This window comes from Sphaeramia orbicularis, chromosome 15, assembly GCF_902148855.1.
Source record: "Sphaeramia orbicularis chromosome 15, fSphaOr1.1, whole genome shotgun sequence".
NCBI lineage: Eukaryota > Metazoa > Chordata > Actinopteri > Kurtiformes > Apogonidae > Sphaeramia > Sphaeramia orbicularis.
The window spans coordinates 23,162,291-23,296,716 of record NC_043971.1 but is presented as its reverse complement, the minus strand read 5'-3'; the positions used below and the strand labels follow the sequence as shown (position 1 = coordinate 23,296,716).

At 38.4% G+C, this 134,426-nt stretch overlaps 7 protein-coding genes across 15 annotated transcripts; 6 read left to right on the top strand and 1 right to left on the bottom strand.

The window, feature by feature from the left end:
- Positions 1-432: 432 nt before the first annotated feature.
- kcnk12 (potassium channel, subfamily K, member 12) lies at positions 433-26,646 on the top strand. The gene is made up of 2 exons (XM_030155167.1): positions 433-1,454; positions 21,657-26,646. The coding sequence occupies exons 1-2, from the start codon at positions 1,115-1,117 to the stop codon at positions 22,547-22,549; spliced, it is 1,233 nt and encodes a 410-aa protein (XP_030011027.1). The 5' UTR covers positions 433-1,114; the 3' UTR covers positions 22,550-26,646.
- Positions 26,647-36,650: 10,004 nt separating this feature from the next.
- Positions 36,651-45,659, top strand: msh6 (mutS homolog 6 (E. coli)). Of its 2 annotated transcripts, none has more exons than XM_030155422.1 (10): positions 36,651-37,053; positions 37,941-38,146; positions 38,263-38,435; positions 39,317-41,888; positions 42,433-42,719; positions 43,421-43,538; positions 43,631-43,720; positions 43,830-43,984; positions 44,806-45,005; positions 45,095-45,659. In XM_030155422.1, exons 1-10 carry the CDS (start codon positions 36,785-36,787, stop codon positions 45,174-45,176), a joined length of 4,152 nt encoding a protein of 1,383 aa, XP_030011282.1. In that variant the 5' UTR covers positions 36,651-36,784; the 3' UTR covers positions 45,177-45,659. The 2 variants fall into 2 exon arrangements, with proteins under 2 accessions (XP_030011282.1, XP_030011283.1); XM_030155423.1 differs by having other exon boundaries at positions 36,785-37,053; positions 37,944-38,146.
- On the bottom strand, positions 45,283-57,964 carry fbxo11a (F-box protein 11a). 2 transcript variants are annotated; one of them, XM_030155424.1, is made up of 22 exons: positions 57,629-57,964; positions 55,657-55,781; positions 55,438-55,519; positions 54,644-54,788; positions 54,278-54,407; positions 53,543-53,626; positions 53,322-53,454; positions 53,122-53,228; positions 52,887-52,998; positions 52,708-52,814; positions 52,081-52,218; positions 50,964-51,181; positions 50,695-50,875; positions 50,417-50,539; positions 50,082-50,167; positions 49,891-49,967; positions 49,607-49,750; positions 48,598-48,708; positions 48,309-48,416; positions 48,083-48,191; positions 47,896-47,994; positions 45,283-46,970 (listed from the first exon to the last, which is right to left on the bottom strand). In XM_030155424.1, the coding sequence occupies exons 1-22, from the start codon at positions 57,720-57,722 to the stop codon at positions 46,841-46,843; spliced, it is 2,643 nt and encodes an 880-aa protein (XP_030011284.1). In that variant the 5' UTR covers positions 57,723-57,964; the 3' UTR covers positions 45,283-46,840. The 2 variants fall into 2 exon arrangements, with proteins under 2 accessions (XP_030011284.1, XP_030011285.1); XM_030155425.1 differs by having other exon boundaries at positions 54,644-54,785.
- Positions 57,965-69,513: 11,549 nt separating this feature from the next.
- Positions 69,514-90,847, top strand: foxn2a (forkhead box N2a). 6 transcript variants are annotated; one of them, XM_030155736.1, is made up of 6 exons: positions 69,515-69,663; positions 79,497-80,074; positions 83,410-83,534; positions 83,656-83,705; positions 84,323-84,391; positions 87,134-90,847. In XM_030155736.1, exons 2-6 carry the CDS (start codon positions 79,511-79,513, stop codon positions 87,556-87,558), a joined length of 1,233 nt encoding a protein of 410 aa, XP_030011596.1. In that variant the 5' UTR covers positions 69,515-69,663; positions 79,497-79,510; the 3' UTR covers positions 87,559-90,847. The 6 variants fall into 6 exon arrangements, with proteins under 6 accessions (XP_030011602.1, XP_030011596.1, XP_030011598.1 ...); XM_030155738.1 differs by lacking the exon at positions 69,515-69,663 and adding an exon at positions 69,777-69,870; XM_030155737.1 differs by lacking the exon at positions 69,515-69,663 and adding an exon at positions 69,890-70,062.
- A 1,461-nt stretch (positions 90,848-92,308) lies between these two features.
- On the top strand, positions 92,309-104,414 carry ppp1r21 (protein phosphatase 1, regulatory subunit 21). Of its 2 annotated transcripts, none has more exons than XM_030155431.1 (22): positions 92,309-92,947; positions 94,359-94,427; positions 94,707-94,853; positions 95,007-95,108; positions 95,211-95,375; positions 95,487-95,545; positions 96,284-96,378; positions 96,617-96,669; positions 96,947-97,096; positions 97,186-97,287; positions 97,372-97,460; positions 97,542-97,678; positions 97,869-97,961; positions 98,401-98,528; positions 99,126-99,275; positions 99,838-99,930; positions 100,435-100,689; positions 101,025-101,060; positions 101,204-101,320; positions 101,993-102,091; positions 102,176-102,304; positions 102,905-104,414. In XM_030155431.1, the coding sequence occupies exons 1-22, from the start codon at positions 92,888-92,890 to the stop codon at positions 102,932-102,934; spliced, it is 2,358 nt and encodes a 785-aa protein (XP_030011291.1). In that variant the 5' UTR covers positions 92,309-92,887; the 3' UTR covers positions 102,935-104,414. The 2 variants fall into 2 exon arrangements, with proteins under 2 accessions (XP_030011291.1, XP_030011290.1); XM_030155430.1 differs by having other exon boundaries at positions 100,378-100,689.
- A 1,393-nt stretch (positions 104,415-105,807) lies between these two features.
- ston1 (stonin 1) lies at positions 105,808-118,923 on the top strand. Its single transcript, XM_030155432.1, has 4 exons — positions 105,808-105,966; positions 113,545-115,477; positions 115,592-115,794; positions 117,649-118,923. The coding sequence occupies exons 2-4, from the start codon at positions 113,629-113,631 to the stop codon at positions 117,712-117,714; spliced, it is 2,118 nt and encodes a 705-aa protein (XP_030011292.1). The 5' UTR covers positions 105,808-105,966; positions 113,545-113,628; the 3' UTR covers positions 117,715-118,923.
- A 6,629-nt stretch (positions 118,924-125,552) lies between these two features.
- On the top strand, positions 125,553-133,958 carry gtf2a1l (general transcription factor IIA, 1-like). The gene is made up of 9 exons (XM_030155434.1): positions 125,553-125,576; positions 127,510-127,611; positions 127,755-127,878; positions 128,114-128,163; positions 128,670-128,763; positions 130,919-131,445; positions 133,262-133,504; positions 133,661-133,750; positions 133,851-133,958. Exons 1-9 carry the CDS (start codon positions 125,553-125,555, stop codon positions 133,956-133,958), a joined length of 1,362 nt encoding a protein of 453 aa, XP_030011294.1.
- Positions 133,959-134,426: the final 468 nt, after the last annotated feature.

Here is a 134,426-nt window from a genome sequence, read left to right as displayed (position 1 = left end):
TGTTGTAGGCTTTCTAGTCGTAAAGCATAGAATGAATCTTTTATATCTATGTAAAGAAAGTCACACATATAACAACAGGTTGACATGATCCAACTGTATATTTACATTTTATGGAGAATCCTGGCGCATACAGATTGTTGAGCTCAGCATTATTTGCTCTTATGATCTTTTGCATCGTTTCAACCTGTTAGAAGCTTTAAGATCTCATTTACTTTAAGGCTGCACTTTCATTTGTGACCGCTCTGCAGGAAAAGTGATCCCGTGTGTAGAGTATTCCTAGTGCGTAATCCAAGTGATAAAGTGACTCCTCGTGTTTTCTTATAGCTCTATCTAAAATCAGTGCACATGGATTATCTTTTCTTTCTATTCAAAATCTGTTTTACTCTATTCAGTCTGTCCTCTTCCAATAGTAAACGGTGTAAAAATCACAGTCTCCAAGGCACACCGGAGAGTGATCTCACCACATACAATGATGGGATGCTTTGCGCTACTATAATGTTCACACGAAGGCTCTGCGCTTGTCTACACCAGGCAGCACAGCACAGGGGGAGAAGTGAGTTATTCCAGACCGGAGCGGGATTTTCCTGCGGCACTTGCATGTGTAACCTGTAAGAATTTCGTGCCTCACTGTGGGGTTGGCAGGGAAACATTTTGGTGCAGAGGACCCAGAGGATACTATTTGAATTTGCACCCTCAGTGTTTTTTTTTTCTTTTTTTTTTTTTTTGCACGAAACAAAAAAAGACGTCCGGTTGGATTTAAACTGCAGTCCACTTCTGATCAACTGCATTGCCACAACTGTGAGAGAATATGCATCTATCATGAAACCATGCGTCGCCGGCTTTTCTCATGAACTCTTCCTTTGTCGGCCAGTGCAGTCTCGTGGATGCACGCACTCGTATCCACAAGTGGAACATTTTGTGGCTTACAGCTACAGAGAAAATGACTTCAGAACTACAATGAGACAACGTGGTGGGCTAAGCAGAGGGAATGTGTGCAGAAGTGCAGTGAGGGCAGTCCAGTGACTTGCGGACCCCCCCCCCCCACAGCAGAGTGAATGCCGTCTCCGATGTGGAGCTTGTCGCTGTCCGACACGAGAGTGGTGCTGAAATTTGGATGATGCCTGGCCAGCGACTGCAAGGCTGCCGCTCCCTGCACTTAAACGAAGACAACGGCCGCTTCGTGCTGCTCGCCATCCTCATCCTACTGTACTTGCTGTGCGGCGCTGCGGTCTTCTCTGCCATAGAGAGGCCCTCGGAGCAGCAGGCTCACGGCCGCTGGAACGGGACGCTCCACAACTTCAGTGAGACCTTCAACATCAGCCTGCAGGACCTCAACTCCTTCCTGCGGGAGTACGAGGCTGCCATCGCCGCTGGGATCCGGGCTGATGCTCTGAGGCCACGATGGGATTTTACAGGGGCTTTTTATTTTGTTGGAACTGTGGTGTCGACTATAGGTGGGTGATTTACTCATTTCCCTGACCTTTGCGTCCATTTGGCTGCAGGCACAGTGTCCTCTAAATACTTGTTGAAAACCGTTCAATTGTGTGCAGCCTTGCTTAGAGAAGACAACATATAGGGTACGTGGGTACAAAATTAACTCCAAGTGTACACACTAATCAATGCGCAGCTCTCACACAGGCAGAACACTAATGAGGGGATGCTTAAATGAGTTTCGACCACATCTCCACACAAAGATTAATTTCCCACATTATTTTGTACAATAATCCACACATCTGTCTCAGTCTGTTTTAGGTTTGTTAAATAATCATATCATTACTGACAGTCTGGATGTCTGGAGGATTGGAAACCCTGCCATCCCTGTAGGCTGCTTTCTTTCCATTGGCTTACATACAGAATGACAGATTAACATTTTTGTTTTTTCCAGTCATGTGTTACACTTTGGCTGTGAGAGAGTTTGGCAACGGGGGGACAGCTGACTTGACTGCCATTTGGAACTGCACACTCATCTCTGGCTATAGGACAGCACCCATGGGTGCAGTCTTTGCCACATTTCCATTCAGACCATCAGGAATGTCAATGAGAAGCCCCTTCTGCTCCCCCTCATTTAACATTTACTTGTGCAATAGGTCAGAAAAGAGCAAGTGTCCCTCCCAGGGCACCCCGAGGGCCAACGGTACGATGCATTGCATGCCTGATGGCCGAACCCTCCAACACCCATTTCCCCACCCCTCCCTCACGTCCAGAGAGGACCCAGCATACAGTGAGTGAGTGAGTGTCAAAGAGCAATTGAACATAGCCCAGGTAATAATTTGAACTGGCAGCAGCTGACCTTGGCCTAATACACACATTTATACACTTTGGTACCACTGACACCTTATATTAATGGAAAACCTTGGTAAAGGAAATTGATAAGGGAAACAGATGGCTATATGTCCACAGGGAGAATTGGATTCGCATGAGTGGGAAACCTATCAAAACTTTATTTCCTGCATACTTTATTACCTACCTAATATTGATTAAAAGAACACCAGTACACAGAGGCAGAGCTCTTTGGGAGTCAATACACTCACTTCAGACACCTCACATGAGGGGATCACTGCCGCTGTGACTGTGGACATGTCTGAGGCAAGTTGAAATGTTTTGTGCTCCAGTTGTCATGAAGCCTTTCCTGACAAGTGGATCCTATCAATTGACTTTGCTGAGTCAAAGGGGGAAAAGGGTGATGGTGAGATTTCTCTTCACAGTATTTGTATCATTTTCATATGGTAGCATGGATTTCTTTCTAGATTTTCATCTTGCTTTAATCTCTGTGCGCCACCACCCCACCCCTCTGGCTTGTGTGCTACTTTTTATGCACGCTTGCAAGCTACTGATATAAAAGGGATTTGGGGCCTCCCCACACAACTTTTTATCAGAGCGGCATCCCCTTGTCGCTCTAGACACTCCTCCCAAACACTTCTGTCTCTGGCTTGGCTGTGCTGGAGGATCCAAATCTGCAGTGACACTTTGCTCTCCTTGATGTGCCTCCACAATGTTGCTTTGAAGAATCAAAGTGAAGCCACGGCCAAGCTGGGCGCTTTTTTATCTGTAATTTTACCCAGGTTCAGTGACCGCTCATAGAGATTTTCTATTTTTCCATCAAAAATATATAATAACATCATTTCAAATCCTTTTTCTGTCACTATTTTGTCTGAGCTGACAAAGTGTGTTTTCTCAGTTCTTTGTTGAATTGAAGTCAGACCAAAAGAGTTGTTTTTGTCACAATAAACTCCAGGTTGTCTCACTCTGCCCTACATAGTTTGATGAAACTTCACTGTTTGCATGCTCATTAAAGAGGGCACTTATACCCAGTAAACAGAATTTCTATAAATATGAAAGCTATTAATAATCAACAGTACTGACTGACAGTGGATGACTTCCAATTGGGACAACTCTCTATTTCCATTACGTAGGTCTGCAGCTCTCATTGTAAGCTGTTATGGAAGATATTCTCTGTGTTTCAGAGCACCAAAAAAGAAGAAAATACTTGACTGTGAATCAAGTGTACTTAATGGTTTTTGATCCAAGTCTTTTAACTTGTTGCAATTGAGTGGGACAAGCCTCTTAAGGGTAACTGGATGTTTTGTAGTTATTCCACATAAATTCAGCTGTAGGTTTATGTTGTGAGCTATTTATTCCTGGGGAAACACTCTGTCCTGCCTCTGGCCCCTGGCAGCCACTGCAGTTTCTTGCACCATCTCACTCATATCCACCCACACAGAGAAGTCACAAAAGGCAGACATGGCAAATAGGACAGTTAAACAAACACCACAGAGCAGAATCTCATGCAGCTTTTTTTATTATTATTTAAATGAGGCCTGGTTTAACTTCAACACATTTCACAACTCGCTAGATGAAGAAAAATGTCTGAAATGGGTGGAGTTAAGGGAAGATGAAACCCAAATAAACCTTGGTTTTCAGTGGTGTACTGCAGCAAAATGACAAAGCATTCACACATTGTCTTGTCCTATTACAAACAATGGATTCCATATTCTTTTTTTAATAATGTACATTTTACATTGACACAGATCCAACTTGAGTTTGTCTTGTTGCATTGAATTTCATCATTTTGCAAAGTTTTTCTTGAAGTTGTTGACACTTTTTTTTTTTTTAAAGAAATACTCTCCAAGATTTAGCTTAAAGCTGCAAAACATCATTAGCAATCTATCATGACTGCAGGTGACCTCAGTTCTGCAGAGCGCTGTAGTAGTCACTGTAGTTTCAGTCTTGCCATTTTCATTAACCTTGTTTTTTGTAGAAGCATCAGTTTTCAGTGAACACTATTCAAAAGGCATACAACTGCTTGAATTACATTCTTTAGGTTGCTCTAAAGCATGACTGTGAATTACAGTGTTTCTTTGTGTCTCCTGGATATACAAACAGGGCAGCTAACATCTTACGTAACTTTTAGGGTCATGTTAGTCTGAAGCTGCATCTGCTTCCCACAAGTCTAATATCCCCCACAGGTATCACATGACTTCAATCTGACATCACTATAGCCTCACATTTGACCATAGCACCCTCATTAAGCTAATTTATGTGCAATATCTAACCTTAGTTCACAGAGCAATAATATGACTTACTTTTCAGTTTGTCCAAACCTGTCCAAGTGAGCACTGTTGAGACTAAAATACAGGCTCTTACAACATCATATCACCTCCACTGGTGTTAGTTTTTCACTTTATGCCAACCTGTACTACTAAAATACATCATACCTCCTAAATACAGAACTACACCTCAAAATCAGTCCAGTGTAAAATTAGACTTAATTTATAGCACTCACTGCCAATGTTTGGATTTTCTGAACAGGGAAAGGACCCAAGTGAAAACACTGGTGTGGTTTCAGTAGATTTATTGCGACAAGACCTTCAGACATATTAAGTTGACAGAAAACGAGGCAGTCGGCAGTTTCAAAAACACCAAAACAAGGCAGAACCCAAAAACAATGAAAACACAAGGGGAAACACAAGGAGATGGGCTTGAATTCATGATCCACCCTAATGCAACACCCTGGGAATAGAGTACAACCACAAAGGGCACTAGCTGTGAAGCCATTACATCAGTGTTTTTCAACCTTGGGGTTGGAACCGCACGTGGGGTCACCTAGAATTCAAATGGGGTCGGCTGAAATTTCTTGTAATTGATTAAAAAAAACAACAAAAACAAAAAAAACGTTTTAATGAAAATATATGGTGAGTTGAGAGAGACAATCATAATACATAAAAGACATGGCAAACTGTGAAGCTGAAACTGAAGCACTGTGGTACTGTTCATTTTTCAAATGTTTATTGTGGCCGGTTTAAGATGCTGAAGCTCTTTCATAATTCATAGTTTGAGTTATTGTTTGTTCAGTATTAATTGTCAGCCTTGTAAACCCAAGCTGGACTGAATGTACAGGGTGGGGAAGCAAAATTTACATTGAACATTTAGTTGTTTTTTCTCAGCAGGCACTACGTCAACTGTTTTGAAACCAAACATATATTGATGTCATAATCATACTTAACACTATTATCCATACCTTTTCAGAAACTTTTGCCCATATGAGTAATCAGGAAAGCAAATGTCAAAGAGTGTGTGATTTGCTGAATGCACTCGTCACACCAAAGGAGATTTCAAAAATAGTTGGAGTGTCCATAAAGACTGTTTATAATGTAAAGAAGAGAATGACTATGAGCAAAACTATTACGAGAAAGTCTGGAAGATACTATTAAAGAAGAATGGGAGAAGTTGTCACCCGAATATTTGAGGAACACTTGCGCAAGTTTCAGGAAGTGTGTGAAGGCAGTTATTGAGAAAGAAGGAGGACACATAGAATAAAAACATTTTCTATTATGTAAATATTCTTGTGGCAAATAAATTCTCATGACTTTCAATAAACTAATTGGTCATACACTGTCTTTCAATCCCTGCCTCAAAATATTGTAAATTTTGCTTCCCCACCCTATACATATCCTGACCAAGGAAAAAAAAATTCTCACTTTGTGCAGTAATCTACACCTGGCTTTTCTGCTTCCGTCCATAATAATATACATTATATAGACTAAATGTAGTCTAAAATTAATGTTTATTTGCAACATAGTAAAGCAAACTATTATGTGATCAAAAACAAGTTAATTTTAGCAAAAAATGTCTCCATTCTGGGGTTGCCAGAAATTTGTGATGTTAAAATGGGGTCATGAGCCAAAAAAGGTTGGGAACCACTGGACTACATCTTAATCAGACAGACTTGCACCAAGTTCCACCTGTATGGATGAGACAGGATGTGAATTTGTTACATTTGCACTGTCACGGTTATGAGATAATGTACAGTCGCAGAAAAAATTATTAGACCATCAAAAGTCATCAAAAACAATGGTTATGGAATCAAGTACTAACTCCTGTGTGTATCATGTGACTAAAACAGACAGAAAAGAAAACATGGAATTCCTAAAAGCGCTGATTTGCAGTACAATGCCACAGATATTGATGTAAGAACTTAAGTGATTTTGGTTATTATCAAGAAAACGTGGAAAATGGCTCAGTATCAGCTCTTAAATTAAACTCTTGTGAGCTATTTTTGTTTTTATCATTATATTTGTCCAAAGAAATGTACCTTCGGTTGTACCAGGCATTAAAATGACCTGGAAATTAAAGAAAACAAGGGGTGGTCTAATCATTTTTTCCACAACTATATATATTAGTAAGCTTAAAATAATCAGTGTTAATCTTTTAATGATCTGAAGCAATTGTTCTATGATAAGGAGAAAACATTCCTTGAGCAATGGGTGCAGCAAAGAGAGAAGGAGGGAATAACGTACAGTATATCAACAGTCCAAAGCTGGGTTCAAACCTGGGTCACTGCGGTAAGAATTCAGCCGTAAAAGTTCACTGTGTAAAGTTAACCTATAAAGACGCAGTGCCACTTTTGTAGCAGTTCCCAAATGAACTTTTTTTAAAATTTAATCTTTCTTAAGTGATATTTATTTTTTTATTTAACCTTTATTTAACCAGGATGTCCCTTGAGATGAAATCCCTTTTTCGAGGGAGACCTGACCAAGAGGCACATCAGTACAATACAAATGAACTAACGGAGTATAAAGCTACATACAACTAAGACAACATAAAATGACTGGAAACATAAAACCTAAAAACCAGTTTAAGAATAGCAGTTATATATATTTGGATATATTACCATTTATTATAATATTATCCTTTGTGTTTTGCATGTTTCACTGTAAATCATGTATTTTCCTATATTTAATTCAGATGTTCACAAAAACTCGAAGTAAATTCAAAGGTATTTATATCAAAACAGAGAAAACTGAAGAAAACGTGTCTCTTTCAGCAAAATATATCATTAAATCAAGTGTCTCCATCCACTGTCATTTGTCAGACTCGTTAAGTTTTATTAGGGAATCAATGTTGTAGAAGATGACGGTGTTTCCACGTTCACTACGGAGCTTCTAAACATCCAAATGGGTCATATCTGATGACCATGAAAAGATGACAAACTGCATTTTACACCAGTTATTTACATGTATTGATATGATTAGTGGATCATCAGGTATTAAAGAGTTTAGATCAGTAGATGCTTTTGGTTTGGGTCTTTATGGGTTAAGGATGATTTAATTGCAGAAATTACATGTAACATTCATAATTATTTCTTAAGTAAGTTTAATTATGTGCCTGAAAATAAGAATTAGGTGCCTGCACTAAAGGTTCTCCTTGTTTTCTATTTTACAGAATGTGATGTTAAGCGTTAAGGTGTGTTACCATCACCTTCTATGTTGGAGTGTGGACCAGAGGAAATAAACCCCATGACTAAAAAGCCCAAAACAGACAAAATAAGCTCTGTCATTCACATTCTTACTAACTAATATAAGGGAGATGAAGCAACGTTACATTTCTTTTCGTCTCATATTTTCTGTTTTATTGGATAGATCCAGTAGAAAGAGACAAAAAAGGCACAGAATGAGAGGGGAAGACGTTCAGCAGAGGGACTGGGTTTGACTCAACCCTGGGCCACTGCAGCAGGGACTCTGCCTTAAAACACAGTACATGTTCCACCAGGTTCATGAATTTTTAAGTCAGACTTAAAACAATAGTCGTTGTGCCAAGATGAGCACTAAAGCAGGTTTTGTTTACTGACATCAGTCCCCCTGTTCACAGTGAGTGAGATTATACCCTGTTCCTTCCATGCAAGAAATCAAGATCCGTATATACCATATATCATTTCCTGTGTCCTCTCAGATGCTGCATACTCTGCAGTAAACTCCTGGTTTTTGTGGGTGGTATTGTAATTTTTCTTATTCCAATTTTAAAAGTGCCGATTTAGCAGCAGTCTCACTGAAGCACACTTATGAGGTTTGTCCAAGTGGACCTTTACACGCTTGTCTGGTCAAGGACTATGAATCTGGGATGGAACTGCAGTGTCAAATTGTTCTCTGTACTTCTGAGCGTTGGAGCTCTTGAATCGCTGAGGTTACAAGACAATGTCACCTCAGACTAGCGGAGCGTTCATTTGGCATTTAAGCAGTGTGACTGCATCGATTCCTGAAGGCGGGTCGTGTTTTTGCTTTGATGTTGTGTTCTTATTTAGATTAACCACTCCATGCTGCCTCGCTGGGGTACAACCATCTGTGTTGTTGTTACTGTGGCTGTATGTTATGAATGTGCTTTCAGCAGGTGGGTGGGAAAGGTTTGCAATCTGCAAAAGCAGATTCATTGGAGCATAGCAATGTTTCAGGCTACTTGTCTCTGCCTTCTGTCTCTCACTCCAACAGTCATTCCCTCGACTCCCCCTTGTTCAGTTAGTGGTTTCACTGATGGACTGCCCCAGACAGTGTGGACTCCTTTCTAATGTCTGTTTCAACCCTGACATCTTGGCTCTTCTGTCCATAACTAATTTAGTGCATTCATTTATTTGGATTCAATCATTCATTCAATCACTGTGATCTCCTGAAGGCTTGTGGGACAACCTTGTAATTGTGTTACTAAATAGAGTCTCCTCATATTGCACAATCAATACATTACATAATAAGATGGAAATCATTTTACAGTCATTTTACGGAGCCATTCAAAGCTGGTCAGTATGATTGTCTATCTTTACCTTCTGTCGACGCATGTCTTTTCCTCTCTTCAGATCTCCTGGGCCGCTCTGTGAAATCACAGACTCAGAGGAAATGTCAGTGTTAAAAATGGAAAACAGAAGCCTCTCAGTCACATGAAAGAAACCCAGGGTCTCTTTAGATTGTGTGCCGTCCTGATGTTCAGCCCCAAAATGATTTCAGTGAAAAGATGGGTTGTACTGCTGCACTGAATGGCCAACATACTGTTTCAATTAAGGGACAATCCATTTTTCAAATGATGTTGTACTGTTGCATAGTAGTTACAAAAAATACAGATGTCCTTTCATGCACTGAGAGTTGTTTGTAATGTTCACATGTGGGATTTGTTTTAGTAGTTGTGCTTTAAAAACAAACTTTTCCATTTTAAAGCATCAGGAGCTGAAATCAGTGCCCAGGTAGCAATTATCTTTGAGCCGGATCCACATTAAAGCCTTTACATCCGTTTATAGCTTACATCCGTTTTCTGACTTTGGACCAAATCTGCATCTGATCCGTCTTTCAGTTCTCTCTAGCAGTTCCAGAGTTGTGCTGGCATACGGATTCGGCCCAGAAAAGTCTCCCATAGGAAACAAATATCAATTTCTGAAAATACAGCTGGTCTATCAGCAGCTCTTTCCTCTTGGTTCAAATCAAAACACTAAATATAAATACAGTTAATCTGATGTGACTTCATGCTGCTATGGAAAAGTAAAACCACACTTCTAAACTTCTGTGTGGAGCCACAGAGGGGAGCAGTAGAATCACATCAGATCTGACAGATTTGGATCAGTGAATGGTAATTACAGTTGCAAATCATATATTTCAGAACTCTACTTGTGTAAAAACACCTGTAATTAGGCACAAGGCAGATTATCTTCAGCCCACAAATACAGACAAAAATGAGATACAGAAATTTTGTGTCCTCTTCCACCAACTGAATTACAATATGCTGAAGGTAATTATGGAACATTTTCCCAATAACAGTGAAAAACTACCAAGCACTGCAATGTTAATTTAAGTTATGCTGATAATGTTTCAGTCAAAGTTTAACAGTAATCAAATATTCTTATGAGTTCCACACTGCCCGGTTTAAATATTCTTTTTAATCCTTAACCTTTACTACCAAGTTTTTAAAAAAAATTGTCAGGAAGTCTATCAAATATATTACGTAATACTGAGTTACATTATGAATTGCATCATCAGGATAACTTGTATTCTGTAACCTATTACATTACAAGTTAACCTTCAGTGTTGCTGATGAACATATGGTTTAATTTCTAGAACTTTTATTATCTTTCAGTCTTGTTCTTTTGTATTAGTGGTTGAAAACATTAGTATTTTATTTCACTCTCAGCCTCAGTAATTTCCAGCCACAGCAGACAGCCGTTTTCAGTAAGACCTACTGGATACTTCTCTAAAAGGCCGACATGCACACTTTGCAACATATTGGAGTATTTATCAGCCGGAGCCAGATATTTCCCTCGGATGTTGATGGAGACCAAAACCAGCGCTAAAAAGAGAGTGAAATTGCATATAAATTACACAAGTGGTGGGTAGGAAGATGACTAAACAAAAAATTATGCTAAAATGCTGATGCTTCTCCATAGAGATGTCCCCTCTGGCTCCAAAAATGTAACTTATTTGCTTTAAAAAAAAAAAAAAAAAAAAAAAAGGAAAGGAAAGGAAAGGAAAGTGTGACATTTAATTCTGAAATAATAAAAAGTAAAGAAATAACCCAAACAAATTCACCTGTCACAATCACTCATCAGCCTAACCACCTGAAATATAAGCCATACATCAACTGATCCACATGACGAACAGCTGCTTGACAAGCGTCTTATCTGATCATTTCATATCTCAGTCATTCTCCTGACGGGACTGCCTGGTGTGGTAATGTGTGCGTAGGGCAAACCTGCTGAGAAACACGGGCTTCAATAAATCTACACCTTAGTTAACTGTGCCTATAAAGGATGGCTGTGTACACCCCTGCACTCTGTCACAGTGGGTCATAAATCTGCCCTGACTTGCTAAGACGCAGACTCGCCTACGTACGCCATACACAGTCATCATGGCAAAGTGATACCAAGATCATTTTAGAGGACACAGCAGATTTACTTGGCTTCCAACTCCTCTAACTCATTAACATTTCACTGATTCTGCTCTACACACCAGCAGGGCAACAGGAAGATAAACTCACTCTGCCTTCCTCTGACCTGACACATATTGGGGCTAATTCCGACAGCAATTTTGGATGTTATTCAGGTGTGAACATTGTGATCCCATCAGTTTTACCGACAGCCCAATTTACACTGATGCTGACATCAAAGCTGACTTGCAGTTTCCTTACACCACAAAAGCTTTTTTCAAACTTTTATCTGGTTTGTGACCTTAATGCAGCAAATCAGAGTCACATGACAGCATCTGCTAATGTGAAGCTGATAACATATTGCATAAAGGATGAAATTCCACAGAGTATTTATCCGAATCCTGCCTCTGTGTCATGCGTATAAATAGTTATCAGTGTTAATAAGCTAACAGCAAGTTGGCTAACAGTGTGATTTGGCACTTGTCCATCTGTCTGTGCCGTGATGGAGCTGCTGCTTATGAGAGAGACACGACGACAGCAGTTAAACATGTTGTGTCACAGCGTCTTTTAATCAGACGAAGAGTAGTGTTTAATTAAAAAAAAAGTTTGAGCAAAGTGAATGTCAGATTTTATTTATTTTTTATTTAATTTATTTATTTTGAACATGCAAAGAAATAAAAAAAAAAACAAAACGAAGCAAATTAAGACAAAAACAATAACAAAATAACATTGAAATGAACAGAATCTATCTTCAAGTACGTGCAAATCTGAATTTTGCATGGTCGAAAAGGAGTAGGAAGAAGTATAAACTTGCTTAATCCTACCCCTCAAGTGCTTTTACACCTTTATCACTAACTTAATCAAACAATACATTTTTCCTAATTTTAGTATTCAACCACAGCAAATACACAATGCAGGAATTCAGTTCTACGCAACAATATGTTCATGGCAGTACAGTCATACAAACAGACTCAACAATTCAACAATTTTCTTCAATAATTACAGCATATTTATCAATGCAGTATCATCCATTAACAAACACCCCTCATTGTCATTATTAAATATTGTACCTCACAAGAATCAATTCTTTATTTCTTTTTTTTTTTAACTGAATTATGTTTGATATTTGTTTCATCTCCACACACAATTTGTTCCACCATTTTACTCCACAGATGGTAATACAGAAACTTTTTAACATTGTGCGTACTTTATGAATCTTAAAATCATAGCCTCCTCTTTCACAAGACATTTCTTGAATATTTTAAATGAATTATATTCTCTCTCACCAAGTCCAATTACCATCCCTTAATCCTTAATTCAGAATTTTCAAAACAGAGCAACCATATTGACAACACAAGTAATTACAGAAAAGAGAAAGGCAAACACATACGCAGTGCGTCTAGTGGGTAAAATGATTGAGAATGATGTTAACATTATAAAGGAAAATTATATAGGAATTTGTCAGGCATGAGCATCCTATCATTGGAATGCATGTGGGAGCCATGGATATTACATATTACTGTTATATGTTCCATCGAGGGAAAAGACAAGCCAATTCCAACACTTGAAAGTAAAGTGTGAGCCACTTGTGTTGAGTTTGATAAAACAATACATCATTATGTCTGAATTACAGGAAACCGCAATCTTGAATCCCTCCTAATTGATCTTTTTCAATAAAACCGTGCAAGGTTCTTTCCTTGCTGGAAACCATAGAGCACCGCTGGCATGTCTGATAAATGAATGCATCATCCAAATTCTGAGCTGGTACTTGGAGTTTTTGTCAGTGCAGGAATTAATATCACTGAAGTAACAGACAAAGCTCATTTAAAATTCTGCCAATTGCCACTTGAACCTGTTTGTTCGATGGCCATTTTTACTTTCTAATGAAGGAATTGTTATCCTTGGAAAACACCACATTCCTGAGTGCGTTGAAATGCATAAATATTGTTTTTGTTCCAGCCTTCAGCAAATTATCCAGCATCTATACCTCCAGGCTGTCAGCTTCTGGCAGTCAGACAGTTTACGGACCCAGGACGGAAGACAAGCTCATAGTGGGCGCATTCTACTAATAGAAACTAAAGCATCATTTAATTGTGACCAACAGAGCATTGCCTCATCATTTCTCTAAGGCAGCTGCTGTGGTTTCTCTATGAATGATCCCAGATCATTATTGCAGCTGTCAGTAACCTAGCGGTCCCTAAAAGGAGCTGGGTTTCAGCACAGGCTTAAATTTTAGGGGCTTGCGCTTCCTCATTAACATTAATGAAAAAAACACCAAACTGAGCCACAGGCATCAATTTCCCGTTGGTGACTGATTTGACTGTTTTCATGTGATGGCTCAAATAATGAACCTGCTATGAAACCCATACAGTACAGTTTTAATGCAGTGTTACCATCATATTGTACAAGTATGAACACCATATGTGTATCTATTGTCTCTAATGCAGAACATTGAGGTTTATCGTGCAGATCTGAAGGCGACAGTCTTTCAATTGCTCCACCTGGACAGGTGTGTTTACTTTCAGGGCATAATACAAGAGGGTTTTATGTAGCTAAGCTTTTATTCAAACATTGACTGAGCATACAGTAGAACATAATAGGAAGTGCAAGGACACAGCCTTTAGATCCATCAGAGAGAAGCTATTAATCTGATGAGAGAACGACTTCTGCAGTCACATGAAAGGACAAATCTCTGTCAAGGTTTGCATGTAGACAACAAAAAAATTTAACTTTGTAAATGTAATTTTGCTCATTTAATCCTTTTCTCCAACTGTACTATAATAGACACTATGCATGTTGTTCTTCAGCGACAATGAAAAACAGATCGAAAAATGAAGAAAAAGGATAAATGCTGGCACAGATCCAAAGACAATGCAGCATATTTCTTTGACAATAAATCAATAGACACAACAACAGAGTCATTAATCCACCAGGCTCTCTTTGCCAGTGAGTTACGTACTGAGATACAATTTAAAACACTAGACTGTTTCAGTCACGGAGAAGTGAAATCACAAGGCATTTCAGGCATTTTTTTTGTTGCTCATGTTTGTGCTGCTTTGAAGATGTGACTGCATGCACCTCTTTACTCTGGTGTCTGTATCAGCCTGCTTTAATTTGACATGCCTCACTATCATCACCTCAGTCATTTATTTCTAATTATGACACAGTCATGTGTAGCACAAATTACCAGTGTTTTGACATGCAGAACAGATACAATTAACATATCGCCTATACTGTGTGGGTGAGCATGGTGTGAAGTTTAAAGACACAGAAATATTGCTGAATGTGTAGGCTTTAGGTGTTTTTTCTCATGCAACAGGATAGTTTTTAAAATATATTTTGTGCATGTATACACACTGCATTATTACTGTACCCAAACAACAATTGGCACCTCTGTGTCATAGCTTTGCGTGACCTGTTCTGTTTTGTGTCTTTTGTAAAAGTGGCAGCATAGTGTGAATGTTCCTATTATTATCCTGTCTGCCAGTAATGCTGGCAGCTTCTCAGCAGATGGTGTGATCATCATGTCTGAGGTCCGGCCATGTTGCTGCTTCCTCAGCCCTCTGTCTATTTTTTTTTGCAGACCCCTGCAATGCCACCCCATGACTAATGATTTCCTCTTCGTCACAGAAACACAGTTATCAGTGGGACGGGCATGCGTGGCATTTTCTGCTGCAGCTCTTATCAGTTCAATTTAAGACTATTCTCTTTTGTGGGACCCTGGCGGCTTGACTGGAAGCTTGTTTTCATACACATTAATTGGGGACATGGAGAGGCACCGTTTTAATTTTTTGTTTTGTAAAACAGTCACATAGTGTCTCTTTCCCAACCTCCAGCAAGTTGTTTGTGGGATGTAGTTCTTCTCCTCAATTACATTCAGCATACCCACATTTCTATATACAGTATGTGTTTGTGATTGTGTTTGTGTATATGTGTGCAAACTTATTTAATCTACTCACACTCCTATTGCAGTGTCATCCATCCCAGTGGAGGGTTTCTCTCCTCTGTGGCTTTCCTTTCATGCATTTTTTTCCTTACTAAAGGAGAATTTCTGCTTCCCCAGAGGACAGAAGATGTTGCATCTACACATTGTAATGCCGTTTGAGACACATTTGTACCTTGACTTGACTTCACAACGACATAAAATGACCTTCAGATTCAATACCAGTCAATGTAGAATACTTATTCCTATGAGTCAATGTAGAGTGTGTTTCTTTCATTCAAACAATTGACTATTCTTTGTTCTCACGTGGGTATCCATTAGGAGCTGCAGTGCAAATGAAGTGGCTGCACATTTTTTCTTGACTGTCCTTTTATTGTCACATGGCCTAGCCCAGACTGAATGGTTGCTTCTTTAGCACTGGATTGAAATGACCTCGGTTTCATGATAATTATGTTTTTGTGCTATTTTCCACTAAGTCAATAGTTCACTTTCATCATGCAGCCTCATTTTCTTGTTTCTGAAATGTACCAAGTGAGCTCTCACCAAATATAATGCAGGGTCAGATGTGAGCTCTGTGAACTCTGCTGCACATGTATATATTTGTATTTCCTTAAAAGGCTACCAATTAACTACCTGGACCTTTCAGAAATGATTCTTTGGAGAAAACACAGGCATATGCTGACATTTTTTCTCTGAATACAACACTTGTGAAAATGGCTCATTACTGTGTGTGACCACATCTTCATATCCTTATCTTGAAACGTTTACTTCATTCTCTTTGTGTTGCATTCAGTGTATCTTGCCTCCGGAAATGTCGCCTTCCCAGCCGAGGAGAATTTGAACAGGGCGCTTTGCAGGTTATTTAATAGCCTGATAATGAAACACCTGTTGCATTTGTAGATTCTGATTCTGAGTACTTTTTTCACCCAGAGCTGTCCAGTGTTGTGATTGATTACTATTTTTGGGACTGGGTCTGATAAGTGTTGCAAATGAAATGCAAAACATTCATTATGTCTATCAATACTTCTATTAGCAACAGTCTCAGCAATTTGCCTTATTTGTTTTGGCCCTGACTTTACTTAATGAGCCATTTTCAGTTACTACTGGACTGTAATGAGAGCTGCTCAGCCTGAATTGTTTCACCCCTCAGATTGCAGCAGAGCGTATGTGATTTAAAGTCGACCACTGGTGATAAAAGCTGACCTAAACATTAAAATCTATTTTTGTCTTTCTCTGTTTCATATTCCCTATAGCCTGATAACCATTAGAGCATCTTCTCCTTCTCTTAAATCTGTCAAATGGTAATTAATGGATACTAATGGCACCATTTCCATCACTTTCCTTCTGGTTGAATCTCTGGTGTGTAATTATGTGCACAAGCATCATTAGCCATCAGAGCATAACATCATTTTCTATGTTGAGTTGAGCATAGTCTACTTAATGTTAATGAATAAATATTCTCCCAGGACTCCGATTGAATTGGATTAGCACACATATGATTTCCTGCCTTATCAAGTTTTGTGGAATTAAATGGTGCACTGAGGTCAGCAGCAGGACCACTGACCTGAACTAGACTTCATCGGGTCCACTTGTAACCTTTCATTAGGAGTTTTTTTTTAAGTATAAATGAAGATGTCTTTGTTAATTAAGTCACAGTCCACACAAGTAGGATGTATCGTAGGTTTTAGTTTGCCTGTCCTTTGCCTTCTATTATTGTTCTGTTCACCCTAATGCGCCTTGACACAGTAGTCTGGAGTAATGGCTCTGAAATGCTACGCTGAATCGATGCCTGGTGCCTTTTCCTCTCTTAGGTAATTTACTTGGTAATGAGAGACGGTGCAGAAGACTGTCTCTCTGCGCGCTCAGAAGATGTAATCTGTTTTCCCTGTGATTCAGCTGGGTTAGAAAGAGTTTCACCACTAATTAATTAATTATGAAACTATGAAAGAGGATTTTACAGAAGGGCTTAATTTGGATAATCACCAGTCCTCGCTGTCCTGCCACCTATTGGTCTCTCGCTGGCTGTAACTGAACTTTGTTACTATCTTTGACTCAAGCAGAGAATCCGCCGTCTGCATGTGTGTGCACTGCTAAAAGGTGTGTAGATGTGCTTAGGGTGTGTGTGCATGTGTGTTAGAGAAGGTTCGCTTGTATCTATAAAACGATCTGTATCAATCAGTGCTGATCTAAATGACCTGGTGTGTCAACAGCAAACCCACATGAGAGTGGTTTTCAGTGCGAGAGATAAGGTCAAAGAAGCCATTTTGGATATCATAAAGAAAGTATTGTCTAGATATTGATGTCATTTATTACCTGACAAGGATGGTTGTAGATGCGTTGGAGAAAAACAAGGGGGAAAGAGTGGCCCTAATGCTCTGAGACGACTGAAATGGAGGATGGCCATGATGGAAAAATCAATTAACCTTGGCCTGGAAGTGAACTGGTTGGTCTTTCAGCACGATTTTATTTGTTGACAAATATAACATCTGCTATGGGCACAGGGCAGGACATGGAGTGTATGTATTTGTGTTCTATATTTGCTCTGATCTCACACACATTGTCTCTAACAACTTTGTATGGATCAAAATTATGGTGTTTGTATCATAAATCATAAGGTTTTCTCCTAAAATGTATGCTCCAATTCCCCAAACTCTAAACACTGTTGTACTCTACCTTTAGGACTGATATAATCTGTGATGCTGATGAGAATCTCGGTCTGATTCGGTCCACAGCAGCTACTGACGTGCAAGAAATGTAATTTATTTTTTATACAGTACAAACTGGTCTTTCTTCCTCTGATATATATACAGAACATTATTTTACAGAACTGGATTCTGCATTCATCACTTGTATTTCTCAGTTTCAGCTTATTTTGCCTAATTTTACACTGAGGAATTCAAAACATTCCATCATTAAGTGCTGCAGTAAAAGCTTTTTCTGTAGTGTTTGGAATTAGTCTCTCCAGTGTGTACTGACTGTTGTGTAGTGTTGTGGAGTGTATTTGAAAGCTTTTCTGAAACGTCTTAAAGCAGAGTTTGGTTTTGGTATAACTTTACATGATTTTGAGTAGAGAGTTTGGTTTTGAAGTTTGTCTTTTTGTGTGTGCAGTTATTTATTTGTGTTTAGAGCATTAGGCAGCGGTGCTTACATTTAGGGAAATGTTTCTTAGCATTAGAGAAAAATTGTAAGTTTTAGAGTGAAGGGTAGGATTAGGTAAAGACGCTCGAAAGCAAGTCTCCAGCAACACTGTCTGTGTTTGTATAAAAGCATGATATCACACCAAGACCATCAGTCAATAACTTTCTTACAAAGTCTCCCATAGACTTACACTGAACTTCTTTCATGTACTAAAGCAATAGTTCTTTTAATTACTGCAGTGGTGGTACTTTTGTACATTTTCCTTTCAGAAGGCTTTCTGAACAAATTATTTTGTCTGTAAAATATTTGATGAAGTTTACTGTTACTATGTTAACCCATAAGGATCCAATGTTACTTTTGTGGCAGTTCCTAAATTAACTTTTCTCTATATTTAACTTTCCTTTAGTGATTTATCACCATTTATTGTAATATTATCTTTTGTTTTTTGTTTTTTGCGTAAATCATGTATTATCCTATATTTAATTTACTAATCATGTAGATGTTCATTAAAGCTTGGAATAAAACTGAGGGTTATTATATCAAAAACAGAGAAAACTTAAAAAAAAAAAAAAAAAAAGCGAGTTTTTCAGCAAATCAATCATCACCTGAACATAAACTCAGTGTTTCCATTCACTGTCATTGATCCAACTCCATGGGTTTTACTGGTGAATCAATGTTATAGAAGATGTTTCCATGTTCACTACGGAGCCTCTGAACGTCCAAATGGGTCATATCTGATCTGACCATGAAAAGATGACAAACTGCATTTTACACCAATTATTTACATGTATTGATAGGATTAGTGCATCCACAGATATTAAACATTTTAGATCAGTAGTAGATTTTGGTCAATGGTGGATGTTTGGGTCTTTATGGGTGAAATTGACATTAACCCTCTCACTTCCCCAATATCTCCCTCCAAATATGGTCAGTGCTGGCTTCAAAAAAACCCAGTGGGTGACCTCATAATGGCACTGTGTACTTTTTACACCAATCAGCCATAACTTTATGTCCACTGACAGAAAACATGATAATAATATTGATTATTTCATTACAATAATGCCTTTCACTGGATTGGATATATTAAGCAGCATTAAGCAGAACATTAAGCTGATGTGTTAGAAGCAGCGAAATGATCATCGTAAGGAACTTTGACCTTAACAAATGGCCCATATTGTAACAGTGATGACTAGGTCAGAGCATCTTCACATCCATGGGTCTTGCTGAGTGTTCCTGGTCTTCAGTGGTTAGTACTTATCAAAAATAGATCCAATCTCAGGCCAACTGAGCATCTTTGGGAGGTGTTGGACAAATAAATCCAATCGATGGAGGTCCACCTCTCTACTTCCAGGACTTCAGGGATCTGCTGATAAAGTCTTGGTCCAGATACCACAGCACACCCTCAGAGGTCTGGGGAAGTCTAGGCCTCAGGTAAGAGCTGCTTTTGTGGAAACATGAGGACCTACACAATAGTCGACAGGTGGTAATAATGTTCTGCTTCCATAGATGCAGGATTGGTTGAGATCCGGTTGTTCTTTAGTTGCGTTTGGTGGGCCACTTTACAACTGGAATGAACAAAAAGATCTGGAGATGATCTGATCTGTTGATTTGATCATTACAATTCCTCCCTTGTCAAAGGCTTTGTCAATCCCTACTCATTTTGCTCTTTCTAACACATCAGCTTCAGGGGCTAAATGTTCACTTGCTGCCTCATATATTTCACCCACTGACAGTTCTCACCGTAATGAGATAATAAAAATTAATACCACTTTGCCTGTCAGTGGTTAAAATGTTATGGCTGATTGGTGCATATAACAAACACAAACTATAAATTCAGACCTCTGTAAAGGCCAGAGGTAGATTCTTCTTATTGCTACATAACATTACTTAAGCACAGACAGAAAACTCTTATGTTCCTTCTTTTTTGTTGTTGGATGCACTAGTAAGTGTAACCGACTATTATTGTGGTAACAAAGTTCAACCATGAGCTATTCCATAGCTTTAGTAGAGCTGGGCTCACTTGGACTTTTTTCTCTGTTTTGTAAAATAAATGATACTGAACTTTTAATGCCTCAAGTTTGGTTTTCAGTTGCAGTGTTAAGATAATTTGAATTTAAGGAAGTAAAATGTGTTCTAATACACAGATACTCATCATTAAATGTATTATTTAAGTAGCATGCCCCAAAGCCAGCAATGCACCTGTGACACTCTTAAGGATGGAGAAGTACTCCTTCAATATTCAACATCTTGTTATCTACTGTTTCATCCTCCTCTCCTCTCCTCTCCTCTCCTCTCCTCTCCTCTCCTCTCCTCTCCTCTCCTCTCCTCTCCTCTCCTCTCCTCTCCTCTCCTCTCCTCTCCTCTCCTCTCCTCTCCTCTCCCTCCCCCCTCCCCTCCTCTCCTCTCCCCTCCCCTCCCGTCCTCTCCTCTCCCTCCCCCCTCCCCTCCTCTCCTCTCCCCTCCCCTCCTCTCCCGTCCTCTCCTCTCCTCTCCCCTCCCTTCCTTTCCTCTCCTCTCCTCTCCTCTCCTCTCCCCTCCCTTCCTTTCCTCTCCTCTCCTCTCCTCTCCTCGTAACCTCTTTCCCAGCTTGAACACTCAACCTAATTGACTAAAACATCAGAAGATAGCAGGATGCCATCCACACACACATCCACAAAAATGTATTCAGAGGGCCTACCTAAGCTTATTCCTGGCACTAGCCTCCTCTCAGTATAACCTCTGTGTCCTTGATTTTGCAGCCATATCGATACAGAGAGTATGCTCTGCAAGTATCATATGTATAATATCCATACTGTATCATTTATACAATAAAGACTTTTCAATGTATGCAAATATTTTAATAATTCACTAATGAAAATATTTTAAACTCATGTGACCTTAGTATAGTGTTTACTATATTTATTCAGTGTGTCTATTAAAAGTAAGGCAGTCTGATTAGTTATGCATCTTGTTGTTTTCCTCCTCATTTTCTCTTTCTTTACACAAAGGAACTTAATTTTCTATGCAAACATTGCTTTTTCTAATTAGTTTATATTCTCCTTTTTTATATCATCCTCCATGTCCATAATTTTTAGTTTACATATCTTCCAAAGATTATAGCCTCACTTCAGAAGCAGCATAAAAAAAAAGTATCCTACATTGTCTGCATATTGGTATGTGTTCTCCACTCAAGCCCCACTCTCCAATCAGTGTGTCATTACAGGCACAAATATTTAAAATTATGCTTTAGAACTCATTACAAAAACTTAGTTATGTAGTCATTTTGCATTTGCACATCATTTCTCTTGTCTCGAACTGGAGACATGTTTCATGAGAGGAAACATTAAGAAATATTGTGGGTGAAAAGCAGCTTTCGGCCTGATATAGAGACTAACTGTATGGTATCTCCGCTCTGCCTCTGCAGGTTTTGGGATGACAACTCCGGTGACAGTTGCAGGGAAGGTGTTTCTTATCTTTTATGGGCTTCTCGGCTGCGCTGCCACCATCCTCTTCTTTAACCTCTTCCTGGAGCGAATCATCACACTGCTGGCTGTTGTGATGAAGGCTGTGAGGGAGCGCAGAATCAGGAACAGTGGCCTACTCCCTCCAGGAATTCGCCATGACTTCTCAGCCTACTCTCTCCCAGGGTGGAAGCCATCAGTGTACCATGTGATGCTAATTCTCGGGATATCAGCCATCACCATCTCCTGCTGTGCATCGGCAATGTACACACCAGTGGAGGGCTGGGCCTACTTAGACTCTCTTTACTTCTGCTTTGTCACTTTTAGCACCATCGGCTTTGGGGATTTTGTGAGCAGCCAGAACGCAGCTTACGAATACCAAAGCATTTACAGGGTGGCCAACTTTCTCTTCATGCTAATGGGCGTTTGCTGCATCTATTCACTCTTCAATGTCATCTCTATTGTTATCAAGCAGGTGCTCAATTGGATGCTGGAGAAAATGAGCTGTTTGTTTTGTCAGCGCTGCAATAAGGCCAACGCGTTCCTGGGCCGACGCAACGCCATTCGCCCAGGCTCCAAGGGTCGCCAAAATCGAGGTGGCCAGCCGCCAGACTCAGATGGACCTTGTGATAGTGACACTGAGGGGCGCAGACTATCAGGGGAGATGATCTCCATGAAAGACCTAGCAGCCTCCAATAAAGTGTCCCTGGCTATCATGCAGAAACAGCTGTCAGAGTCAGCCAATGGATATCCCAGGACAGTTTGTGGCAGCTCACGCCATAATGGTTTCTCTGGGGGGGTTGGCGCCCTCGGTATTATGAACAACAGGCTGGCAGAGACAAGTAACTCCAGGTAGAAGAAATATGAGTACTCCTGTTCTCATGCTATGGAACAAGCCCTGAGGTTAAGCACCGTAGAAAAAACAAAACAAGTCTTTTGAAATGGATGGCCAGTGTAACTTGTTATGCATGATACAAATGTATTTTTTATCATTATGTTTGTTGGAAATTACAAGCCTATGGTGATAATACTGTTAATAATGATGGTGATTGTAATGAAGGTAATGATGCTAAATTACATGATGAAGACAGCATGATGAGAGAACCACAAAACACATACATAGGTTGATCTGGAAGCATGGGAACCACCCATCACTCATTCCATTAACCTCAAACCCAACACAGAACAAATCACTGCAAGTCTCAGTAAGTATCAGTGTTAGTCTGCAGAGGATATAGCCTGTTTGTTCATGCTCAATATATCAAATGTGTATGACTGTAATGTTGTACTATAACGGAGCCAGGGAAGTATATAGCATTTTCTTAATTGTTTGGGGGTTTTGCCAGTTTATTTGAATGTACATGCACATATTGAATGCTAAGCAGTCTGAGAGTGTAATCAGTGAATGATATGGCACATACTGATCTATGCATTATACTTGTCATGCATTTTTTGCACCATTTTGAGACCTTCCATTGATTGTGTAAAAACCCGTTTTTTCCCCACACCAGTCAAGTTTTACCCTCAGGTGACAGTGTGAAACATACAGTGCAGTCTCTGAACATGGCTGTGATGTAGCTGATTATGACAGCGCTGTGAGGGGCAGTTTGCAATGCATCACACAAGAAGGCAAGAAAAGAATAAGTTGCCATTGCTTGAAATGGAGAAAAGAGCAAGAGTTTAAGAATGAAAATCCATTTCTCATGAGAGAGGAGCCGGCCTTCTTATCAGCTCAGAACATGTTTCAGCGGCCAAAGACTTTGACTTGAAGGGTAAAAGAAGGCACCTTCCAACTGTGTCGTTTGCCTTTTTCTCAAGCTTACAGCTCTCTGCAAGGAAAAACAAATGATAACAATTTGTTGTGTATTAACGACTCAAAGAACATAGGCTGTAGACCTACGTATTTGTATAGTTTATTTGAGTTGAAATGAAAGGGGGTAGCATGAGGAGGATGAGCAGGAGGAGGAGAAAAAGGCAAATTAGGAATGCTCCTACCCTGCATGCACATTATGTTAAATAATGCAGATTGAGACAAGCCAGGTCAACCTCAGATTGCTGAAGTGAAAAACAAATCCTGAAGGACTGTCCCACAGGCATTGATTCATCTCATGTGGAGATTATCTGTTTTCATCAATGAAGACCTCTTTCCCTGTTAAAACAAAGTATGATCCAGAAGCATACAGGGGTTGCATTTCCACTTGATTTCACTGCAAATGTGTAGCCGAGGTTTAATGGATAGGGGGTGTTTGTGGAGGATAAGCTGCTATCCTGTCAGGCTGCACGATCAATGTCCTTGTTGCCGGCAACTATCTCTTCCGAGGCATCAGTGATTTAAAGCAGTGAGATGGTGTTCGTAAACAGTCACGCAGAGGGAGGAGAGATTGATAGTTAAACAGTCCGGGAGACTGTGGTAGTGGGTAAGTAGATGGAAGGACAGATGACAATAGCTGCAAAAGAAGAGAATGTGTTAATAGTATCAGTGAAGGACTCCCCTCATATCCATATTCATGCCCGATGTATGACAGCCAAGGGCTCAACTTTTCCTTGTGTTTATCTTCAGTGTCTGATAGCCTCCCGGACCACTCACTCCTTCCCCTCTGTCATCTCTGCATTCACTTCACACTGCACCAAAACCCTCCTGCTTCCTTTTTCTTGCAGATCTCGGCTCTCTCCTCACACTCATCGCCCTAACACTGTGAACATGAGAGATGCCACAAATGTGTATATAAACACTGGAATGTCTTCAGCAGGTGTGAAATAGGTCTTTTGTTGATTTTTTCTAGTGCTGAATAATCTCCTGTGTTCCCCAGTCTAACCAAGAGGAATAGAGAAAATGACTCAGGTAGTTAAATCTTCAGGCTTGTCTTAGTTTCCTGCATGCCAATATGGTAAAGCCATACAAGATAGGTGTATATAAAACAGAGGACTCTTTAAAGTCTATTTTTCTACATATAGCTTTCGATATCTACTCGTGGATGATTGAAAAGTCTCACTGTCACACATCTCTTACACAGTCAGTCTGCAGATTGATGAGATAGAGCATCCAGATCTGAATTTCCCTCTTAAAACACAGATATTATGGTGACAAAAGTGAACACTCTTTCCAGATGTTAAAAATTCCCAGCTCAGTGGCCTATGAGCAGCAGAGTGAGCACATGTTGGTGATGTGATGTGATGCTTGCAGTGCCGGGGGGGCTCATATATTGCCACACTGTCGATAGCAGTGACAGTGCAGACAAAGAAAAGTGCCAAATCCTGGGACATTTGAGCAGGACTGTGGGCATTCTGTAGCAAATGACATAGTTTGAATTCAATAGTGCTCCCCGCTGTAATATGTCACCAAAGGGGAAAGGTTTTTCTGGCACTTTTCTATAATGATGACTCCCAAATGATGATATATGTGAACCCTATTTCCCTGTGAGGGTTAAGGTTACAATGGCAGCACCTGATTTTCAAAAACCCATTCAGCAAATGGGGTCTAGCTACCTGTTGTACCCTTATCCTTAACTATGACAGAAAGCATGCATGTATGCATTTATGTGCCCAAACCAGTGTGTAAATGACTGAAATGAGAATTAAAAGGACTGATACTTTATCTTAAATGCTTCCCTTGACATCAGTTCCCTTGAAAAGTTATTCCACTCAATATAATATCCATGAAAATGTATTTTCCTTAAGTCTAAAACACATCAAAAGCTTATAAGACATTTAATATAATATTTAGAAAAAAAAAAAAAGTTTGCTCACCTAAAATGCATGTGTGGCTTGAAAATCAAATGCCTTACTTTAGTCCTTACATATTACAAAAAGGTTCCCTGTTGAAAAGATTATAGTGTGTAGAGCTTGTGTGTTGTACTATACAATCCTTTTGCATTTTGCAAAATTGATCTCCATTGATTGCAATGGTTTTAACAGTCCCACTGTCCTCTGTATCTTCTGTAAGAGGAGACAGGTGGTCTTAGGAATTACTGTTTGTATTTGTTATCAAGATGCTTCTTCGACGTGATATCAGACTTTTTGTTTTCGTGCAGTTAATTCCTGCCATGTTATCATCAGACGTGGAATTCAACTCGATAAAAAAATGATGCAAAACTTTCAAGCCAACGCTATTTGTACATAATATGGGTAAACATAACAGACTTGGATCACAGCACCGGGTGGCTTACAGTAAAGCTGTGAACCTTAAATTGAAATCTGCCGATGTTTATTATTGTCAAAGCATATTGTTCTGTACTCAGAAAAAAAATCTGTTGTGTTATCAAGAGCTCTTTGACTGTAGAAAAGCTCAACTGAAATGCTCCATAGCAGGTACAAGCCCCGTAATAAAACAGTTAGTTTGAATAACTGCGACTGGAGTTGTTGTTAGTGTTCATCTGCATGGCTGCTGATGGTGCTAAGAGCTTTATTATTTATTCAGCAATGCTATTATTTCTTTGTGATCACAGTATGATACATAACACTGTGCATTCTTCAGTTTCCTCTGGGGCCGAGTGAACGAACACTTGTATTTTCAGACTGTTAAAGCTGGAACAAAATGTTATGTACAAAAATTTGGCAAGGGCACAGCTGTAAATGTATCATTCACGCTCAGCAACTGAATGATGTATTACTGGCTTGGTTGGCTGCGTCTGATCTTTAACAAGAGCTGCATTGTTAGCTTTGATCTGGAACTTGATTTCCAAATTCACAGGACATTGGCACTTAATGTATTTTTAATGGAGACTGATGATATGGAGCCATAAACCACATCCAGAACGGGATTTCAAAGCTGCCTCAGGTGTCTGTGATCCACAGTTACGTTGACCTTTGGCTCTATCAACATCAACATTACTCTACACCTTGATGTGTGACTCATGTTGCTTGCATCGTGGTGTAACATTAAGTTAATGTATGCAAATTAATTCTGTTTGCAAGTTGCACATTTATACCAATGATTGTACTTTTATATTTATGTAATTAAAATCAAAACCTATATAAAACAAACAGGGGGTTCCATTAAACACTGATATTTACTGATGTTCTTTGACTCTCTTCATTGTTTTTCTCTAAAATAACACAAAAAAAAAATACATCTTATCCTAATGCACTCACAAAACTCGGATTTCTAACATGAAACTAGTCATTTCACTGGTGATTAATGAAACAATCACTAATCTCCTATAAGACAGATTATGGGCTGACATTTTGTGAACTCTTTCTGGCTGGTGAGTCACTAATAGAGTCATTACTTAAATCATTCATTACAAGAAATGGCTAACAAGAGTCTTTTCTTTCCACTAACAGGTCTGCAGTCTTGGCTTGTTAGAAGAGTCTGTTTATGGTTTACTGGTCTTTTCCAGAAACTTGCAGGTTGCACATCATAAATGTTAGCGTGCTACTAGAAGAAGGATGGCAGGTTTACAGATTTTTTTTCAACTTGTGAAAAAATAACATTAAAAAACAATACAAAAGAACAGAACAGACATCTTCAAGAAAGTGACTTAAGCATTCATAACTTGTGAAATACTGTAAGTCTTAGGTTTTATTGGCTGACTTTATTAAGGGATTACTTTTAAGTCCCTTGCTGCCAAAAAAAACATTTTTTTTTTCCTCCAAAAGCACAATAAGACTGTTGAACTCCCGAACTTGCACTCAGCACTGAACATGTAGTGATTACTTCAGTAGCTGTTGTTGCCTTTGTTTTTCTGTAGACCCACTGTGTCACAGCTTCATATTTCCAAGTGAAGGGAGACAAAGAAGGTCTATTTTTCCCGTCATTAAAAGCTTTAGTTTCTCTTTTTTTACTCTTTTTATAAACTGCCCCCGTTAACGTTTGCAGTTCTCAGTATGTCGCCCTGATATATTAGCTTTGTTCAATCCAGGATGTCTTTCAGAACACATACAGCTCATTGAAAGGACCTTCAAACAGTGTGGCTCTTTAGTAATGGGTCGATCAGGATGTTAGTCATAAAGGGAGGACCTGTAATTGCATTCATTATTGAAATGAGTCTGATCCTAGCAAATTATGCAGGAAAACAACACACATTATCCCACTGCACTGCTTTGGGGTTAAGAGCAGTCTCTGTATAGGAAACGTGCAACAACAACCTGAACTCTACTATTAACAGAAACACTGAACAGTCCAGTGTTGTTGTCTGAGAAATTAACACCCACCTATGACTGCAGCTTTCCGTCGCTTATACTTGCCCACATTTTGTCACCAGCTTTTGTTTGACTGGAATATATGCAAATCATTGTATAAAGGAAAGGCCTCTGTTTCCCGCATGCTGTTATACGGGAATAAACCTTTACTGCAACCACCCTAATTCAGCCTCAGCACCCAATAGACTTCCCTGATTTAGTCATCTGTGGGAAAAAAAAAAATCCCTTTTTTCTTTGTTTTTCTTTGCAACGCATACACCGGTACAGTGTGAACAGCCAGATTATCCCAAAGGGAGGCAGGGCTGCAGTTAAACCTCCAGCAGCAGGCTGAAATATCTCCTATGGGTCTCAGCTGGTGTCAGAGCCATGTGTCTCAGTTCCTTCACTGCAGCAGAAAACGCTGATTCTCTGCCATTTGTCAGAAATTGTTCCCGCTGTGTCTTCGCATCGTTTCCTCACTCCTCACTTTCCACTCAGTTTTCAGTTATCTGAATATCAAAACTCCCAGTACAGATGCAATTCACCGCTCTTTGTGATGAAGAAAATCGATAGCTAGACCTAAAGAATGCGCCTACCTCCTCCTCCTCCGATACTGGTATAAATGTCATTTATCTTTATTCTAAACTTGTCACTGCTGATTTGGATAGCAAGCAGTAGAAAGAATCAACCCTCCTGAAAAGATTGTCAAATTAAATAAATTGCCTGATCTACTAGTGAGAGAAGATAACAGTGACAGTCACTGCAAGAGGGAGTAAGACCTGTGCAAAGCATGATTTATGATAGCACATCCTTCTACTACTTTATCTTTACATGAGTATTTACCGTCATCTTAAAATGGTCAGCTTTTAGAAAATGAATAATTCACAGATAAATATTAATTTCATTGCAATCAAAAGAAGCTTCTATTAATATATGCCTGGAGTGACTAAATGCATTAAAAATATTTTTCCCAAAATGTAGATTTTGCTTAAGATCTAAGGAGATAAAAAGGAATTCCAAGCAGTGGGTGCACTATATTTTATGCAACTTCACTTTCTCAACATCTCAGAGATGAGTCAAAGCATACAAATGCCCTAAAGCATATACATTTATTGATTTTAAAGGATAAATGAAGGTCTGTGGGAACATTTTGTCTGGACGAGGCACCAGTTGGTGACTTTAGTGTAAATTTTGACATTTAAATAAGCTGTGCAATAACAAGGGTAAGTGCTTCAATAACCTACGCTTTATATTCTTTCTATTGATGTCTTTAACCTGGGGCAATGATACATTTAGTCGCATTAAGAACCTCTACTTGGCTACACACTTTTCATGTGCTGTAAAAGAGGCTTGTGCTCTATTAGTTTATTCAATAAGGTGCAGCCAAATGAAATAGACTGCACCACTTTTATAGTATCAGAAGAGACTGTGAATTCAAGGTAAGGTGTGAAAATCAGAAGTCATTGAGCAAACAGAACACTTATATGTACTGGACTTGAGTGACATGAGTGATGAAGCAATTACCTTATAACATCTGCTCTTTCAATTACCATGGGAGGAGTGCTAGAGGGGTTAAGAGATAAGGGAAACTCTCCATTCCAGCTAATCAAATTTAATATGATATCGTAGTCAGATTAGCTGGGGAATAGAGCCGTGTTTGCTGTTGCACATATACTTCAGCGTCAGCTCACATAACACAACAAACCCACTGTGGAGTTCACAGCTGATAAAGTTAGACACATATTAACCCATAAGGACCCAGTGTGACTTTTGTGGCAGTTCCTAAATTAATTTTTCTCTCTTTTTAACCTTTCCTAAGTGATTCATTGCAAGCTATTATAATATTATCCTCTGAATGTGGCATTTTTTCCAGTGAGAATCATCTATTTTCCTGTGTTTAATTGACTGATCATGTAGATGCTCACAAAAGCTCAGAGTAAAGTCAATGGTTATTGTATCAAGACAGAAAAAAACTGAAGAAAAAGTGACTTTTTCAGTAAAATATATCATTAATTGAACATAAACCAAGTGTGTCCATTCACTGTTATTAATCAAAGAAGAGGACGGTGTTTCCACATTCACTACAGAGCCTCTGAACGTCCAAATGGGTCATATCTGATGACCATGAAAAGATGAAAAACTGATTTTTACACCAGTTACTTACATGTAATGATAGGATTAGTGGATCAACAGTTTATATCAGTAGATTTTGGTCGACAATGGATGTTTGGGTCTTTATGGGTTAATTGAGGACGCAGTGAAACCTTTCAACTTGAGCACCTCAGAGTCAGATCTAACGTAGATTGAAATCAAATATTAACTATGTGTTTGCTCTCTTCCACAACATGTAGGTGCAAATATCAAAACAATAATTTCAGCGGTCTTATCAATAAACCAAGCTTACTGCTCTAATACACAACAAATAAATCAATAAGAACATAATTAATAGAAGCAGAAATTGATAGACAAGGTTTTAAATGTTGAGGAACTTTTGCTTCTCCTTGAATAACAGAAATAACTTCAAATGATCATACTTCAACTGGGTGAGCAGAGTAAATGTTAAGCTGAAAATAATTAATAAGAGGTAATAGACAGAAACACTTTCATTTTCTGTACGAGTGACTTGAATCTGACATCTGAACCAAGAGCAAAACCAATATCTCATCTCTGAGTGTCTGGGCCCAAAATGTCCTGAGAGTGTAAGAATACATTTATGCAAATCCACACAGTCATGCAGATTTCCATTTTCCTTTTTATTATATTGTTGTTGTGGCATTCAGCAATACACAGCGCAGCAAAAGTGATGCATTTCTAAATCAGCAAAACAAAAATACACTTAAGTTTCTTTTTTGGAGCAAAACTTCAGCTCTCATAAGTAGATGATGGTGCTTATGTGTGAAAGAGGCAGATATTATAAGTAAGGTGCACTGAAATGTTAACAGCATAAAATGTTCAACCCAGTTATTATGGAGAACTATCATTTGTAATTCCCTACTGCACAATTTTACTATTCTAATCTGAATAGATGTGAATTAAATGATATCATGGGGTGTAAAATATAGTTCAATTACAGCAGCAGGACATTCTGTTTTTCTATCCTGGGACTCTGCCTGTATTGTGTGATTCAGGCAAAATCAGGAGGCAGGTTATGTTTTATCTGAGAAATTTAGTTTTAGAATGAAGTTATTAAGTGTAAACAAAATTATTTGTTTCATTGCATGGTATGACGACTAAAAGCATTAAAAAAAAAAAAAAAAAAAAGATGAATAACTTCTCCCGTGTCCATTGTTTAATGTAAAGAATGTATTTCAGGTGAACATGCAAATATAGACAGAATGTAATGTAGGTTATAGGATTTATGAGGAGTCCCTCTGAGGGTTTATTTTTTCTCTTATTTCTGAACCTCGTTGGAGGCAGATTTCATTTGCTTTGTGATATTTTCCTGAATTTACAAGCTGTACAAGGAGCTGGATTCTAAAAACAGTAAAATTTTGACTTGCAAATCAGTGTGCAGTGTACACAACTGTAGTGCATCTCAAGGAGAATAAGCATTAAAGTGATGATGGAAGACTAAATAACTCCAGGTATTTTCTTCCTGATCCTTTATAGTCAAATTTTGCATGTTATGTTTTCCTGGGTGCTCCAGATAACCTTGTTTGCAAAGACACTGAGACAAAATTCTTGTAAATACAGACAAAACTGCTCATACTGCACTACAGTGAGAACAATACCGTGTGTTGCAATAACTTTCTCATTGCCTCTTCTCTGTAATTTTCCCAAGGTTCATCTATGCAGATATTCTCTCTTCCCACCCTTTCTCTTTTCCCTTGTCTTAAAAAAACGCTGCAGTTCTGCAGTTGCTGTTAAATCCGCTGACTATCACCCTACCATCAGTCACTGCCCGCACTTCAGTTCCCCCAGAGGTAAGCTGAATTAATGTATGGCTGAACCTTATACATTAAGGTTCAGTTGCGGGGTAGAGAAGTCACTGAACGAAGAAGTGCTAAGAGGCAGCCTGGAAAAAGACATTTGCATTTAGAGGTTTAATTGGCCTCTGTGTGTGACTAGAAAGAAATAAAAGTGCAAATGAAAACCTGTGATCATAAAATCTGTCTCATGTTAGGGTAAGGTAAGAAGGACAGAGTCCACATTTATTATGGTCACCTTATTTAAGAGAAAAGGAAGAGAAGATGAGAGGAAGGAAGGAAGGAAGGAAGGAAGGAAGGAAGGAAGGAAGGAAGGAAGGAAGGAAGGAAGGAAGGAAGGAAGGAAGGAAAGAAGGAAGGAAGGAAGGAAGGAGGGAAGGAAGGAAGGAAGGAAGGAAGGAAGGAAGGAAGGAAGGAAGGAAGGAAGGAAGGAAGGAAGGAAGGAAGGACGGTCTGAGCTGTATATCAGTTATTTTTCTCTACAGTCCCAATAGTGTGGATGGAATCGCTCTCTTCATAAGCCTGATGTGTGCTCATTACTGTAAGGAGGAGTCCCATTGAGCTTGTATTCTGACGGCACTGCTTCAGTAGTGGTCGGAGAGGAAGAAAGACACCCAAGAGGACTAAAATGGAAAAAAAAACAACAAAAGAGTAATACCAGGTAAGCCCATCAAAGGGAATGGGAAACAGAACAACTGAGATGCAAACAGTTTCTGTTATCACATCGGCTTTTTATTGTATTTGATGCATTCATTTCTGTCATTTCCCCCATTCCAAACCTCATAATAATTGAATTTACACCAAAGCCATAATAAATTGGTGCAAGTCTCAATGTGTTGTCCCCACTTCAAATACACTTGACATATTGTACAGCTCAAATATTACTCTGTTGATGATTATATTTAGATGGTTTACTTACCATATTGTTTTTCAGAGGGATGGAGAACATGAGAGCAAATACTGGGAAATGCTGGATTATCTGAGATCTGCAGTTAAAAGTGTTTTCTGTTAGTACTGCACACACAGATGCAATTCGGTAGTCCCAGGAGATATAAGAAGATAAAAGATTGAAGGATAATAAAAATTGTAAGAAGTCCAACTTTCAGACGTCGTACTACATGACACAGACATGCTCAGTTTAATGGTTACTTTTGATGGAGAGAATGGAAAAGTTTCTTTGAGAAGCAGGTTTATCTTCCCTTCTGCAGCCTTCTTGCTGCTGTTTGGTAGAAAATATTTCCCCCGCACACAATTTTGCATCTGTCAATTTCTGTATACAAAAGACACCATTCCCACTGGATAACTTTTACCTTTTTATCTGCAGACTCTCATCAAAAAATACGTCTTTTCTTTTGCAGCCTCAGACTGTATATTTTGACACATAAATCTAGCTTGGAGTCGAGCAGCTGATGTCCGCATCTGTGAAGACAGGAGAAAGATTATAAAATTATCCAAGGCTGCACCTTAGACTGTCCACTTTTTCCTGAAACACTTGACATGGCTCAGACAAGTCTGTGCTTGTAACAATGTGTGTTTTTCAGAGGGAGCATTTAAGAGGATTTCTGCTCTTGGAATATAAATACTTTATGAGTCTAACAGTCTGCTGTCTATTGCTTGTTGGCTCGTAGCTATATTGCTCTCAAGACAGCTGACTAAAAGAGGTGGAGGTAAGGAAACATTTGACACTGAAGAACAGAGTTCAGCATTGACTACAGAAAACTACCCACATCAAGGCCGGCTGCTCCACACTCTTGTATCTGTGCTATACGAGTGTGAAACTGCTGCAGACACAAGAGCAAAGAGGATCTATGAGCAAAGAGAGGAATATGTTGTATCCAGTGACAAAGCTCATTTCTTGAAAATAATCTGTGAATTTTTTCTGGCTCGTAATGTCTTTTGCATGTGTTTAATTATTCCTCTTATCTGAGGGACTTAGAAGTCCTTTCTTATCCTCCTTTTGTGTTTTACAACACTTTGCAGGGAATTAGTTCATTTTCATTCACCAACACCAAACCTCAGCAACATATTCCCTATTGAAGACCCAAAACTCACACAAGCAACTACATACAATGTTTTATGTCTCTGTCACAGCGGTGTAGCCATACGTCTGAAAATGTTAGTAACCACCTACCAAGTCATTAGTGATAGGCGATTAAATTTTGCTCATGCAGGAAGCACAGCAATTTGCTTTAGGAAATTTTGGTCTTTTTAATTAGTTGCTTTTCAGCAGACTGCTTCCCGGAGAGCTGATGAAAGTTGCTAAGGAATGAGATAATGAATTTTTATGCTTTTTTTTTTTTTTTTTTTAAGTGTAACGCTATTTAAGTCTCAGCATTATTCAAACATAAGTAAGTGCATTAGTTCTGCCACAAAACATTGTTTTAGTTGGACTTCTGATAGGTGATGTGCAGTCACTTTCCATATTTGTTTGGTTCATGCACATGCCCTCTAGATCCTTAAAACAACATGATAGCTCATCATTTTTCCTGATGGTAAGTCTCATCCCACTGAATTAAAACAGCTCCCTATAACAACTGCTGTGTAAGGTTTTGTAATACTGTCTTAATTAGATGCCTTCTATCACCCACACACCATATGCCAAAAGTCATGTGTGGGTGGATGTTTGGTTATTTTGAATATGTGAGGCCACCTATTTTTCCGGTGTTGAAGACAAATATATTTACACTGTGCACTGATAGGCAGAATAAATACATTATTCAGGTTACAAATATGAATTTCAACTCGTTCACAAGTGAGATTAGCATCACCAGTTACACTGTAATAATTCTGTCAGTTTTTGCTGGAAAAAGCTATGCACATTGCTGACTCATGCGTGTGTGTACACATCTCCTGTTGTGATCAAGCTGTGTAACAGTAGGACATGTTAAATAAATACCACAAACCAACACGAATGTACAAGCATTTTTCATTAAGTATGTAATTCATTCTTGTCTTAAAAGACCACCACTAAGGTAGCATAAAAAATGAGCATCAGATATATGTTTTAAAAACAATTTACACTGTGCTTTAGTTGCAAATTCACGAACATTCACGCTGCCATACAATTACTATGCAGGTGGGCCTCTAAAGGCTATTACTGAAGAAGTGTTTGGTGTTTTGCTGCTCCCTGCTGGTTAGAAATTAATAACACAGCCTGTGAAACTATAACCTAGGCTGGACATGTAAAAAGTGTGACACTTCTAACATATCTGAGGCAATTGTGCTACTCGTTGCACAGTTTGAAGTATTTGACTTTAGGTGTAACCGTGGACTAAGGATGTAATTGATGACGCTTGTGGCCTATATCCAGTACGCTACAGTTTTTTGTTTTTTCATTTTTAATTATGTTTTAAAAGATGAAGCAGAAGGTAGCTTGTTCTGTATGTTTCAGTAGGCCATGGTAGATGTTATGTTCACTTTTTTTTTTTTTTTTTTTTTTACATATCCTAGGTAAAGGTATTAATATCAAAGTGTGCAAATACTGTAAGATGAGTAAAGGCTATGGATTCAAAATCAAATAAAGGTATGCATTTACTAGAAGCAAAATGTATTGAAGTATGAAGAGAAAGCATCTGCTGTAAATATTAAAGGTCTGTTCAAACTGCTTTATGTACTGTTGTTCATTAATGTGATACATTCTCTGAGAACCACAACTATACCTGAAAAGCCATCTTTTCATGAGCTCAGAAAAAACAACCTTGTTTTAAACCTTGAGACAATGCATTTTCCAGCAAATCCAGGATTTTTGAAAGAGTTCATTTCACTTCAGTAAGACAATTTGACCCATAAAGACACTAAAAAAAACTTAGCTCATTCCTGATCTTATCACAAACAAACTCAATATATTTGGAGATATGTAATCTGGACAGGAAGAGGATGACAAATTATTCAACTCTTTTCTTTCAAAGAGGATTAAGAGGTTGTGGGGGTCTTCACAGAAAACCTAATTTTCTAACAAGCATTTCACATAATGAATTTCTGTCATTAGTAACTGCAGTTGTATTAAACTGTCAGGGAGCTATGCAATAAGAACCAAGTAGAATGTTTATCCAGTGCCGAAAGTAGGTAAACATTCTAGGTTTTTTTTCCCTTTTCTTTCAAAAACCACAGACAAATGTTGCTTCTCTGTCTGATTTGAGATGACAGATATTCAATAAATGTGAAGGACCCAACATCATTGATAAATTTCCCTTACCTGAAGAAGCATTTGTCTGTGATCTGTGTGTCTATGATAACTGTCATTATCTTCACTCATATAATTATTAGAACTTCAATAAAATGCTATTAATAAAAAGCTTGAGCAGGCTGAAAGCTTCCACATTTACCTCAGTCTGACACAAGAAAAGCCCTGCTGCAGTCTGAAAAGTAACAAAAGCTGTCGGATGAACTGTCAAATTACAGTTTTCATCCCCTTCCTGTCTAGTGAAAACCACATTATATCAACTCATTTGCCTCTCCTCGATCCACTGCAGGGCCACAAAAGGCTGCCAATAGCTCATACTGATAAATGGTCTGTTGCCCTTTCCTTAAATCATGAATCACTCCCTGCATAGTGCACTGTGGCTCATGCACTGAATGTTTGGAGCCAAAAGAAGATGGAGTCTTGAGATTGCTAATCAAATTAATCCTGGACTGTGTATCATACTGAGGCTGTATTAGAAATGTGTATAAGTTTAGGGAAATAATCATGGAGTAGTGGAAGAAACTGAAACTGTAAATAGCTTAATCCTGTATTTTAAGAGCCATGCTATTTGCACATGACAAGTTAGTAAAAAAAATAATAAAATGAAATAAAATAAAATAAAATAATTATGCGCGCCAACGGAAGTCCTGCCTTGTACGTCACTTCCGTATGTTTGTGAACTCGCTTGTGATTGGAGAAGAGTTGAAGCCACGCCCACGACATCCGGTGCGTGTGTTTCCCGCGAACTAGAGGTCCCCGCGCTCTCTGTGTGGCTGTGTGTTTGCTAGGTGATGCACGGAGCACGTTGGCGTTAGGATTAGCTTAACAAGAAAGTACTCAGCGTCTATTAAAACTCGGAAACATGGCGAAACAGAGCTCCCTCTTCAACTTTTTTACCAAGTCTCCGCCGCCGGTGTCCAAGCCGAAGCCGAAGCCCAATCCCTCTCCGGCCGAGGCGGACCTGCCCTCCTCGGTGGAAAAGTCCAACTCCTCTCCGAAAGAACAAGCCAAACAAACCCCGCAGCTGCAGACTGCTAAGACCAGCAAAGTCAAACCAAAAAGTAGCTCCAAATCCAGAAAAGTGGCGTTTAACATGCTGTTCGGAGACAAGACACCGAAAGATAAAGAAAGGTTAGTTGGGAGCTGTATAATTCCTGGAGTTGTTGTAGCTTAGCATACTTTTCCTATAGTTTCCTCTTCCCGATGAATGATTACAAGAACTTTGTCCCCATTTGAGCAAATACGCATTCATGATACCATTCAGCGTTATATTTATATGCCTATAGCTTGGTGTTGACATCAGTTAAACTTCCGTTTTCTTGTTTTTGTACGTGACGCACATATTTTCTGCAGAAATCACAGGTGTTTTAATGAGTCCTGCAGACCATGTGGTTAGACTCATGGTCAAATCAAAGATACCTGAAGTAATTGTAATCCCCCATTGACAGTTACTCGTTAGTATTGGTAGTGTGGACTTTTCAAGGTAGACTTTACACAATTAGCCGCTGTAGTAATTGCACAACGGATCAATGACAACAACAGTCACCCTTGTCTACCAATAAACAAAATGTCTGTAGTTTGAATCTGCTGCCATTAGTAGGTACATGCAGGAGGTTGTTGTGTAAGACTAGGCCGACATTTGGTAATCATATAAAATAGTGTTTACTCAAATAACCCATAACAGATTATAACAATTTAAAATATTAAGGAAGGTTAAGGAAATTCGTTTAAGACTGTAAATGCATGTAATTAAAGATGTGCTTTAACTGTAATAAGAACCAGTTTTGACCAATTAATATCAAAGTGCTTGGAAAGTAGTAACAATACAACATCCTTCTCTCCCTGTTTGCATCTCTACAGTGAGCATGAAATGTGAAAAAAGACAAACTTGTAATGGGGAAAAAAATTACTTAACATATTGCATGTAATTCTTATGTACTGTGGTTGTTCTGTTTTAGTGGCTAGAAAATGCACATACTGATCTGTCTTCTAAGTGTTATTTTTAAACTTTCTTTCAGTAGCTCCTCATGTGCATTTAATGCTGGTTCACTTGTGTGGGCGAAACTGGAGGGGCACCCTTGGTGGCCATGCATGGTGGTACCACAGCCTTTAACTGGACAGCAGATGAGAGGCCGCGGTCGGGACCAGCGCATACATGTCCATTTCTTTGATGAACCTCCTACTAGGGGATGGGTCAGCACCAGATACATTCGAGAGTACCAAGGTTGTCTACAGTTATTACCGTAATTGTCACTGTGTGCTTTGTCCTCTCAGTAGGATACAGACAGTTCTTGTCATCTGTGAATGATGAGGTCTTTCTGTTGTCCTCTGTTGTTGCAGGGTCTGACAGCAGCGATGCTAAACCAGGGGGAGTGTTTTTCACTGGCAAGCCTGTTATCCGCCATGCAATGGAGCTTGCTGATGGTGTTATGTTTGACAGTCCTGAAAAAAGATTGAAGATGCCTGTCTGCATGGATCCATCTGATGAGGAAGACGATGATGAAGAAATGGAGGTAACTATGGTAGTAGTGTGTCATTAGTTTGCACCATAGAAATAATCCAAATACAATAGTTTTTTATGTGTAAAATTGGAAATTCAAGCTTTGTTTTTATTTCAGAATACACAGAGGTATTAATTTTTTTCCCCTTTATTTATTTATGTGAACTTACAAATATGCATGTGTGTGTGTGTTTGTATATATATATATATATATAGATAGATAGATAGATAGATAGATAGATATAGATAGATAGATACACACATACACACAAATTTGAAGGGGGTTTATATATTTTTGTATGCAAGTATATTATGTCTGGCTGTATATAAATTTAACAAAGGTCCAATATTTGGTGTGGGGTGGGGGGTGGGGCAGTTGGATAGGAACTGGATACAACAGTTTCAAGTTGTAGATTTCTTGTTGTACATTTGAAAATTGAAAATACAAAAAGACCTTGATCAAAAAAAAGAATACATTGAGATAAAGGCTTCATTTCCAAAACAGCTGATTAATTCCTGAACAAACATTGTTATTCAGTAGACAAGTTAAAAGAATCTCAACAGCAAACTAGGATAAACAATGGTGATTTAAAAACAGCAAACACCAAAGAAGAATAAAATTATGTAGAATGACTTGTGGTAATTAAAATATAAGCCACTCAAATTGACTAAGTAAACCACCTGCAAGTAAAATATAAAATCCAAGGGATAATATGAAGTGAGGTTTTTTCTTCACGTGTAATGAATAAAAGGGGATTTTACAAAATCGGTAAACAGATAGCTGACACTGGTATCATAATCTCCTCATGATAGAAATATACAGTGTGTTTGTTCTAACCAGGTCAGGAATCCAGGTTTTGCTTTTTAATTATCTATAAATATGTCTATTGACAGGTTGATAAGTCAACATCCACTGATGAAGAGGACACTGATGAAGAAGAACAGAAGAATGAAGACACAAAGTCACCTAAAGTCAACCGACGCTCGTCCCGTGCTGCAGTGAAATCAGGAAATAAACCGAAGCGTCGTCGCATTATTGTAGCCTCAGACAGTGATGGATCAGATGAGGAGTTTAAGCCAGAACATGCAGCGAGCAGCAGTGAAGATGAAGAGGGAGAAGGGACAGTGAATAGTGAAGAGGAAGAGGAGAGCTCCCAGGAGTCAGAGCCAGATAGCCCCGTCAAACCTGTAAAGCGCAAACGTCCCGCTGAGAAGGCAGCTAATCCCAAAGCTAAAATAGCCAGTACCCCGACTAACGCACCGAAACGAGCTCCAGCAGCTATTACCCTTGACACAAAGTCCCGTTTGTCAGCCTTCTCTGCTCCAGACAGCTTTGAGAGCCAGACAAATGGATCCGGCGGCAGTAGTGGGGCAACAGTTTGGGACCATGAGAAGCTCGACTGGCTGCAGGATGGCAGGAGGAAAGACGGCAAAAGGCGGCGTCAGACAGAGGATGACTATGACCCCTCCACCTTATACGTTCCAGAAGACTTTCTCAACAAAAACACTCCTGGCATGCGGAGGTGGTGGCAACTCAAAGCTGACATGTTTGATACAGTCATTTTTTATAAGGTGGGAAAGTTTTATGAGCTCTACCACATGGATGCTGTAATTGGTGTCAATGAGCTGGGACTGACTTTCATGAAGGGCACCTGGGCACATTCAGGTTTTCCAGAGATTGGCTTTGGACGTTTTTCAGATGTACTGGTTCAGAAAGGCTACAAGGTGGCTCGTGTGGAGCAGACGGAGACCCCAGATATGATGGAAGCACGGTGTAAGACCATGTTTAAACCCACAAAGTTTGACCGTGTGGTGAGAAGAGAAGTGTGCAGGATTATCACACGTGGCACCCAAACCTACAGCGTGTTGGACGGCGCTCCATCTGAGAGTCAGAGCAAGTTTCTGCTCAGCTTAAAGGAAAAGGCGGAAGAGGAGAGCTCCAGTTGCTGTCGTACCTACGGAGTCTGCTTTGTTGACACGTCTGTGGGTTACTTCCATGTGGGCCAGTTCCAGGACGATCGCCACTGCTCACGACTGCGCACCCTGATCGCACACTTTGTTCCCGCTGAGGTCCTCTTTGAAAAGGGGAACCCATCAGTCGAAACACGCAAAATACTGAAGGCCTCTATGTCTTCTGCTCTGCAGGAAGGACTGAATGCAGGCACTCAGTTCTGGGATGCTCAGAAAACCCTCAAAACCCTTTCAGAAGAAGATTATTTTAGAGAAACTGCTGACAAGGAACAGGGGACAGGGAGTAATTTTCTTCCAGCTCTTCTAAAAAATATGACCTCTGAGAGTGATTCCTTGTGTCTCACCCCAAAGGATGGTTATGAACTCGCTCTGTCATCACTGGGTGGATGCATTTTCTACCTGAAGAAGTGTCTGATAGACCAAGAGCTGCTTTCCATGGCTAACTTTGAAGAATATGTCCCTGTTGACGTTGAGATGGAGAAAGCTGCTGGACCTGCAAGTTTTTTTGCACAGACCCGTCAACGGATGGTTTTGGATGGAGTGACACTGACAAATTTGGAGATATTTCAGAATGGTTCAGGAGGAACAGAAGGGACACTGCTGGAGCGTCTGGATACCTGTTCAACGCCATTTGGAAAGAGGCTCCTCAAGCAGTGGCTCTGTGCTCCTCTGTGTAACCCCACATCCATTTCAGACAGACTAGATGCAGTGGAGGATCTGATGGGAGTTCAGGCCCAGGCCACAGAAGTTTCAGACCTGCTGAAGAAACTCCCAGATCTGGAGCGTCTCCTGAGTAAAATCCACGGCATTGGCACTCCTCTGAAGGGCCAGGACCACCCTGACAGCAGAGCCGTTCTCTACGAGGAGGTCACCTACAGCAAACGCAAGATAGCAGACTTCCTTTCAGCCCTGGACGGCTTTAAAACGATGCAAGAGATTATATCTGTCCTCTCTCCAGTTTCAGGAGAGTTTAATTCGGCATTACTCTGTCAAGTGGTGAATCTGAAAGATGAAAAGAATGGCCTGTTCCCTGACCTTTCAGCTGAACTCCAGCGCTGGGACACAGCCTTTGACCACCAGAAAGCCCGCACTACTGGGGTCATAACCCCTAAAGCTGGATTTGACCCAGAGTATGACCAGGCTCTGACTGGGATCAAAAACTGTGATCGAGAGCTGCAAGATTACCTGGACAGACAGAAGAAGAGGCTTGGCTGTAAGAGTCTGACCTACTGGGGCACTGGGAAAAACCGCTATCAGATGGAGGTTCCCGATAGTGTCTCTGAGAGGAATATTCCCGATGAGTACGAGGTGAAGTCTACAAAGAAGGGCTGGAAGCGTTATGTGACAAAGGAGTCTGAAAGACTTTTCTCAGAGATGCAAGGATTTGAGGAGAAGCGAGATGCTGCTCTGAGAGACTGCATGAGGAGACTCTTCTACAACTTTGACAAGAACTACAAAGACTGGAAGACTGGTGTGGAATGCATGGCAGTGCTCGGTAAAAATCCTTTTTTTTTTTAAACATTTTTTATGTGCTTTATATTTTTAAAAGTAATTTTATTCAAATCCAAGAATATCATTATTTACTCCGCATAGTATTTCAGTATTTCTAGTTTATCTTCAGATTAGAGTTTTTCATCCTTTTGGTTCAGTGAACACATGGAAATGTGTTTGAATGTTTTTGATAAACTGAAAGATGATTTATGGGTTCTGAAAATTACCATATTCTGAAAGCTAAATAAATGCTTTAAAATCCCTTTTGGATTAATTGAAAAAATACACTGCCTTATTGTTACTCATATTTATTGAAGAATCTGAATACTGTTTCCATTACTGATTTTTAGTTATGTGTCACAGAAGAATACAGGTATTGTGATTCTTTCTGTCTGTTACCCTGGAAAGAAACACAGTCTTTTTATCCTATAAAACAAGTTTGCATTGCAGGTGTCTGCTCTGAATTCATTTCCTGCAGATGGAACCAATACAGCTGTCTTGTGTGCAGTTGAGTTGATGTGTATTGTTCATTTCATTTGTGTTTGTAGATGTTCTTTTGGCTCTGTCACGCTACAGTCAGGGGGGAGATGGACCAATGACCAGGCCACAGGTGGTGCTCCCTGAGGCGGGTCACCAGTTGAACTCTTTCATTGAACTCACTGGATCCCGTCACCCCTGTGTCACCAAGACCTTCTTTGGGGATGACTTCATCCCTAATGACATCTTCATCGGCTGCCCTGGCACCAGTGAAGGCAGCGATGATGAAAAAGGCTGTGCCTCGTGTGTCCTCGTGACCGGGCCCAACATGGGTGGAAAGTCTACTCTGATGAGACAGGTGCATGAATTATGAATGTGTTAATGCCATAAGGGTTGTTCTTTTGAGTGTAAATACAGAACAGCAGAGCCATCACCCTTTGCAAAATGCAGCACCGGTGAGATTGCTGTTGTTACTTTACAGCATTCAAATTACTGTAGCTCCTGAACTGCCATCCACAAAATTCAGATGGCATCAGAAAGCTGAGATCCTGAGCTTTTCAACACTTTTTAACACTTTACAGCAGCAATGTGGGACTCTGTTAGAAGTAGAAAGGAACTGTTTCAGAGACTTCCACACAGGCTAAAAACTATGAAGCCATAATATGGATCCTGAATGTTCAAGACCACAAAGCGTGTTTGAGCAGATGTAAAATAGCTGAAAGTTTATTTATACAATCTCAAAAAGTTTTGTTATAGACATTTACAGTTTCTGATAATAATGCAAAAAGCTTCAAGCCACACTATTTTAAGCATTTATCATTCATAGTAATGATAATTAATGGCCAGATATTGAACGTTAAGTTCTTCCTGAAAACAAAGGTGTAAAAGAATTGGCAAAAAAGATATGTTCTGACACTTGTATTGCAAAGAAAACATGAAGACACCTAGGCGCCTCTTATAATGGCAGTCTTAAAATGGTTAAATAAGTGATATCCCATGAATGTGAGTTTGACTTCATCGTGGACAGGGTAGTGATCATATGCGGCTTGTTTTGTGCAGTGTGGACTCATGATCATCCTCGCTCAGCTGGGTTGCTACGTTCCTGCTGAGAGTCTGCGCTTCACACCAGTCGACAGGGTGTTCACTCGGCTGGGAGCCTCAGATCGTATAATGGCTGGTAAAGTCCCAAAGTCTTGTATCGTACACTACAATAACCTGAACTTCCACTTCCTGAGCTAAACTTGTATCGTACTCATATGTGTCTTCTAGGAGAGAGTACGTTCTTCGTGGAGCTGAGTGAGACTGCCAGTATCCTGCATCATGCCACAAAACACTCACTTGTGCTTCTGGATGAATTAGGTGCATGTCGTCTTCTTACCGACAGTACAGAGCCATCATCGGTGTGTTTGTCTTAGCTGTTCTTTTTGTCTTTCTTAGTTGTTCTTACGCCATCTCGTCCTGTCTGTAGGAAGGGGCACAGCCACGTATGACGGCACAGCCATTGCTAGTGCTGTCGTGAAGGAACTGGCTGAGAAGATCTGCTGTCGCACACTCTTCTCTACACATTACCACTCCCTGGTCGAGGACTACGCCAACAACCCTGCTGTGCGTTTGGGCCACATGGTGAGTACATCCATAACATTAAAATGAAGCTGCCCTTTTATGTACAGTATATTTTTAAGGTCACTCAGCATTTAATCCCTCTCTTAAAGCAGGGGTTCCCAACCTTTTTTTTTTGCCACATATGCTAAAATAGTCCTCCACTGACCATCTAAGTTTTACTCTGCAATAAAAAATAAGTGTCATACTAAAGAATCATCTGTGGTTGAAGTATTCTAACCTCTAGCATGAGTCTGCAAGTTAAGCTTATATTTAACAACTATTTAAGTTTGAACAATCTGCATCTAAGAAGTCTTAGCATATGGTATATTTACTATTTATAATTCCTTGCTAGATGAAATGTTTACATTACCTTCAGCTATTAGTTTAGATGTATTCTCAGCTGCAGCCTGTGGCGTTAAAGGGATTTCAATTCACTCATGTCAATATTCAGCCAAATGGTTATCGTAAATTCCCTAAAGATCAGTATAATGTTGGTTTGAAATCCTGTTTGCTTGTTTTCTTCACTAACAAATGCCTGTGTGGATTTACGTAATGTTTTTTATTACATTTTCTAACTATACCTCGGGTTCAGAATCATTGCCTTAAAGCAGTCGTTTGTTCAACAGCAATGAATTCCCTTCCAATAGAACTGAATACCTCTGTATTTAGGTAATTTACTATTTGAGTTTTTCTATCATCAGTAAACAAAATGTGTATCTGGCAACACTACATAGTTGTTTTTTTAAAAAAGCAGCCATGTGGAGGATGATGGTTAAATATCTGAAATATGCAGGTGTAATGCCTTGTTGTTTAGTGCCTTTACCATGCATTACCACTTTCAGGCGTGCATGGTGGAGAATGAATGCGAGGATCCAAGTCAGGAGACCATCACATTTCTGTACAAGTTCATCGGCGGTGCCTGTCCGAAGAGCTATGGCTTCAACGCCGCTCGGCTCGCCAGCCTGCCCGAGGAGGTCATCCAGTCAGGTCACAAGAAGGCCAGAGAGTTTGAGAAGAGCACCATCAATCTGAGACTCTTCAAGTATGTTACACTGACCCTAACCAAAGCAATGACTCGGATTTCCTGTACAGGCTTATTGTGATTGATTTTTCAATATTTTTCTTTTATAGGAAACTCTGCCAGTTCACTGAAGATGCCACTCTGGGGAAAACACACTTTGCATCTCTTGTTCAGATGATCAACACACTGTAGTTCTGTTATTTTTTTGTCGTTAAAATTCTGTTCACTTAGTACTACAAAAAAACACTACTGTAATGAGCTAATAAAGTTTATTTTTAAAAAATGACAATGTTTCATCTAGGAAATTAAACCCTTTTAATTCACGCTAGCGCCTACATAACGGTTATTGAATACTTCACAATATATTAAGTCTAGATGTTATGATACATGCATACATTTCAGTCTGTATGAGAACCCACAATCACCAGTACACATGGATGGGGGGGAGAGGGGTAATGAAACCATATAGCGCTGTATATAGATACTTGTCTCAGCTTCAGTAGAGTAAAAGCCTTTAAATTCTCCAGCAACATTGGTGAAAAAAGAAAACAAAACATCAAAATTTTTCATGCTTTCACAAGACTTGTCTCTTTCATTCTGAACCTAAATAAAGTGAGAAAATGTCCCATTAAAAGTAACTCAGACCTGGTTAAAAAGCAGCATGGATTTGACAGAGGGTTCAGAAATAAGACTGGTAGATTTGTTACCCCCCCAGATGAATCATGGATAAGATGTAGCTTTTGTTTTACACTGAATCTAGATATCATTAGATGCATTCCTATCAGGGGCGTAACAGCATCTTAACCAGCAAAGTATTATGTTCTAATTAATGAGGAGCTTGACAAAACAAATAAAATGTCACATTTACATCTAAATTTGACTTTTTGGTTAAGCTGCTGTTTAAACTGAAACTAAATTAACTACCTGTCAAACAAATTATGCATAGAAATTATTTAAATCCAGATTCTTCCCTCATGTATATGGAGCACTTCTAAGCCAACCATATGATTTTAGATCAAGTCTTGTGAAAGCACATTTCAGCATTCATCTATTTTTTTCTGTATTGCAAATGTAAAAGCCAACATTGCTGGAGAAAATGTGTAGTGTTTTCCTCTCTTTTCTCTGATCTCTTTCACAGAAAGAAGTTAGATACTGTGACATGAGTATAATTACAGCAATTCTAGGGTATAATAACCAAAAAATTAACACATTTAATAAAATAAAGACATTCAAGTACAGTAAGATTTTTGCATGAAAATACAAAACTACACAAAAAGCATTAAAATCAAATCTCAACAGTTGTTTCGAGGGGAAAAAAAAAAAGCTGAAGTGCTAGGTCATTTTTCCCGTACATCTTATACGAGCACGTCGGTTGCTCAGTGATGGAAGCATTATTGTATTGGGGCCTTTGCCTCCATGTGAAGTTACTGTATGCCTCTTCTTGCTGAGCATCTGTCCACACTGGGTCTGTACATGACTGCAGTATCTTGGTCTTCCACGTCTTCAAGACCAATGAGTCTCGTGGCTTTTGTCTGTTTCGCACCAGTGTCACTTACTTGACCAACCCAACACACCCACAAACCCTGAGTCAGCTGCTCCTCTGCTCCGTCCCACTGATGACACCTTTTCTGTCAAATAACTGAAGGAAAACAAAAAGCGAGGCATCCATGAACGGGTTTTTTTTTTTCTAAATGACTCCTTTTAGCATATTTGTGTCCAAGTCTCTTTAAAATTCACTGTATATTCTCTGTCAAAGTGAACCTGTACTTAAAGTTTTGATTTCCCCTTCCACTGCAGAACGTAAAGTGTCTTTTAGTCCATTACTGCTGAAGCGCCAACAACCTGAGGCCTTGAGCTCAGTTGTGTTGCAGTGTATTGGACTCTATAGGGGGAGCCGAGTCATACAGTGTGTCTGTGTCGTGAGTCGGCTCTCCAGCTAATGTGCAAGGATTTGACAGTGTCCCGGCACCGCAGTCACAGAAGAATCTGTAGGTGGAGAGAAGAGAAGAACTCAGAACATGATGATAGACTATGTTTTACTACCAAGACGTCGTCATTGGACAATAGATTTTAAAATACTAACTTTTTTTGTATTTACAGTTGCGGAAAAAATTATTAGACCATCAAAAGTCATCCATAACAGTGGTTATGCAAACAAGTACAAACTCCTGTGTGTATTGTGATTAAAACAGAAAACACGGAATGCCTTAAAGCACTGTTTTTAGCAGTACAATGCCATAGCTATTGATGTAAGAACTTAAGGGATTTTAATTATCAAGAAAACATGGAAAATGCTAGCTCTTAAATTAAACTCTTATGAGCTATTTTTGTTGTTATCATATTTTATTTGTCCAAGCAAATGTACCTTTAGTTGTAACCGGCATTAAAATGAACAAGAAATTGAAGAAAACAAGGGGTGGTCTAATAATTTTTTCCACCACTGTATAAAATGACTTATTTAAGCTCAGAATAAATAAAAACAAAAAGATACAGACAGTTATATCTATATTGGCACTCAGCTATCGGCCAAAATATAATTTTAAATACCTGTATCATCCAAGAACTTTCAACTATCAGTGCATCTTTCCTTTAACCACCGGAACATGCAGGTAATGAAGAGGTTTCTTTTTCAGTGTTTAACATGAAACACTGGTAAATATATGTTGTATTTAACATTATAAAAGCAAATATTTTAGGAAAGCCAGAAAAAAAAAACTACATTTTTTAGCCTTTGTGCCTCCTTTAGAACCTTGTAAATCATCTTGGAGCCGTGAGATTTATGTAGACACACACTGATCCTGAACATGTCAGGAGTCATGTTTAATCGTACTGTAGTTCAATCTAAATTAAAACAAGGCTGCAAGTGAGAGACACCGTTTCATTTGGTTAGAAGGGATCAATTAAAACACACCTATCATGTCTAATGAACTCCACGTCATGTCCTTGGTGACACTTCTTGATACAGTTCACACAGATGGCGTTGCGGTCTGTTGTGTTACAGGTATGACACCTGTAGAAATCCAAGAAGATGCACTGGTAAAAATCTAAATTCGTCCTAGGAACATATGAACTCATTTTAGAGTTTAAACCTGAATTACCTGTAGAAATCGTGCATTGGGTAGCTGGTGTAACTTGAAATCTTGTAGAGGCACTGGCCTCTGCTAACAGCCTTTTCAATGGCATCTTGATTGTTCATTATCTTATTATCTACAGGGAAAAACAAGAACCTTGTAAACTACAATTTGATCAATTTAATCTTTGAACAGGCAATTTTAGTGTGTGTCACTGAGGGAAAAAAAAGAAAAGACAGTTGAGAATAAATACCTTTCATTGTAACATTGACGCCAGATGCAAGAAACAACCCTCCAAACCGGTTGTTGAAGATCTGATTGCCCTCCAGAGTTGCTGTGGCATGATTGGTGATCTCAATACCTAAAACATGTCAATTCCAAACAAATACAGTGTTCTTACTAAAATGAGATTCAGTAATGTACAACAGTTTGTTTACACAGACACATTTCTTACTGTGTTAAAAAGCCATAATAATTATGCATAAAAACTGGAATGGTTTTAAATAATGATGGACCGTAGGCTGTGTTTTGGTACTACCCACCTGCAGCAAAGCCATCAAATATCCTGTTTTTCCGCAGTACAGGGTGGCTGTTGGTGCTAATGAGAACTCCTGCTTGGGCGTTTCGGAAGATGTCATTTTCTTCTAGCAAACCTGGAAACCAAAAACAGACCGTCAATCAAGAGATAGATCGTCCATAGTACCACATAGCCGAACCTATCTATACATTTAGAGGTGGAAATAAGTCTGACTGTGTTATTATTCTGGAAGAGGTGGAAAAATACCTCTGGCTTGTTTATGTTTCTTTAAACAATTGTCTTTGGTGGCACAAGGCCCAGGATGTTGCTTTTGCAAAATAGTGTTGATGGGGATTTGTTTTGGTGGAATGTGGAGAGGCGAGCTGTGGAATTAAAAAGCTAAATCCGCTCAAAAGACAACCCCACATGAAAAGATAAAAAATGTAGGTCAACTATCAGATATGACTTTCACAATGTAGGTTGCTGCTGTTCCCTATAGTGAGGGGGACTTTGAAATTAGTAACATGCAAATACCATAAGGGCAGGAGGATGTTGTCTGAGAGTTGCCAATGGCAGGCTTTAATACTGACAGACCGTTTTGAGTCAGACTAGATCATCAATCATCAACTGGCATAACTTGATATGATTATGCCAATGAATCAAACATTAGAAGGTATTTAAGGAGGCAAACATGTCTGTTAAATGTAATATTTTCCGGGATTTACATTTTTGAGTGCTGCTGACTAACTACACTGTCTGGTGTTTCAAAAATATTTATTATTCCACAATTTGAGATGTCATAAGATTAAAAGATAAAACAAATATTATTTTCCAACATACAGAGAAGGTTGTCTAGCACTTAAAGCACCTCACAGCATCCACACAATGACTTTATTCTAGTTTCTAGAAACCCCAAAGGGGATTTCTTACTGTCTGCTCCACTAGAAAAGTCATTTTTGACTATCGGACTGTACCTGAACAATATCCATGCTTTTCTAAGGCTTCAACTTTTGTATTATAAATTGACGTGTTACCTCTTCCTCCATTGAATATGCAGATCCCCCCATCTCTCCCATCGTGAATCTTATTCCTCCGCAGGGTCGGGTTGCTGTCCGTCTTGATCCACACTCCTGCCATAGCGTTGTCAAAGATCTCATTGTCCTCGATAAAGCCTAAGCCTGAAAAAATATATTTTTGTTTCATCATCAGGGCTATAAGGGGAAATGACTGGTGATATTTATCAAAATAAAGTGATCAGCAAAGAAACGACCAAGAAAACATAAGTATCCAAGAGAAAAAGAAGTTTGCATCTCCTTACCTGAGTTGTAAACCAAAATGCCACCATTCTGGCCTCCCCAGATCTTATTCCGCCTGATCTTGGGATTGCTACCAGTTCTGAAAAACAATAAAGAAAAGTACACATGAAGGGCAGCTGATGAATCACTGCACTTGCTGCATAGTGCCTACCTTTAACAGAGCATTTCATTATTACATTTATTTTCCACCAACCTAATTTGAACTCCAGAGTACATGTGATTGTAGATGTCATTGTCTTCCAGCACACCGTGGCCATTGTCATAAAAGTAGACCCCAACCTGTTGAATGACAAGAGTAAAAGCCCATTATTATTAGCTCAAGTTCAGATAAGATACTTGTTAAATGTCTTCTTTTTGCTGAAGACTGCTTAAAGAAATGCTGAACTGCTGCAGTTTATGACATCTGACATCTTGGGTGTATGTCAGGTACAACATATATGTAATCAGATTGATACATCAGTTTGTCTAAAAGTTTTCACCCTGGACTTACCTCTCCTCACTTGATTCATTAGTAGCCTGTAATCTTACCTGCTTCCCACTGTGTATCCTGTTCCTCCTCAGGACTGGCGTGCTGCCTGTTGTCACCCACACTCCTGCCAGTGTGTTGCTGTACACTTCGTTCTCCTCTATGACGCCTTGTCCTTTTTCATGCTGTTTGATACAAAACAGCCATGCATAGAACATTAAGTGAAAACAATCCATGACATAGGATGACTATTAACACAGATGACATTTTATGATAACCTCATCACCTGACCTTCAGCAAAACATTTCTATTGTTTGCATAAGTGCATGAAAATATTTACCACGTATATGCCGCCATGCTGGCCATCATGGATCTTGTTGTGTCTAACAATAGGACAGCTGTTTGTCCTGATCTGGATTCCAGCCAAGGCGTTACCGTAGATGTCGTTTCCTTCGATGAGGCCTCGGCCATCACCAAAAATATAAACTCCACCTTGGTTACCATTAAAAATGGCGTTACCCCTGTATTCAGACAAAATACATTTTAGAACATGACACAATACGATACTTTTCTATTTAAAACATACTCTGACAGTCCGGACACACTGACCGTATTGTGGGGTCACTGTTAGAGGTGATCCACACGCCAGCAAAGTTATTTGCATAGATCTTGTTTTCGATGAACTGGCCACGGCCCTTTTCATGAACATAGATTCCCCCAGTCTGGCCATGATGGATCTCACAGCGCACCACTGTTGGATTGGCGTATGCCTTCACCTCAAAGCCGGCTATACGGTTCCTGTGGATGTTACAGCTCTCAAAATAACCCTGCAGATAAAGAGGAAAATATAAAATTAATTCACGCCCTACATTTCAGTCCACGACCAAGTGACTAACAGAGTGAATCATGACGTTAAAGACCTTTCCTCTTCTACTGTGACTACACAGCTGCTCTACAACAGTATGCTGTAGATAAACACACATAACAGGCCTAAAAGTACAGATGCAATGGTAAATATTCATATTCATAAGAACTTAAACGGGGGCGATGACTCTGATTCATACAGCCATGTCATAACAATAACGCAGCAGCATTTTTAAGTGACAAGTCTACCATAACGTGAAAAAAATGCACTGCACGAGAAACCATGAACATGAGTTTGAGGAGTTGCTTAGTACTTATCTGACGGTAAATGTATTGCAGGTGGTTCATACAGCAAACTAAAAGTAAATGCTTAGAAAGGTTAAACTACTACACTGTTCTAAATGTGGTTTGTGTACTGTACATTTATCAAATTCTCCCGCATGTCACAATTTTTTTTTAAACTATAATTTTATAATTGTTGAATATTAACTTTTAAACTGTATTGGTAATTGTGTGGGTTCTTCTTTGCACCTTAATTTCTTGAGTGCGGTTTACATTAAAACTTCTTACAGATCTCAATTACATCCCTGCAAATAAATTTGTTGTTAAATTGTCTTCATGTTTTTTGCATTTACCACAGTGAAATGCAAACAATATAATAGAAATATAATAAAAGAAAAGTTGATAAATGCAGACAATCAGATTTGATTTGCATGCAAAACACTGCAACATAATTATTAGTGTTAAAAACATTTATAGTCCACATGAACAGAACTTAGTATGTTAGTAAAAAGACACATAAGGATGTCTAAATGTGCTCTGAGGGTAAACCAGACAGGCTGGGGACTCAATGGTATCTTACCATCCCATGGTCAAATGTAAAAACACCCACGTCTCTCCCGTGGTGAATATGATTCCGTCTGATGATTGGGTTGCCATGGTTTTTCACCCAGATGCCAGCCAGTGCGTTGTTTGAGATCTCATTGTCTTCATAGATTCCCTGGAAGAGGAACAAGACATTTTTCATGTCAATGATTATTCTGGTAAAAGTGACATCTTGAAAGTAACCTGACTAAAAACTGTACTGCTGGACAGTTTTGGCATAATTTGGAAAAATATCCCTATATTACCTTTCAACACATTGCAATTTAAGTGGTCTGAGAGGAAACAGGAAATGTATGCACTTGCACTTTGAGCTGTAAAAAAAATGTGTTTCATGACAGACTCTGTCTAATCACAGGTATTTTCAGACAAGCATGTGGATGAAATACATGACCGATAGCTGCAATTACTTATGGCTGATCAGATTCCATCGGACTTCCATTTTTCACAATGGTGTGAAACAATGTCAGGTTGTGTATATTTCACTCCCCTGATCTCAGCTCCTGCAGCTTCAATTCATTGGTGACTATGAAACCAGCATGCAATTCTATTATCCTTTAAGGGTTAACTTAATAACTAATTAAAATGAGAGATAGGTAAGAGTTACCTGTGCATGGTCAGTGATGTAAAGGCCAACATTTTCACAGTCACTGATGTTGCAGTGCTTGATTGTGGGACAAGCACCTTGACCACTGACACAGACAGCCGACCCCACTGAAACAATCAGCATCAAGGTTTAGTAGTAAACCAACATACGTATCTATCTTTAAAGAGTAGCAGTATTACCTGTACATGTGCTGCGTATGATACAGTGGTCGATGATGGGGCTGCAGTTGACTGTGATCTCCAAGCAGTGGTGTGCATTGTGGTGTTGGGCGGATTTATCATCAGGATTGAACTGCCATAGACACAAAAGGAGTTAACAACTTTGACTGACAAAAGTAGATTTAGAAATAGATTATTGATTCAGTTGGTTAAATAATTCACCCAATGCTACAACTGAGAAAAGAAGTCATCTCACCCTTATAGTCATGTATCCAACGTAAGCATCTTCAGAGCCTTCCATGAATACAAATGTTGAATCTCTGGTATTCTCAATTATAACTTTCTCTGCTACTTTCCCAGGAGCTGTGTGATAATAAGAAATTATAATCTAGACTCAACTAATACATCATGAATATGTATTATGAGTTCACACTCAATTCACACACAAACACGTACCAGCTCCGATCATAGTGATAGGTGACTCGATGTAGATCCATTCATCTGTGTAAATACCAGAGTGGACGAATATCAGGCCATCAAAGTGGGGCTCCTGACCTCCTCCAAGAGCATCCTCAATGGTGTCATAGTACTGAAAAAATATGACATGTAAACAACTGAACAAATTTAAATGAATAAAATGGGAACCATCTTCAAAAGGCTGCAAACAGTTCACTTACAAACATGTTCTCTCTCCCTTTATATCTGGCCGGATTACTGTAGAAGTGTTCTGCAAAGCCTGGCTTTACATGTGCTCCTTTATACTGTAAAATAGATGGCAGCATTATTATAATTGTTATTCATAATGATGAGAAAATATAATTCCTAAATATGACATTGCCATGACATTACATTTTCAGCAAGACCTGTTAAAAGCCATCACTCAAGAGATGCCTAAAACAGTTCTGTGCAGGAAACACAATCCTAAAGGTCGATGATTCACTAAGGAATGCAATTTAAACACACAGTTCTTTTCTATGCCCTGCATAGTGAATGTCACCATAATGGCCTCTGTTGCTGCCCTTTTGCATGGCATTAGCCAACTGCACACAGAGGACTTAAAGCCATCAAGAAACAACTCTATGCAACAAATATATCACTGTAAAGATTACAAGATGGTAAAGAGGGTTTAATTTATGTCTACTTCAGTTTGGAAAGCTGCACTGGCCTCCTCTAGTACAAACTAACACTACTGCATATCTACCATAAATTATCTTAATAACCATTAAGCACAGAGCACTACTCCAGGCAGTGCTGGAGATGCCCCCAGTAAAATATTAAATCAATGGTTGGCTTGCAGTAAAATATAGATTCTAATAAATCACTGTTAATTGAGCGAATAGTTAAATCTAAAAAGAAATGACAGATGTTTTTATTAAGTCAGCAATTAGTTAAGTCCATGGTAGGATACATACCAGCTGCTGAAAACTTTCCTTCCACGGGTTTGGCTGCTCATATTCCTCTGGATTTATCTGGTAGAACTTCCCTGCCTCTGGGTGCATCATGGGTCGTGTGTATTCAAAAACCTCCATATACAGCCGTTTCCTGAAACACAGAAGGCACAAAGACCATGAGCACCATTTGCATTTGTGGTAGAAGGTCTTTGTTTACAAGAGAGTAGCTTTTGTGCATCAGACTAAACCATCAATATCTGTGATGATCTAGACATGTTTAGTTTGAACTTAACAGTACATAACTAAGTCAAAATCAAATAACCCACCAATCAAAAGTCTGAGCATATTGTGTATGCATAGGCTTAAGCTTTGACCATTGAGTCTCACCAGAGGATGGGGTCATTAGCAAGCTCACTGAACCTCTTGCACACACATGCAGCACGGCACAAGTCCTGCTCCAAGAGGTAGGAGAAGATCTTTAACACCACTTCATCTGGAAGCTTCTCTTGCAAATATTGCTCTGCTGGAGCTGCTGGGGAGGGAACAATTAGAACCATTAAAAATGGCAAACCAGGTTTTGAAGGGGACTGCAAAGCCACAATTAATTCTGGATATTTGTCACAAGGGAATCACAAGAATGATCACTGGTCACCACAGTTTTGATTATGTGTAAAAATGGAAAGCATATTCTTGTTTTTACTTCAGTGTTCATAAGCACTGATGGTGTACAAATGTCTTAATAAAATACTTATGAAGGCTGGCACAGCTGGAGTATTATGATTTTTTAAAAAACATAACCTAACCCATTCTAACAAACGGTTCCAATGCTAGTCATACTTAAAATGTGCACTGTGCTTTAAATGCCTAAATGTGCATGTTACTGCATTCAACAGCTAAACACATCAATGTGTGATCAAACCACTTTTTACAACAAAATGTCACTTTTAAAATCTACAATTCTTCAAAATGACAAATTGCAATTCAAGTATTGTGATATTTTGTTTCTTAAATACCTCCACCTGAGCACACCAAACATCAGTATTTTGCTGTATATTTTAATCTGTGGATTTTAATCAAAATACAGCTCTTGAAAAATAGCAATTAGCAAACATACTGACAAAAATATACCCTTGTGATTAATACAGGTGAAATGTTTTCTCAAATGATGTATTCCTAATTACCTGGTAAATCCTGACACTTTCCTGAAACTCTGGGGCGCTTGGGTCGGTGTCCAAAGTTTTCTGTCATTGAAGTGGAAGCACCCTGTCAATTTCAAACACATGGTATGCATTTGTTATTGAGTTTAATCAAAATCAGTCATAGATTCATACCATCTTTTCATGGCCGCTTTCGACATCTTTGATAAATTTGCAGTTCTGATAATTTACTAAATAACATACCTCCATGTTTGTCTTTGTTGGACACACTGTTCTCTTGGGTAGAGACTTTCTTCTAAGTTGGTAGGGACTATTCTGAGCTCCTGGACCGGATTCTTCTGCAACCATATCTGCAGGAACGTCCTCATCTACAAATGGTAGAAAAAGAAGAAACTTATACATCATTTGTCAAATCAGTACAAAAGAATAAAGATAAAACATAAAAATGACAACAGCATATTAATGATGTAGCAACTGCTGAATGATGTAGAAAGTACAATAAAACCCAGTTTGTATCCATGTCTTGTCCCGTGTGATATCATCTTCCCTGCTGTCATCAAGTCCTGAAGCATGTGTAGCATGATCTAATCACTGGCATGAAGTGCGCTTTGCTCCAGTTTGGCTGAATGACCTTTTAAAGCACTGCATTCAGTATTAAGTTGCAAATAATCTGAAACAATTGCCCGAACAATTAAGTCAAGGAACAAAAGCCTGGAAAAAACACAATCTTCGTTACCTGCTCTGTGAAAACTACTAATAGATCTTATCAAACAGAACAAAACAAAAATAGCACTAATCCTACAATAAATAATCATGTCATTTATGGCATGATGAGTTCACCCCAGACCTTAGAGGCAAACCCTCTCTGCCTGGCTGTTGCTCTGGTTGCAAATATGACTCCTCGGCTACTAAGCAAGTAACCACTACAAACATGATCTAAGCGAGGTAAATCTTCTTGGTATTTGGACACCAATAAAATCAATGTATAGGTTGCATGTCTGACTTAATCAACACATCAAATCCATATGTGGTGCATCACTTAAACAGTTTACAGTACAACTGTCTCAGTTAAAAACTTTATTAAACACACATGTTGGAGGTTCATTGAACACTAAAAAACGTTCAAGATAAAGTAAATATGTAAAGACCCTGAGCAGCAATATGAATTGTTGAGCTCTGCATCAAGGATAGATGGGTTTTAAATCTGTTAGCACTCTTAAAAAAGGACATTGGATCTTCAATGTTCAATATATGTTGTATTGAAGAAATTGGAGGCATTGCCAAATCATTAAGTATTAAATTAACATCATCAAGTCTTTAACTGTAGCTTCTGAGTTAACATTAACTAGGACTATATCCCTTACATTAAGCCATTTAACTGATGCTATTCAAGTGCAACATTACGACATGTCATTAGTCCTCCTAATAACGCAGTACCCCATACATCAAATACAGTTCTAAGATTGATTAAGTTACTAATACTGACAGGGTAACTGCAACTAACTATATCTGAGGAGCGACCATATCTACTACAAAAATTGCAGCCAATGTCTCCTGTCAAAATGCCGTTTGTTGTTACACAGCTTTTCTCTAGAAAAATCCACAAACATACAGTGCATTAAATGTAACTGTAACCCTAATCCCAATATATGCACATAACATTTCATTTTAATGCTGCAGAGTCTGTGAAGGCTGGGGGCTTTTACATACGTCAGGACGCAGATAGCTAGCCAAACATGCTAATCATAACAGCTAATGCAGGCTAGGTTTAGATAGCATGCTACGACAAACCACTTTGTGTATCCTTCCCTGCGTTTGTCACTACTTACTCAAGCAGACCCTCATGTATCACTCGTAGTTTTCACATGTAATCTAATATTTGGCATCAAAAATAAGAAGCCAGACTGGTTAAGAGGTCAGACAAGTGAAAGAACGACAGAACAGAAGCAAAAATCAAGCAAAACAAAGCGCGGCCTGAGTGCTAGGTACAAGCACAAAAGCCTCGGTATTTCCTGAAACCACAGCGATGTTTAGTTCCTGCCATTAGCCACCCACTGTTTTACCACGACGGCAAACGTTATCATACCGTTAGCAACACGTATGAACACACACGGTACCTCCGACCCCGTCACGTTATTAAATCCAGTGTTCAGCCCTAACGCTCCCTGTTTGACAAGTCGTCTTGTAATGCTAATGCTAGCTTAGCTGATCTTACCTCTTTCCTGGTGGTTCCTCTCCGGCTGCACCGGGCGCGGCCTCGATACTCGCCTAGGTCTTCTGCTAACGTTGCTTGCTCTGACGGAGTTCATTTGGGTGTTGTTAATCTTGAGGAAATGTCGAAGCCTTCACAGCAGAAGAGGCGACGTTGGATACATCATCTATGTCTTTTTCTTCTGCATTGTACGATCTGCCATCATTCACCGCGGCTCCCGAAAAACGTCTCGCTGTGTGTTATTCCCGTTCCCCTGCACTGGTTTTACGCCTAGCCCCGTTCTACTGGAGCAGGAGGAGCCATAACAGACAGGCTCAGTCCGTCAGGCCTCAGTCACACATCACATGGGTGGAACTCTCGCCGTCACGTCGCACTGCCCGTGGAAAGCGCCCAATTCAACTGTGTTTGTATTCATTCTATTCAATTATACGGCTGATGAGGGAGCATACTCGTACAGCACAGTTCTGGACAACCTCTTCTGGTTTTAGCTTTACCCAGCCACTTAAATAATCATGCTGGTACTAGTTAACAAGATCAGACTGGAATTAATGGGACAGACCAAAACACAGTCTGCCCAGGTTTAGCTGCATTGATCATTTATTATATCATTTATTGAAAAGAATCAAATATTCAAAGACCCAGTACTACTTTTCTGGCAGCTCCCAAATGACTTTTTGTCTCTATTTAACCTTTCCTACATGATTTATCATCATTTATTATAATATGACCCACTGTATTTTGCTTTTTTTTTTTTTTTTACTGTTAATCATGTATTTCCCTATATTTATCCCTTTCATGCATTAATTATGAGAGCTTTAATCAAGATTTTTTTCCTGAGGGTTTTAATTCCTCTAGGCATAAAAAAAAAAACAATGCAAATGATTTTTTTTAAATTTTTTTTTATTTTTTTTTATGAGCCTATTTGAGATGCAAAAAGGTCCACTCAACTGGACACCATGCATTTAAATTTTGAAGCAAAGAAACATATTTACTGATATACTGTGTGAAAACTATGAAATACATTTTTTTAAAAATGCAGCTAATCTGACATTTTCTCACATTTTAACATACTCTAATACTACTCCCCCCTTCTCCCCCTCTCCCCCAGTCTCTATCTCTATCACTCTCTCTTTTTCTCTTTCTTTACCCTCTCTCTTTAACCCCAACTGGTCAAGGCAGACGGCCATCCTCTAGGAGTCTGGGTCTGCTCGAGGTTTCTGCCTGTTAAAGGGAAGTTTTTCCTCGCCACTGTCACCAGTCACAAGTGTTTGCTCCTGGAGGATTCTGTTGGGTTTCTGTAAATTGGCTTAGAGTCTAGTTATGACCAACTCTATATATAAAGTGTCATGAGATAACTTTTTTGTGATCTGGCGCTATATAAATAAAATTTGATTGATTGAGTGATTTAATTGGTTTTCCCCTGTAAGTCGCTTTGGAAAAAAGCGTCTGCCAAATGCATAAACATAAACATAGTCACTACTCACTTCATGGAGATAATATGCAAAAAAATACAACTTTTTGTTAAAACAAAAAAAACAACAACTGTTAATTACAGTCTAATAACAATAGAAAGCAATTGATTTACACTCAAACAAGTTACTGCAGATCAGGTTTATCAAGAACAATGAACTGCAGTATATGGGATGGTGCATAAGCATCCACTGTGTTGATTGATATGGGACTAAAACAACAAAATCCATTAATATATAAGAGAACAGATGTAGAATCAATGTCCAGTGTTGTGACCACTCTGCAGGAAAGGGTTAACATCCTATATTTAATTTAGATGTTCATGAAAACTCACAAAAAATTCAAAGTTTATTATATAAAAACAGAAAAAATGAATAAAAAGTGACTTTCTCAGCAAATATATCCTTAACTGAGCATACACCAAGTGTGTACATCCACTGTCAATTATCAAACTCCATGGGTTTTACTGGTGAATCAATGTTGTAGAAGATGATGGTGTTTCCACAGTAACTACGGAGCCTCTGAACATCCAAATGGGTCATATCTGATGACCATGAAAAGATGACAAACTGTATTTTACATCAATTATTTACATGTATTGATAGAATTAGTGGATCAACAGGTATTAGACATTTTAGATCAGTAGATGGTTTTGGTAGCCAGTGGATGTTTGGGTCTTTATGGGATAAGATACAAATTAAGCAGCAGAACTTATAGACCATAGGTGTCAAACGCATTTTAGTTCAGGGACCACATACAGCCCAATATGTTCTTAAGCGACCAGTAAAATAATAGTCTTTACATAACAATAACTCCAAATTGTTCTCTTTGTTTTAGCACAATTAAATGAACTACCCTCTCACAAAAAATGTGAATAACCTCAAAAACCTGACATTTCTCAAGAAAAATAAGTAACATTTTAACAATATTATGTCTCAAGTTGTTTATTTTGCATTAGAGAGCACATTGGCACAAAGTATTTAGTAACAGGCATAATACTGTTAAAATATGGAGCTTGTCATTTCGAACTTAAATGAGTTTGACACCCTTGTCTGTTATTTTCTTCTGTGTCATTTTTACACTTTGCAAATTCCTCCCCTGGACCAGTATGGAACTTTTGGTGGGTTGTTTTTCCCCGTGGGCTATTTGTTTGACAACCCTGATGTAGATCATTTTATGACATAGCCTATTGAGCTAAAATAATGAGTTATAACAAAAAGCTGTCATTATCATTAGTGAAAGTGAGTCTGTGCAACAATGATCAAATTGATTCAAGGTTTCTCACTCTGCCTGCTTCCATTATTCCTTATTCCTCAAACAGATTAATTATTTCAGCTCAAAATAGCCACAAGGAATCAAATGATGAAAATCTCTGTTGAAGTGCTTTTGCTGGAGTAACATTAAAAGGATTTACCCTTTGTTTTTAGCAAAGCATTACACACTAAAATTATTCACCTGTGTGAAAATGGTGTGACATTTTGCCGTGTAAAAATGTGGTCTTTTGTCCTGATGGTGGTGCTATCACACCTGATCAGATGAGCACAGAGTCTGACACAATTTTAATGCCAATTTTAGTAGTTTTTTTTATTGCTGCAGTACAGCATAATTGTAGTTTCTGAATAAATGTTTCTTATTTATTTTGGGGAGAATAGATTTAGCCCAGTAAACAGTCTGACTAATTATGCAGTGTGTAAGATCATATAAATGACTTTGTTACGTTGTTGGTATTGGCATCTGCATCTACATGTTTGTTCTCATCTTTAGTCTTTTTTGGAATGCTCATGTGTGACTTTATTGTGAGCATTATTTGTTACTTAAATAAACATACTATCACAATTTACATCCTAACTTGCACAGCAGTGTGAACGTCCACTAGATGTCTCTTCATCTCTATCTGAGTACTCACCACATGTGTCTGCCGAGCATCACATGATACCACACAGTATCTCTCAGTCTATCTCTATTGTTTGAATGGAGCTTTCACTTGGAGATTTTTAGTCTCACTGGTTCTGAAGTAATTTTTGTCTCATATACATCAGCGTTTCCTCCTGGTAGTCATTCTAAATCATAATCATTTGTTTCCAGACCTCTTGCATCCGGATGCTGCTATGACAATGACATTGTTTGTCACACTGATAATATTAAGTAGCCTGTTACAATGATAAATGATCTTGTGTCTGTATCTAAAAGCACAGGTCTGTACTGTCCATCAAAAATAAAACCTCAGTCACTGAATCACTTATCGTTTGTTGTGATTATGAACAAAAAAAAATTTTTTTTTCTTAATTAAAGTTAATGTGGCGACAAAATGTTAATTACTTCAGTTATAATTGTCTTTTTTTGGCTGGTCCAAGAAAAAAAAAAGACTCACAACTTTAAAATATTAATCCAGAGCAAAACTCCACAACATACTTTAGCATCAGAACTAATTTAATGCCCTTTTCTAATCATTTATCTGTCTGCTGTATGTATGTTTTGAAAGTTAAGGATTGAAATATACCCAAACGCTATCAGCATGACCATCTGTGATTTGTTGATCTTTGTTCATTGACCCATCTGTGTGAGTTTGTCTGTCTGATGAGGTTAATGATGACTGACCTCATGGATGGAGATATCACAAGTCAACTGAGAGCCTTGTGCTGCCACATTGTTCTAATAAAATACATCCTCTTGCTGTCCTTTTTTTTTTATGTCATTCATTTTTAAATCCTTAATTTTATGTGGGCAGATGTCTATTATTCAATGAAGTTGTTTGCTTTTTAAATTGACTTGTTTTATTTAGAAATCCATTGTCTTTTTTTTTTTTTACATTATGATCCTCCAAGGGATTGTCTTTTTACCAAATCAAATATTATGTCAATGTTCATTATTTCAGTTTTTTATAGCAAAATCACCTGTCAGTGTAAAAAAATGATATTACAATGTACTCTTTTACCTGAGCTTAAAACACGAGGAGCTTAACTGTGAAGATATCTGTTGTTTTTAACACTAATCTGTTAGAGACAGCAAGGCACATGTGTTGGCTTGGTAACCAATCTAGTATCCAGTGGCAACAGAGGTCTATTGAATGCTGGGTGGCTCTGTATTGGCTGGTGTGCCCACCACTCTTTAGTGTCATCAAGTCACAGAGGCACATCCATATAGCAGCACTGAATAATGCTAGGTTTGTGTAATATTAAGCTCAGCAGTCAATATCTGTCTGTGAGATTGGGGAGGGGTAACCCACCAATGATACTACAAATGCTCTTTGTGTCCAACAACTTAATGTATTGACCTGCAGGACGTAGCACTCTCTTTTTTTATTTGTCACCCTTTCTTTATCTCTGCTTTTCTATAAGATGCAGACTCACAAGATCACAAAGTCTATGTCAATGGCCTTACTTCAAATAGCCACTTTCTTTGCATTATGTATGCTCAAGAAACCTGAATGTGCTTCAGTGCCTCTACTCTTAGTCATCATTAAGTCCTATCTATATCTGAAGGCATCCACTGGAGCAGAGGCAGACACAACAGGATAAGCGTCTTTGTCTCAGACTCCTGTCTGTCAGAGACACCCCCCTCCCTGCCTTTCCTTTATTTGGGCGGCTGTTAGAGAGAGGGCAGATGGCTCATTACCATAAATAGGACAGAGAGAGAGAGAGAGTGAGTGAGGGGGCCGTGCACATCGACCAACAGGACCATGGTGCCCAAAACCAAGGAAATGGGAGGCCGTTGCTAGGAGAAAGGAAAGACAGCTTTATGGCAACACAAAGCTGATTCCCCCATCCGACCTCATCTTGTTCCCGCCTCCTTGTTCCCTGCTCTGGGGACCGAGCCTGAATCTGCCGGTCAGGGACAGATGGTCGATGGGCCCCACCGTCTCTACAGCTGGACACAGGCTACACCAACACAGTCAGACCTGGCAGGACTGAATCACACCTAATCCTGTCCAACCTATGAGGAGCAAGAGCAGAAAGAGCTGAAACCCAGGCCATCAGCTAAGAATAGATCCACACTTGTTGCCCACAGGGAAAGTGCCTGCACAATAATATGTTCAGAGTTTGTCTTTAATAGTATAATGCACTGGTAAGATTGAGCATCATTCACTGAGGATAACCACAGATTGTGTTTTCACTCTTCCCGCTGTTATCTAATTTCTAAACAATTAAGAGTAATGATTTGGACATGTGTAGGGGATTTCTAAAATAAAACACCCACCTACACAAGTATACACAAAAATAACATGAATGACTGGGAAAAAGAGAAATTAGGATTGTTTTCCAGTCACTGTTATTTTTAATCTTCCTTGTTTTTGCTAATTACACTAATTCACTGACTGTTTAACGTATCCATCCATACATACATTAACGGTCTACTAAAATAAGGCACACTGAGTGATGGGAGGGACTATTTCTAATATGGAAAGAAACATAGACACCACAACTGAAACAATAGCACATCTGCTCTCTCAGGACCTCTGGTTAAAAGGGCAAGTGCAGCCAACTGTCACAACAACAGGAAATAACGAAATCAATTTAAAAAATCTTTTTCAAGGGAAGTAATGTTTGTAATAACTGCAGTCATTATAAGATGATTGTTTTGTGGTAGTTTGCTTTATGATTTTAAACAACATATCAATATTATGTTAATGTTAGGTTAATATATTAATTAATGTCATGCCAGTAGGTTTAATGCATTTTAATTATTTATGTTTGGGTAGAGGATGTGTAGCATTATATTGTTTATTCATCATATTTAGGGAAGACAAATGGGAAACACAGGTAAAAAAAAAAAAAAAAAAAAAAAAAAAAGAGCACATGAAAAAAAGTGTGGCAGAAGCATGACAAGTAACCAGAAAAGAGGCGGTGCTGCATCACCTAGCCATCCGCCCTGGTTGCATAGGAACACGAGGGCTATGCCTACCCTGCAGACACACTCCTTTCCTCTCTCCTCTGCCACGCTTCATTACCCAGTGCTCAGCCAGGCACAGAGAGGCACTGCACCACTTTCTCTTCACTACAGCCTTGTGCCCACTTACAGCCACAGAGCCAGGCTCCCTGTTGACCCAGGCAGGGTATTCGCTGCCCCTCAGGCATCAGGTCACTCTCACTTTATATACATGGCAGAGACAACAGGGGAAGGTCTGGCCTTGCATCATGGGTGACCCTGCGATAAAAAAACAATTGGGTGGCCACGTCTATGGCTCTCAGAATTTGCATGAGTGCAGTTTTAAATCAGACTAGTGATACTGTAAAGAGGCATTCAAAGCTATGTCACCATGCTCTATACCTGTGTATTATTCATATTATGAATCAGCAGGTTGAAGATAATTGCATTGAATCCATATGAGAGACAAGACATACCCTGTTGAGGAACATTAGTAATCCTTCATACGTGTCATAGCTCACCACGGTGCTGGTAGTGCCAGACAACACTGCTGGGCACAAGACCACCATTGTCCTACAAGATAAAGTGCGTTTGTGACTAAGGCATGGTGGGGCGGTCCAGACACTGAGAAAAGATAAGGGAGTGTCAAAGAACAAAGCTCTTGGTGTTATGTTGTTTACAGTGAAGTCATCAGTTGAATGTTTCTACAAACGTCACTCATGACTGAACAATGCTGATGAAGCATTTTAAATTGTAGGTAGAACATAACATGTCACTGTAGCTTGTCTTTCCTTTATTCTCCTGCTGCTTCCCAGTTAATTGACTACAAGTGCTCATTTGCCTGCAAGGAGCAGTCATTAAGGGTGAATAACAAAATTTAGCTTGGCAATAGAACAGCTAGGGATCAATGGGTTAATTCAATTGCCCCTGCATGAGGTGTATTGTATAGCAAGACCATTTGCAGCCCTTTAAAAGGGTGTCGTGCAGTTTAAGTGTACCTAAAAGTGCAAAAAGATAGCATGGATTGGGGTCAATAAAAAAAGAGAAGGACCGCTCTGGAGGCAATGAAATAAAAACAGACCAAAGTTCAGTGGTGTGTGTGCCTGGCACTAAAAACAGTCTATTAAATAATGGTGATTTAAAAAGGCAGTCATTTTTATTTTTCAAATTATGGATTGTTAGATAAACCCTGCAATCAGTACTTCAATCATCTGGACAGCTCAAATAGACTGTAATCTGTTTATTATAGGTTCAGTTGTTTGAAGCTTTTCATTTCCAACAATTGCTACACATTGGGCATGGATCTGAAACACATGCAAAACTTTGAAAATCAAGCACTGATTGATGCATCCATTGGGGCTTGACACTGACTGATTTATAGAATGAGGTCAAGTACCACAAGACATGATATTGCATGCAGACAGTCTGAGGCGATGTACACTACACACTATTGCAGACAAACACTGCAGTCTCTCCTGCATCTTCATAATAAGTCATGGACAATTTAGGTCTGAAATTTCTTTCATGCCTTCATGTGTTCTCCACATTATTTAACTATTCTAAGAGGTTATTTGCAGACTGTAAGCATGCAGATTTCTGGAATTGCACTGTTATTAGTTTCATTCTGCCTATATTGTATACCAAGTCTATTTAAGCCTAAGTTTTTTGTGGAGACAAATGATCTTCAAACTGCAAGGTCGTCTCATGTATGTATTATTGTATTTGTATCAGGAGATGTCTTCTGTTTCTCAAGGGTCAAGAATTTGTGGCTTTTTTTTTTTTTTTTTTTAATTATGTCATTGTCATTACAAAAATATCCCCATTATTTACCAAATTGTTAGTTTTAAAACAGATAAAATCTTGGCAAAAACGGACAGAAATCATATTACTATAGCTTACTATGCAGCTAGCTACACTGTTCTGTCACATTAAACATCTGAAACCTGGCATGATTTAATTCACTGTCCCTAATTCATATTGGTATGCATAATCCTGCTCTGGAATTGACTGTCAGTTTTACCTCTTTAACAAGTGTTTGCCCTGTTTAACCTGGGCAAATAGACTGAATCAATACAGATTTATTGGATATTTGTTTGAGTGTTTAGAAGATCATTTCTCTACCCTACATGTTGAGTATTTTATTGCCTCTGCATTAAAGGAAGCACTTATCAGCAGATAGATAACAGACAATCAGCAACTGCTGACACAATTCATAAGACCTGGTTGGCAGAAAGGATTGTCAAACAAAGGCTTCTGTCGGCAAACACACTCCTCAGTTGAGGATAACTGCAGGCAAAAGCGGGGAGAGCCTCTGGGGAAAAAAAACCTGAAGAACAAAGAAAGTGTTGCATTTGAAACATGTTGACCACGCCTGGTTGCTCTGCTGACAGTTAGGGGGCATGTACAAGTAACATTCACACTATTTTTACAGCAAAAACATAAATGTAACTTATTATTTATTGAGGCATTCTTAAAGATAAAAATAAAGTGTTATTTTGTTCCTTCTAAAAAAACAGAACACAGAAAGACTTCCAGAGTTTAGTCTGCCTCACTATGACTTCTGTGTATGTCTCTACACAGCAGGTGGCATATGACAGCTTCACAGACAGTTGCAACTACCTTCTCAGGAGCATACAAATACTGTTTTATCTAGGAAAATGACACGTCATATAGCTAACACATAGCACTGGAACAGACATGTCTGTTCCAGTGTGTATAAGAGAGTTCACACACTTTAATCTATGCCACAATTCTCTTGATGAATCTTTCCCTTCACATTTGAAAGAAGGTTCAAACTAATTAGCTCAGGTTAGCGGTGGTCTGTGGGTGTTGGTCCTATAACTACTGCCAGTGATTGTTTCAGGATCTAAAAAGACTAGGACAGAGAATTACAGTAGTCAGTCAGATCATCTCCTATCCAGGGTGGAACCAGAGGGAAAAAGAGCTGAATTATGTATACCAGTAAAAAAAAATTTGTGTAACATTGTCCTTTATGGAGAAGTCCTGAATGCAGTTTTCCTCCAAGTACATAAAATGATGATGTTTCTGCAATGTAAAATGTATTGCAGAGTGCATTTCCATGCATGGAACAAACTTAGACAAAACAGAGAGACAGCTATTTTCTTTGTTGCAGACAATATGCATGTTGGGATAATCCTGTGAAAAGACTTTCCTCTGGGTTGTGGTGAATCTTTCCAGTTTCCAACACTAAAAACCATTTATCCTATTCTTTACTGGCTGGTTGACAAAGTGTCAGCATTTGTGTTCACGGTCCAGAAACTAAAACTAGGTGTAATGAAAAAAGAGAATGAGAGAGAGAGAAAAAAAGAAAGTGAGAGAACAACAAAGGCAAGAGGACAGGACTGAATGAAGAGCACCATACAAACAAGGGTTGTCACTAATAGAGAGTTTTATGAGCTCCAGAACTGCTGAAATAGAGTGCCGTGCGTGTGCAGCAGCTCTTATCGGCTCACTGGCAGTAAGGGAGGGTGAGAGCTCCAACACTTGCGCTCCGTAAAAATGGTCTGATTCATTTTCCGCATGAGAGGGTCTCACTGGGGCGGCATCAGACCAGCCAGTCCACACAGATTTATGGACCATTAAAGCAGCAGGCCTCCTGACCACTATGCCACCATAGGCTGCCTGTGAAGACACACGGCACCCTCTGCATGCTCAGTCACTACTCTCCATCACTGGCTTGCTGCCTTATTGTTCATCCCCACCACTTTTATGACCTTTCATAGACTATGATCATACTACAGATTATGAGCAGTAATCTCACTTTTACCCAAAAGGAGCTGTTAACAGCAATTATTCTTACACTTCAAGTTAACAGGAGTCTCACAGTGTTATTTTTGTCATGTCAAGATCATCTTTGCCATCCTTAGTTTCTAATTAGCACCCTGGGCAGACGGTATGTCATATGGTGTAGGATCTGCTCCAATACTGTTATTACAAACATGAACTCTGCTGATGGTCAGTGGGGCATGTTTTAGCCTAACAGTTTTACAATCAGATTAGCACCATTACAGGCACACAGTCTAATGGGTCTGTCTTTTCATGGAATCCTCAATCAACTGTTTCCTTGGTGATTAATGCATCTCGTACACTTCTCTCTCATTTAGCTTTGCAACTTCATCAAGCTAGGAGTGATACAGTAGGAAAAATGGGGCACAGTCTATTCTGCTTGCTGGCCCTAAGAATAGCTCTGTGTGCAAGACGATGATGTTGCAGCAACGCAAGCAAAGGCTCAGAAGCATGAATGAATGAACAGTATCCAAAGTGCCCTGCCACCACTGATAAATCTCTATTTGAACAAGCCCCTGAAGCATTTCTATTGATTTTTAGTTGACAAAATGAACATAGCCACTCTTAATGCTATTCTTTGTCTTCTATGTATGCATTGAATATACATATTCATTAGTACTTCTACTCTCAGTGTACTCTACCCAAACACACTGGTATAAGTAAAAACAAACAAGACTGAATAGTAGTAATATTGAGTTCAATGCAAACAGAAAAAAAACCAACACATCCGTCAGTCAAGCTTGGCACAGAACTGAAATTACGCCACTGCAAATCCTGTTTGTCCAGTTAAAAGCTGAGCAAAAACAAGGGTGTGCATCTGCACCAGTGTAGAAGAATGTACAGCACTATTGCATGGCAGGTATTTGGGGTTATACACTGTGAAAGCAAATTAGGCCATTAGATCAGTCCACAGAGAGCTACTTGTGTACGCTTATGAAATAGAGTGGTGGGGATGAGTAAGGTATCACCATTATGTGAAAGTTACAGTTTGGTGTGAAGTCACTGTTGGCCAGTAAAGCTGCACTCAACAGATAGCAAGGCAAGAACAGAACTTAGCAGATTTCCTGCTAAAACATTTTTGACAACAGAAGTACATCCACTCAGTCATGTATAACCTATAATAGGCACTTATGGGACATTTTGAATATTAATTTAGCCTAATCCATGAAAAGGATATATATTTCATCAAAATCTGGGGAAAAATCCATGACTGTGCCTTTATTTTCCTTTTTTTTCTTTGCCTAAACCCTCAAACATTACACACTTTGCTGTTAATACAGAACCACACATGTCACATTAACTCCTTGCATGGTCGTTTACTCTAGGAGGGGCCCACTTGAGGGTCCTCTATCGTCACGAGGCTGGGTGTGGTGACACATCCTCTATCTCCGCCCCGAGGTGTTTGTCTAGTCCAACGCGGGAGTGTTTGTGTGGGACCCGTCAAGCTGGATCACATATTTAATTCTATAAAATATACCACATTCTAGTTATAAACTACAACTACCGGTGATTACTTATTTTCTCAATAAACCTGTATGTAAAAGATCATAAACATATTTACTCCTACGGCTGCGTTACAAGCAGCTGCTGATAAAAGTGAAAGCACATTACACGATGCAAAATAGGATGGCGTGCGCGCTCGCGGAACTCCTGCGCTGCGGCAGTTGCCAGGGGAGATAGGAGGGGAGGGGTTTTGATTGGCTGAAGTGGGCCTGTTGCTATGACGACGGCAAGGGGTTTGGTAGCGTTGCCGTGCGCTGTGTGATCTGCGCGCTGCGTGTATGGAGGAAGCAGCTGCTGATCTGATCTCTGACATTGTGTGAGACAGACATCTGAATAAACTGCGCACGGCCGTTTCTTTAAACACTCCGCACGAAGGCACGCCGTGCATGATTGTAAGTATTTGACCTTGTTTTATTTTTTTCGCGACTGCCTAATTTTGCCAGAAAACGGCGTGCGGTTCGAACAAGCTAAAAGTAAATGTGGTCAAGTGACTTTGCTTAGAGCAGCCAGCATGGCAGATCAAGCGACAGCATGTGGCAGGCTAGCTAATGTTAATGTTACTTCTTTCTGTTTTCGGGGCTCGAGACTTAAAGAGTAGGGTAGGTTTGTATCTTTATAGAGTCAAAGAATGGCTATTATCACAAACATACCAAAACAAAATTACTATACTATTCTGAGCACTTGTCGTAAAAATATTAAGCTAACGCTAGCACTACATTTACCTTCACTGACCCATCGGGCGACGGCTAACACTACTTTACTTCACGGCTGTGCTGGATGAGCTAACGCTGGTAACTATTTAGCTAGTGGACTTGGCTTTGTTAAACAACATTTTATCAACTAGCTAAAAAGAAATAAGTTTCTTCGTAACGAGTCCCGTCAGTCGGGAAGTGTTGTGCAATAGTCCACGTCATTACGGGTAACTTTGAATTCCTCATTGTGTGTTATTGCTGGTGGTTGTGTAGTCTGTGGTGATTAATAACAAACTATATCAAAACGTCAAAGTACGTTAATTTTGTTTGTTATAAACAGTTTGTGTCTTTCTTAATATGTCGCTGATTTAGCCGCTAAATTGTTCGAGTTCCATATTAAACAGATTTGCGTTGGTGTTCATTTAAGACACATATCTCCCTCATGCATCTCTAAATAGCTGAATATTTAATGGTATATAACAGCAGTACCAGAGGTTGGGAGGCTACACTGGCTGGCTAAGCACATGATGTAATGGATTATCACAAGATTGTCCCAGATAGAGAGCGCTCAACAAACAATGTCAGAGTGTAGGAAAAATATCTGTTTAATCCAGTTGGATATACAGTACAGTATACTGTCACTGACGAGGATATCATATACTTTATGTTGTTCCATGTTTGTGGTGTTGTTTGCTTATTTACTTTCTCTGGCTGCTTCATGTTTGTTGTATTTACTGCCTTGGACAAATCTACCCTAACAGTCATTGTGTTTTTTTGGGTTTCTGTGAATATTTCTAAATGTGAGAGGATTTTTTTTTTTTTTTTTTTTTTTTTTAATTGTTTTTCCATTTGTGAGGTTGTGATGTTAATTATTTAAACTGACATTACGCATTTCTTTTTGCTTGACAGTTGTTAAAGCCCTTGTGGTAAATAGAAGACAATGGCAACAGGAGATTAAGGAAAAGGACAAAAAAAGACACAGATGTTATCAGTCTGCCATTATTTTATTGCCAGAACTTCTAGGGTCATGTTGTAAGTCCAAACCATCTGTTGTGTTTGTTGGTCATGGTCCTTGCATGTATCCACCTCTGGACTAGTTTGTATGTGCACAAACCTCTGAAGGGTCTTGCATCCCAGAATAGATGAGTGCCTGCTAACTTTACAGACATTCATTTCTATAAATAAGACTTCTCGTAACCCAGTGATGCTGTTATTGCTGACGTGTTTTGGCTTTAATAACTACAGGGAACTAATACATTGTCAGTGAAGTAGGAGTTTCGTCATTTTTGTCAAGTACCATTGACAATGGAACTTCTTTTTTATATCTGTGAAACTGAGGAAAGGTTGTTTGGCATTTGTGTTTGTGCCACTCATTTCTTGTGGGGATTGTCGTATTGTATGATTCCTGGAAATGCAACTGCCATATTTTAATTTAATTTGATTTATTAGTTTATTTGACAAGGACAATGTACATTCATCAACATTACTGTAAATGTACCAGAATTAGCCTAATAGCTATTTTTCATCTGTTGTCCCTTAAGTCAGCTACCTTACCTTGAGATCACCTGAAACTGAAATTGACATCTATTTGACACAGCAACTGGCTTTATGAGTCATTATAACATAAGGTATTATCAGCAGTGTCTCAGAAATGTTCTAAATAAAAACAAAATCCAGGGGTTTTTGGCTCCTCTGTAAATCCAGTTAATTGGATAAGATGAAACTGTGCTTTCTGTGCTCATTGGAATTTTTAAAGCAGAGTGCCATTGCAGTCACATATTTTTGATGCATTGCTTCATTCCCACGCTATCTCCCTGTCTGTGCTCTTGTTATTGGGATATTTTACGACAACAGTTGTAGACAGAGCAGTATGAACTCAAGCTCAACTGTAACTCTTGAAAATGTCACTCTTCATTCACAACTTATTCAACATACTGTCAACTTATTGATTTCACACCTCTGTGAAGCTGTACTGTAAAAGTGGCAGCACAGCAAGGTGTTTTTCAGATGATGTATAGCAGCAATGAAGCAATGTCATTGTCAAAAAGGAGACCACCACAGTGCTGCGTTTTTATCTTGTATTTCCCAAAGTGTTCAAAGTGCATTTTAAATCAGCTAAAACTCCATTCTCTTGTTCAGTCAGCGCAGAACGGTGAATATCAAATTACATCTGATTGGGGAAATAAACTGGCAAGCAGTTTGTCGTAGCCTGTAGATGTGACCCTCTATCAAAGTTGAAGTGGCACAGAAAGTACAGTTCCAAATGGTGGCCATGTTATCAGCCTTATCACAGAACTGTGTACTCTGACCCTGAGTAAATGAAAGGTTGCGTCTACGAAAATCCACCATGATCTTTGTAGGTATATGAGTCTTTTCATTCCATTACTAAAGCTGACCCATATCACAGACCTGTGCAGGTTTAACTTACACAGTCTAAACGTGCCGAGCCCTCTAAAAGCTGCTATTCTGAGCTTTCTAACCCATAGTTTCATGAAAACCTGTCATTACCAAGTTGTGTAAAACACAGTGGTTTTACAAACACTCCTGAACTGTGAGATCAATGTAAACATTATTTGAGAATTGACACTGTAAGGAAGTTGAGACTATGTTTCACTTGTCACAGGGTAAGTTTGTTCCAACATGCAACATGCATTTTCACAACTTGTTTTACACATTAAACACATTCATAAGCAGAGTTTAAAGAAAGAGCCAATCATCAGTGTGTCAGTCTAATCATGTGCTAATTGTGTGGCTCCCCATCATGAAGACCCCTGTTGTTTAATGAAATCATGTCATATCTATCTGGGATCAATCAATGATGTCCAGCTCTGACTGCTGACACTGCCCCGTGGTGTCGACTGCCTCTGGTGCACCCAGTGTAGTTGACTGAAACAACTGTGGCTGCATATTTAAATATTTTTGTATATTCTGTTTTATATACATAGTTATCTTTTGCTAGGATTAAGGACATTTTATGTAGTTTGCAGTCTTTGCATGCACAAAATTAGGTAACTAATAAAATATAGGTAAAGATCTGGCATGCAGTTGAAGCAGTTTACCAACCATGTGCCATGTGTCTTCTTCGGGTCCTCTGGTCATGTTATTGATTCCCTGCACTCTTAACATGAATGGCTTATTTGTTTTTTTGACATTTCTCATCATTCTGCACCTCCTGAGAGCTTACAGTTAAATTGTGGGTGTCTATTTTTAAGCCCAAGCTTTCCACTTAATCACTGTCACTATTGTGCATGCTGGGGGCAGTCTATTGTATTTAATGTCATGACAGCAACAAAAGGACAAAACAAGTTTACAAATAAGAAATACATTGCTTAAATAGGAATATTTACAATTCCACTTGACACCTAGGTTTGTTTGTTTTTCTGAAGTTGCATATGTATGAGAATATGTGTGTATTCCTGCTGTGATGTCCCAATATTGGCCACAGTGTTTATACACTGTGTCTATTGGGAACTGGCCCCCTCTTCTACTCCCTGACTCACTGACCCCCATAGTTTCCCTGTGCCTGTCTGATTTCTGGCAGTGGGCTGAGGATGCAGTCCATTAGGGTCTGGCTCATTGAAAACATCACTGATGTGTATGTTTCCTTGATTGAGAGAAAGTAAGGGGAAAGCACGACTGTGTGCAGTGTCACAGTGGCTCTTTGTCTTGTCACCCCTGGTTGAATTAACAAGATTTATTTAATTGATGGCAGTTTGACAACATTGACTCTGAATTACCAGCTTTTGTCCAAGAGATAGAGATCTTCTAGGAAGACTCAATCAAGCACAGAGTTCTCAAAGTTTATTCATTAAAATACCTCTGGGCAAAAAGAAATGGAAGCATAAATCTCCAACATAAACATTTGAATTAGAATTGTATTATATGATCTGCATTTGAAACAGCTACATCCATGAATATGGATGGAACTCTGTCTACTACAGCTTGTCTCGGGCTTTTTGTCAGCAGATCAACATTGCGATGCAAAAACTTAAAAGTCAGACTTAAGTCCTCTGTATTTCATTGTCATATTCAACACAACTTGTGGCATGACAGTGTACACTTTTTGTGAAGTAATCTGTTGATTTATTTTTTTCTTGTAACCTTGTTTCTCTGATGTATTTTATGAAGATATCTTAAATTCTTAAGACGTTTTCTAGTGGTTTCTGTTTCACATGTGTACAACATTTGAAAAGTGCAAACACTTGAAGTGTTTACTGGAAAAGTAATCTCAAAGAGCACATTCCAAGACAGGCTTATGTTGAAACTGGCCTGTTAAAGGCACATTCTATGTCTATTCAGAAATATAAAAAACTGTTTAAGTCTACGGCACTAGTCGTTGAACTTTAGTTTATAGAAAGCCTGAAGTAAATGTCTTGGCAGTCTGTTTTAGAGCTTGTGAACTATATAGGGCTGTTGTGCATGCTGATTGGTGGTGAGTGTTTATACACTGAACTACGACACATGACAAGAGATAAGGTTTCAGTGTTTGCTGTGGTTGGTCTGTACTTTGGAAGGCCTCACCTTCATGGTGTGTTTCAAATCACTGAAGTCAATAGTCACCAATTCTGTCATTAACCATTGTTCCGTGTGCTTGTTTTGCTGTATTATCTGTTTGGTTGAAGAGTTAGCCTAGTATGTTAGGTTATGGTTTGTTGTTTGTCAGTATTCTTGACATCTGGTTCAGTCTATGTCCTACATGCTGGTGGAATTCATAGATTGCTGAAGGAAATACTGCTGCCTCTATAAATATTACTTTAGGCTTCTCACTGATCGAGACCACTGTTTTGGTGCAGAGCAGACCTAACTCTCTGAGTGAAGTCTGAATTTGTTTTCTGAAAATGAACTTCCTCAACAGGCAGGAGGTGTTTCCTTCCCTCCTGGTCCTCTGTTTGAAACTGTGAGGTGAATACTGAGAGCTTCTGAAACATGACTAGAGCAAAAACAACTGCTCCTTTGTATGAGCTGAGTGTAGGGCCAGTTGTAATGCTTTGTGCAAGCTTTTTAATTTGCTTTAACCCAGCTTCTGAGTAGGTCATTTTATTCCATTGAGCAGTTTTATGTAAAATGCTTCATTTAGACTCAGCCTGCTTAGCTTTCACATTAACGGATGCTTTATTTGTTATGACATAATTTGACCAGCCCATAAAATAAAAGACCACTTGGCTACCTCACTGTAGAACAATCTCTCTCTCTCTCTCTCTCTCTCTCTCTCTCTCTCTCTCTCTCTCTTTCTCTCTTTCTCTCCTTCTCTCCTTCTCTCCTACTTAGTCAGCCCCCCTTTGTCTCATTCACATTTTTAGAGCTCCAGCCAGACTGGGTAGCCACCTAAATATCAGTTAAGGTTTCAAATAACAGCCTTTTTTGCCACAGGGTTTTTGCAACACACCTTTGTGTATCTACTATTACAGAGGTGTAACTGGTTTGTGTCTACTGGTTTATTTCATGTGAACAGGGTGTGGCATGCCTACGTCTTTGTGTGAATTCAACATATGTGCATATATAGTTTTTGTTCTTAAATCTTTACATCTGTCGTTTACATAAAAAAACACAAGTTGTTGGTAATTTTGTACTTCTATAACTTGCTTGAATATGTGGTTCAGGCAAGTTTTTAAAGTGTGCTTTAGTAGAACTTAACAGTGCCATGACATCCAGGTTAGCTATGGCCTTTCCCAGTGCTCTTTGTCAGACAGGTTTGTGGAGAACAGTAGTAGACTGCTGGCCTCAGCATTTTACGCCTGTATTGATCTCCCCACATTAGCTCTCTCTTCATGCACAGACATGAGCACAATTGCTTCCCTTACAACATTGGCTGCCGTGGCAACTGAGTCCTGATCATGAGATACGCTCCCAGAAAGCATCTCAACCAGTACCTCTTCATTTTGATGGTGCTATCATCTCCTTTACATTTTCCGGTACATATTTGACACATCAACAGCTTGATTTGCCACTTAAAGTTATCTCCATATATCTTTGTGTATTTTTGAATAGGCTAAGTGCTTAACAGGATAAAAGAGCAATTTGAAAGGGGGAAAAATGTGCCTTGGCACCTGCTGTTAAAGCCTGCCTGTTTGCACATGAATATGATGAGGCTGGCGGTGCACTGGGCTATTTTAACTTGCAGATGAGCCATCAGGTCAGCACCATTGCAGCTTTGGTATATTTTCAAGGATGAGCTGCAGTCAACAGGCCAGTCCGGCTTATTAGCTCTCTCTTCCCTCTCCACTCTTTACACACTAGTGTCCCATTATTCATTGCATTCCCAGCCGCCTCTCTTGGGTCCCTTTTTATAAGAGCAATGATAACTGCGATCATCGCAACAGCAGTGGTAATTGACCAGCTGCAGTCATGGTAAAACACTTCCTGTGTTTGGCTGGATGCAACACAGCTTTCTTCTTTCCGTCCACCCTGCCTTCGTTGATATTCAAATGACAGTGCTCTAAAGGAGCTACTCAAAAGAGGATAAGCACTCTCTAACACCCGAGGGCCCAGCTGAGAGGTCAGGAATGTGAAGATGGACTGAGGTGAAGCTCTCTTGTGCTTTAAGGTTAATCACTGGTCTGACACTTCGCCCAGATCACAACTTCATCTGAACTCCCAACACGAGACTGAATCAAGTGCACAGGCAGTCATTCATGGTCTGTTCATGAATGACCAACTGCGGTTTCCTCTTGAAAAGTCATATGGGGTGTTTACAGATTCCTCCAGCTCCAGTAAGCCACACCTTTTAATCAAACATAGACATGACCCATTCAAAGCCCTTTTTACCACGCCTTGTGGTTTACTCTGACCTAAATGCTTGTTGTTTAGCATGTATTAGGTAATGCAATGATGACTTCAGCTTACTAGTGAAGGGATTTTTGATAGATCTTATCCACACAAATTGTGTTGTTTTCTATCATTAATTCGGTCACATTATAAACTTTACATTATGTTAAAATTCCTTTGATTTTTGCTCTCATTTTTGTCATTTTATATGGCATCTTGTCCATCATGCTTTTGTCATCATTTTGCTGCCAGAGTCAAATGAGAAAATTATTTGATATTTCCCCAGTATTTTTATTTATTTATGTATATTTTTTCCCCACATTTTTTAAAGCTTCTCATAAACTACTTACAAATACTATTCAACTCCTCTGCCATCATTGAACAAACTCAGTTGGGGCTGGGGGGGATGTGCTGTCTTCTGATGGTTCCTGTTTATTTGTGAATTTATTCAGAGTCTGATCCTGTCATGTCAAGGATATCTTTTTGTATTTTGGTCTCTTGGTTCTTTTAACACAAATGGGCAGTTCTCTCGCTGCCTGACATATCCGATTGCTCTACTTTGCTGAGAGCTGTGATTCATCCGAGTCTGAAGATAACTTGCGTAGCCTACCTAACTACCACTCAGTCTCTGCTGTGGTTCTCTCCCACTTTATCTCTGCTTCTTTTTCCTCTCTCTTGCCTTGTCCTTGCATTTGTAGATTTTGCTGTCGCTATTATGTTCAGTTTACATTTCTGTGTATCCCATCCCTTTGCCTTTGGCCTAAAAGTCTCCTTGACTTACTTCCTTTTTTAGTGCATGACTGAGACATTGCAGGACTGACAGGAATACAAGACAAAATGTACCTCATATGACCTTAGCTGTGTAGACGGCAGTATGTAAGTAACCTCATCAATACATTATGCATGTTTTAAAGGTTAAAGAAGTATAGATTCAGCGTTACTCTGAACTAAAATTGGAATTTTAATTTCGTATTTAAAGTAGTGCAGCTATTTTGTAAACACTAATGACTCCTTTATTTCCTTTTATCCCCTCTGACTGGCTTTGGCAAACAGATTTGTGTGTGCACTCCCTCTCCTGTCCTCACCCATTGTGCAAACACCCTTGCGTTTGACCCAGTTCTTATCTTATCACAGAAATGAAAATGTATGCCTGTCGTGCAGACTATGTGCCTTTAGCCCTCCAACCAGGCCTGAGCATCTGAGACCACCTCAGACCAGGGTGTAGGGCAGTGGAATTACTGCCCGGCGATAATCTGTGACAGAGCCAGCAGCATGGATAGCTTATTTTCATACTGACTTTATTTCCTTATTAACTACTCTTGTTTGTGGGATTTGTGCTCTTAATTTAAGGGACGGTATGGTTGTCATGGTGACACCCAGGACTTAAAGCTTGTTGTGAGCTGGAGCCAAAGAGACCTTTTTGTGCTCTCGTCCTCACCAACCAGTGAGGAAGACCACAGCATACCACGAGTTTTGCATTTTACAAACTTATGTAAGTTTAATGGACAAGTTGACACAGATATGTTCTAGGTATGAATTACCTATTGACTTACCTTTTTAACACCATGCTATGTCTTTTTCTTGACTTTCTTGCCTGTTACATTAGGCTTCACGAAAATTTAAACATATTCCAGTGTACTCCTTTTTAGCTTATGTAAAGAAACATCAGTGTTCTCAATGAGCATACTTGCTTTGGATTGGGTAATGATATAGGCCTCCTTTAAATGCTGGATTTCCAAGTGGCCTAAATGACTGACAACTCCCTCTTCGGTACCCTCTTCACACTACTTAATCTGGCTTGTGAGAAATTGAGGCTTGATCCTAGTTGAATGCAGATCAGCCTGTAAGAGCCATCCACTCTGTGAGATATTGGCCTTCCATGGTTTCACGCTCATTTACACATAACGAGCAGCTGGGTCTTGCCTGAAATGAGGTGGGCGTCAAGGAGTGGAGCCTTAAGTCGGTTCACTTGCTTGAGACGTCCTCAGCTGGAGTCAAGAAGGGAACTGCTGAGAGACTCTCCGTCATCACAGGACAGGGACAGTGAGAGGGCCCAGGAAGTGGATTAGAAACAAACAGGCACTGCTGCAGGGCTGTGCATCCAGGGAAAATATAGAAAACAAAAAGTTAATACTTGGAAATGTGTATCCTTCCAATATATTGCATTAATTGTTTTTTTCTTTGGACTAAAAAAATCTGTTTTCATATTCAAATAGTATTGTTTAATAAAATCTTTTAAAATATAAACCTTTTGCTGGATGACTAAAGTTTGAGCTTTGAGACTTCTATGCACTTCTTGCTCATGTTAAAGAAAAAGTAGATGAATTTAACTGCTTTGGCATCAGTTTCCAGATTTTACAATGATAAACATTAGTGATGATTCAACAGGTTAGAGGGTTCCTTGTGGAATTTACAAAATTGTTTCTCTCTTAATCTTTTTCATATCTAAACAAAATCTTTGATGTCACTCAATTATTGCTGTCTGAAGAAGTCGAATCGGAAATCACATCAAATGTAGACCTTGTGAAGTGTAAGTGAACTGATTCAGGAAATCAGTATATACTAAAACTCAACTGAAATTATATTATTTCAGCTGAGAAAAAGTTACAAAAGTTGTCAGTACATTTATATATTTCATACAAGGGTGATCATCACATAACAGAAAACTAAATCACAGAATACAGTAATTAAAATTCAACAGGATTAAAAATGACATGAAAAAACAATGTTTTGCACTTGACATTAATTACAAATTCTTGTCTTTTCAGACCTCTTTGATTTAATGGGTCCAATCATTGGGATGTCACCAGATAAGAAAACGGAAATTCCGGGTATGCAAGAGGAGCGGACAGGACTCAGAGGTGTTTGCGGTGTGGGAACACTGCCCGAGGCAGAGTGTGCCTCTAGTCCATTGGCAACCAGCGTGGATCGTACTGGAGGTACTGAGGATGAGGAGCTCACAAATCTCAACTGGCTCCATGAGAATCTTCTTCAAAACTTCACATTGGGTGGGCCTGAAGCCCAGCCCAGTGGCAGCCCACTCTTTGACATAGAAGGAGACTACGGGTCCAGTCAAGGCCCATCATCCTCCTCCTCATCCTCATCACACAGCCGAGGCAGAGAGAGGGACTCACTGAAGTCTAAGCCACCTTTTTCATTTTCGCTCCTCATCTACATGGCCATTGAGCAATCCCCCAGCAAGTCTTTGCCTGTCAAAGAGATCTATGGCTGGATCCTTGAGCACTTCCCTTATTTCTCCAATGCTCCCACTGGCTGGAAGAACTCAGTTCGTCACAACCTGTCCCTGAACAAATGCTTCCGCAAGGTCGAAAGGAGTTTTGGAAAGGTAGGTCGGCAAACTGTCCTCTAATTTTACACACTGCAACATTCTCTCAGTTTGACTTCACAGTTCAATTGACTGGAGTAGGAGTAGCCCAATTTAAACAGTTTTTATACAGTGAAATGCTGTTAAAGTTTCCCTGGGCCAAAATCTGTCTGGTTTGTTTAACTAAATGCTACTGGAACAGTTGCAGTTTAGAGCTGGAGTGTGGCTCATGTGACAGTGTCTCGGTGTGTAACTCAGCCGCAGGGACCTCTGACTCTGCTGCGATAAGGGAAGAATCCAGTCAAGGTCACAATACTCCTTCAGAGGAAATGCAAACACAGCACGCTGCGACAGGATTTTATCTTGCAAAGGTAGTGCAACTGTTTGTCCAGAAGAGAGTGAAGCATCTCAGAGCTGGAATACCCACTGTCGCACTGCTAAAAGAAAACAAACAACCCTAAAAGTTCAGAGATGAGTTTGTCTGCCTCAGTTTGACACAGTTACTATATGCGTCACTGAGCGTCATATTCCAGTGTAGGGAGAGAAACTTAACCCATAAAGACCCACACATCCAGGATTGACCAAAATGATCTACTGATGTAAAATGTTTAATGACTTCTGAACCACTAAACCTATTAAAAAGTATAAATAAGCTAATTGGTGTAAAATGCAGTTTGTCGTCTTTTCATGGTCATTAGATATGACCCATTTGGACATTCAGAGGCTCCGTGGTGAACGTGGAAACACCATCATTTTCTACAACATTGACTCACCAGTAAAACCCATGGAGTTGGATCAATGACAGTGGATGTAGACACTTCGTTTATGCTGTTATTGATATCTTTGCTGAAAAAGTCACTTTTTGTTCAGTTTTGTCTGTTTCAGATATAATAACCCTCAACTTTAATCTGAGCTACATGATCAGTGAATTAAATATAGGAAAATAACTGATTTTTACTTAAAAAAAAAAAAGCAAAATAAAGAAGATAATATAATGAATGGTGATAAATTGCTTAAGAAAGATTAAATATAGAGGGAAAAAATCATTTGGGAGTTGCCACAAAAGTAGTGCTTGGTCTTTATGGGTTAAATAGGGAAGTTGGCAAATACTTGTGACGAATGGACAAGCACATCCTGCACTTCCTACACGTCAAGGGTGAATTTACAATTTGTTTCAAAATAATATGATGGGAAACAGGAAAAAGTAGAGAGGTTGTCTACAAAAGTAGCTCTTGCTTGAATATAGTAATGACTGCACTAGTGGTGAATGTGCTAATAAAAGTATTTCAGTATATTTTTAATTTGTAGATTTATGTTCTGAAAGAATGCACACTGTCTGCAGGTCTGCAAAAAGTCTCACGTCCAGTTATCAAAACTTTATGTTGTATAATGCTTGAAAAATTATTTCAACAGGTCTTTAAAATGTATTTCAATTTGAAGTTAATGTACATTAATTTCAATCTTAAATATATTTTAGGGGAAATTTTGTAATGATCACTCAGTAGCAAAATGAAAGCAATACTTACTAATGCAAGCTATTCAGCACCTTTGGAATTTACCTGTGGTAATATGCCACAACGTGGTGTTTAGGCTAAAATGGCATCTCCTTTTATCTAAAAAAAAAAAAAAAAACATTCTAGAAGTTACTTTAAGTACTTCCTAGAAGTTCAGTGAGATTTTGCTTGACCAGCACATTTACAGATGTGAAGCCTGCCACACTTTAATAAAAAAAAAGGTCTCCACATTTGGAACTTTTGGTAGAAACTTGTTACAGTTGTAAAAATGCAGCAGTATCACCAAAGTCTGGTCACTCAACACAAACAACTACGTCTTATATTTGCATTTGTAATGGTCTGAAATGGTGTTATACCTTGCAGAAACCCAGGAATGAGAGGCCTTTACAAGTATTGTCAAAACAGTGTCAGACTTGCATACACAACTTAATTTTCATGTTGCACTTTACTGTGCTGATGCAGGCAGTGACACAGGTCACCATATTGAGGTTCAGTGTGAGTTCAGACTTGTGACCGGTAGAGCCCGTGGTGCCAGGTCTGTGCCCACCTCAGACCTGTTATTTTCTCACCATGGGAGAGGATGGCAGTTAGCACTCAGCGAGTAGCAACACGGTGCGGTGCAGACCGCTCAGCATGCAGGTGCACAGCGTGAGCTCTAACGTCTGCTGAGAGAACAGCACCAGTTTCACATGACACTTGCTGGTGGTTTCCGTTGCCATGGAGACATTTCCTTCTTCCTGCATCAGGGCTGGTTGGTAATCTGAGTCAAGGTTATTCTCCTCCCTCCCTCTTTTCTCCTCCCATACTGGGCAAGAATACTCTGCCATCAGATAAAGTGACAGTTAACACACTCCCGCACATTACACCAACAGACAAATTCATTCCTCACGGTGTTGTGAAATAATTTTTTCTTCCATTTGTTCATCTTGTTGAGGAATTCTTTGCTGTATATTTGCTGTGTTCCCATGTTTGCTTCTCATGTCAGATCCTTTAAAAAATGAAGCTATTTGTTGGCTGATTTGTTGGGGGGAAAAAGTTAGACTGAAATAATTGCAGACAGTGTTGTGAATAGAACCTACTGACCACATTTATTTATTTTTTTACACAAACATACAAATTAGTAGTATTGAAATACAAAAACTTTTTAAAAACTATATTTTTTCATTTTTTACTCGGTACACTTCTCTGCACAATATCACTGAACCCTTTTGCAGTTATTTAATTGCACTTGCTGACTTCTGATGCAATTAATTGAGCAGACCTGCTTTAAAAAAATAACTCTTAAAGTTTTTGACAGTTTAACAAAGTTGTTGTATGGTGGTAGAATAGTGTGCTTTCAGTCCAGTCTTTCAATGGCAGATTTTGTCGGGTGAGTTTTTTCAGAATTTTAAACTAGTCGACAAATTGTTCTGTGCATCATTTTGATGGACTGAAAATGGGGCATATGCAATTTGAAGCTGACGTGTAAAAAGCACTGCAATGATAAAAGCTTGCTGCTGATAGCACAAACAGATTGCAGTGTCTCATGGTGACTAAGCTGTAAAAGGTTAGGGTTATACTTTCCCTTTTTTCTGATACATAATTATGATCATGAAAATTGTTTTTACCCAGCAGTACGCTTCCAGACGACTAGCAATTAATGCTTTCTCCAAGACACTCTAACTGATAACATATTTAACTTATTTAACTGAATATGCTGGGTGAGTGCAGAGCATTTACGTAAAACATTTGTATAATAATGAACATGATACAGGCAGTTCATCAAGGTGCTATTACGTATAATTTCCGCATATCCACTTTTTTGGGACATCGAAGTTTGACTGTGCCCTCTCTTTGCTACAGGCCAATGGAAAAGGTTCTCTGTGGTGTGTTGACCCTGAGTACCGCCCCAACCTGATCCAAGCCCTTAAGAAGCAGCACTTCCCTGCCGCACATGCCTTCTGCACACCACCCGCCTCCCCACCCAGGTGAAATTACGTTTCTGGATCTTGTTTTCTAACAGTTCTCAGAGATTAAGTGTCACACCCAATTTTACACCTCTTTTAGACCCAGCAGTTGATCTGGCATTTCTTTATTTACCTTTTGCAGTGCCTCCTCACCACCTCGCCATCTCTTTCTACAAGGCTGCTCATTTAAAGGTGAGACTGAAGCATTTAAAAATGCCTGCCCGCTAAGAATCTGCACATTTCTGGAGATTCTCATTTGTGGAGTTTTGAAGTGTGTGTTTGTGCAGTATTTTGATTATGTTGCCTTATCACATTCCAGTCACAGAACATTCAGCATCACTGTGCTTTTATCCTCAACTCTTGGTTTGATTTGTTGCTTTCAAGTCATTGATGCCTCATGTAGACCATAATGGTGAGAGCTCCCAGTCGATGTCTCAGCCTCCTCTTTCTCCCTCTGCCTCTTGGATTTGTAACCTTGACGACAGGCAGAGGTTCTGCTGGTGCTGAGTGTCGAGCACTCAGTCTCACTGTAATCATTAATAATTTAGAGCCCCAGAAGTGAGCTATGAGGCCGTTAGACACTTTGTCAGCTCTGCAAAGAGTGGATGCACTCTCAATACCAGTAACTTGAATTTATCTTCTATTTGTTTATAGGTAAATCTTTTGCGCATCAGATCCATTGAGCAAACATTGGTTGAGGGGACTATATCTTTACTTATTAGAGGAACCCCAACCTCTTAGTGCAAATCCATAGTGCCATTCTTCCATACTGTAGGACTGACCATCATGCATGTTCTCTCCTCTTCCAGAGTCTGACATTGATGCTGCCACTGCCATGATGCTCTTAAACTCTGCCCCCGGGCACCACGTTGACCCATGTAAGAGAATCCCCCAGCAGCCATACTTTCACCTACTCTCCCTGCTGTTTGTGTCCTCCCAACATGCCACTTTATCATCGCTTAAGTCTTCTTTTTATGTTCTGTGCTTTGATTTGTGTCTGTCACTTCCATCAAAGCAGAATGTTTCAAGAGCGACAGTCAACATTGGAAAATGTGTTACAAGTCATCATTGTTTAATATATGACTAATGACATATCTACTGGCCATTTTTGCTTATGCTGAAAATAATTTGACTTATTTACCCTATTCTTAATTGAGGCAATTCTTGGACTACTGAAGTCTAAAGAGCATTTTAATGTGACTGGGTTTTTGATTATATTGTTTTGTACTTTACCCTGAATGTTATTTGAATGTTAATTCTGTATTGACATACATGTACAATAATGTGATATTTTTAAATCAGGTTTTTCCTCTCGGACCGAGACAACTCTTAGTTCCTCTTTATACTTGTAAACAAATCAAACTGAAGTTGTGTGGTGCTCAGCTAATTTCTGCTTTTTCTTCTTCAGAAAAAAAATTTAACTGTTTTACTGTAAAATGAAAACAAAAATGTCAGCATGTCAGGTATTAGTCACTGTTCAGTTAATGAAACCAAAGAAAGGAACTTGACCATTTAAAACAGGGTTCCTGTGGGGCTTTAAAAAGTCTTAAAAGTCTTGAATTTACAAATCTGCATTTAATACCTTAAAAAAGTCTTTAAAAGGTATTCAATTTGATAGGGTAGGTCTTAAGTTATGTTACCATAAATGTGTTTAAATGTGTCTCTTAAATGTCCAAGCTGCAAAGAAAATAATGTTAGTTTACTCTGTTCCAACCCAACAAGTTATACTGAAATTAGGAACCAATAATCGCTAACTTTGCAGCCCCCAGTGAGAAATATCTCCAAACGGTTGGAATCGAGGTGTTTGAGTAAATAAATACATTTTCCTAAATTCTACAAGTCACAAATTTTTGCCAGTATGACTGTGAAATGGGCATTAAGTTCTATTCAAAGTAGTCTTAAAAGGTCTTAAATTTAACTTGTGGAAACATGTAGGAACCCTTTAAAGAGAAATACCTTTTGATTTATTTTTATGTACAATGGAATTGCAAGTGGTGCTATATTAAACAAATTTATTCACTTAAAATGCAACTTGCAGGTTAAGCACTGCAGGTCATTAACAATATTTAAAAACATATATTTATTTACAGCACTGTGCAAAAGTCCTGGGCCAACATCAGGTTTATTGGTTCAGTAAAGTTCTAATGATCACACATATGCATTTCTCAGTCTCTGTATTAAGATACAATCTGGATTTATGGGAAGTATGTGCAGCATTAAAAACAAACGCTTCAGGGGAAAAACAGCTTCTATAAACTAAAGGGGTATTATTTTGTGTGATCTACCAAGTTTTAACCACTAGAACCCCATTTAATTCAGTTTTTTGTGTGTCATTTAAGGCTGTACACATAATCCCTGTATTCTCTTGTAGCAGAAAAAAAGAGAATGAGGAATAAATATGTTTTCCTCATTTCCACCTTGCAAAAAACAACAAAACTAAAGGTGGCGTAAGACTTTGCCCAGTACTATAGGTACATAAACACTTGACATTTGTGGAAGTTTTCACTTGCAAAACAAAGAAAATTTGCATACTACAACAAAAGGGAGAGTAGTCACTCTAGGTCATGTTTAGCAATAAGAAAAATATGGATAACTGCTGGTTTTGACAGTGTTGAAACTGAAAATGCTTAGTTATGACAGATCACCATGGGCATCAATGGGACCGACTACAGATAAGGATTGGAAGAAATAAGTTGTATAAAGAGAAATCGAAGTTGTGTGATATGAGGAAAAGAATGTGTTGTTATGTTCCGTCACTTATTACACAGCACCAAAACAGAAGTGATTGTCTATTACTAGCAAAAGTGTTTATACTTACTTATAATTGAAAGTAATGTGTACTTCCATAGTGAGAGAGGGTTTGTCTCTGAAGGTCAAATGGCCCCAAAACCTGAACTAAGCTGAAAACGGGGCAGTGTGTTTTCTGAGCCTCTAGGACAAGCGCTCTGTGGTGCTCTGTGATTGTATACGAGTAGTATAACCTTAGGCAAAAGTGTCTTTTATTTGTCTTTTATTTGACTTTTGGAAATCAGATGCAAACATTAGTAAAATGTAAGTCATATACAGTGAACTTTTATAGTAGTTCAGTCTGTGTAGGTTCATGTCCAGGTCATCATTCTTCTTGGTAGTTCTTCTCAGTTCAACTGGACTGGTTTAGATCTAACCCGAGAAGAAATACCAAGAAGCAGTAGTTCAGTGTTTACTCTAAGGGATTGACTTTTCTTATAGCGTTAAGAAGTGAAATACAATCAGAGTTTTATTGTAGCGAAAATATCATAAATAGAAATATTTAGAAAAAACAAGAAAGCTTTGAGGTTTTAATTAATGAAAAGGTCATTTTAGTTGTATTTGTTTGTTTCTTGCCTCCCAGTGTTTTGTAGTAGGTCAAAAGATGTAACTCCTGTGATATACTGACTTATATTTATGCTGTGTAATGTAAGAAAAGGTTTTCAGATGTTGATCTCTTATCCGTTTGCAGTTATTATTATTATTATTATTATTATTATTATTATGCATAGATCGAGACAAAAAATGTCACCTGCAACCACAAAAGGGATTAAGTGTTTGTGTTTGAATATGTATCTGTATACTCATCCCTGTTTACGTTCTGCTTTCTTCAGGCAATTCTGACAGTCCACTGGACCTTTCCAGACCTGACTCTGTTCTGGTGAGCAGTGATCCAAAGCAAGACCACAACTACAGCAGCGTGGCCCTGCAGCGCTGCTCCTCCCGATCCTCCTCCTCATCTCTTTCATCCCTGGACGAAGGAGGCTGTGACCGCAGGCAGTCCTGCCGCGCCGGCAGCGAGGGTTTCCACAGCGACGAGGACTCCGACCTCTGGGACGAGAGGGGCGTCCACCAAACATCGCGGCGTCCGCCTGCCATCAAGTGGCCTGCTGGCAAGAGGGCAAAACGTGAGGTCAAGCCGGAGCTAGATGAGGAGCTGAAGGAAGCGGCGGGCTCTTTGCTACACCTGGCTGGTATACGCAGCTGCACGGAAGGCTCCAAACGCACTGTCAAGAGCACAAAACTGAACAGGAAATAAAGATCCCTCCCCAACCCCATCAGACTCCAGACCCTGTGAACCCTAACCTCTGACCCCTGATCGTGTGTCCCAGTGTGCCTCCTTCTCCTTATCTGATCGTTCATTGGCCATTTTGAGCCTTTTATTTGTTTGGGATATTCCTGTCCAACAAAACAAATGGCAATAGCATCGTTCACACAGGAGAACAAAGCCATATAGAGACTTTTGTAACTCGGGGCTAACTGCTGGGGGGGTGGGTGTTTGGGCTATGGAGAACCATCAAGATACCTATCCAAAACGACCTGCCTGCTTCTGTTGGATTAGACGATTGTGATTCAAGAATTTTTTTCTCTGAAAGACAAAAGTGGGAAAATCTGAAGGTTTTCTAACTCAAAAGCGTTGCATGCTTCCTCCTCAAACCTGTATCCTCTTCCAAGTGAATCTATTTATGAATTGAATGAGTGCATGTTTGTAACAGACAAAACCTAACCTCCTGGTGTTATCAGTTTCTCCTTTTTGTGCTAAAGAAAAAATGCCACTGTTTTGGAAGGAAGTTTTGCTTTTTGAATCCTCTTGTAAGAGAGATGCAATAATTAATCCACAACCTTAACTTTTTTCACATTACCTGATGGTGGCATTTTTCAGAGTTGAGTATGTTAGTTTACTTTACAATTTAGAGAATGAATGGAGTAGTATTATGATCTTGTTATGCGATAAACTTATTACACATGAGCTCCGGCTCTAATTTCAGGATTAGCAAGATGTGGAAATAGTATTACTCTGCCACTGCCAAATTTAGTTGCAAAGTTAGCTATTCTACTCCGCTCAGTCTTGTGCGGCCATTACAGTGCTATACGAATGAAAGCTATTTTCATTTATTTTTGCAAATCCACGGCTCCACCTGTCACTCTCTCTCATTCATCTGTGTGTTTTCCACATTTATCGTGCAGACACAAAATGTATATTCACGTGTTTGGTGACAGCCTATGCAAAGTGAACATCTGCTATGCACTCGCCAGATGTTCACTGTGTATCCATAGGTTATCCTCCATAGATTTTATTTTATTTTATTTGTGTGTGTGTGTGTGTATCATAGTGCATGTTGACTTCAGCCCCAGCCTGAGCTGACAGTTGCAACAGAAAAGAGTTTGTGGCGATCAAACATTGTTCTTGTTCTGACAGTAGTCGTACTGCTCAGATGCATATGATTGGTGTTTTGACAGATCTCCTTTTCACAGCTGGATGTTAGGGCTGTTCGTGCTTCTTTGTGGTCCTTTTTAGACACAGAATTGGTTAACATAAGCTGGAGCAGACAGGAAATTACCAGAGTCTTGCTCCATTATAGGATTTACAGTTTTTTTTACACCTCCATATGTTCTCCTTGTGTTTTTGAACCAACAATGAAAAATCCCAAAACTGTAAGGACTATTTTGTTTAGGCATGTCCCTTGGCCAAGTTAATTTGCAACTGATGAGAAGAAATGCCTGCTTTGGTTCAGAGTAGTGAAAAATGTGAACCATATTTGGGAGGCAAAAGTGAGAAGTGGGCAATATAGTTGTCACAGCCAGAGAGAGCTGGGATCTGGATGTGCAGTCGCTCGCAGGCGAGATGTTGAAAACCTGTGCTGCTCTTGTGTTTTGGCCCCCGTTCTGGTTGGCCACTAGTGTTCGTTTCTTGCTCTTCCTCTTAGAACAAAATAAGGAAGTGCACGTTCTCTTCTCAAGCTGTGAAATGGAGTGTTTATTATCAGTTGATTGCATGCAGTTCACCGAGGGGAAGTTGTGTAAAAGGCCACAATTCGCATTTCAAAAAGGCTAGACACACACGTACAACACAAAGTAGCATGGAAGTGCACAATGGTAACGCACTGAAATTTATACCGCTCCTTCCCACAGGAAAAAAATTTAGCGTGTCACAGTGACTGTTTATATAGCATGCATGGTCGGTGCCAAACATTTTCTTGTGCCACTGATTTAAAGTGCAAAGGGTCGTGGTCACTGTATTCCCCTTGCTGCCACTGTGTAGTTGTGATTCAGATTAACAATGCCCTAGTTTTCTGAATCATTCAAACAGGAAATGGGAGAGGACTCTGGTCAGTGCAGTGACTTAACCAATTTTTTTTTGGTTTATTTATGTCGCTTTAGAGTGGGAGCTGTTCTTTGCAGAGTAAGCTGCAGTTCTCAGAAGTAATACTTGCATACACTGGTCTTGTTTAGCTGTGAAAAAAGAACAAATTATTGTTCATTAATCATCATCTTATTTATGACATTAATTTATGGGATTTTTGAATGCATACTCTATCAAACACTGGTCATTTGAAGCCAATGACTAGGCACATTTATATTTCTCCCTTTATGAATTTTTCTTGAGTATTTTTTTCTCCTTTTATTTTACAGCAATACACCTTTTTTCCTTTCTGTATGTTTTAAGTATTTTTGCCAATGTCTGCTGTCTTTAGAGCGGGTGTTTTTAATTTAACCATGACTGCCAGGTTTCCTTGATGTTTTTTTTTTGTTTTGCTTCTCGTTAAACTGGATAGAAGACAGTTGATTAACACTGATCCTGGAACCTTTTGTTGCCAAAATGGATGTACAGCTGGGGTATCGAAGCTAAGATGGACGCATTCCCCATGTACTGTAGAATTTTGTTGAAACTGATTTAATCATTTTTACATGTGTGTTTTATGGTTTATGTTTAGATATTATGACTAATTAGTCACAATTTAAAGATTAGCTCTCAGTTTCATCACAGAAATACTGCCATTCACAACACATGCTTCCTATGGGACGTTTGGAACATTTGTTCATCGCTGAAAAACTGGAACAGACTAACTCATTTACCAGACTTATAATTTAGTTGAATATAGGGATGACTGCAGTGAAATTTCGGGGAGATTAGTTGAAGAAAATTGTAATCATTCTTTCAGTAGCACTTGTTAAAGTGACTCTGAATCTGTGAGTTTATCTAGGGATGAGCTACCTAATAGTTTTTGGGGTTACAGAAAACATGAACCCCAAATCCCAGTTGCTTCTTTGCTCAACAGCTCTTGTTGAATATTGAGTATTTCGATCTCAAAATTCTGTTGCAGTTACTATATGGGTATGTTGAACATTTTGTTGCATTTGACAAAGCTGCCAACCCAGTATCAGTCTGTGTCAGTTGTCTGCCATGTCTATTGGATGACACACCTTTTGGTTTTTGTATGCTAACCTCTGTTGATAAAATGTTTATAAGATTTATTTTCGCCAAAGATATGCAATTGCATTATATATGGTATTACAAAATATTAATAAAAACCTGTTCTTGTTAATACTGTTGGTATCTGTTTTTTATTTGAGAAAAGCTGCCACTGAAGCATGTTTATTACTCACATTTCTGTCCTGAAAACTTCAACAAGAGTACCACCATTCTGCATAAGTGCTCTTCACTGCTTACATTTTTGATCAACATTGCCACCTGCTGTGAAGGCCTCAAGATCAAAATTCTGGGCATATCCTTTAAAAGAGCTACCTCTCCATGTGGCTAGGTTCTCAGTTTTCACATGACCATGTTACAGCTGGCAAATATTTCCCACCAAGTCCAGCAGTTCAGTGTTGTTTTGACTGGACAAGCTGTGATCAGCACAACATGTGGCGGCTCTACCACACATTCCCTTTTTCTTCTGTATGTCTTTTGACTGCACTAACATGGCAGACTGCCAGAAATGCACCTCACATTAATGTAGATTCCAGGGCTGTGCCAGTGATGGATGCATCATCAGATGTCCTAACGACACTCTTCGCTGTAAGTTAATTAGTCATGGAGGACTGTGGGATGAACACAGTGTGACCCTGAACAAGGGCTTGTCTGACTAGCCTCAGGCCTATTGGCACAGCTCTATTGTTCAATAGAGTCCTGTGTGTCGACTGGAAGAGGGGGGCTTCTCCCTACTGACTGCCTCAATTCAGCTGAAAATCAGAGCAGCATCACCCCCCCTCCCCTCCCACACGGCCCTAGCAACCACGCCACGCCGACAGTTACCAGGCAACCAGACAATGCTGGAGCCACTGGCTGTGGTGTGCGTGTGAGAGAGTTTGTGTTTCGCCTGTATGCATTTAAGATCAGGAATAGTAAGAGCAGCAGAGGAAATCTTTTACTGTCACAATATTTAACTAAGCTGAGTGTTACTGAATGCTTTATTGTCTCTTATACAGCATTTAACAGATGAATAAAACTACATAGTTGGGATTTCTTTAAATTGTAATACTATGTGGATCATTGTGGATTAGATTACATTAATCGTGTAGGATTTGAGCAGTGATGGTTGCATTAGTGACATGTCACTTCACTTCCACTCTAAATGAGGTCATGTTAGCTTTAAAGGGGAAACACAGTCTATCGGTGTAAAAACCAGCTGTTTATGTTCATGCAAACCTGGTTCACCACACTCAGAGATGACAGCAAATAATTTATCAGTGACAATACAAGACATTATTTTTAACTGCATGAGGTCCGTTGAAAGCACTAAAAGAAGAGGAAATTATGTTGTAATCATAATAATAATAATTTCAATCGAGTCTGAAAGTAGATGCAAATGAAATTAATAATTTTTGTTTATTTTCTGCATATTAATGTATATATTCCTGCATATTCTATATTCATTTAAACAATATTTATAGAAGGTGCTATGGGTTAATTAAATGTTTTCCATCATATTTCTCAGTACATATTCAACCACTAGTCGGCGCCCTGCTAATTCTATCGCACTAGTTTTCTCTTCTGTGAACTCTGACCCCTGTGCGTATATCTTTGGCCGGACCTTATCGAGGATTGCACGGGTTAGAAAATGAAAGTATTCTGCCATGTGAATGGACTATCAGTGCTGTTTTGCTAGTCTAGCAGTAGCTACAGTCTTTCCTTAATACGATTTCGGCCACAGCGCGTTCCACTGCTCCTGTCAGATTACACTGACGGAACCCGGATTTGTTTTGCTAGGTAGCTATTAGCTACATAGCTAGCATACACAGTCTGTGCTAATAGTGCTAATTTAGAAAAAAATTGTCAAGTGAGAATAACATCCGGCTTTGCTTATATCAGATGACTACCAGACAGTTCTTGCTCCGGTACTTATGACTGTCCCTCTGTCACAATGTATCTGAGGTCAGTTTTACAAAGTAACGGAACAAGCCGCCCTGAAGTAGTTAGTTAATGACAACAGTGAGCTAGCTAACCTGCTAGAGCTAGCTAGCCAGGTTACAGCTCACCGTAACCATCGTCAACATTTCAGGCATCTCTCAGAGTAAAGAAAGGTTTCGGGCAAGCTAACTTGAAACCATTACCTTGTCGACTGGGGATAACATTTCAAGCGACAATGGCTAACGTTACAGACCTACAAGCAAAATACAGCAAGCTGGCTCAGGAGTATTCCAAGGTAAACATATAACCCTGTGTAGTTGTTGGCATTACAAGTTTAACAAATGTGCAATGACGCATGTTATTACTGGAAAGTATTTAAAAAAAACACTGCATACGTACGACACTAAACTTAACTAAGAGAGAAGCTGGCATCGCAACTGCTCATGTCAGTGACAAAACATGCACTCAGATGATGAAGTATTTTGTAAACCATGTTTATGCTTTAGCTAATCTTTGATATTTTTCACTGACATAGCTTGTTTGCCTCTCTTTGTACTTTCTCTGTACTTTCCACCGTTTTTTATTTGTGTATTACACATGTTTTTTCATGTAACTATTTGTCTTGGACTCAATGGGGAAAAAAAGGATATTGTAATTCAGTGGGACCCTCTAGCTATAAAAAACAAAACAAAACTGTGAAATAAGTAAATAAATAAATCAGTGTTGAGACTGTGTTATTGTCAGCTCTTAATCACCCTGAATGCCTAATTTTTATATTTAGGTACCAAAGTCACCCATTAAACAAGTGTAAAAACTTTTCCATTAGTGAATTTGTCAATGAGTTACATTGAAAGCACTTTAAAGCCCATGTCTTCTGTCACTGGTTGTATGTGCCCTTTCTCAATGTGTCAGCTGACTTCATGGGGTGAGCGTGCCGTTTCCTGTTCAGTTCCTTTAGCCAAGCACCATATGTTGCTCAGGAAATGCTGACAATGTAACTGTCACACAACTGCTCTCCCAGTGAAACTGTGTAAAGTCAGAGGATTTCCAGTGAAAAGCTTGGATATTTGGATCTTTTAATGCAACAACAGACCAGCGAGCATTATAAAAGAGCTGCTATGTGTGACATGCAGGGGTGAACAGTATGATTGCAGAAAAGAGACTGATTTATTGACACTGATAGAACATTTTATAAACTATTGGTAGCAGCAGAACATAGCTCCAACAATGGCTAGTATTTGACTTCACACTTAGAAAATCTCAAGGAAAATAATAGGCCTAGATAATAATAGATAGTTTTGGGGTTTTTTTTTTAATAGCTTTTAACTTTATATTCTGTTATACCAGTATATGTAGGCTCTATTACTTTGACTTAGAAATTGAATTAACACGTATCTAGTTTCTAATATAGCCAAAGATAATTCCAACAGTGTCTTAGTTTTGTCAGGAGGTAGTGGTGATATCAGCCAATAAATCGACTATATGTTTTTCCTGTTCTAAACTATTATTATTATGTCAACCGCTAAAAATAAAAACCACAGTCTATTGTAGTAATACATGTGAGATCTCTGGATAATTACTCTAAGGTTAAAAAATAATTGTATCGGAGAAAAATCTGTTTGAGGCTTTTACTTCATAATCACATCATGGTAAATCACACTGACCTTTGCTTCTAATTAGTACTGTATTGTTAACTCTTTTCACAGCTCCGGGCCCAGAATCAGGTGCTGAAGAAGGCAGTTGTGGACGAACAGGCCAATTCTGCCTCATTAAAGGTAGAATCACTAGGGCTGTCACAATATTGACATTTGAATTGATAGCCTAATTAATTGTCCTGCCAGTAAACACAGTTAATGATGTTATTTTCTAGTCTGTTAACTTTATGCTACCACTGTATGTATTTGATAATTGTGTAATTATGCTCAGACACTACATGAAGACTAAAACTAAAACATGCAGTATTACAACCGAACAACTAACAGTACAGATTGTGACTTTAACAGAATTGATTAGTCTGATGTGTTATCCACCATATTTATTTTCACCCTTATCAGGAACAATTGAAGCAGAAGGACCAAAGTTTGAGGAAGCAGGAGCAGGAGATGGACAGCCTCAGCTTCAGAAACCAACAGCTGGCCAAGAGGGTGGAGTTGCTACAGGAGGAGCTCGCTGCCAGTGAAGCCAAGGGCAGAAAGGGGAAGGTGATCATGGGGGGGTTGTACAAGGGAGTGGCTGCACAGTGGTTCCACACGGAACAGGATGCACCATTTGTGGTTTTAACATGATAAAATACATGTGTAGAAGTTGCATTAATCATTAACAGACCATGTGCTATCCCTGTTTGTCTTCACCAGAGTAAAGGAGACTCACCGTCTCAACATGGATTGCAGACCCAGAGTGTATTTGATGAAGACCTACAGAAAAAGATTGAAGAGAATGAGCGACTTCATATCCAAGTATGCACACACATAATTCATCTTGGAGCTGTTGTTGTGTGTATGCATTATTGTAAGCAACTGTATTTAAAGCTTCATCTTTGCCATTATTTTTTCATTCAGTTCTATGAAGCAGATGAGCAACACAGGAGACAGGAAGCTGAGCTAAGGACGCGACTAACTGAGCTAGAGAAAGACTCCGAGCAGCACCAGGCTGTTGTGGATGGACTCACCACTAAGTACATGGAAACTATAGAGAGGCTACAGAGCGACAAGGCCCGCTTAGAGGTGAGCAGGGGAAAAAAGCAAGGAGGGAGAGGAAACTTTGCTTTGTTTTACGGTCCCTGTCAATTTCAATAAATAAATTGTAAAGCATGTGTGTCTGCTCTTTTGTGACAGATAAAAGCACAGACGCTCGAGAGGGAGGCAAAAGACTGCAGAATGCGGACAGAAGAATGGTATATCTCTCTTTTACGTTACAATTTAAGAATATTTTAATGCAGTGATATGGTTTCTCTATCAGAAAGGATGCCTGACATGTAATGTGTAGCTGTTCTGTCATAGAAACTCCAGAAAATGTTCAGAGAATCAGGTCATTGTCAGGAGTTTCTCTTTCCATATCTGTTCTTTAACATATCCATGTTGGTTGTATTCTGTCTGGGAATTTGGTTTAAATGAATGATGTTTTCTGGTCAGAGCGTGTACTGTATATGGGAGCTCATGTTTGCTGGTGTTAGGATTACAGAGCGAGTGAATCATTCATGAGGGGGATATGTTTTGTGTTAGTACTGGTGCTGAAAGCCATGAGAAATTACACAAAGAAACTGAGTTCGAGGACAGTAAATGTGCCTGATGATCATGTGATGTTTAATTACCACTGCTTCTGATTGGTTACTCACATGTTGTCAAATGATAAATATGTCATCAATGTGTTAGTTTCCTGTGTCCCTGCCCTGTTCATACATAAGTTTATCCAGCCAATGTCCAAACATTGCACTAGGGAGCTAGCAGGGTAGTGGATATTGTTTGAGTCAGCGTAGGCAGACATCTTCCACTCGCATGTGTCCATACATCCCATCATACTGTGTGATGTAAGGACAACATCCAGAGTTTGCTTCAAACATAGAAGAAGTTATGTAGGTATAGATATAAAAAACACAAGTGACATTTTGTTTGTTCTTTTGTTGTGTTTGCAGTCAGCAGCAGTTGAGGCGGTGCCAGTCAGAACTAAACAGACAAGTGAAACAGAGCAGCAGTGTTATTCAGGAGAAAGTGCCCTTCAATGACACCAGTGAGTATCTGGCATGAAGCCCCTTGGACAAAAATGATCTGCCACGGAGCAGACATTTATTTTAGAACATTCTTGTCTGAGTCACTGATACCACAACAACCTCCTGCCCAGGAGTAAGTAGTGTAACATTGCACCAAATTGTAATATTGCACGGTAAGAGGCAGAAGGATAAACCATTTAAGCACTGTTTTTCCTGCACTCTGCTCTTGTTAAACTGATATACTCTTCTGTCCTGCAGAATTTAGTGACTACAACAGCTTAAATGTGCCACCACACAATCGAAGGCACCAGGTAAGTGAAAGTGAATTTTGTTTGCTAATACTGGTGTCTTGTAGAATTACAGCTCAGGCCTGTATTCCAATAGCAATTTGTAGTTCCAAACCCTGCTTAATCTATTTCATCAAGATTAGGACATTTTCATGTGACATTTTGAATTTATTAAAGAAGCAACAAATGGTATTTGCTGTGATAATTATTCAAAGATGCTTTTGGATTTAAAGTAGCTTTTGTGTTTTTAAATATTGGTGTGTGACAGCGGTGTGTGACTTTTGTTCATTTGTTGATTTAGCTTAAGGCCCGAGATGTAGCAGGTCAGGCCCTCAGCTTCATTCAGGATCTAGTGGCGGCTCTGTTGAACTTCCATACGTACACAGAACAGAGGGTGCACATCTATCCCCTGGATTCCTCCATTGAACCCATTTCTCCTCTTAACCAGAAGGTGGTGCAGCTGATTGTCTTTTAAAAATGGCCATCATTAAAAACATATTGGACTGTTTCTATAAAGTACAAACTTTCCTTTTTAACCAGTTTTCTCAGTATCTACATGAGAACGCAGCCTATGTGCGCCCCCTGGAGGACAGTTTTCTGCAATTGCACCAAAGTATCACAGAGGATACTGTCACAGTACTGGTGAGTACTTTCTCAACAAGGACATGTTATTGGATTGTTAACTATTTTTATACATACTTTAAAAAACATTGTGTGTAATTGCAGGAGACTGTGGTCAAGCTCAAGAGCTTTGCTGATAATTTCTCCTCGTACACCCACTTTCTTCAAAAGATTCTTCCCTACCAGCTGAAAAGGTCAACATTGTGTGTGTTTCTGTGTGAACAGAAATGGAGTGGAGGAGGCTGTACTGATGTCTATCTTTCTTCTCATTCCAGCTTAGAAGAAGAGTGCGAGGCCCCTCTTTGTACAGCTGCCCTTACTATGAAAAACCATGAGCTGCAGGGGGATATGAAGAGAGTAACTTCTGTGTTTGAGAAGCTGCAAAACTACATCAACCTTTTGGCCTTACCAAGTAGGTTAACATTTCAGACATTTGAGCTTTTTTGGTGCCTAGTGTCACAAACAAAGTCAACTTATAAAAGCCCACCACGTCCTGTTGAAAGAAGAGAGAGAAACCAGAAGTGGACTCTCTTTTACAAAATATGAATGGTTGTGAAATAACACGATATATTTGGTTTACAAATGCATGCATTGTGTTTCAGGTGTGCAGCAGGATGCCCTGCCACAGAGCAGCACCTCTGCTGTTTTCACCCAGCTGGCTGCCTTTCTGCACAGTCTTCACGATGCCATTAAAGGTGAGCAGTGCTGTGAGCTGTTTTGACCAGGAGCCATTTCCAACCAGCGTGACACAGCACAATGACTCCCTCTTATAACCGCTGAGTTGCCCCCACCATTCATAAAAGTCAGATTATGTTTTTGTTTCCACTATACCCACCAGCTAGTTTTACTGTATGTAGAGTAAATATCCAGAGGCTTCAGTGTAGCGTCATTCACATTGAAACATCCAGTGGAGGCATAATTTTGTACTCTGAAGCAATGAAGGTTTACTTTTATATAGTTTGTACTGAAACTGAGTTCAAATGTCTTTTTGTGCACACTTACTCTATCTGCTTATATGCTTTATATCAGTGATATCATCATATATGAACCAAAATGTAACTAGTCAGTCAGTGCAGTGGAGTGCACTTTAATTCGACAGATGCCTTTACCTGTTGTTCTCCTTTGTTTGTTCAGAGATGTCAAAGCACTACAACCAGAAGGCTGCCTTAGAGCAGGAGCTCCCCACAGTCACCCAGAAGCTCTGTACCACCACAGAGTGCCTGGTCGGATCTCTGAGTTCACTTACCAGCAGCACTGGCAAGGTACAGCCAACAGGGGGCAGGCAGCAGCCAGTTTCATGTTTCCTCTAACTAGACTGTTCAAGCAGATTGTTTTTTGTTAGCTATAACACATTAAGGTTTAATTGTAAGTAGCAGAGAATTTTTACTGCAACTGGAACATGTTGGTAATTTGCCACTAATGTCATAACACAATACAGCAGGACTCAGGTGGGCAGCAGTTAAATGTTCACAGATACTGTCCAAATTACCATATGTACAGCTGCTCCCCAGTCAGACTAAAGGATAAATGATTTCTCTTTGTGCAAGTGAACTGTTGGCCAGGATGTGTGTGCTGATGAGAGGCACAGTCCGGTGGGCTGCAGCTTTGAATAACTTGCTGGCACATGTTTTGTGGAGTGAGCTGCATTTTGAGGCTGATCATCTCTGTAGGCAAAAGGATAATTGCATAGACATTTATCATTCTGGACACTCGGCGGTAGAATCATCTCAGCAGTAAACTCACACTGGTTAATTTGTGGGTAAATGGAATGCTGAATATCTACACAGATCTATAAGCCTAGTGTTTTTTTAACTAAAGAGGTCACAAAGAGATGAGAAATAAACACATTTTTCTTGCAGATTGCCACTTTCTTCAGCAACAACTTGGACTTCTTCACATCATCAGGCTATTGTCCAAAAGGCTGCACAGTAGCCCTCAACCCCTTGCAAGCAGAGAGTATGCTGGCCAACAAAAAGAAAGCAGCTGGTTATATTCATGCGCTCAGAAAGGTTGGTGTACGCTTGGAATCTGGGCAGGGCAGAACATAACAGAAATATCCAAATCATAGCTGATGTAATTTATTGAGTAAAAGTACAATCTGTTAAACATGCATTATAAATGAAGTTTTGTGGAGCTACAGAAACACCAGCTACAAGGAGACATACACTCGAGAAAAACCATCAGTGAAAATGAAAAGCAGAAAGTACTATTCCCACTATATTTGAGAATCATATCACTGTCAATTACTATGATTTTTTTTTTTTCTCTTTTTTTATTTTTGCTTTTCATTGAGTATTATATCTTGATATTTTTAGCTCTCAACTGTTGACAAAGGACAACTTGGCATTTATACACTGGAATAGATCTATGATGTTTTAAAAATGACCATAAACATTATATTTACGATACATATGTTCCCTTTTCATTTTTAATTCTTCTCTTTCAAAATTGTCTTGTTTTTATGATTTTCTTGGAATTTTGTAATTTTTAGAATAGTGAGGAGATTGTGTGTTTTTTGTTAATAAATGGGTATTCTCTTACAATCATTCTATTTTTTTCTCTCTAATTCAGCCCAGGCCACAGTCTGTTCCATACAGAGACGCTCTGTCAAACCGTCGTATTCTCACCAGCTCCACTGAGAGTAGAGAGGGCCTCACTCAGCAGGTAAAACCCTGGATGATGAAGTTTTTTGCTTCTCTTATTTCTGTAATTTCAAAATGTGCTCACTCATAGATATTTATTTCTAAATATTTTTAAAGAAGGATTTGATCCAGCTAAGCGCTCCAGCTCCCTGTCGTATAAACCATTTAACCAAGTATGAATCAGCAAACCATAACAGAGTGAAACAAGCACACTTTGAAACGTTACCACACGCATGGTGTGTGCTTATTGTGTCTTAGTTTTCTTTGGGACCATTTTGCAGCAATAAAAGAGGAGCAGAAATCAGAGCCTCTGAAAGATAAGCCATGTGATTCACACCCAGTCCCAACTGAACGGCGGGGACTGGAGCAGTGTTGCCTGAAATGTAGCTCTGTTCCGCATGAATTGGTCATGCAGTCTTCCTAATTTCTTCCTAAACACTGTTGTCCTTTCAATTATCCCTTTGCTCAGCCCTCCTCCCACAAGCTCACTGTCCACTCCTCTCCTTCCCCTCTTGGCCACCTTCAGGTGCAGCAGAGCCAGGAGAAGATTGCACGCCTGGAGCAGGAGAAGGAGCACTGGCTCCTGGAGGCCCAGCTGGGGAAAGTACGGTTGGAAAAGGAGAACCAGCGCATTGCGGACCTGGAAGCCCAGCTTGCAGCAGCTCTAGGGGGAAGTCCGAGCTCTCAAACAGCTGCTGCCAGCACGCTCGCACAGAGCCATGAGGAAGCAGAGACAGAACAGAAAGCAGCAGGAAAAGAGACGACACTATGCACCAGCCTGGTACTGTTGCTCTATTGGCTTCTGCACGTGTTTGGTTTTGCTTGCAGAGGATGTTGTTGGCCCATGGTGTGGTTGTCTGGTTTACTTTAACAAAGGGGGTATTATCGTTCTTTCTTGTAGCTCCCACGCTAAGCAAGTTTTTGCTTAATAAAACTTAGACTTAAAATGTGCTGATGTGGCTGAAAAGAAGAATACTGTTGTTTATGCAAGTCGGGACAGAGTTCAGTGTACCGATAATCCACAGCTGTGTCTCAGTAGTCAGTGTTACTTAGCAATTTCTAAAATTTGACCATTCATCAAGTCTTTAACATATTTCTTTGTTTTGTTACCACAAGGTTGGCATGCTGTGCACAACACCTTCAGTTGAACATGTAAGTTTTACATACACTGTAACCATTAATATGTTTAAGTGAAAACTTATTTCATGGAAAAAAACAGATGAAGTTGAATTCATAACAAACACTGGAAGAGGAAAAAAATGATATCTAGCTGGGTGTTGTGTCTGTGTTTGCAGGTGGGAGATGAGGAGTCCAGGGAGCAGCTGATAAAGACTCACTACATGGTCCGAGTCGGAGAGCTCACCACACAGCTCCAGATCTCAGACAGCAAAGCTGTGCATTTCCACTCTGAGGTGAGAGAAGCCCTCACCTTGCTGCTAATGTCAATAACCGCCTTTTACAGACAAACAACAGATCTGTTCACAAACAGATATGGAAACTGTTAAATTACTAGACCTGCTTTAAAAAAAAAAAAAAAAGCCCAGATATATTTTAGTAAAGAACAGTCAGCGTTTTTCCTTCTTCTTTTCCTTCACAGCTATTTTTGTCTGCTTCTTTAATTAGTTGAGAGAAGGGAGAACAGAAGCAGAACGAGAAGTTTCTGCTTCTATTATATCTCAGTCCTGGTATTTGTAAATGCCTCTGCAGTTGCATCTTACCTATTTGAGTGTTGTCTTTTTCCTAAGAAGCCAACACCTAATATTTTTAGTATTATGGTGAGGCTTGATCTGAAAGAAGGCACTTGTCTAAGTGACATCTTGTCACACTGGGACTAACCACCTTGCCAGTTATCCTCATTTTGTATCATAGCAACTGGAGTGCACCTGATCTTGAGTCAGTGTCTTGGGCAAACTGTCACTTCTTTAAACCGTGCTTTTACCTTTAACGCAGTCTTCAAATAAATCCATTCCTCAAAGACATATCCTCCCTTATTGCCACTTTGAAGAGGATTTGTAAAGAATAGAACTTGTGCATTCCAGTTCTCAAGGGGCAGCAGTCTTTTACTTTTGTCTTTCTCTTTCTAGTGTCGTGCTTTGGCCAAGCGATTAGCCATTGCAGAAAAATCACGGGAGACTCTGAGCGAAGAGGTTAAACTGGCTAATCAGAACATCACACGCTTGCAGGTAAAGTGGAGGCTCATTACCAAAGAGCTAAGTATAGACTTCAACATGTTCTCAGGGCTGCATCTCATTGTCACTTTGCCACAGGATGAGCTGGCGACGACGAAGAGGAGCTATGAAGACCAGCTCAGCATGATGAGTGATCACCTGTGTAGTATGAATGAGACACTGAGCAAGCAGAGAGAGGAAATTGACACACTGAAGCTGGGCAGCAAGGTACACACTTTTGTTGTGTCTGCTTTTTGTTCGCTGTTAAAATTCAAGCTCCTGTCAAGAATCCTGCTTTCTACAATTTTTGACTCTCTCTCCAGTTAGTGTTCACCTGTCACAATCTGTCAGTTCCCACATAAAAACATCATTGAAGCAAAGTGATGAAATTCTGGTCTCAGGGAGTGAAAAGGATCATGTTTTGGGTGTGAAATGTGCTATTATAAAGTTTCTGTCAGTTCTGAAGTACGTTTGGAGGTCAAATGCGGTATTGCGGTTGCAGCCAGGTCTGATGAGAAAAGCACCTGCTGGAGACATCTGAAAAAGACATTAACCAAGGGCCACAGAAGTGTAGGGGCCTGTCTGAAAGCTGCATGTTCCTGCATGTGTGCACACAGATGCGCGCTTGTTGGGAAGTTTCAGGACAGAGCATGTTTGTGATCTAAAGGTAGTCATTTTCTCCTGAAGACCAGGAACAGGTTCTGACACGAACATTTTGAAACCAAATGTAAATCAGATGTTGACTGTCCAGACTTGTGGCACTTAAATGTAATCCAGCACCTTTATACCAACTTTGTATAACTAAACATTTTTCTGCTTTTTCTTCAGGCAAATGCCAAAAAGAACAAAGGTCGCTAGAGTTGTGCCCTCCAGACTCTGGTTCCATTTGGCACCACGATGGAAGATCTGGACCTGGTACTAATGCTACCACCCTCACTAAAACAACAGGATGGCTTCATAAGCCACTCTCACACAGTGGCAATACAAATAAACTGTTTGGGGAATTCAAAATGACTGAAGAATTATCTTTTTTCCATTCTTCTTGTCATAGCACCAGTTACAACATAATGTTATTTACTAAAAATGCTCTATGGAACTATAATGGAAGCTGCTGCTTGACCTTAGGGCCAGAGCAACGTGGGAGTGAAATTTATTTTCCCCAAAATGGACACAGAACGATGCACAGTTGGAGTTGGTTATTCTCACTGACGTCATGACTTGAAAACCAAACCCTGTTGATCAGTGCGTGTTCTTTTACTGCTTAATTTTTGTGTGACATTCAGTTAAACTGCATTCATAACTGCTTATCTATGGTAGGAGTGGGCAGAGTAAATGTTGGTGTGACTGTGTGCCGAGGAGTGACCGTGGCACCAGGCTTACAGCATGTCAGCATTGTTTTACTTTTTTTTTTTTTGTTTTTTTGTTTTTTTTACATTAGATTTGACGTAATTTGTGATGGTGATTCAAATGGGCTGTATATCTGCATACAGCGCAGTGGCCCTTCTAACAAATATATCACAAACTTCTGTTAAGAAGGGCTTTACAATGTGAACACTTAAACACTTGAATCCATTCCTCATAAAAAAAAAAACCTATTCAGTGGAAAAGGAGAGAAGAAAAGATGTCTGCCTTGAAGCACTGACTCACTGTGTTTACGTAGAGGAGAGGGGTTGAATGGACATGTCGAAGCTCGTAAAACGCTGTCAGTCTGTCTCTGTGAAGTTACTCTGAAACAATAGTTGTTTTTTTATCACCAAAGTATGTGTTGATGTGCACTTGGAAGCCTGGTGTAGCACAACATTATTCTCATGTTGTAATATGAATGGATAAAAAGGATTAATGTGAATATACACTCATTTGAAAACATAATGTAAGTGTATTGTATCATTTCTTTAAAAAAAAAAAAATCTATATGAAAGGCATTTCTTCTGATGTTACAAGTGTTTATTTTCCCAAAACTTTACAAATGTAATCTGGAAACTGCAGAACCAAGTATCTGGTTCTTTGAGAGTCTCCTATGAGGCTAAATGACTGAGACGTTTAGAGGGGTTGGCCCATACAGGAACTGGTGCTTAGACCTGATTCATGACTCACAGCAGAGTACAGTAAAAGTTTACAGTACATCAGGACCTCTGTAGCTTGTAGTGACATGAAGAGGGAAAAGCAGAAAAGGCCCATCAGTGGTTATGAGCAGTTCATTCAGACCTCTTATTTGCCAGTGTACACCTGCCAGTGACCCCCTGAACTGTTCAAAATAATACTTATATTCTCACAATGTAACCAGTTCAAAAGCACATAAATATGTGAAACAAAATAAAGAGCTCGCTCAACACTAAAATGCCTCATGTTTCTTAATTGAACTTGATTGTTGTTATCTTTTTGTGCTCTGAACTAAACATGGTGTATTGTTGGCATCATTGTTCCCTTCTCTGTGAAGTGTGTGAGTTAATGCAGGCTGTGATTTTCAATCGCCTGTAATTTTAAAAGGACGGTCTGTTACACACCCTAACCACTGGGAAATGAGGCAGCACCATTTAGCTGGACATATGGGAGCTAAAGGATAACTGATTGATGCCGTCACTTTGTTTTGCAACGAAAACAAGTTGTGTCATTTAGGTTTGATTCGCGTTGCGTTTAGGTGCGCCTCGTACTCGACAGCGAGAGGTGGTTTATCAAGAGAGTGGCGATAAAACGGTGAGGTTCTTATTTCATGTCAAAATGCTTGTGTATATGACTGTAAAATTCACATTAAACATGTAAAGAACAAAATTTTTCCTATATATACTCTATACACTACGTATATTTTCCCAAATAAAATTGAGAAGAAATACAACTTATTAACTCCCATCCCTTTTCCATACTCATATTCCTCAGTATGTATTTATTCAGCTGCTTCCTATTAATAAGATCAAATATAGCATATTATAATTTTATTATAATCAATATATCAATAATGCAACCAGAAGTCTCTATTTACAGTATTGTACAGGAAGCTCTTTTAGAGGTAGTTGTTTAGTTATTTAACAAGTGTCTTTTGGAGTATATATACTAACCTTAATGTCAAGCTGGCTACTAACCCACTGTTGTGTTGTGTTTTTGGTCTGTCTGGTTTTTTTTTTGGTTTTTTTTTTTTGGTCTTCTTGTGCTGTATGTAAAGCTGCTGAATACGTGAATTTCCCTCGGAATTAAAGTATCTATCTATCTATCTATCTATCTATCTATCTATCTATCTATCTATCTATCTATCTATCTATCTATCTATCTATCTATCTATCTATCTATCTATCTATCTATCTATCTAATATTACCTTGGTATTAACCGTTTTGGTTTTATTATACTATTATCTATATTTAGTTACTGCAATCATTGCCATCATCATTTACATTCAAATTTTTTAAATTTATTTATTTATTTATTTATTTATTTTTCTTTAGATGAAATGGCTTGTTTTATGCATTTAATGTGTGAGGAGAAGGTTTGACTCTAACAAATATGAAATTGAAACAATGAAATGAAAAACAAAACTGCATTTGGATTCATGTGTTTCAATTAAACTACTTGTTTTAGGTCTACTGCTGAAAAGTAATACTGATAAAAGCTTATCCACAGTGTTCGTTAATATCTCTGAAACTTGTCTGTGTATTCTGTGGACTGTGCTGCTGGTATCGTCATTTCCTACGGCCGTGAAGGCGGCAGGGCTCCGGGTTCCTTCCTGCAGTGTCCCGTTGGAGGACAGTCTGAACTCGGGAGGGGAAGCGCTTCGTTGCGCTGTTAAAACTCCCAGGATTTACACTCTGCCATTTTGAGGAAAACCGGCCGACATCAGAGTTCAAACGAGTCCGGTTAACAGAAGTCATGACCTGAATTATCGTCCTGCTTCTGTGAATTGGTGAGTATATTCCTTTCTGGTGTGTTTGTAGATAAAGCTGGGATAGTTCAAGGGACGCGACAAAACCACGGAAAAGTTGTTTTGGTTTTTTACTAAATGCAGATTGTGTTCAACTGTGGCTGCTTCGTGGGTGAACTGCGCCTGAGTTAGTCCTGGAAAAGTGTGCAGAAAGTATAGTGAAGCAAAAGTAACGCAGAGTGACAACTTTGCTCAAGCTTCGCATCAAAACAATGGCGCGTTAGTGAACCGTGGAGTGGAGTGGAGTGGGCCTCCGCGTCCGGGACACGGGCCTGGTTGTGTTGTGGATGACAGCATGAGGGGCTGTGGGCTTTCACCTCTGCAAGTTGCTATGGGAGGAAAAAAACAACAACAAACAAACATGTCGTTTACCGGTAACTCGTGGTTTTGTCCGGTATTTAGTGACCCCACGTTGTAAGAATGAATTTCAGGAGCAACTCAGTAATGAAATCTTAAAAAAAAATAAACTAGTCCTGCACATGTTAGTGTCATTCACTGAAAATCTGAAAAACCTCCTGAGAAGTTTCTGCTTCTTTTGCATGAAAAAAAAAAAGTGGAGTGAAAACAGCATGAAGCAACAGTTTTCCAGATGCATTTTTATTATTTTTTTATATGAATGTTTTTTTTTGTAGTGGACATCTTTTATATATTTATTTACTCTTACTCTTTTACTTTTTGAGCTGGCTAAAAAACAAAACCTCCCATCTGCAAATTTTTAGATTTGGAGTTTTCACATTAAATGGACTGCACTTTGGGAGGTGTAAATACCTAGTATGTATCATTAACACATTATACAGAAAGAGAGTCTGAGAACAGTAGAACATGCTTGGATATCTTTAACAAAGACCATACTATAATAAAACTAAATGTTTTTGGGGTTTTTTTTGTTTTGTTTTTTTTTTGTTTCCTGAAAAAAGGGATTTTTTCAGATAGGAGGTTTTGTATTCTGGCCATTGCTCTGCTTCTTCTCCCTCAGGCTATGCTTTTTCTCACTCCTTTTCGAATACGACTCTTTTTCTCTTTTTCTTTTTTGTGTGTATTATTGTTTTTTGCTTCCTTGAATTTTCATTTCTCTAAAGAAGTCAATTAGTAGCAATCAATTTGAAATAAATCAATTAAAAAACAAAACAAAAAAAACATAGTTCAAATTTCTTTATGACTCGCATGGCTATATTATTTTATGTGTATTTTAACAGTTTCAAGTAAAGTGAGACATTTCTTCCGTTTTTCCTGTAACTCAAGAGCTACTCAACAGAAATTCCATTGTACTTGTACCGTAAACATACCACTTCAAACCACAATAAAACAGCATTTATCTCTTTATCTCTTTTTTTCAATACAGCTGTGAAATTCACACAATACAGTACAATACAATAGAAGATATGATTAAACTTTACTGACCCCACAGTGGGGAAATTCACTGGTTAAGGCATCAACAGAATAAAGCATAAGAAAAGGTGCATGAATAAAGATGCAAAAAAACCCCAAAACAATACAAAATAGGCTATATGCATATTTACATAAGAAGCAGATTTAGACAGTATAAATGGGAGACAATGGGAATGTTTGTCTCCCAATAGAATAGAATAGAATAGTCTTTATTGTCATTGTGCACATGATTTTACATGATTTCAGGATGAAATAGGTGGGGAAACTCACAGAGGTAGTCTTAAAAATATGAAATATAATACAACAAATAAAATAGCATCAAAGAAATACAAGGAAAAGTTGTAAGCATAATTAAATGTTAAGATCACACAAAAAGCTGTCCCCCAAAATTGTACAAAAACTCATAACCAGTTTTCAGGAGGATGATGCATCACTTGGCTTTGATTCTTCTACTCCCACTGATTATATTCCATAAATTTACACATGTATTCATTTAGAAATTATGAATAGATGTTAACTATCATAAATAATTGACCATTTCTAAACTTAATCAGAGGTTTGGACAGTACTTCTTGAAGTGTTTTCCCAAAGCTTTAATTGTCTAAACTGTTTACATCTCTCGTCCAGTAAAATGTTTATCTAAATTATTGTGTTTGAGGTGTTAAGAGGCAGCTGCATTCCACTTTTCCCAGGCTCTGTCTTCTCTGTGAAAACAGTTTACTTTGCAGACAATCTTGCCACTGGAAATGGGTCATCACATTTTTCTCACAACAGAACTACACGCCTGTCAAAGTGAAAAGGATATACTTAATTTATTTATATACTTTATTAAAGAAGCCCTTAGGTTTTCATTGCCAAATGTCCAGGAAGTATTTAGGGAAAAAAAGGAACTTCATGAGTCTGATCAGGAAGCATCTGCTGACTGAGTTAAAGTTCATCTTTTTTTGTCTTATCCTTAAACCACAAATGTTTCCTCTCAGTTGTCATTTGTTGTACTGCACCTAACAATAGCATCCTATCATAAAAGGAAAATAGACCCATTAAATTATTATTATAAATACATTCTACACTTAATGACAACAGGTAATATATGCAGTAAAGACAGGTCATGTACTACATTTACATACAGTACACACTGACCACTTGGGGGGGGGGGGGGGGGGGGGGGTTTATTAGTTTTGTCATATCTTTGTCAGTTAATTTCGGCATGTGACTGTTGTTCCTCTTTCAGTTGAGGAATGTGTCAGTTTGTTTAAAGATTCTCATGATGCTCAAGTTAATGTCACTTGACATGTTTAATCATTTTTTCCGTTTTAAACACAGAAAAATAATTTGTCTCATTCACATGACAGTGCTGAGTGGACGGAAAAATGCTGCTAAGTCAACATTATGTGACTCATATTCACCTAGTAATTATGATTTGGAGACTTTAGGGTTAAAGTCCAGTATTATAGGGTGTGCACATTCAATTGCCTACAACTAGTAACTCAAGTAATATGTCCTATGTAAAGTAATAATAAGTAATGATAACGCTGAGATATAAAAATGGCCTTTATTTTCTCATAATTGCAGTTCTTTCACTTCAACTCCAAGCCAGCCTGTAATTATATTCGCAGTAATATTTCTCTTAAAGATAAGTTTTGCACGCTGACCTTTTGACATCCTCTGCAGTTCGTACACTCAACCCTTCTGTATTTTTCCTCGATTATTTACTGTTTAATTACTGTAACCCATGTTTTTTATTCTTCACAGTGCGGCCCCTCCTTTGTTTAATCTGGCTGTAATAATAACAAGAAACCATGATTTATGACCAATATATCTGGTGAATATATAAAATTTGATAAAATGACATTAAGATAATATTTGTTGTCAGCTCATACAAATCGAGAAGCTGGTATTTCCTGTGTGCAAAGCTGCTTGTCCCCAAGGAATGTGTGGAATGTATTCTTTTGTCCTCTGTAGATTTAGCTGCGTCTTTTGCTGCACTGCCTGCGAGAGAACCCGGGATGAGACGGCAGACTGGAAATGAGTCTGAAAGACTGTCACTAACCCCTGCGGAGAACTCATCCTTCTCTGTGCCCGTCTGTTTGAGAGGAGGAAAAAAAAAAGCTTAGGGATTTCATAAGACAGAGCGAAAGGATCAACTCTGAGAAATGTCTGCATGCCATTGCAAACACCCTCTCATTAGAAAGATGTTCTCCGGTATTTGACTGAAGACGTGTCAATCCAGCAGAGCCCCCACTACCCTGTTTATTTATAGCTAGAGGAACTTGCCACTGGATGTCTCCGTCATGCAAGTCGTGGCTGTGATCATGAAGGGAGGAGGGAGGCTGTAATTGAGGCTTTCTGCTTTCAATTATTTTTTTCAAGATTTTTATGGGTAGATGAAACTTCAGCACATTGAAAGTGGCTTCTCTGTGGCCTGTCAGCCTAGAGTTGCTGCCAACACATCAAAACGCAGATTGTGATTAACTAGAAGGGAAATTAACTGCAAGATTCTCTAAAGATTACAGCATCTTCACTCTATCCACTCACTGGCTAATTAGTCTAACATTGTAGTTTAGCTGTATTCCCAAACTGTGCTCCCTACACCTTTTAATTCCTCTATCAAAATAGTTTCTAAAAATTACTCTACACAACTACTGAGGTTGAAACATTCACCACCCAGGAGTGTTTTACAGATTTAACCACCTTTATGTCTGTCTGTATGCGGTGCCAGCTACTATGCAGCATTATACTCGTTCCTCACACTTGACTTCATGCTGGTTAATGAGGCAAGTTTTTTTTTTTTTTTTTTTTTACTACTTTGGCTAACTTTCTCATATGCATTTTAGAACAGACTGTCCATGAAATATTTAGCTTAAGATCATTTTAAAGCAGTCTATCTAACTTATAACATTTTACCTTATCAAGTTGCATAGCAAAAACTTTGGACTTGTAAAGCCAGTATAGTTACACTGAATAAAACAGATTCTCATTTCACTGCCTCTGCTTCCTTATGTACTCTGAGCCATGAGAAAATAGTGTTCTGATACTTAACTTCAAGGGTTTATATGTAGTATTAATATTCCAAACTCTCAACAGCAGGGGAAGTTTTGTACTAGAACACACTTAAGACTACCAAAACCACAAATCACCTCTGTTTTCTGTACAGTTTGTGTTATCAGTATCTGCACAAAAGATCTGTTTGGATTCCTCCAAACAAGGTCAGAACAGTCACAGTTTAGTCTGAACCATAGATCAACAAATGGCCAACTTAGCAAAGAAAATAACATTCCATAATAACTTTATACCTTTATAGGAGTCAAAATCAAACTGACCCGTATATAAGAAACGCTGTGATTTTAGCATCAAACTCCAATGTTTTCATTTAAAGCGCGTCCAGGGGTGAAAACAACAAAAGTTTGTAATTTTTTTGAAAGTTGTTTCTTTATGGTTCTCATCCCATCTCACGACTTTCTGACGCTTTGGACAAAGGCCCTGTGGTGTTAAATTTCCTCATCATGGGAGACCAGCAGAGTGACTCAGTACTCCCTCTAGTGGTCACATAAATCCCCTGAATAGATTCGGTTTATTTTTTTTTTATCTCTACAATACAATACATTACCGTCTTTGGCATAAATTTAGAACTCTTTATTCTTAACATTGTAATGATAGTTTTAGGTTTGTTTTTTAAAAAAATATTTTTATTTTAAGTATTTGACCCATAAAGACCCGAACATCCACCAGCAACCAAAAGCATCTACTGATCTAAACTGTTTCATACCTGTTGATCCACTAATCCTATCAATACATGTAAATAGTTGGTGTAAAATACAGTTGGTCATCTTTTCATGGTTATCAGATATGACCCATTTGGGCGTTCAGAGGCTCCGTAATGAATGTGCAAACACTGTCATCTTCTACAGCATTGATTCACCAGTAAAACCCATGGAGTTGGATCAATGACAGTGGATGGAGACATTTGGTTTATGTTCAGTTATTGATAGATTCGCTGAAAAAGTTATTTTTTCTTCAGTTTTCTCTGGCTTTTTATATAATAAACCTCAACTTTAATCTGAGCTTTTATGAACATCTACATGATCAGTAAATTAAATATAAGAAAATACTTGATTTTCACTGAAAATTCACAAAATACGGAGCATAATATTAGAATAAATGGTGATAAATTACTTAAGAAAGGTTAAATAGAAAAATTATTCTCAAACTGACACAAAAGTCACACTGGGTATTATGGGTTAACTAAAAGTACTAATATAGCCAAAAAAAAAAAAAAAAACCATAGCTGGTGGTAAATAGTAGTAAAAAGAAAAAAAAATTGTGATTTGGTTCCTCTGACTGGTATTATTACATGTGACATCACTGAATTATTAGTAGTGAATCATCATTGTCGTGGCATGTTACTGCTGGAAGTGAAGCAGGTTAAAACCACTTCAAATCCTGTTTTATCGACAGGGCCTCCAGTTAAATCTGAAGGCTCATCACATGATTAATGGCAGCGGAAAGGAGAAAAAGAGGATTTTAACCCTTTTTGAAATGAAACCGTGGGAGAATTTTAGAGCAAAGAATGGCTATTTATTGGAGCTATTATAACTCTAGACATCTGTAATGTGATAGATTGGAAACTGCTGATTTTCATCTCAATGTGTTAGCCTATATTCATATGGAGTCTTATTGTTAAAAGTAATGAAAGCCGCCAGACAAATATAGTGGATTAAAGGGTATAAAGTAGCAGGAAATGGAAATAGTCATGAAAAGCACAAATACCTTAAACGGTTCCTTAAGTACAGTAAATTTATCATAATGCCATAATTACTGTAAATTTACAGGGAGTGGCAATAATTGTGCCACCTTTTGCATTGTGATAATGTGAGAAAACATATGTAAATATTTTACATGAAAACAAAGTATTGTTTTTAGCTTATGTGCATTGTAGATTTGGTTTAACCAGTGTTGTCCTTTAAAATAAATCTTCTTGTCAAATGTCAGTGAAAAACCATATTTTTATAATACATAAAATGCAGATCACTGTGAGTGCAGCGTGTTAACTCACTAGCCGTGGACTTCGGAGTGCTTCTGTACACGACACGTATCAGTAAACAAAGGGTCTGGAATCCAAACTTTTCTGTTTCTTGGCTTTACTTAAAACTTAAATTGGTACAAACAAAAGATGAATTCCTAAATTAAATTACATGATGGTCAAAAGACTGTGATGCTCCTGGGCTCCAAGCTTCCGGTTCTGCTTTTCTTTCTTTACATTTTTATAATCTTAGCAGCCAATAGGATTGCATCACATAATGACGTCAAGACTGATGTTATTATTACTCAAACATTCATACAATATACATCAACTGTTAATAAGAAATCAAATTTAAATATAAACATGAATTTTTAACTGAAGCACAAAAAATGGCTCTAACAATCACAATAAGTCAAGACTAAAAGCCCCACTGTAAAGACCTTAACATCGCATCAACAAAATGAGTAACAGAAGTCCTGGATTTACTGAACAAATTATTTTGTGGTAACAACAAAACAGCAATGCATCCTTTTTTTTTTTTTTTTAACTCTGTTTTCTGAAAGAAATCATTTTGAAACTAAAATGTGGCAGACACTTTATATTACAATCTGTGCAGTTGCTTCAAATTTGATAAAAATGTGATCAATAATGGATTTCAGAGTCTTAAAAAGAGTGTACTCCATGCAGGATTCTCTATGTTCTGCCAATGGTGTGTTAGCAAAAAAGCTCAGTTAGCGTTTGTTTAAAGGGTTGTCCAAAAGCATCGACATCTGTAATCTGTGCCATCACTGAGTGAAAACCTTACACTGCTCCACTGACACTTTATTGCTTACTTCTGCATTCACATCAAATGAGCTGCAGTTAATTGCGCTGTGAACAGATGTAAACTTGTTTAGGGCTTTCAAGGTCAGATTCTTTCAATTTTAATAGAGCACCTTAAGGTTATGTGTTTTATTTATATCCCCTACAGCTCCCTTTTTCTTTTTCTACAACAGAACAAGAGGAATTGTTCATGCGTTCAAACCAGATGTGATGAGTGAAATACTGTATGTTTTTATATGAAAATGTTTTAACTTTCGTCTGATATTTTGACTTTTAAAATGTAACATGCATTCATTTCTTTTTCTTTTCCACTTTTCCTTTTTTTACAGAGGAGACAGCATCTGATGCGGGAGACAATTAACCCAACAAAGGAGGATCTGCTTGTTTGAACTGGTCATCAATCCCCTTCAGCCATGTGTTCAACAAATCACTCAAACTGGGTCACGTTTGAAGATGACAACACACCGCTCTCATCACCTCAGAAGCCCCTCCAGTCACCAGGGCTTATCAAAGGATCAGTACCACGTCCCAATGGTCTGAAATTAGTTCTTCCTCCAATCAGAGACACTTCCTGGAGCTTTAACAGTTCCCTCGAATCTCCTCAAAGCCAGTCAAGTCTTAGTGGAAGTTCCTGTGTACCATGTAACACTCCCTTTTGCACTCCAGTGACTGGGGCTCCTAATAGCGCATCCCCATTTCACACCAACACATGGGAAAGGAACGACTTCTTTCAGAGTTTCTCCAGCACACCAACCACCTCTGTATCCTCACCAGGACCAGAATCCCTGAATCAAACCTCAGACGGGCCAAGCCCTTTCCCCTCTTTCCGGGGAAACTCAGGACACTTTAACCCCTTCTGGGATGGATCTAGATACAGTGCAGACGTGGGCAGCTCATCATCAGACTCAGAATCAGACAACAGCCTACCACGTTTCTTTATTCGGACCAAAGATGGCAATGAGCCTCCACGTGACCAACTCCAGAGCTCCTTCTCCTATGTTTGCCATAAACTGGAAGGCCTACAGGCGAAAACAGAGCATGAAGCACAAAGAGAAAGAGACGGGGAAAGGCGACTAAGTTGCAAAAATGAGGTTGTAAGGGAAGATTCATCTCAGTTTGTTCCCAGAGGCCTGTTTCGTAGCCAGAAGAGAGATGGGTGGTCTATAATGCTCAGGATTCCAGAAAAGAAGAACCGCATGTCCTCCAGACAGTGGGGTCCGATCTATCTCCGCTTGTTACCTGGAGGCGTGCTGCAGATGTACTATGAGAAGGGACTTGAGAAACCGTTCAAGGAGTTCCAGCTTCTCCCTCAGTGTAGACTCTCTGATCTGAAACTGGAAAGCTATGGGGAGCCACGCAAAGTCCTCACTGTCAAAGTGGAACATTTCTCCTACACGGAAAAGAAACGCTACCATCCGAAGCTGGAAGTCAATCATGACGCAGAGATAGAGCAGCTGCTCAAGTTTGGCTCCACAGCACACGACGACATGGAAGACCTGGTTGTCTCCATGGAAGAAGAAATATTCAAATTATGTATACCCCACCAACAGAGGCGGCACTATGAGGAGCAGGAGCTGTCATTGCAGATCACTGATCATATTTGGGTACAACTGGACAAGTTCGGTGAAGTTATGGAACGGACGGCCTTCACCCAGATTCACTGCCTCGCTTTTTTGAACGGACTTGGCGATTGTTTTCTTGCTCTTAATGACCTTCTGCTGCTGCAGTTTGACTCAAGCTATGGGTCTGAGGAAGAACTCTGGATGGAGATTACGGACTGCCACTTCCACCAGTGTGTGAGAGAATATGAGTTTCAGAAGTCCCGACTGATTAAGTTCTCACCTCCTGATGCGTGTAGGGTGGAGCTGATGCGATACAAGACCATGGTTTTGGGCTGCACAGAAATTCCCTTCTCGATCAAAGCAGTAGTCACAGTTCAAGGTGCCTACGTGGAGCTCCAAGCCTTCCTCAACATGTCCGCCACATTTCTGTCCTCTGTGGGGACGTCTGACACGTACCCACTGTGTGAGAATGTAGTGATTCGGGTGCCAGTGCCAGGAGACTGGGTGAAAGTGACACAAACGGTGGCCTTACTGCGACAGAGGTCACTAAAAGCTCGCATGAACAGAAATGCGTGCTTGGGCGCTGTCGGTTCCACAGATTCACAGCCAGTCATGCAGGTGTCAATTGGTACTGTCAAGTACGAGAATGTATATTCAGCTGTCGTCTGGAGAATCGACAGACTGCCTGCCAAGAATACAGGTATTGCATTTCTGAGACTAAACTACAGCCTGGTATATGAGTTTGTCATAGCTGTGAATGTGTAGCTCTGTTTACCATCCTAAATACAAGTGATCTTTGTTCTCTCCTCTGCAGCAGTGGATCATCCTCATTCATTTTCCTGTAAGCTAGAGCTGGGGTCTGATCAGGAGATCCCTAATGACTGGTACCCTTTTGTCACCATGGAATGTGAAATTATGGGGGCTGTGGTGTCCCAGACCAGGGTCAAGTCACTGGGCACTGTCAATGACATCCAGCCACAGAAACATGTGACCAGTTGGACTCGCTATCATTGTCAGGTAAGACATTTCAGCACATTAAGCTATAAGGCAAGGCAAGTTTATTTGTATAGCACATTTCAGCAACAAGGCAATTCAAGGTGCTTCACACAGGACATTGAAAAAGAAACACATTTAAAACATTATAAGAGAAACATGTAAAAGGTGATTAAAAACAGCAAGTAAGAAAACAACACATAAAACCCAAAAGTATAAAAACACACATATTAAAGTAAGAGTTGCAGTGCAGAGTTTCGAAGGGTGCTAGTGCAGGCCTTGAAAGTCTGAAAAACTATGGAATTTTGAAACAGTTTTCTAGACCCTGATAGGTTAATCGGTTAATCTAAATTGCCCATAATTGTGAATGTGAGAGTGATTGTTTGTCTCTGTGTCAGCCCTGTGATGAATTGGCGACATGTCCAGGGTGTACCTCGCCTTCGCCCATAAATAGCTGGGATAGGCTCCAGCAACCCCCGTGACCCTAGTGAGGATAAAGCGGGTTCAGAAAATGAATAAATGAATGTTTTCCAGACCTTGAAAAGTCTGGAATTTTGTGTGAAAGTCTGAATAAGGTAATGAAAAAAAGTTTCTCTCGTAGTTGAATTTTATTGAATTTTAGAGTATGCTCAGAGGCACATAATCTTGTAAGATAAGAAATACATGAGGAAATCATCTAAAAAACTTGATATGATTTCACTAACCGGTCAGTATTGGAATGATTCTAGTGGAACTTGTGTGATATCCATGCACTTTTGTGATTTTCATATGTTTTGAAAACGTTTCTCTCAGTAAAACATAATTTACTGCAAATTATGCATACATTCCTTCATACATTCATTAAAATGAACTTTACTACACACAACTGGCACGCAAGTATAAAATACATAAAGTCAGGGTATTTTGGGAGGGGGGCTAGCTGTTTCGAAACTCTGAAAGTTTTGAATTTTTATTTGGATAAAGAGCAAACACACTGAATAATCTGTAACAGTTCCACGTTAAACTATCTGAAATCTGTTATATAATATATATATTTGACGTGTGCTTAGATCAAATGTTTCAGTGGTTAAATTTAGTGAAATTTGTGTTTTTATGCAATGCATTTATAAGTCTTAAAGTCTAGATCACCTAAACTAAAACAAAAATATCAAGACAAGACCAAAGCTTTAAGAAGCTGAGAAGAAAGCAGGCGAGTCAAAGTCAAAACCAGACCACATTGGATACACAGCTAAGGTATTATAGCAGCAGGTCAGATGTTACAAACTGATATGGTGTGAGAGGGGGGTTTGACTCCTGACACCTGTGAGCAGCAAATTGACGTAGCATGTGGAAAGCTGAAGGAAGAACTGGCAGAAAGATTTACACCTTTAAAAAAAAAAAGCCCTTAAAAACCACAATGTTAACAAATAAATAAATAAAAGAAAAAAAAACACACACAGCTGTCGTCTTAATTGGTCTCAAAATAAAATCTTGAGTCATCTCTGATAAAAATGCATAAACTAAGGCAAGACTAATCTTAAATAAAACGCCACAATCTTTTTTTTGCCTGTCATTGGCTTCATCTCCTTTTCTGTCATTAACAAACACTACCTGTGACTGTTGCATCAGATTGAAATGAAAATATGTAAATATATGTCTCTAAATGTAACAGGAGTAAAGACTTAATATCTCATAGATGAACTTGATTTGTGTCTGAGTCTCATCACATGTATTTTGATTAGTGTCGTTGGTGAAAACACCCATGATTCCCTGACTCATCACGTCATCTTCCACTCTTTCATTACCGTTTTGTCTGAAGGATACAGACCCCTAGTGGCAGACAATAAATGCATTTCTTTTTCAACTTTTCCAACAAACCTAATTTTGTCTTTTTTTCAGGTGGAAGTGGAGAAGAAATGGATCGAAACGGAGTCACAGAGGCAGTCCGGCTGCATGACACAGTGATGAATAAATGCTCTGAAAAAGACCTTTTCTCTGATATTTACCAAAATCCCCCAAATAGGGAGTAAGGATAACGAAAATGAGGTTGATGAGGGACTTTCTGCTTGTATCTGGTGTCAAATTTTCATCTAATTACACATAGCCTGGTAGTTTTTTTTTAAATTTTTTTTTATGGAGGTTAACTGAGTTTGTATCCATTAACTGAGACTGAATTAGTCTAGACCTAATAAACAAATTAACATGGTCCTTCTGCCTAGCACTTTACATTTAATAGTTGTATTAATTGTAAGATTACATTATATATGATGACTGTATATAAGCTTGCATTTGCATCATCTGCACTGCCCTCCAGTCTTAATGAGTGTACACAGAAAAGGCTCTGTGAGATAAACAACTTCAGTAATGAGTGGGATTCATTTAATCTAGTAAAGCTATTTTACAGTGAGTGTTCAAAGCTAGACACTCTTGTATATTACACATAATTTCAATTCAGTATTAAATCCCAAATTCTCTACTTAAAGAATAATATGTAGTAAAGAATTGGTAGTGTAAATATAATGTTGTGGTACTGTTTTAATATTTTGCACTTCACTTTATGCAGTGTAGCAGCAAAAATAGGTTTATTGGTACTATGCCTTGATTTATACTTGACAGTACATCAGACAAAATGCATGTGATAGCCAAGATAATGTCAGCACATCATTTTAATTGACACAAATTACAGCTTTAATCACAATTATTAGCACAGGGTGAGCTTATTAACAGAATTCTTGGCCATAATGAGGTGGAGGTTGATAAAGTTATAGCACTGTTCACGGTTATGTGAGTAACGAACAAGATCTTAAATTTACTGTGCAAAGTCTTAGAATCATTATGTATAAATAAACCTACACTGTGTTCTGCATGAAAACTCATTACTTTTGTTGCTTACCTTAAATTGACCTTTGGCTTTAAATCAAGGTTTTATTCTGGAGGACTGTATTTTTTTTTTCTATTTAAACAAATCAAATGTCTATTATTTGATCTTTTTGCCTCTGGTTGGTAGTCGGGATGGAGTTAAAAAGAGAATGGTGAAGCTTTATAGTAAAAAAAAAAAAAACGCTTTTGAAGATGACTTTAATGTATGCAGTACCTGGCTTAAGCTGGATATTATGTACATCAAGAGTAAAAAATGGAATTAACATGAATGGCTCGTGTTCCTTCTTAATGAGACTGAACTGAAGTGTTTTTCTTTTAGCTGCTGACTGTAGGTACAAGAGGAATATGTTTTGTGCTTACAACTTGCGAACTCAGTACCAAATCTGCTAAAACAATTCCTTGTGTGATGATTTGATTAAATTTGCACAGAGTTGTAAGTATTTATTTCCTTGGACTGAATTTGTGTTTTGAGTGTCCTGTGCTAAACGTACAAAATAGCCAACAATAGATCTCTTTCAATGCAGCTTTGGCCTCCAAACAGGCAAATGTGTTATTGATAACATTACTGATGGCTCTGCTCCATTTAGATTTCATATCCTCTCCAGTGAATCCGTGTGCACAAATCCAAGGCTTGAAACTGGTTCATTAAATGGAGTGCACATATATTTAGAAGTACTAAGTACATCCACATGTTTTCTGTCTTAATATCTGTTAGAAAGGTATAAATGGTTTCACGTGAATGATGTTATTATCTAACCCAGGGGTGTCAAACTCATTTTAGTTAAGGGGCCACATTTGATCTCCAGTGGGCCGGACCAGTAAAATAATAACAGTGAAAAAAGTAAAATTATATTATGATCAGGTTTACATCTATAAAGTTTCCTTAAAAATCTGAATAACACGAAGAACTTGAATTGTCTTAAGAAAAACAAGTGCAATTTTACCAATATCATGCCTTGGTTTATCAGTTTATCATTTACGCATGTGCATTACAATCGCACAAAACATTTAGTAATGGGCAGAATATTGGTAAAATTACATCTACTTTTCTTAAGACATTTCCGTTTGTTCATATTTGTTCAGGTTATTCACATTTTTTGTAAAAGTATAGTTTGGTAATGTAAACATTTTCATGTAATTTTACTTTTTTACACCAAAAAAACAAAGAGAAAATATGGGGTTGTCATTATTTATAGGTTATTATGATAATATTTTACTGGTTTTGACCCACTTGAAATCTAATCGGACTGTATGTGGAATTAAAATGATTTTGACACCACTGATTGTTGATATCTTCAGTGTAATTTTTACATTTCACAAATTCATCCCGCAGGCTGGATTTAGCCCCTGGGCTGCATGTTTGACACCTGTGATCTAATCTCTCTCAGGCTACATGTTAATGGGGTTCCCACATTCATGGAAAAGTCAAGAAAAATCATCCAAAGGTTGGGAAAAACACTGACTTTAATTTTTAGGGATGCAACTCACCTGCAGAATGTTGAATAAATCATTGTGAATTTCAGACCATATAAAGTCATAGTGGGTTTCAAAGTTTACCATTTCATCTCAGTGAAATAAAGGATTTGTCTCCCTTCTGTACCTGGCCCACTTCATAGGCTCAGAAATAGTTGAATTTTTGATTCCAAGAACACCTTATGATGCCATATATTGATATTCTACAACTATACACTACAGCAGCAGCTGAACTCACCCCCATTTGACATCACCTTGCACCAGTAATATCTTCTAAAAATCACATCAAAACTCTTATGCAGTTTTATCAACTTATATATCATTCATGCATATAATACTTAAATAGTGCCTTTAGTATGTATCCAGCTTCATATAATGACCAAACATGACCTTTGACCTGAACTCATTTGAATATCATGTTGGAAAATACAGGAAATTCATTAGGTTTGACTTAAAATCTAAAATAACATTCTTGGCCACCTTGTAGATTCTATTGCTAGAAATATGTTTAACACACTATATTTATACATAAAATATACTCGTGCAGGAAAGGAAAAGTTTTGGCTTTTTTACATTAAATAATTGTCTTGATTGAAAACAGCATAATGCAACAGTTTTTTCAGATAGATTAAAAAATAATGATATAGAATGTCCTTTACAGTGGTCAGTGTTTTTTTTGTTTGTTTTGTTTTGTTTTAAATAATGCTGTGAAACTCTTGTCCCCTATAGTGGACAAAAATGCATTGCTGGGTCTCAGGAGGATATATGAAGCTTTAGAATCTACGTGGAGGGCAAGATGTTCAATTTTAAGGCAAACTAAAGGTTTAAAAATGATACATTCCATGCAGAAGTTAATGTAACATCCCAACTGATTACCTAAACATGTCTTATTTACAAATGTTTGTTGTGATTATGATCATAAGTATTTGTTGCTTTAATGGAACTCCTTTCCAGTTGAGTAAATCATGTCGCTATTAATACAAAACAGTTCCAGACTTAGTATTCCAGACATTATCAGGTTAAAAGGGATCCATTTTGGAGATGCTTGATATTGCTGTTTTGCTGCAGCAACTGAGTCATGCATCACTGAACATGGTCCAAAATGATTTTCTGGACATAGTTATGCATTTTACTGAGCCAAACACACCTATTTTTTTTTTTTTTAATAAATCCAAAGTGAGCAAAACATATAGGATACCAGAACATGTCCTTAAACTCTATTACTAGCAGAGCAGTTAAATCAGTTAATACTCTTGTTACTCTTGTATGTTTTTCCCCGTGCTGATAAATCCACATTTTAGAGCTGACATTTTATAGGGAGATAGAGTTTTTGTCACCTTTTTTTTTTTAATTCCCGAATGAGTTTCCATCCGTAAGTGTTATCTGAAATGAAATTCACAAAACAAGAAAGCAAAGCTGTTAGATTGGAAATGGAGCAGACATCATTTTGCACAGACTTATGAAGGGTTTGAATGATACTGGAGTGGCTTTTTGTTGTCATTATTTGACTAAAACATTACATGTTTTGTTTTTCTAAATTTGGATCAATATAATTGCAATTCTTAGAAATAGCTTATTAGCTCAGTAGTCTGAATGATACAATGCAATACAATATGATATAATATACTTTAATGTCATTAGTGCGGAAGTCATAAATTCATTACCACTTGTAAAGCTTCAAATCTGAAGTAAAGGCAACAGTCAGTAGAATAGAATAGAATAGAATAGAATAGAATAGAATAGAAGCTGACAATCAATAAATAACTTTCCAACAATAATGTATCCATCAATAAATAAAACTAGTTCTAATTCTTATGCACCAGTCCTACGTTACTCAGAGCTTGTATTGTTCTCTGATACTGCACAGGATTTGATATGATGTAGTACTGTACATGATCTATACTGTGTTAGAAAGTGGCACAAATGAGTTGTTGAAATGATTTGAGTTGAGTATTTGATGTGAATATAAGAATAACTAACAATCAGAGAGAGAAAGAGACTGGGAACGGTTGTTATTTCATTTTTCTACAATAATTAACTTATGTTCATATATGTTAACCCTATAATGCCAAACGTACCATATTTGATACATGAGTTTTAAAGTCCTCTACACAATCAGTGTGATTTTTTTTTTCCTTACAATATACAGATAATCCACCAGGGGAGAGGAATTCATTCACCAGAGGCCTTTCCAGTGACACTACAAGACTGTTATTAATGAGGAAGGAGGCAGAACTTTGCCAATTTTGAAAAGGAATTACCAATTTGTTAGACATGTTTGTGTTATATTATGTTTTTCTTTGTTCAAAAATAATAATATTTGAGCACTGAGGCCTGTTGAGCTGCATTATGTAATAAATTCCCATTATGTAATAAAAGTTCAAAATGTAATAAGAATGTCACGTCATCTTGTGATAAAGCCGCATTATGTAATAAGCTGACACATTTTGTAATAAACTGTCAGTGCATTATATAATAAATTTTTTCACATTATGTAGTAAGTTATTACAATTTCAGAAATGTAATTAGCCATTTTCTACTTTGTGTGTGCATGTTGGAGTGTGTGTACTAACTTTGAATGTAATAGTAATAGGTAGGCTATCATTACCACTATCACAACTACTAATCTTGAGGGCTACTTCAATTAAAGAGGGGAAAAAAAAAATCTACTTGAGTGTCGTTATTACGTAATGAACCAAGGTATTACATTTTCCTGAAAATAAAAATGTGTCAAGTGCATTTTGTAATAAATTTCTCAAATTGTAATAACTTACTACATAATGCGAAAAAATTTACTACATAATGCATTGAGGTAGTTTATTACAAAATGCGTCAGTTTATTACATAATGCTTCTTTATTACAAGATGACGTGACATTCTTATTACATTTTGAACTTTTATTACATAATGGGAATTTATTACATAATGCGGCTCAACAAGACCCGATGTATCAAATATGATACAAAATTGAAACTCATACATGGAAATTGACATTTGAAAACAAAATTTTTTGGTTGTTTAGAAGGACCAACAAAGGCTCCAGTTTCAAAGAACTGGAATTTTCCGTCAGTGGTTTAATGGTTCAGATTTTACAGGGTTAAAATTGTGAATGTTGTTGGAAAATGTTAGATTTTGAAAAGTTTTGTAAAAGTTATGCAATTTTGTCCATTTTTTATCTGTGTCTTTGACCCTTTCCGTCTTACTAGCAAATAAAATAGACCGGCTGCTATAGATACTCCACATTATCTTCCTGTAATAACTTGTCCTTGCTGAATGCTCTGAGGCCTCGGTCCAGAGTAGTGTAGTGATGTGCAGGTGTATTGATATCAGTATTCACCAGAGAGTGTCATGTTGCTGCTCTTCAGTTGCTTCACTCTCATCCCCATCAGAGGAGTCAACCTACAGTGCTGAAAGAGTGCCAACAATGCCAAACAGATGCTTGGAGGAGGCAGGGGTCACGACTCCTGCTGTTGCTATGGATCTATTGAACACCAGGTTCAAAGTGAAGTGTTTTGTATATTTTTAACTCCTGGCATTGTAAACTCATGGGATCTGTAGCTTCTAGCACAGTGGAAACTGTATAACCTTTTATACTGAAAGAACGCAAAATAAAAAACAGAAGCTGTGAAGAATAAGAGTATATAACCACAGTCAGCTGAATACCACACAGCATGGCTAAAGCTAGGAAGGTACAAACACAAATCCACACTTCCATCTTCAAATAAATACCATGCAAAAGACATAAAAGTGTTGCTCAAGACTTTAAAAGGGCTACATGTAGTATGTTTACTTTTGAATGTTAAAAATGACCTAAAATTTTCATTGGTGTCGAGAGTTTTAAAGTTATGCCAAAGATGTAAAATGCATTAGATTTTAAGGCTGTGCACTGAATCGATACATACAGTATGTGACCACTAGAGGGAGTAGTGAGTCACTCTGCTAACATTAGAAAGCATGAAAATGGCATAAGAAACAACTTTTGGAGTAAAAAAAAAAAAAAAGTGACCAAGTGATAAATCCTAGAAGCACTGTTGTTTTCACCACTGGACTCAGCTCTAAATGAAAAGAATGGAGTTTGATGCTGAAATAACAGAGTTTCTTCTACATGGGTGAGTTTGATTAAGAGGCTTATAAAGGTATAAAGTTATTATGTGATGTTATTATCTTTGCTAAGTTCACTGTTTATTGATCCACAGTTCAGACTAAACTGTGACAGTTCTGACCTTGTTTGGATGATTCCAAACAGATCTTTAGTGCAGCTTTTGACAACACAAACAGTACAGAAAACAGAGGTGATTTGTGGTTTTACTGTTGCTATTTTATATCTAAAAAAAAAAAAAAAGAGCTACGCTAATTTTAAAACTAAAGCTGTAGCATGTGAAAATTATCAGTGTTATTCTCACCAGCTGTCAAAATAATCAGCTTTCAGTTTTAGTTTGAAGAAAACAGGATGATACCATCTATGTGTGTAAACAATGATCTTTATACTTTATTCAGTGAGTGATACAGTCTGTGAATATATGTGTTAATTCATTGGTAGGTTTGGTAGTCATAAGTGTGTTCTGGTACGTGACTTCCCCCTACTGGTGAGAATTTGGAATATCAATATTAGACAAGGCCCCTTTAACCCAAAAAGACCCAGTGCTAAATCTGTGGCAGTTCCCAAATGAATTTTTCTCTTTTTTAGCCTTTCCACTATTATATTATCCTCTGTATTTGGCATTTTTCCCCGTAAACCATGTATTTTTCTATATATAATTTCTTATATTTAATTTGATGTTCATGAAAAGTCAGAGTAAATTCAAAGGATATTATATGAAAACAGAGAAAACTGAAGAAAAGGGGACTTTTTCAGCAAAGATATAGTTGACTGAACATAAACCAAGTGTCCCCATTCGCTGCCTTTTATCAAACAATCCCACATATCCTCCTGAGACCCAGGAAAGTAAATGTTTTGACTTTTTTTTTTTTTTTTTTTTTTTTACATTAAATAATTGTCTTGATTGGAAAAAGCATAATACAACAGTTTTTCAGATACGATTTTTATTTTAATTCTATTTTTTATGGAATGTCCTTTGCAGTGGACAGTGGATTTTTTTTTCTAAATAAAGCTGTGAAACTCTTGTCCCCTACAGAGGACAAAAATGCATTGTCCTGTCTTCATATTTTTCACATTACTTTCTATGGTGAAGTTAACTTCTAACACTGTGGATGTGCTGTTATAATGCACAAATACCTTAAATTTTATTATACATGTGGAAGACATCCCATTAGGACAGTGAAATTTTAATGTCGTAATGTGATACTGTTTCTTTTCCTTCACTGGTCCTGCAAAAAAAAAAAAACTTCTCCAGACCCACGTGGAAGTAAACGGCTCATCACTGTCACCTGTGAGACTATCACCAGGTTGATGCAGCTCTGCCACCTGTGTGCAATTTGGTGCGTGAATCATGCTGAACAACACAGGCCCAGTGGTGAGTAGAAACACATTTAAATTGGTTCATCCATAAAAACACCACTTCAGTTCTAATTCTAGACTTCTTGTTAAATGACACTGCTTTACTGCAAAATGTAATGGTGATAAATCAAACCTGATCCAGTGGTGAGTGGATCATGACGCACATAGGGATTCAGTGGTTTCTGTCATTACGTAATAGACTGAATAATAGTCTGCAGAAATACACTGTCTGTTGCTGAGATGTGGCTCAGATGTGTTGAAAACGATAAATTATGGAATAATGGAATAATGGAAAGTCATGGCTGCGTTTTTTTTTTTTTTTTTTTTTTTTTTTTAATGGGGGTTTGGGGTTTTAAAATGACACTACATGGACAAAAATATTGGGATATATCACATCCACAGCCTGATGTCAGTCTATTTAACCCTTGTGTGGGGTTCATATTTTTGTTATTCAGCCAGTGGTCATGGGTCTGGTGGACCGGCTGCATTTGTGGGTTTTTAGTTCAATATAATCAAACAATTTTGTGCTAAAATACTCAACAGATATTTCATATGCCAATTATCAGTATAAATCTAAGATTCTGCTTAGATTTTATTATTTGTTTTATTTATATTATTGTTTAAAACTGTACCATTTTGTTATCTTGTTTTGTTTCTGCAACTGTCCTTTTTGTACATAGGGTAGGCATATATAAGCTGTTGCTTCAGCATATGCCTTTTCACCCATGTTTAATATAGAAATCCAAACTGTATGTATGTATATATCATGTTCTGTTAAATGGATGAATAAATTACTAACTAACTAGTTCATCCTAATTACAAGCAATATAAAAAGCATATCTATGTAATATTTGCCTTTTGCCTTTGTTAGATCACATTCATGAATTGAACTGGTCTGAAATATTACGATAAAACTATTTATGTGTTGTTGTAAAAATATCACAATAAATGTCAAATCAACATTTCTTCCAACTTTAACCCATAAAAACCCAAACACCCACCGATGACCACAATCGTCTACTGATCTCAAGTGTTTCATACCTGTTGATCCTCTAATCCTATCAATACATGTAAATAATTGGTGTAAAATACAGTTTATCATCTTTTCATGGTCATCAGATACGATCCATTTGGACGTTCAGAGGCTCTGTAATAAACATGGAAACACCGTCATCTTCTACAACATAGATTCACCAGTAAAACCCATGGAGTTGGATCAATGACAGTGGATGGACACACTTCATTTATGTTCAGTTAATGATATATTTCACTGAAAAAAATCATGTTTTCTTCAGTTTTCTCAGTTTTTGATATAATAACCCTCAACTTTAATCTGAGCTTTTATGAACATCCACATTAAATATAACAGTACATTAAATATAAGACTGCCTGATTTATACTTAAAAATGCAAAAATACAGAGCATAATATTAGAATAAATGGTGATAAATCAGTTAAGAAAGGTTAAAAATTGAGAAAAATTATTTTGGGAACTCTCGCAAAAGTAGCACTGGGTCTTTATGGATTAAAGATGGATTTTTATTTATGAGTTCTGTAAGCCAGATGGTTGCTTGTATTTTATATTGATTATTTGTGGGCAGAATATAAGAAATCTGTCAGAAATCTAGAGAAAGAACAGTTAAAATAATTGTAAAAAGAAAAATAACACTGAGTAAAATCAAGTAAAAACGAATACTGAAGCTTTTTCTATGACAAGGTTGACACAAATATTAGAAAAAAAATAGATAAATCAATTATTGCTGTGATTTTTATCTCTAAAATATATATACTGATGCATTTGTCATCATGTTTTTGCATCTCAGCCCTTGTCAGTGGTAAAATACCTAAATTCAATATGTCCCAGTAGTTTTGCTCATGCGGTCTATATTCAACCTACATTTACTGTGTATCTTAAACTCTATTTTCTCATTTTTTTGTAATCAACTGCAGGCCAAACTCTACTTGTCTATAATTGATGATGTGATTGAAAGTATGAAGGAGCTCTTCTTGGATGAAGGGCTTGAAGACCGCATCTTGGATGATTTAAGACATGTGAGTTATATTCCCCATCACCCTGTTTCACTTAAAGCAAAAATATACACGACTTGTCAGTTACAGATAACTTAGATCATGCACTACAGTGAGGTTATACACCACTGCCAGGAAGACAGACTGCTGTGTCCTCTGCTGTGCAGCTTTGGGAGTCAAAGATGATGCAGTCAAAAGCAATGGAAGACTTCAGGAAAAACAATATCAACTCATCTAACTTTGTGCTGCAACTTCCAGCGAACTATAGCCAGTCCGATCAAGAAATCACTGGTAAAGCAACATATTGCTCAACAAAACACTAAAGTTTACATTAATAATTGTCAAACTGTCCTAAAATACTACGGCTTAAGGATTTGTATTCATCGTTTAGAAACAAGTGTGTGATAGATATAAACTGTTATATGATGAACTGATCATACAACACTATCAACTATTCCAGCTCATGTCGATGTAGAAGTAAAGCTAACAGACCTTTTACCTGCTCTGCTCTGATTTCTGCCTCCAGCCTCAGCTGTGATCCCCACAAGTCAGAAAACCCACAGTTTCCCCATGAAGGCAAGTATCCAGACATGACAGGTCAAAATACAGTTGCAGAAAAAAATATTAGACCATCAAAAGTCATCAGAAACAGTGGTTATGCAATCAAGTACTAACTCCTGTGTGTATTATGTGACTAAAACAGACACAAAGAAAATGTGGAATGCCTAAAAGCACTGTTTTTGGCAGTACAATGCCATAGATATTGATGTAAGAACTTACGTGATTCTGGTTATTATCAAGAAAACATGGAAAATGGCTAGATATCAGCTCTGAAATTAAACTACTATGAGCTATTTTTGTTGTTATCATTATATTTGTCCAAACAAATGTACCTTCAGTTGTACCAGCCATTACAATGAACAAGAAATTGAAGAAAACAATGGTGGTCTAATAATTTTTTTCCGCAGCTGTAATACTAAAGACTAAAGCATTGCAATGGGATAGGAATATATTTTGTTCAAGATTATTCAATGTGATAATGACGAATTATTTTTTCTTCTGTACTAAATGTTCAATTGCAGAACAACTCTGAAACAGTGGCAACCTTCTCTCTGCCTGCTGGGTTGGCCTATCCTGTGCAGATACCAGCTGGAGTCACTCTACAAACTGCCTCTGGTAGAAAGTCACTCAGTCTGTTATTGAGCTAAATCAGGGGCCAGTTTCACAAAGATTTTTTTTCTGATGAGGCTTAAATCCAAGACTTCAGATAGATGTCTGAATGTGTCTGCTCTACAAAGCTGCTTAGTTCTCGTCTGTCTAAAGTTGCCTTGAATTCTGGGTAAACAGCCTTTTTTTCCAAACTAAACAACTTTGTGATTGTGCCACCTCTTCCAACTTTCAAACCAGCTTTTAAGAAAAATTTTAATATTCACTAAATATTGTACTTGCGAAATTAACTGGAAAAAAATCTGTCATGATATTTGCTATTAAATATTTGACAGTCTCCTCATTTGGGTATTATTTCTAGCATTTACTGTGGTTTCTATAGGTAAGGCAAGGCAAATTTATTTGTATAGCACAATTCATACACTGTTCAATTCACAGTGCTTTACAAAAATGGAAAAGAGACGGGTTAAAAACATACAATAACAATTATAACATAACACTGGGTTACAAAAAATTTTTTTTTGCAAGTTGTCTAGGTTTTTTCAACTGAATTAGGGCCATTTTGCACCGCTAAATCCAAAAATGACATCTGTTTTTCTCAATCAGGTCAGGTTTTTTTGCTAATTTGATTTTGAAAAATTTGATCTTCTCACAAAATTGATTACATTTTTGTGACTTTATCAGTTTATTTTTTATATAGTTCTTACCCAAAATAGGTTGTAAGAGAAAAAAAAAATCATTTCACCATTGTACCTGTTAGGTACAATGACGTATTCACCACAGATGTAGCAGAATACGTCATGCTTATTTTTGCAAGATCTTCTAGTCGAAGCCATTTCATTCACCTGTAATGTTAAAAAAAAAACAAAAACAATCATAAATTGGCAAAAATAAAATCTTCAGAACTCATTTACTGCAAGAAATATGAAAGAATTTGTATCATATGGTGTGAAAATGCCCATAAATGTGAGCAAAAATGTTAAAAAGCCAATATGTAGCATGGTTCAGAAAGTTTACCTGATTGAGCAAAATTAATGTGATTTTTGGATTCAGCACACCAAAATTATCCTAAATCAGCTCAAAAAACTTAAACAATAAATTTTTTGTTGACCAGTGTAATCAATAAAATAAAAATGATAATCAATAAGAGTGCAGACAGAACACTCTCAGTTGTTATATGCACAGCTGGACAGAGCTGTTTTCAGCCTGGGCTTAAAATTGTCAGAGTAGAGATGTTTTACACATTATTAAACTGTAATTTAAGATTCAGACTTTTCTGCTTTTTTGTGAAGTGGTGCATTTACAGCAGGGGTGTCAAACTCATTTTAGTTCAGGTACCACATTCAGCCCCATATGATCTCAAGTGAGCCGGACCAGTAAAATAATACCAGTGAAAAAAGTAAAATTAAATTCTGATAATGTTTACATCTACAAAAATCTGAATAACATGAACAACTGGAAACGTCTTAAGAAAAACAAGTGCAATTTTAACAATATTATGCCTCAAATTATTAGTTTATCCTTTACACATGTGCATTACAATTTACATTACAATTACAAATGCACAAAACATTTAATAACAGGCAACTTATTGGTAAAATTACATTTACTTAAGACATTTCAGGTTTTTCACATTTTTTGTAAAATAACAGTTTTTTAATCTAAACATTTTCATGTAATTTGATGTTTTTACACTAAAACATACATACAATTTGCTGTTTTCATTATTTATAGGTTTAATATGATAGTATTTTACTGGTCTGACCCACTTGAGGTCTAATTCGTCTGTATGTGGAATCTGAATTAAAATCATTTTGACATCCTCGATTGTTAATATCTTCAGTGTAATTTTTGTATTTCACAAATCCATCCTCCGGGCCAGATTGCATTCTTTGGTGGGCCGGATTTGGCCCCCGGGCCGCATGTTTGCCACCTGTGACTTACAGGAATTACTTTTAGTTCTGAAAGTAACATGGTTTTTGTAGGTTAGAAATAAAGCTAAATGCTTTTGTAAAATTGTGTTAGATTTAAGTCAGATTAATGTAAACTGTGACTAGTTCTAACACAGACCAGTCTGAAACAGCTTAATGAAACCACTCTGTACTTTTAACTTTAACTTAAAGGGGCAAAATAACATTTCAGCCTTTTTTATTGTCTCCCTCAGGTCAACTCTATAAAGTTAACGTCCCTATGGTAGTAACTCACACTCCAGCAGGGCAGCAACCTCTGTCCCAAACCACCCCAAAAGTCACCGAATGGACAGAAGCTCCTGCCGCTCAGCCGGCTGCAGCCCAGACAAATACCGTTCCCACTCAGGAGGTGGAGCCCTCTGCTCTGTCATCTACTTCAGTCAGCCAGCCACTGCAGCCAGACACCGCCTTATCCACAAATCAGGAGACTAGCCCTCCACAGCAGCCCCCGGTTCCTACTGTGGAGCCCCCACATCCTCAGGGGGCTCACTCTCTGGAGCAGGAGGTCACTCTGGAGGAAAATCATCCGAGCCTCCAGCCTGTGAACCTCAGTATTCCCCCCTCACCCTGCACTCAGTCATTAGACTTCCAGATCAGCGCTAAGACCAAAGATATTGATGACATCCTAAAAGAAGTCATTGAGGAGGAGAGAGAAAAAGCCAAAAGAGCACGAAGTCTAGCTCCTGGAAGTGCTGACAGCCAGTCTGAAACAGTTCTTGGGGTAATATGGATTTACTTAAATACATTTTTTCACGTCTTACCTCCTTAAAGACTAATAACTTTTTTGTGGTGACATCCCAAATGATTTTTTCTCTAACTGATTTATTGCTAATTATTATTATTGTTTTTATTTATTTATTTATTTATTGTAGCTTACTTTTTATTGTTTTTTCTTTCTTTTCACCCCTTAAACATTTTACAGTGATACAACAGGATATAAGTGTAAGAAAATATATCAATAAAAATATCAAAATCAAATGTAACAAAACAAGAAAAAACAGTAAAAAAAAAATATTGGTAATTATGTTAATATTATTCTCGTTTGCATTTTTCAGTGAAAATCAGGTTTTTTCCTATATTTACTAAATTTACTGATCATGTTTGATCATAAAAGCTTAGAGATAATAGAAAAAGGTTAGTATATCAGAGAAAACTGAAGAAAGTGTGACTTTTTCAACGAAGTATATCGACTGAACATAAGAACAAGTGTCTACAACCAGTCATTTGTCAAATACATGGGTTTTACTGGTGAATCAAAGTTACAGAAGATGATGGTGTTTCCATGATCACTACGGAGCCTCTGAATGTCCAAATGGGTCAAATGGGTGTGATGATGATGAAAAGCTGAGAAACTGTATTTTATCTGAATTATTTGTATGTACTGATAGAATTAGCGGTGTAAAAGTTATTTTAAAACTGTAGAGGCTTTTGTTCACCAACGTCTGGTCAGGTCATAGAGGGTTAAACACTGAAAGACAAAGATGGGTAAATTATTAGAAGCAGACATAGTCCGTTTTAAGATCAGTTTGTAACTAGGGCTGTCAAAATAACTACATCTCCTACATAGAATTGTGATTATACTGTATGTTTCATTTTATATCAACAGTGTAATATGGGCACAACAGCGTTTTACTTACACACATTAAAAATAAACTTAAGATGGATGAAACATGAACAAAAAAAAAGTATTGCCTATTTAGCCCTGTAAAGCCTGAACCATTAAATCATTAATAGAAAATTCCAGTTCTTTGAAACTGGAGCCTTTATTGGTCCTTCTAAACAACCAAAAAATTATTTTTTCAAATATCAATTTCCATGTATGAGTTTCAATTTTGTATCATATTTGATACATCGGGTCTCACTGCTCAAATATTATTTTTGAACAAACAAAAACATGATATAACACAAATATGTCTAACAAATTGGTAATTCCTTTTTCAAAATTGGCAAAGTTCTGCCTCCTTCCTCATTAATGACAATCTTGTAGTGTCACTGGGAAGGCCTCTGGTGAATGAATTCCTCTCCCCTGGTGGATTATCTGTGTATTGCATGTATCTAATTGTATACATTAGGTTTTTCAAGAAAAAAAATACCACACTGATCATGTAGAGGGCTTCAAAACTCATGTATCAAATATGATACGTTTGGCATTATAGGGTTATGCTTTATAAACAAAAACTACATTTATCTTGTATCTACCTTGTGCAAAGTCTGAAAGAAATGGAAGAATGATTGAATTACTGGTGATTATAGGAATTTAAGTGACTCATCATGGGGATGCAACGTGGTGACTATATTTAAAGGGCAGTGAAAAAAGCAATGGAAAATGATGTGATAATAATAATGAAATGTGATATCTCTGTTTCATCTATCTGTCTTTATACAGGTGAACGGAGATGATTATCACAATTATGCAAAACGAGTGATTAGTTCAAACAATTGCATTGATGTGATAATAGAATAATTGCCCAGTTTTACTAGCTGTAATTTTCTCATCACCACTGTAACTGTTACATTTCTCCTTACCTTGTGCTAAGCTGGACCTTGACTACAACTACAGTGAACTGTCAGACATCGTTCAGCTGGATGGTCCTCCAGACGGCTCTGACATTGAAGATGAAGATGGAGTTCCCCTGGAAGAGAATGACTTTCTGGGTATAATCAATGCTGAGGCCATAAAAGCTCTGCAGGAAGGAGATGGAAGCAGTGACGGCAACAGCATCTCCTCCAGCAGTGACAGTGACGGAATAGAAGACAAACTTGCAAATGCAGAGGAAGAGGTAAGAGTTCTTGTTTTCACCAGCATCTTAAAAACATGTCAAATATTCGAGTTTGCTGTTAAACATCAGTTTCCAGAAAGTTACTCTTTTATCATCAGCAGACACACTTTATTTATTTTTTTCACTTTTTTCCCCTCACAACCCACCTTCTGCTAGGATCCCCTAAATTCAGGTGACGACGTGATAGAGCAGGACATCCCAGATCTCTTTGACACCGATAATGTAATTGTTTGCCAGTATGACAAAGTAAGAGTACTTTCCGTGCTTCTTGCCATTGTTTACCTCTCAACAAAGCCAAGCACTGAACTCTGATGATAAATCACCTCTTTTATTTCCTCCGTTGCAGATTCATCGCAGTAAGAACCGTTGGAAGTTTCATTTAAAAGATGGAGTGATGTGCTATGGAGGCAGAGACTACGTGTTCTCTAAAGCTGTTGGGGAAGCTGAGTGGTAATGAGCTCTAGTCTTTAGTTCTATTGAGCAGATCAGATAACCATGCCCATTTAGGGGAGGCAATGATTTAAAAGGTAAAAACAATCTGTAAATTTAGACTTCATGGTGGTTCATTTGTTTGGCTCCTGCAGCAGGCAGTTAAAACACTGCTGTGCTAAATTACGGATGCTTTCCTTTTTTTCGTTATGTAATTATCAGAGAATACTGCAAGTCATTTATGTTGTTACAACCAATTACTTACAACATTGCTTGTGGGTCCAGTTTGCTGATGAAAACAGCATGAATTTATGTTGTTCATTTAAAGAAGTTTTCTGTGTAAGCAGAGCAAAACAGTGTTTGACCTGGAGTGTTGTTTTTTTTTTTTTCTTGATTTCTGATTATAACGCTTTGATGTTAGTTAATGTTTGATCATAATACTTTGTCTTTAATCCTGTTTGAGACCAAGTGAATGTTCTGTCTGTGCAGACAT

Bases quoted from the DNA above. Each gene is read 5' to 3' on its own strand.
- ston1 (XM_030155432.1), top strand. From the start codon at position 113,629: ATGTGTTCAACAAATCACTCAAACTGGGTCACGTTTGAAGATGACAAC. The intron at 115,478-115,591 runs GTATTGCATTTC...TCTCCTCTGCAG, and splicing joins ACTGCCTGCCAAGAATACAG to CAGTGGATCATCCTCATTCA. The intron at 115,795-117,648 runs GTAAGACATTTC...TCTTTTTTTCAG, and splicing joins GGACTCGCTATCATTGTCAG to GTGGAAGTGGAGAAGAAATG.
- msh6 (XM_030155422.1), top strand. From the start codon at position 36,785: ATGGCGAAACAGAGCTCCCTCTTCAACTTTTTTACCAAGTCTCCGCCG. The intron at 41,889-42,432 runs GTAAAAATCCTT...TTGTGTTTGTAG, and splicing joins GGAATGCATGGCAGTGCTCG to ATGTTCTTTTGGCTCTGTCA. The intron at 45,006-45,094 runs GTATGTTACACT...TTTCTTTTATAG, and splicing joins ATCAATCTGAGACTCTTCAA to GAAACTCTGCCAGTTCACTG.
- gtf2a1l (XM_030155434.1), top strand. From the start codon at position 125,553: ATGCTGAACAACACAGGCCCAGTG. The intron at 127,612-127,754 runs GTGAGTTATATT...TCTGCTGTGCAG, and splicing joins TCTTGGATGATTTAAGACAT to CTTTGGGAGTCAAAGATGAT. The intron at 133,505-133,660 runs GTAAGAGTTCTT...ACCTTCTGCTAG, and splicing joins TTGCAAATGCAGAGGAAGAG to GATCCCCTAAATTCAGGTGA.
- foxn2a (XM_030155736.1), top strand. From the start codon at position 79,511: ATGGGTCCAATCATTGGGATGTCACCAGATAAGAAAACGGAAATTCCG. The intron at 83,535-83,655 runs GTGAAATTACGT...TACCTTTTGCAG, and splicing joins CCACCCGCCTCCCCACCCAG to TGCCTCCTCACCACCTCGCC. The intron at 84,392-87,133 runs GTAAGAGAATCC...TGCTTTCTTCAG, and splicing joins CGGGCACCACGTTGACCCAT to GCAATTCTGACAGTCCACTG.
- ppp1r21 (XM_030155430.1), top strand. From the start codon at position 92,888: ATGGCTAACGTTACAGACCTACAAGCAAAATACAGCAAGCTGGCTCAG. The intron at 97,097-97,185 runs GTGGTGCAGCTG...CTTTTTAACCAG, and splicing joins TTTCTCCTCTTAACCAGAAG to TTTTCTCAGTATCTACATGA. The intron at 100,690-101,024 runs GTACTGTTGCTC...TGTTACCACAAG, and splicing joins CGACACTATGCACCAGCCTG to GTTGGCATGCTGTGCACAAC.
- fbxo11a (XM_030155424.1), bottom strand. From the start codon at position 57,722: ATGAACTCCGTCAGAGCAAGCAACGTTAGCAGAAGACCTAGGCGAGTA. The intron at 55,782-57,628 runs GTAAGATCAGCT...TACCATTTGTAG, and splicing joins GAGGAACCACCAGGAAAGAG to ATGAGGACGTTCCTGCAGAT. The intron at 53,627-54,277 runs GTATGTATCCTA...TCTATTTTACAG, and splicing joins AGGAAAGTTTTCAGCAGCTG to TATAAAGGAGCACATGTAAA.
- kcnk12 (XM_030155167.1), top strand. From the start codon at position 1,115: ATGATGCCTGGCCAGCGACTGCAAGGCTGCCGCTCCCTGCACTTAAAC. The intron at 1,455-21,656 runs GTGGGTGATTTA...CTGCCTCTGCAG, and splicing joins AACTGTGGTGTCGACTATAG to GTTTTGGGATGACAACTCCG.